This window comes from Numenius arquata, chromosome 6, assembly GCF_964106895.1.
Source record: "Numenius arquata chromosome 6, bNumArq3.hap1.1, whole genome shotgun sequence".
Classification (NCBI taxonomy): domain Eukaryota; kingdom Metazoa; phylum Chordata; class Aves; order Charadriiformes; family Scolopacidae; genus Numenius; species Numenius arquata.
Window position 1 is genome coordinate 102124 of NC_133581.1, and position 129861 is coordinate 231984.

A 129861-nucleotide genomic window follows, 5' to 3' on the forward strand; every position below is an offset into this window, starting at 1 on the left:
CCTTCTGGGACTCACTGAACGTCATCCTCAGTGTCCACAGACATGGAGCATGGCCCAGCCCCATGGAGTCCCACTGCAGAGGGGGGCTGCTGCAGCCAGCCAGGGGCCCAGACCACTGGCCCAGTCCCTCTCCCCCAAGAAAGGGGGAGCAGCTCCTTGCCACATCCCAGATCTCTCCAGCGTGTCAGGGGATGGTCCCACCACCCAGATACCCCACACCACCAGAGCATCCCCAACCCCAGCCAGATGCCCCACTGGCTTGTTGCGATTCTTTTCCAGAGCAGTATTTCACTAAGCCCTTTTCAAGACAGGAACACCCCCCAACAGAGAAGGGACCCTCCATGACAGGGCCCTGCCCAAGTAGCCATGCTGCCATGTAATGGCTACCCAGCCTGCCCTCGGCCATCTCTATGCAGAAGAGGCATGTTTTTGGGGTGCATGAGGATGGAGCCAGCATGCTGGCCTTAAGAAAAGATTTAGCTGAGCCCCTGCTCTTGTGAATGGGCTGACTTGGTCGCAAAGAGCCTTGGTAGAGAGCAGAGAGCCCAGACCAGAGGGTTTGCCTCTGCGGGAAGGCACACAGAGGAGAGACAGCAACCCCATAGATTCCTCCATCCCCACCTGACTGCGAGGCAGGTCCCACAGCCTCACCAGCCCCAGGTCCCCATCTCCACACCTCCCCTGGGAACACAGCCCAGAGAACATGGAAGCTAACAATGAAATTTGCAGGGCCATTCAGGGCCCCAGATAAGGGGCCAGAGCAGCTGCGAGGCTGTTTCCTTCCCGTCCCTTCCATGGGGAGTAAACACAACAGCAGGGGGAAGGAAAAGGACAGATCCCTCACCCGCCAGCTCTCCTTGTCCCCTCGCACTCACAAACGTCCCTGCAGCCTGGGCAGGAGGAGGTGTGGGACTACGCACCTCCCACCAGGTCGGGGCAGGAAGCCTCCGGGAGAGGAAGCAGCCGAGGGGCTCTTGGGGAGCCCAAGGAGGGACCGGGCTGGGTGGACCCCACAGCTCTGCAGACCCATCGACACCAACTGGCTGATGCTCAAGGTGGCCACCTGACGGTCTCTCCACAGGGTCAGGCCATGCTCAGTAGTGGGTAGGGACTCTTTGGGTGCCCGGAGCCTGCCTTGCATGCATGGCTGTCACTCCTGCCCTCAGCAGCAGCACGGCTCCATCCCGGGCAAGGGGTGCCAGCAGAACCGAGGGGGCTCACCCAGCTCTTCTCCCATGGCCTCCACCACCAGGATGCACCACCTCTCTCCGCTCTCCTTCCAGCCATCTAAGTCTTCATCGGTCCAGGCTTAAAGACATAATTACCCAGTGGCAGTGCCAGGCCCGGGGAGGTTAGCAAGCGCCATCCCCAGCTCTCCCCACAGACACACGCCAGCACCATCCCAGGCTGGAGCACAGCCCTTCCCTCACTGCTGGCCATCACACAAACCCCAAACAGCCGCTCAGCCCAACACCCTCCCAGATGTGCAGAATCTGCCCCAAACCCCTCCTGCAGTGGCTCATGCACCAGCATTTCAGGGACAGGGGCTTTCTGGGCATGGCACAGCCCCTCACCACTCCCCGATGCCAGCTCGGGCACTGGTCACCTTCGAAGCAGGACCAGGAGGGGAGGCAGGAGAGCCTCAGCCAGTAAGATGCTTGTGACAGCTCGAAGCCAAGCACGCTGGATCCCACAAGGGTGAAATTCCAGGGATTGCTTTGTGCCCATTCCCCCCTCCTCCTCCCCAGCCTCTGAAGATACAACTACAGAGCATTTTTCCAACGCCAGACCCTGACCATCTTTGAGGACGGCTGCATGAAAGCCTTTTCATCATGAGAGAGGCACTTGCTGACACACCCGTTACTTAAAAACCCCAGCAAGCCAAAAATATTTCAGCTGGCTCATTCAGGGCAAAACAAAAAGCCTAAAGACAAAACACACCCTGGAGCAGCTTCTGCCCTAGGGCAGAAGCAGCACCAGAGGACTTCCCCGATGGCTACCAGCAAGAGGGGACCCCCAGGGACCAACGCAGCTACCCGGAAAGCTTTACATCCAGATCCCTGTGGCCTTATCTCCACTCCCAGCCTCCTGGTACCAGCACAGCCCCCATGCAGCGCCCAGAGGTCCTGAAGCCAGAGTAGGTCCATCAGAGATGTCCAAGGCGCGGTGCCTTTGGAGCACCCTGGGAGGGAGGCAGCCACCAGCCCATTTGCACAAACAGAGCTTCCCCGCACAGGGACCTGCCATAACCTTCCTGCTTGGACTAAAGGCTTGGTAGCAGCCTGAAAGAAACCCCAAACCCTGACCAAGCCCCCCAAAGCTCTTCCACTGTGGCAGCTCTGACATGGCATATTTTTCCAAAACTCCTAGCCCCCCCTCAGGGAGATTGTCTTCCCCCGGAACAAATACTTTGCCTGGAAAAGTAATTTCCAGGGGCAACCCACAGCCTTACCCACCCAGAGTTCACCTGCACCCTCCTCTGCCTGGGCATGGAGTTCAGGCCTCGAAGGCTCCCCACCAGGAGTGTCTCCCCATCAGCCACAGAGAGATTAACCGGGGGCCCAGACCAGGCCAGCAGATGGGGAAATCATACCCCACAGGCTGGGGAGAATGGACAAGATCCGACAGATAAGGCAGAGGTTTGAGAGGCAGCACCCACTGCAGTACAGGGGATCTCCAGTACACAGCCCCCTGCCTGGGTCTCTCCAAGGACCTGCTCCAGCCCCGCTCCATGCCCAGAGTCCCCAGAAAGCTACCACACACAGGTCTGGGGATCCCTGGAGCTACAGCCACTCCCTCAGCACAGAGGATTTTGGGCAAAGTTCAACCCGGGCACCTACAACACCAGAAGCCACCTCTGCCACAGCAGCCCTGCCCCAGCTCCCCGCTGAGACACACCAGGCACTGCCACCGGGGAGCTGGGGCAGCATCACATTGGCTCCCACTGCCAACTCCCAGCCCTCCCCACAGCTTTGCTGCTCCTTTGTGTCTCCCAGGCACCTGTTAAGCAAGTGGCAAGGTTTGTCACCACGGCCGGACAACCCCTGCAGCCCCCCTGCTCCAGCTCATTGCCATTGGCCATGGTCAGGAGGGACCCAGCTCTTCGCCCGGGCAGGCTGAGCCCCTGTGGGGACACGAGGAGCGCCGGGGTCCCGCCAGGCCGAGGAGACGGGGATGCACTGCCCAGGGAACTCGCTCCTGCTCCACCACCGTCCCCAGCACTCACCAGAAAAGAGAAACAGCAGCACTGCTCAAGTAATTCTCCTTGCCCTATCAGTGTGAGGGACTCGGGAGAGTGAGCTGGCTGCCCGCCCCGCCAGAGCCAGCATCAGTGGCTCCCAGCACCAGAGCCCCGGCCTCCAGAGAGAGAGGAAGCAACAAATTCTCCTGGTTCCAGTTGCCCATCATGATGCACTTAGGAAAAACAGAAACCCCATCAATAATTCAAGCCTGCAATTGTCCGAGCGCCTGCAGGACACTGCACTTGCTGGCTCTGCACAGGTTCACAGCCCTGCTAATTCACCACAGGCTTCTGGTCAGTCTCAATTAGCTCAAAAATAAATGCACCAACATCTTTGGCATCTTTCCACCCCTCTGCACACAGGGCCCAGGCTCACACATCAGGCCTCAGCCTGTCCAAGGCGGCAAGTGCTAATGCTTGCCACGGCACAGCAAGTCAGCAGGCTACCGGGCAGAGTGCCCATGGGTCCAAGCTCATCCCCATCTTGTCTGCTGCTGCATTCAGATGAGGAGAGTGCAACAGCCCCCTGGCCACAGGAGAAGCAGGACAGCGGATGGTGGGCAGCAGCTCCCACGTGGGCAATGGAGAGTTTTGGCCATGGCTGTCTTCCTCCCACCGCAGACCAGGAAGGGAGCCCCCTACCTGGGCAGAAGCCTCCTTGCTCCAGGCTGTGGAGTCCCCCGGCTCACCCTGCCCAGCCAGACCCCTGCCAGACCCCACCGCTGGGGAGGGGCTCTCCTATCTCCCCACAAGGGGTTTGGCTGCCCCCTCAGCCCCACCGGGAAGGGCTCTCCCCAGAGGCAGGTCTCAGAGTGCAGGCACACGGACTTTGGCCGGGCTGGTGGGTGGCCATGGCCCTCCCTGGCCAGGAAAGGGCTGCTCCTGTAGGCGGGTCAGACACCGCCTTGGGCACCTACCTGTCCCGGAGGGGGCCCCACCTTCCATGGGGGGAGCCCAGCGCCGGGAGCGGCTGCCACGGGTGTCAGCGGGAAGGAGCCGCTCACCTCCGCCCGTCACACCCAACTGGTCAGACCGGCAGCGGGATCGCCACCTGGGCAATCTCGCCTGCCGCCCCCAGTGCCAGGGACGAAGGCCACACTGCTGTGTCGGGAAAGCCTCCCTCCTGAGGAGTCACCTGCAGAGATGGAGGCAGGGACGCAGCACCGCACCTTATAGGGGAGCGGGCCAGCAGCCAGCCGGGCCAGCAGCCAGGCAGGACGATAAGGAGGGAGAGATAAGGGCAGGGTGGGGCGCTGGAGGGGAGGAAGCAGCCTGTGTCCTTCCCCCCCCCAGCAAGGGCAGGGGGCCCAAGAATGCACCATACCCATCGGCTCTGAAGGATGGGTCTGGACATAGCTGGGGGCTGCAAAACATGGTGGGTGATGCCCTGGGACGGGATCTGTCCCTGTCCCGGCTGAGGCCACCAGACGGGTGCTGTTGGCCGCCCCAGTGGGATGAAGAGGGAGAGGCAGCGGAGCGGGGCCAGCAGGAGAAAGGAGCAGCATGGGGTTGGCCGCAGAGAGCCAGGCTTGTTGTGCTGGAATGCCGGCAATGCGGCCGCGGGGCAGCTGTCCTCACCAGGGGGGCCGATCGCCCCTCTCCCAAGCACAGCTGGGACGCGGCACCAAAGGAGCCCCCTCCCTCCTGGCCAGGCTGGAGCGAGACCCCTCGGGGGCCCGGGGGAGTTGCCGAGCTCCTGCTCTGGCCAGAGGGAGCAGGCGGCACCACAGGGAGCGAAGGGAGACGGAGCTTCTCTCAACGTTCTCGGGGAGGAGAGGACAAGCGTCCCTCCCAGCAGGAGGGCAGCCAAGCCGCTGGGCTCCAGGCGGACACCGTCCCCCCACAATCCCCAAGCGGGATGGCCATGGAGCCAGAGCCTTCCCACCAGCAGCATCCCACTGCACCCCGGACACCCCAACAGCCCCACGAGTCCCCCCACCCTGGGGACAGCCACAGGGCAGGGGTCCCTGCCACCCCTCGGCAGCAGGCAGGCACCAGCTCCATGGCTCGCAGCCCCCGGGCCCAGGAGATCCGCCTGTTGGGAGCCCTTCAGCAGCACAAAGGCGGCTCTCTCTGCTCTGTGGGAATTTGCAGCTGAGCACTCGGCGGGGACAAAGGGATTTCACAGCCGATCCCGGCCGGCCGCTCTCCCCCCGGCCTTCCCGCTTCCTGTCACGGTAGCGCCAGGCCTCAGGGGCGCAGCAGCAAACAAACACCCAGCACCGCGTTCTGGGAACGGGGCCAGAGCATTCCCGGGGCCGGCCGCGCTCCGCAGCCAGCGGGCTCCTGCTTCGCCCAGTGACTCCTGGGCCTGGGGGGGACAGGAGCAGCCCCCGGCTCTGCCACCCTAGCCCCAAGAGTGGGGTAGAGCCAGCGGGACGCAGGGCAGCCCCCAGCTCCTTACTGTGCCCAAGGAATGGCAGCCGCCATGATGGGGGGGACATGAGATGTCCCCATGCCCAGGGGAACCCCGGCATTCTGCTGCCCCCAGGCTCAGCCACGCCAGGCCCCTGCCCTTCACCCCATCCCCCCCACTCACCCTCCCACCGCCCGGCTGAACTTTCCCATTCAGCTGCCTCTCTCCCGCAGCAAAAACAAACAGCGGCCAGGCCCTGCAGAGATAAGGGCTGTGCTGGCAGCGCCCAGGGAGCAAAGTCCCCCTCCATTAAACCTGAGGCAGCAGCTGCCTCAGCCCCCCTGAGCCCGAGGGGAGGGATGAGGGCATGGCAGATGGGGCGAAGCTGCTCTGGCACCCTGTCCCAGGGGCAGATTTAGCTCCTTGCGAGCTCACATCTGCTGCTGGCTGCCCCCAGGCCAGTGGCCAGCGTTCCCTGTGGGATTAAGGGAAGCCTCCCTCCACGGGGCCACGGGCACAAGCACCCACAGCTCACTGTCACCCCTGCCAGCACCGCCCAGTGCCAGACCAGCACCCGGACACAGGGACTCAGGCCCCTTCCTTGGCACAGCGGCCTCACCGCAGCTCCCATCCCTCTTCCCATGGAAGCCACTTGAGATCATTTCCTCTCCTGACACCTGCAGCCGGGACAGTCCCCAGGGCCTGGCCCAGTTCTGGCTACTTGGCTCCGACCAGCGGGGAAGGGCACAGGGGTCGGAAGCACAGTGGGAATCCCACCACCGGCAGGGTGGGAGCCACATGCCAGGCTCCTCCAGGGAGCACCAGCCCAGGGACCAGCCAGCGTTGCCCACTGTCCCTGCAAGGAGCACCCAGGTCACTGAGGAACCAGGAACACAGAGAGGGGCAGGAGCCTGGGACCACCCGCTCACACCAGCAACGCCACATGGGGGTCTCCCTGCTGCAGGGGCACCCCAGAGGCAGACAGGGCACCCCTCCCTCTGCCAGACAAGCCCCACACCTCTCCCCTCCCCGGGCTGAGCAAACAGGCTGGCGGTGAAGCAATGCCTGCTGCGGGAGCGGCAAGGAGGGAATTGCCGAGGTTGAGCCGAGCCGCCCTCGCAGGGGCAGCCCAGGGGAGCGGCCCAGAAGCGGGACCCCCTGGCATCCCCCCCCCGCCCAGCCAGCCTGGGCTCCCTGAGCAGGTCGGGCAGCCGCCGGGCTGAGTCACAGCACAAAGCACCCAGGGGCTGGGCTGAGAACCCCAGCACCATTCGGCATGACCTCATCAGGTGCCCTGCTCGCTAATTGCATGCATGCGTCTGTGCTTGGAGAGCACTTGGAGGGCCCTGCCAAGAGCAGTAATGAATGGGTGAAGAAAAGCCACTGGAGAAGCATCAGGCAAGAGCCAGGGACTGAATCACGGCTGGGGGCAGGGAAGGGAGCTGCTGCCCTGCGACAGGCCATGGCATCCTCACAGCATGGTCCTCACAGTGCTCACCCAGGGACTGGCCGTGCTCAGAGGAACGGTGGGGGCATCATCCCACCCCAGCCCCTGCCCAAACTGCTGCTGGTGCCACATCTGGCTACTGCTCCCCCAACCTCCCCCCTGAGAAGCAGCTTCCCAGGCTCCTGCACAAGCTGAAAGGAAGGAAACCTGCGTTTCCTGGTCAGACGGGAGATGACATCGTGACTTCCCTTTCCCGTAAGCTTCTAAACATGACGTCCTGCCAAGGGCCGCTCCCCGCCACCCCGGCCCGCAGGCAGATGCCCTGAAACTGGGCCGGGAACAGCAGGCATGGGCACCACCACCACCCGCCCAGCCAGGTCAGCACAGTCCACCCAGGAGACAAGAGCCCAGCCAGCTTGTTGGAAGCGTCCTGCCTCTGGGGAACATATGAGGGCTCCTCATCCATGGTGGTATCACATTCCTGTCCAGGGCTGGGAGTATCCTACAAGCAGAGAATGGAAGATGCCATTTTCCAGCCCCAGGAGGACACGTCTGTGCCCACCATGTGCTAGAGATGGGCTTGTCACCTGCAGAGCCACGGTGGCACTAACGCCATTGCTCCAGCATGATGTCTGCTCACCCAGGCTGCAGGCGAGGGGGCACGGCCGCTCCCCAGCCTCCCCTCACACACCTCCTCTCCTTGTTCACACAACTCCACCGGCCAATGGGCACGCACAAACAGTCCCCCCCTCCTCCCCCCAGCTTTGTGGTGTCCCCAAGGCTCTTGGAGGCAGGACAGGGACATTCCTGAGAAGCCGAGCCACAAGTCCCCCTCACAGCATGAGACTGGCAGCAGCTTCGCTCCCCAGGCCCATCCACCCACCCTGCCTGGGGCAGCTCCTCTTGCTGCCGAGGGAGGGAGAAGAGAGAAGGGAAGTGGTTCTCCACCCAAGCTGCTGGAGAGACACCGGGCAGAGATGAGGGGGGAGCAGGTTTCCCCGTGCTCCGGAGCGGAGCTGCGGGGCCCCGGGAGCTCCCTCCTGCAGGTAAAAGCAGAGGGGAAAAAACGAAAAGCAGAGACGAAGGAGGGCTACAAATCCAGCCTGGAGCAGGCAGCCTGCCCACATCAGAGGTTTCTCCCACAGGCCCCCCCCCACCCCGTCCCCCTCTTCCCCATCAGACCCGGGTTGGCAGCAGGCAGATGACACCTCCCTCCCGGAGCCTGCCCGCACCAGGCATGGCAGGCAGCACAGCATGCAGCAACACGCTCGCAGGAATGTGTTACTCCACTGGGCAAGGGGCCTGCCAGCGGCATGCAAACACCACCGGTGATCCACCCTTCCAGGTCGGAAAAACTCGTCTTTGCAGTTCCACACACTCCCTCCCACCCGTGGCGGCCGCCCACCGCCACCGTCTCCCTCCCGTACTGGGCCAGGAGAGGAGCTGGGAGCCCCGCTGCAGAACCAGCCGGGAGATCTGGGAGCTCTGCTCAGAGAAGACCAGCCCGAGCAGCACATGAGACGGGGGCGAGAGGAAAACACATCAGCTGAGGACAGCGAGACACCTTCCTCCTCCTGGCCAGGGTGGGAATCAGTTCTCCATACTCATCTACTCCGGGTCTACCCAACTGCCACACCAGGCCACCTCACCCCTGGGAGGAAGCCCGCTCCCCTCGCCCCAGGTAACCGCTCTCCTGCCCTGGAGGAGCTTCAGCAGCTGCAAAAGCCTTGCCAGGCAAGAGGGGAGAGCAGCTCCCCCTGCCACGACCTGGCTGCCCCCACCCTGCAGTGCCAGCAGCTCCCAGGGCAGGTATGGCTGGGGCAGGTAGGGCTCCCGCCACTTCCCGGCGCCCAGGAGGGGCCGGCAGCAGGAAGCTGGTGAACTTTGAGCAGTGTTCGCTGTAATTGGGGCCAACGCCCAGAGGAACTGGAGCAGCCGGGGCCAGGACAGAGGCTCGATAACAGCCTCTGCCCTCGCACGCAGGAGCCGGACACACTGCTGCTGCCACAGCCAGCCCAGGGCCATCCCGAGGGGATGCCCTCGCACCAGCCCACGTAAGAAGTGCTCCCAGGACAGCACCACCACCCTGGCCAGGCCAAAGAGAGTTGTTCCCAGGGCTCACCCCCCTGCCTGCCTGTCCCAGACCCTTCCCTGCTTGTGCTGGAAAGCCACCCTCCCATGGCCCGGACAATCACCCCACCAGGACAGTTCTGCAAAGCACCACAGCGAGTCAGGATGCCTGTACACCCTCCAACACCCCAGCAGCACCCCCACCATGGCAGGGCCACCCCTATCTTCTGCCACACCAACAGGCCAGGGCTCTGTTTCACAAGGGAAATTCTGCTCTCCCATCAGCACAAACACCCGGGCAATGAACTGTTAAAATAAAACTTAGAGGGGAAGTTCTCAGCCTGGATGAGGACCCCAGGCCTGCACTGGCACAAGCATTTTTGCAGGGGGTGAGAGCTCTGCAGCACGAGGCTGGGGACACGGGGACAAGCTCCAGGCACTCACTGCTCCCTGTCACTGCCCCCTTTGGAGGGGAGGTCACCTCCCCAGAGGCAGAGGAAGCCGGCACGGAGGCTGCCTGCCGGGCAGACGTTACTGTTCATTCCCACCATGGCCCAAGGTGGGTGTCCTACTGCCCACCTCCAGCTGCTCTGGCCTGGAAAGGGCAGAGGGAAGCAGCGGTGACGGGTGCCTGGGTTAAGGGCTGGCCCATGCTGGCACCACGCCTGGCAGCTTGTGCTCCTTAGTCACCGGTTTGCCCCCGCACCCAGGGCCACCTCACCCTCTGTGCCAGGCCGATGTCACACAGCCACGAGGAAGCAGTTCCCCTCCTGGGGAAAACTCTCGCTTCCTCCCCGGGGAAACGGGGAGCGGTACCGTGGGAGAACACAGGTCACCCCCGCCACCCCGAAAGGCTGTGGTCACTTGGGAACGTCACAGAGCAAATTAACCCACTGGTTCACCCCCCGTGTGCTGCAGCCACCGGACAGGGCGAGCACAGGGCCTGTGCTGAACCAGCAGCAGGCGATGCAGCACCCGCCGCCATCCCGAGAGAGGGCGGGGGGAAGGCAGATTAGCAACAAGCACAAGACAAGCAGGAGCCAGGCAGACTCACTGGCCTGCTGCTGGGAGTTTCCAGTACAAGAAACGGCTCCAAGAAACAATTTCCCCCCTCAAACAGCCTCCTCGGATGGTAAGAAGCAAAGAGAAGGTTGTGGCCACCTTAGGGAACTCGAGGACTTTGGTCGAGAGCCCGTAAATCCATCCCCTTTCCAACAGCCTCGCGCCGAGATGCATTCCTGCTCTCCGTGCCAGAGGACAGCCTCCTCCGCCGCCAAGCCCTGTGTCACAGCAGGAGCTGCCTGAATCACCCAACAGGTTTGGGTTTTGTCATCGCATCCAGGCAACACCTGCTGCTTCCATGGACCCACAGCAGCCCCGCGGTGCTGCTCCTCGCTGTCGGCGAGGCAGGAGGGATGGAAGCCACCACGCTGCAGAAACCGGGGCTTGCGGAGCCAGGAGAGCTCTGCACTTCCCCGGAGACAGCACCACTGCAGTCTTGGGAAAGGGCTCTGTCCTTGCCAGCAGCAAATGAGAGACATTTATGAGGGGTTGTTGGGAAGAGAAACCAAGAGGCTTCACCAGCACCCTCCCCTAAGGTCACAGACACCGGTGAGCTATTTTGAGAAGCCAATAGCCTTCCAGGCATGGTCCAAGCCATGCTATTATTTTCTGGGTGTCCTAAAGCCACCCCCAGCGCAGATACAATGGACCAAGGTCTTATCTCCATGCCAGAGGCTGGAGGAGGGAAGAGACGGGAGGCAACCCAGAGACAGAGACGTCGGCTGCACGGTCTGGGCTTCGCCATCCCAAATCCCAGCCCATCTTCAGGGAAGGGATGGCCTCAAGGGCTCCTCAGCCACAGAGATCGGGGCCTGACCTCCGGGTCGGAAGGGAGGAGGCTCACCCCTCTGCTCACTAAGCGAGTGCTTTCATCCTCCCACCCCTTCCAGGAAGGCTCCGCGCAAGATTCCAGCAAATGCTGCACATGGCGAAGGACAGTCGTTTGCAGACAACAGGGTCCCAGCCAAGCGCAGTCAAGTGGAAGGAGAGTAGCTTCTTAAACACTGCCCTTTTTTTTCCTCCTTTTAAGTGCACACGTAAACACCGACAAGAGAACCTGCCTCAAGAAAGCCCTGGGAGCAGGATGAGCAGGCAAGGTGATCCTGGGGAAGACCAACGCTCCCCCTGCTCAGGCCCTTCCCAGCACAGGGCTTTGAGGGACGCTGCCCCTTCTCCATTGGGAGCCATGGTGGGCTCCGCTGACCCATCCCGCACAGGAGCATGTGCTGCGGGCACTGGAGTCTGCAAGCCAGGACATGTGGTGGGACCAGGGGCAGCTGCAGTTAGACCCCACCATGATGCCCTGTGTGCCCAGCCCCCCCCGCAAATACCCTGTTACCCCCCATCATCACTGGTCCATAGACAGGCCTGGGCACTGGGCCCTCACTGGGGAGGAAGGCATCTCCGGGAGGTACCCCCCTCTCTAACAGTCAGAGGAAGCTTTGTTGTCCAAGCTTCCCCCACTCCAAGACCAGGGGCATAACGGGGGTGCCTCACTTCCCTTCTGCAGGGGGAGTGAGCCCGCCTGTGCCTTACAGACGTCAGAAGCCCCCATAACAGAGAAACACCCAAACTTCTGCACGTTTACCCCAAGCAGAGTCTCTTCTCGGCGAGGCTGGGAGGAGAAGGGAAGCGCCCGGGCTGCAGAAGGCCCCGTGGAGGTCACCGACCGCCGGCACAAAGGGCGATGGGCAGCGGGGGCGGGGGGGCGAGCGATGACAGCGGAGTCGGGGGGAGCCGAGCCCAGCGCCGCGGGACCGGTCGCGTCCTGCCGCCCCCCGGCGTCTCGGTGCCGGGCCTGAGCCGCGGCCGGGCTCTTCTGGGCTCAGGGCTGTCCCGCTGCCCCCGCACCGGACCACCCCCCCCCCCCCGGCACGCCGGCCCCGCCAAGAACAAAGGCGGGTCGGACACCGGGGACAAGCCCGTCCTCAGTCGGGCAGGGGCGAGCCCGGGCAGCCGGGACGGGGCTCCCCGGGCCGCCCCACGGCTGCGGCTGGCAACCAGAGCCGGAGCCGAGCCCCGGCAGGGACCCAGCCCGCCCCCCCCGGGCCAAGGAGGGGCGCGGGGGGAGGAGGGCCGCCGGTGCCGGCCGCGGGGAGCTGGCACACGGGCGGCCTTTGTTCGGGGCAGGGCGAGCGGCGGCACCGGGCGGGGAGCGGGGCGGCCGCCCGGCCCGGCCGCCTTTGTGTCGCTCCCCGCGGGCTCCCGGCGGGCCGGGCCCCACCAGCGACGGGCACCGCGATTCCCGGCCGGTCCCACGGGGCGCGGCCCCGTCTGGCACCCAGCTCCCGGGCACCGGCGGGCCTCCGGGGACCCAGCACAGACCGGAGAGCGCGGCCGGGCGCCGGCCCTGGCGGAGGGCGAGGGCCGTTCGTCCCCCTCCCGCCGCGGGGGCGTGCGGCGCCCGGCAGGCGCCAGCCCGCACCGGCTGCGCCCCCCCCCCCCCCTCCCCCGGGCGGCGGCGGCGGCGGCTGGGACGCCGAGCGCGGGACTCACCGTGGCCGGGCTCCTCGGCGGCGGGCGGAGGGGGGGGCGGTCCCGCCCCGCGACGGCGGCGCGGCCGCCTGGCCCGTCCGCGGGGACCCGCCGCGGCGGAGAGGCCAAGCGAGGCGCGGCGGGCGGAGAGGGCGGGCGGCGGCGCGGGGTGAGCGGCGGCGGGGCGGTGGGTCCGTCGGTGGGTCGGGCCGCGCCGTGCGCCCCGCGCGCTCCCGCACCTAAAATGGAAGTTGCTCCGGCGGGGCGGGGGGGGCGGGGCGGGGCCGGGCTCCGCCCACTGGCGTCAGCGCGCCACGCGCCATTGGCGGGCGGAGACCGGCGGCGGCCGGCGCGGCAGTGGCCGGCGCGGGGGGGCACCGGAGAGAGGGTCGGTCTCGCTGGGGACTGTCCCCGTGGGGCCTGCGTGCCCCCCCAGGCGCGGGTCGCCACTCGGTGGGACCCCTTTGCGGGGAGAGGAGCTGCGCGGGGGGGATGAGCGGCACTCCGCGGCGCGGGGTCTGCGCGGGGTCTGCAGGGCCCCCCGGAGCAGAGCCCTCTCCCGGCCTGTCCCCCGGAGTGGGGGGAGACGAGTGACCCCATCTAGGGTGGAAACTGCCCAGAAGCAGGATGCTGTGGGGGGACAGGCTGCAGACCCCCCCACGGGGGTACCCTTGCCCCTCTGGCTCCAGGGAACTGGTTCTGGCTGGGGCCCAGCCACCGCCCGTCCTGGGGGAGCACCGCCAGCCCCCCACCGGCAGCTTGTCCCAGCGGGATCCTGTCCCTCTGTCCCCACCACTTCAACCTTCACCCGAGCCCGTGGGTGGAGGGACACAGCCGGTGGCCGGGGACAAACCCGCGGCCAGTGGGTCTGGGGGGGACCCAATGGCCCCGCTGTGGGGACCGTGGCCCATTTTGGGAGGCCCCTCGCGTGGCCAAGGCCACGTGGCCACCAAACAGGAGGGCTGGCGTGAGCGGCGTGGAGGCACGGATAAGACAAGCTGGGGGGGTGGTGGGGAAGGTGGGGAGGTGTGAGGGGGGCGCTCAGTGCGGCATTCATGGTGCCTTTTGCAGCAGACGGGGGACGAACCCGCCAACGCAGCCCCCCAAAGCATCAGGCTGTGCCCGGCTTCCACGGCAGGAACCAAGTGGTGCTGCCGTCCCTGCTGGCGCCGAGAAACAGCAGCAGGACACCTGGGGGGTGCAGAAAATTATACAGGCAGGAAATTTAAACGTGAGGTTTAATAATTGCAGCTAATCCAGCCGGAGGAATATAACTCCAGAACGAACAGCACGCTGCCGGCGAGCAGCCTCGTGGCCCAGGGCTGCGGCTGCCGCTCCATGGCACAGGGTGGGAGCCGAGCTTGGGGGGCTTCTGCATCCGGCACCTGCACCCCAGGCACCAGAGGATCCCCTGCCCCGGGGGCAGGGCAAGGGAGTGACGCAGAGCCTGCCCCGTCCCCTGCTCATCAAGGTGCGAGTCCCCCAAAGGTGACATCTTTCTGCCTGGTCTCTGGCCCTGGGCTGCGGGATTCGGGTGCCGGGGAGGATCCTGCCCGCTCCCAATTGCCGAACTGTTAGTAAGATAATGACAATAGGGGAAGAGTTGAGGGAGGTTTTGGGTGGGGACAGGTGATTCTTGGGGTAAATATGTGCTGCTCGGAGAGGCGAGGAGGAGGCGGGGGTGAGGCAACAGCAGCCTTCGAGTATTTGAAGAAGGTAATCCCCCGCCCGGGGAGGGGTTTGCTGAGGGTGGCGCAAAAAGGTGTAATGAGGAGAAATGGGATTTGGTGCAGGTGAAGGGCACATTTAAGGGGATTATCGGGGCGTGGGACCCCCAAACCCTCCCTGATGTTTGATTGGTAAAATAGATCATCCAACATGCTGGCTGTAAAGAGCGGGGAGAGCTGCCCTCCACCCCCCCCAGGGCTGAGACCTTCTCCCCGCACCCCTTCATCCTCATTGTCACCCAAAATGAGCGAGCCGGGCCCCTCTCGGCCCTGTGCCTTGCGTGACAACCGCTCCCAGATCACAAATAATCCTCGGCCTCCCTCCCCTCCTCTTCGCCCACACGAGGAGGGAGGTGGGTGCGTCCCCTGAGTCCTGGGGACAAGGAGGAAGAAGAGCTGCTCTTGCAATTCCTGCTGGAAAGGAGAGTCCTCGCCCACCTGTCCCAGGGACTTATGACACCTCTCCCTCGGGGAAAAAGCATCAGGGACACCCTGCTCCTCCACGCCAGCACCGGTTGCCACCAGACGTCCCTGGGGTCCTTGCCCGGGCTGTTTGGACAGCAGGCTGTCGGGGGGGCACACATGGGCCCCGCATCATCGCACAGACCCTGGGCCCCCCAAAGTGGGGCTGAAACCGGCACCTGACCTGGGGTGCTGGTGTGGAGAAATCACCAGATGGAGCTATTCCACACCATCCCACAAATTGTTTCAGCCCACACCTGGATGCCAAGTGCGGCCTCCTCAAAAGCACCCCCCCAAATTACCTAGTCCCCCCACCCCACCTCGGGGAAGGTAGGTGGCCATGAGCGGGGGGCACAAGCTGTGCTGAGGCCTAAGATCCCGTTGGACACAGGAGCAGGGCCCAGTGCCGTGGCCAGGGCTCGGCAGAGGGTGGCCCGTGACACCCACAGCAGGTAAGTGGCCGCCGGCGCAGAAAGCCCAGGGCAGCCTTGAGCTGTGCCCGGTACGCGGCTGCATTGTTGCTATTGTCATCAGCCCAGAAATTTAACAGCCTTTAAAGTCCTTAGTTTCTGCAAAGATTAAACGCACTGTTGCGAACACGCCTCTGCTGGCTCCGAGCTGGAGCTGGAGTCAGCTCCCTTTGAAGCCGGGCAAGCGCCTCTTGTCCCCAGGGCTGCGGGACGGAGCTGGACGGGGTCTGTCAGCGCATCGGCAGCTCAGGCTCCGGATTCAGCTGTGCCCGGCAGCACCCAGAGCACCCGGTAGCGCACGCTTACTTTTGGAGGCAGTCTGAACCCCGATCCTCTGGCTGCGGCTCCCCCAGCAGCGGGTCACACTCCGGTTTGAATACAGCTACTGTGGCAGAGGAGTCTGTCCCACCGCCTCCTGGGAAGAAGAGATGTGTTACCGGCATGGGAAAACTTGCCCTTTTACAGCAATTACGTGTAATAGCATCTTGCACATCCCCTTTCATCCTTCAGCGCTGCTGATGCCTTATCCAGACGAGACGCCCAGAAAATGCAGCTACCACCGGAACAGAGCACGACGGCGTGTTTACAAGACAGGCCGGTGCTCCTCGGCGGCAGGGGCAGGAGGAAGGGGAGGCTGCCGTCTCTGGGCCCAGCGCAGGCGGTTCAGAGAGATGGCCTGCATTGTTCTAAATCAGGATAACAAGGCGCTTCCGCAGCCCTTTCCTATGGGAATCCCAACAGGTTGTTGTCTTCCCCCTGCAGGAGGGGAAGTGTGGCACCAGGGGGGAGAAACGACTCATCCGGATGCCAGCATTACAAGGGAGGAGAGAAGCTGGGGCTGGGGGAGCCTTTCAGCCCTGATTCGAAGACCCCAGGCAATAAAGCAAGTCCACGGTCCACCCGACGCCTTCCCAGAGCGGTGTCCAGCAGCTCGGCACGCTCGGCACGGCACCAGAACAGAGGAAAGTGGGGAACCCGCTTCCCACCTGCCTCCTGCTCTGCCCGGGCTCCCCTGCACCCACAAACCTGCCTGCTTTTAACCTTTGGCATCTGGCCTGCCTCTGTCCCATCGTGCTCTTGGACCATCAAACTCCTGTTACAACTTTTGCTCAAATGTGCAAATGACTGAAGTGTGCACAGAAACCTCCTTCCCTCCCAGCCCTCCAACAATCTATCGCTACTTACAGCCTCCTCTTCTTCCTCCACCTCCAGCCCTTTTCCCAGCCACGGACCCTGCCTTTGCCCTTCCCTTCTGCAGCAGCTGCAGCAAAGCCCGAGGTGCCTCCCGAGAGCGGGGGAACGGGCAGCTCCAGCACCGCAGAGCAGCAAGGAAAGCAAAAGGGGACATTGCTGGAAACAGCTGTGGCTGCGGGCCCGAGACGAGAATTCCCTCCCTCTTAAAGAAACCAGCTCAGAACCTGCATATTTGAGGGCTGGGGAGACATTTGTCCTGTGGGGAGGCATCTCTTCGAGGAGCCTGGATAACCAGTGCACGCTCGGGCTACCTCTGGACTGAGCTCCCTTCCCCTCCCCAGTGAATCCCACTGGGAGATAAACCCCGATGGAAATTCCCCATCCCCTGCGTCACCCAGGGCTGTGCCCAGCCACCCGCCAAGGCCGTCGCCCGAGTCCCGGCCCCAGCAAAGCGAGGGCTGTGCCTCCGGGAACCAGCTCCTGGCCACCTGAGGGCAGACAGAAAGATTCACGGTCTGACACGTTCCGCTGGGGCGGTGGCAAGAGCTGCGGTCGCGTGTTTTTAGTCAGCAAACTGTTTTAGACAGCGACTATGGACGTTGATGTTTAAAGAGAAGGGTCAATGGGACAAAAGGGTGTCAGTGCTTTTTCCAGCATAGATTATTTGGTAATAGTAAAAGTTACACTCATAAAAAGCCTCTTTTGTGTATCTACAGTGGGAGTGTTTGCTGGTATTGCCGGATCACACACTGGTACATTTTAAGGCTGTTGGTGTGGAGGGAGAGGCAGCAGCACAGCTGCTGGGGGTGCAGCATGGTGCGGGCTCTGTGTGACGGGGATCACTCTGTCACCTCCGTGAAGCACCAAAACCACCTCAATGCGAAGAGCCTGTGCCGGCCCCAGCACCATGTGCGGCTGTTGACAGCAGCTCTGTGAGCCGGCCAGGCCGGAGACCCTCGGGAGAGCGGAGCTCAGAGGCAGCCCATCCCGGCGGCAGACCCCCAGCTTCCCCACCACCCTCAGCCCCTCGCAGGAAACATGACTGCCACCCTTTCCTACTGCCGCCGCTGGGCTCCACTCCCACTCACCGTCAGGGACACACCAGGCTGTCACGGCGTGGCTCTGGTCCAGGGTGACCACTCCAGTCTCGTCCGGCCACCCCTGCAGGACATCAGGATCCCATTGTCTGTGGTGGACCGTGAGGCAGAGGAGCATCCGTGCCCTGTTCCACCCGACAAACCCTTTGTGTGAGCTGGGGGGCTCATGCAGCAGGGGGGAACTCAGCCCTGCCCCGGGAGGAGGCGTGGGAGCCGTTCTGAACAGCGTGAGTGTAACTAATGCCTCTGGAGCTGAGGGACTTTGTTCCTCCTGTCACCCGTCAGCTCAGGAGCTCATGGGGCCCCCAAACCCCCTGTGCTCTCTGCCAGGGGTGCAGGGTGGGTGTTTGCCCCTTGTCCTGGCCATGGCTACCAGCTTCTCCTGTGGACACAGGAGCCGCCAGTGTCCCTGGGTGCATCCCAGGACAGGGACAGATATGGGTCACTCACCCTGTTATCACCCCTGCCTCTGGGGTGGCCTCGGGAGTGGGAAGAGGGACACAGAGGGACACAAAGGGAAGGGAAGAGCCTTGGCCATCCCTGGGGTGGACAAGCAAATGCATCTCGTTCCTCCACAGCAGGAGCAAGGTGACCGGCTGAACACCTCAGCCTCCACTCCCGGCCCGGAGGGGATTTCTTAGGCCACATGAAAGGGAGGAGAGGAGACGCCAGGCATTTCTCCCCTCCTGACGACTGGTGCCCTTGGGGAGGCAGGCAAAGCGCGGGCAGCCCTTCCGTCTCCCTTCGCAGTGGGGCCGAACAGGCACCAGGGGAGCTTGGACGAGCCAGTGCCAAAGATTTGGGCTTCTCCAGTACTCGGCACGTTGCCTCACCCGCTGATAGTGAGGGGAAGTTCCTCCAATACCAGGCCTTGGGATTTCGTAATTTTGCTTCACGCGGGCTGGGTGTCTCTCCCTCGAGGTCTCGGCTCACCCAGCTGGCAGGCGGTTTCCACAGCTGATGTCCCCCGACTCACAGAGAGCATCCACTCGCGCCCCAGCTTCGGATGAAGGGGAAGGAGTTTTCCTCTCAGCTTTGCTTCTGACCCCAACTCAGTCGATCCCCCTCTGCCGTCTCAGCGTGGTTGGGGCACGACACAAACATGACACTGCAGCGGGGAAGCTCGGCAGCTCGCCATGTCCTGGGGCCAGCTCTGTCCCTTCTGCAGGGCTGTGGAGACCTTCTCTGAAGCTGACGATTCTTCTCATGGGCAGTGTTCCAGGGATGGGACCAGGGGCCAGCGGGGATGGGCTGGTCACCGGGCTGGGGACGGGTTTCAAAGCAGGAGGCAGCGGCAGTCGGGCTCTGAGTGTGGCAGGCAGGGCCCTCGGTCAGCGTCCGGATCCATCCCCTCCCAGGGAATTCAGGTTTTCCAAGCGACAGCTCCGACCACTGTAATTCCAAAAGATTGCAAGGGGAGGGGGAGGAAACTTCTCTATTTTTCTTCTATTTTTGTGAGCATATGATAGCACTTTGATACAAAATTATGTGTTATGCTGTATCCCTGGGTATTTATGGCCGGGCTGCAAGCCACCCGAGGTCAGTGGAAAGACTGCCACTAACCTCAGCGGCCGCTGGCCCAGGCCCATCATCAGGCTCTTTCTTCCTTGGTTTGTGCCTGTTTTGCATGCAGCAAAAAGTGGAGAAAAAACCAAAACACCCTCACATGTCAACCCAGATGAAAATCCATCTGCAAAACCACGGAAAATAGCAGGGGATGATACTGCATTTGAAAACTTTGTAGGTTTAAAATCTACAGAGTCATTTAGACTCCTACTCTTCTGCAGCTCTTGAAATTTCCACCCACTTTGGCTGTTTGTAAGAACGGCTAATATCTCCGGGCAATCGGGCTGGGATTATTATAATTGTTGTTCATGTGTGTGGAGTGACTGACGCAGATGTTTTTACAATGGATGCTTTATAAAATGACAAAATACTTTCAAACTAAGTAGGCAGCATCATTTGCACGAATGACGGCTTCCAAAATACCCACCATCAATCTTCCCCGTCCTGCCCACTGTCTGTGTCCCCCGCGCCTCCTGAGAGGTGGCAGCGAGCCGCGAAAACCCCATTTCTCACACACAAGGCCACAATAGATTCTGAAAATCCAAAACAAGGCCCAGCACAGGGCTCTGAACTAATGAACTCCAGTGCCACCCTGCCAGGAAGGGCTGCCTGGTGGGCACCACGCTCCCGGTACGTCTCTGCTGTGCGCCGGTGCTGGTCACCAGGAGCGGGACAGAGCTCATTCCTCAGACCGCAGCCCGTCTGCCCTGTCCGTGCCCTGCAGGAGCGGGGCGAGGGCTGGGACAGGGCAGCCCTCACCTCCCCGCACCTCTGCGGGCACAGGGGTTCGCTCCCGCCGCCTCCCGCGCCCCAGCAGGGGCTGCGCCGAGCAGAACCCCCAGCACAACGACACTCCACCACAAGCCACCACCGCTTGCCTCCAGACTCCTGCCAGCGCAGCGGCACCACAGCCAGCGCGGGGCTGAGGGAAATGGCCAGGGTCACACCGGGGAGGCCACGGCGGCGGAGGCCTGCGGCGAGCACTTCCCCAGCGCCCAGCCGGCCACCCCCGCTCCCCGCCATGGCGGCCGGGCCCTCCTCAGCCCGCGCCCCGCCCTCGCGACCTTCCCGCCACAGCCCCTGCCGCGCTCCCATTGGCTGGCAGGTGCGATTGACCGGCAGGGTGGGCCAATGGCGGGGCTGACGCTGGGCGGGGCGACCCGACGGGCCACGCGAGGCGGCGGGCGCGAGGCGCTCACGTGCCGTGAGGAGGGCGTGCGGCCCCGGTCCCCGTCCCCTGCTCGGCCCCGGCGGCAGGTACGCGGCGGGCCCGGGGCGGGGGCTGCGGCCGCGCCTCAGGCCGCAGGCAGGCGAGCTCCAAACCGGCCGGTTTCCCCCCACAAAATCGCCGTGGCCGGCGCCCTCTGGTGGCCGAGCGGAGCCTTGGGGGCGCGGGGGGCACCGCGCGGCCCGGTGGAGCTCAGCCTGGCCGCTGCACGGGCGACCGGGCCTTCGCGGGGAGGACGGATGGACAGTGGGTGGACACGCAGGGCTCACAGGCCATCGCACGGCTGTCACAGCCTTATGGCTATCGCGTGGCTGTCCCACGGCTAGGGGGGACACTGCAGGGGCCCATGGGGCTCTGCATGACGGCTGTGAGCTGTGTGGACGGCTGCACGGGTGATGCAAAACGTGCCTGTGCTGGCCCCGCTGCACCCAAACCACTCAGCCCAGTCCGGAGCAGGGGAGGCGGGCCGCCATCCCCACGTCCCCAGTGCCATGCTGTCTCCGCAGGGTGCCCATGGGCTCTCCACCGGCCGCCCCGAGGCTCCTCTACCGCAGCACCCGACTGCTCCGCACAGCCTTCCAGCAGCTCCACCAGCAGCAGCAGCGAGACGATGCCTTCTGCGACGTGGTCCTGCAGGCCGAAGGTGAGCAGGCAGCGTGGCCAGAGGCAGCGGTGCCCTCAGGGTGCCCACGACCCCCCAAGGGAGGGTCGGGGAGAGCGAGGGGGGCTGCAGGGCGGTGACAGCTGCTGTTGCGTTGCAGGGGAGGCAGTGGTGGCCCACTGCTGCGTTCTCTCCGTCTGCAGCCCCTTCTTCATGGAGCAGCTGGGCCGGGAGCTGCCCCCCCGGGGTGGTAGGGTGGTGCTGGAGCTGGGGGGGCTGAAGATCAGGGCACTGCGCAAGCTGGTGCGTTTCCTCTACACGGCCGAACTGGAGGCCACACGGGAGGAGGTGCAGGAGGTGCTGGTGGCTGCCCGCCGCCTCCGTGTCACCGAGCTGGAGTCACTGCAGCTTCGGGGGGGGCGCCTGGTGAGGCTGGGACCCCAGCGGCAGCTTGACCGCTCCTGCCTGCGCCCCCCCCGGAATGGATCCCCTGTGGCTGTGGGCACCAAGGCTGAGCCCAGCAGTTCCCCTGGGAGTACCGGTGTCCCCCCGCGAGGGCGGCCATGCTCTCCGGGGACCGTGGACCCCAGCCCTGGCCCCGTGGAACGGGTGAAGCTGCGGAAGGTGGAGAGTGGGGGGTGCTGGGAGGTGGTGCGGGAGAGGCAGCCCCCCACTGCCACGGCAGTGGGCAAAGCAGGGGCTGTGGAACTGCAGCCCTCGCTGGACCTGGGTGCAGTGGGGCGGGCAGGCAGGCGCTCCCCGCCCTGGTGGCCCCCACAGAGGAAGCAGGGCCAGGAGTCCCCTGCACCCCAGCAGGGCTGTGGGCAGGCGGTGCTGCCAGGGGACCCCCTGTGTGACCCTGAGGAGGAGGAGGTGGACGTGGGGACAGCGGAGCCATGCCTGCCCCCTGACACCCGCTGCGTCTGGCCCTGTCCCTCCTCTGGGTCGGACGAAGAGGTGGACGTCCTTGCCTAGGGGTGGCTGTGCCCCCCCACTGCCCACCCTCGGCAGTGCAGCCCCCCCTCCCGGCAAAGGGGCTGTGTGGCACTGAAATAAAGCATTGGAGCCAGCAGAGCTGCGCCGTGGGGCTGCCGAGCTTTATTGGAGAACAGCAGGGGGACAAGAGGAGGTGAGGGGGGACAAAGGGGGTCCGGTGGCAGCTGCCCATGGCGGAGCTGCAGCATCAGAGACGGGACTGGGGCTGGCAGGTGCCCCCCACTTCGTCTCGCCTCTTCATGGGTGCTCGAGCCACGGGTGCCGGTCCCGGCCTGGCTGTGGGGAGAGCGCGGTTGGGGTGCGGTCTCTGTCCTGTCCCTGTCCCATCCCTCTTCCTGTCCCCATCCCTCTTCCCATCCTATCCCCATCCCTGGCCTCGACCCATCCCCGTGTCATCCTTGTCCTCATCCTGTCCCATCCCTGTCCCCACCCAGTCCCTATCCCCATTCCCATCCCTGGCCTCGTTCTGGCCCATCCCTGTCCCCATCCCCGTCTGCACTCACCTGGCTGCCATCTCTATGCCAAGCTGCTCTTCAGGGCCTCCACCACGGCCTCCGGCTGGGGGAACTTCAGCTTGCGGGGAGGGCCCTTCCTGATGCCGCTCCAGAGCTCCACGGCTAGGGAGGAGACAGGGGACGGGTGAGGGGTGCCGGGGAGCCCCCCCCGACACCCTCCCGGCCCCGGCACTCACTGCTGCCGTCCTCCTTCACCAGGGACACCTCGAAGCTGTTCCTGCGCGGCGGGCGGGGGTTGATGTCTACGGGGAGGTGCGCGGCGGCCCCGCGCAGGGCCTCACTCACCGCCGCCGCCGTGCGCCCGAACACGCGTCAGCTCTTGCTGGGGGGACAAGACGGGGTCAGCACCCGGGACTCCCCAGGGTCCCCCCCGGGCACCCGGCTGGCGCTGGGCCGCGGGGCCGCTCACCAGTGCTCGATGACGACGCGGGGGCCGGTGACCCCCGGGCTGTCCTCGCCCAGCGCGTGCGCCCGCTTCGGCGGGGGGTCCGCCGGCTCCGGAGCCTCGGCCGCCGCCGGCTGGGGGGCGCCGCGCTTCCTCCGGCGGGGAGCCATCCTGCGGGGAGCCGCGGGCGGTGGGGGCCGCTCCGGGGCGGGGATCCTACGAGAAGGACCCCTGGGATCCGCTGCTGGGGTCAGGGAGGGTCCCCACGAGGGTCCTGCTTTGGGAGGGAGCCAGGAGGGGCCGGTCCCCGGGCACCCACCGCACGGGGCGGAAGGGGGGAGCCCCCGCTGGGATCCTGCCCTGGCGGGCGCGGAGCGGGTGCCGAGAAGCCCTCCTTGGGGGAGCGGGGTCTCGGGGGTCCCGCCGTCGGGGGGGGGGCGGTGAATGCGGATCCCGCTGCAGCCGCGCCGCCTCCTTCCTGCCGCGCCGACCACGTGCCGCCACCGCGGGCGCCGCGCCGGCCGCCGCCACTCGAGCGGGCCGCGGGGGGGGGGGAAGGATCGGGGCTGGGCGGCGCTCCGAGGTCCAGAGGACGGGGCCGCCCCCTCTTTCCCCTTCGCGCCGCTCGCCTCCCCGGCACCCGCTCGTCGCCGCCGGTTGGCGGTGGCAGGCCGGGCCGGGGTAACGCACGGAACTCCCGCACCCTCCCGGGTACACGGAGTGGTTCCGCCCGCGCGCCCGCCGCTGCCTGATCCCACCCCGCAGCGCCAGCCAATCAGCGCGCGGCGCCCTCGCAAGCCCCACCCCCGGCGGCCCAGGCGGGCACCGCCCCCCCGGCAGCCCACGGTCACGGTCACGGTCACGGTCACGGTCACGGTCACGGTCCGTTTATTGTCAGCGATGAAAATGAGCGTTACCCGCAGCGGGGGCGGGGTCTGTCCTACCGCCCTGCCGGGCCCCGCCCACACCGGGGCTCCCCACAGGGCTGGGCCCCAGGCAGGGCTGTGGCAGCCCCCGGGGATGGTGCCCCCGGGGTGAGGAGCGATGGGTGACAGCCCGAGGCGGCTTCTACTTCTCCTTCTTGGTCTCCCCGTGGGGGTGCCCGGCGGCGGCCTGCGCCCCGGGGGGCTCCTCGGGCCCCTCCTCCCGCGGCTTCGACTGCTTCTTGGCCTTCTGGTAGAGCTCGTTCAGGTTGAACTCCCGGATCACGTTCTCCTGCATCCAGAAGGCAGCGTCAGCACCCTCAGACCTCCCTTCCCAGAGAGCCCCTGCTGCGCCGGGCGGGGGGGGTCCCACCCACCTCGGAGAAGGTCCAGGACACAGCCCGGCCCTTCTTGTCAATCTGGGGCCGGCGCATGGTCTCCGTCCCGCCCTGGAAGAGGATGAGGGTGGGCAGCTGCTTGGTGAGGGGTGAAGTGCTCACCTTGTACCTGCGGCAGAAGGGGGAGAGGCCAATGGTGACCCCCGTGGGCTCCCTAGGCCAGTGCCCCTGCATGGGCCCTGCTGCCCAGACCGCCTCCCCCCAGACCTGGTGCTGACGTCCGTGTACCGGCCGACGTCCACCTTCCCGAAGTGCAGCCCGGGGCAGTTGTACCTGGGGAGGAGGAGGACACATGGCTGCAGGTGCCACAGGCGACCACAGGGCTGGGAGCAAGGCCTGGCCCCAGCCCCACTGCTCGCCTAGGCCCCCTGTGGGCACCGCTCACTTGAGAGAGAGGTCGGCAAAGATGGGGGCGAAGGACTGGCACTCGCTGGACCAGTTGGCAAAGAACTCGACGATCCAGGTCACCCGCTTGTCCCGGTCCAGCTCCTCCTGCCACAGGGGTGCAGGGCTCAGCAGGGGATGGTGGGCAGAGTCCCCCGGCACCCCCCGGGGAGGGGATACTCACATCGATGGTCTTGTCACTGAAATACTTGATGTACTCGGGGCCCATGTAGAGGGGGGGCTTGCAGGTCATCAGGAACACTGCAACGACAGCGCCCCTGAGCCCCACCAGCGCCCAGAAGGCCCAGCATGGGTCTGGGACCAGGTACCTCCCGCCCCAGGGAGCCCATCGCAACCGATGCGGAGCAAGCCATGGGCCAGGCAGAATTGCCCCTCAAGGCGCTCCCTGAGCACACCCCCAGCCCAGCGCTGTCCCCTGAGCCCATGGAGACGCCTTGCACCCGCAGCCTCCTCCAGCAGCGAAGAGTAGAGGTCAGCCCCATGGCAGGGGTGAGGAGGGCAGGCCAAGCCAAGCCGTGCCAAGGGGGCACCACTGCCACCTCCAGTGCTACAGGTCACCCCACACAGGTCTCACCTATGCAGAGTGTGAGGTAGAGCAGGCCCATGCGGATGTCAAGGCGGAAGAAGAGGATGGCGTTTGCCACTTTGCTGAACATGAAGATGTTCCCAATGTGCTGTTCCACAGTGACTGGAGAAGGGAGAGAGGGGTAGAAGATGGGGCCAGATCCCCTCACAAGACCGGGGGGGATCCTGAGGGTGGGCCAGACATGGTCGTCTAGATCCCAACCCATCCAGCTCCTTGCAGGAAGAACCACAAGCAGCCCCCTGTGCCCACCCCACAGCACAGGCCCCAACTCACTGGAGCGTCGGTTCTTCATCATCACAATGGCGCTGAGGAACATGAGGATCTCCACCTCCCGCTGGGACAGGAGAGACAGCGTGAGCAGGAGGCACCCAACAGAGCCCTGCAGCTGCCCAGCGCTGCTGGGCTGCAGGGCCGGGGAGCAGCCGCCAGTGCAGCTGCAGCCATTCCACCCTCCTGCAGCCAGGCTGCTCCTGGCCCAGCCTGGCACAGGGATGAGTGGCCATGCCAGGAACCGCTGGCCCCAGGTTCCTGCCAGTTCCCTGCCTACTCCTAGAGCCTTTCCCTCCCAAATCCTGAGGGGGACACAGCAAGGAGAGTGGGCTGTCCCTGCAATGACAGTCAGGGCCTCCCACCATCGCCAGTGCCTGGGGAGCCCCTCAGCAGCGGGGCGGCACCGGCAGAGAAACACCAGCTACTACTGGGCACACCCCTCCCTCAGCAGGGCCGGGGGCGCAGGACCAGAGGCAGGCCGAACCCAGGGACTGAAGGGGGTGGGACACGGGCCCGGCGGGCTGCGGGGGCAGGAAGGGAGCCGGGTGCGGGGGTAGGCCCGGGCCGGGCCAGGGGAGCGCCAGGCCGGGCCGCCTCACCCAGTCGAAGTCGCAGGGGTTGCCGTCCTCCCGCTGCGAGGGCAGCCCCTGGCAGAGCGGCGGGACCTTGCGCACAAGCAGGAAGGCGGTGGCCAGCAGGGCGGAGAGCGGGTAGTAGGGCCGCGCCAGCCAGCGGCATAGCCCCGGCACCGAGTACAGCAGCGCCAGCAGCGGCGCCAGCACCGCCATCTTCCCCTCCGCGCGCACGGCCGCCCCGCCGCGATTGGGCCGCCGGACGGCTTCTCCGCGGGGGGCGGGACTTCTTCCCCGCTGGCCAATGGCGAGCGGCGCTGTCAAAGGCGTCCCGCACGCCTGCAGACCAATGAGGGTGGGAAGAGAGAAGCGGCCAATCAGAGGCCGGGCCTGAGTCTCCCTTAGCAACCGGGGCGGTGGGCGGGGCCTGGGCCGCGCTGGGCCAATCGCGGCGGGGCGGGGCGGCCCCGCGCGGGGCAAGCCGGGAAGATGGAGAACTTCTCGGCGCTGTTCGGCGGGGCCGAGCCGCCGCCCTCCGCCGCCGCCGCCGCCCTTGGCTTCGGGCCCGCCAAGGCGCCGGGCGCCGGGGCTGCGCCGCCCCCCGCCGCCGCCGCCGCGCCGCCGTCGGGCGAGGACGCGGCCCGCAAGGCTGCCGCCGGCCCCTTCTACCTGCTGCGGGAGCTACCAGGTGCGGGGCGGGGGGGCGGGCGCCGCGCTCGGCCAATCGGCGCGGCCGAGCGGCGTCGCGGCGGTAACTGGCGTCGCGGCGGGCCAATGAGGGGAGAAGGTGGTGGGCGGGGAGGGGCGAACTGACAGCGCGGCTGACCAATGAGCGTGTGAGGGGGCGGGGCCGAGCGGCTCGCGGTCGAGTGGGGAAATGGGGCCCTGGGGGGGGGCCGGGGTCCCGGTGCCCGGTGTGAGGAAGGGGATCGGGGCCGGGGGGGCCGGGCCGGGGAGGGGGAGCGGGGCCGGCGGGAATGGGGGGGCCCAGCCCCTCCATCCCACCCTCTCCCTCCCTCCCCGCGGCGGCGGCAGGCACCACGGAGCTGACGGGCAGCACCAACCTGATCACGCACTACAACCTGGAGCACGCCTACAACAAGTTCTGCGGGAAGAAGGTGAAGGAGAAGCTCAGCAACTTCCTCCCCGACCTGCCCGGCATGATCGACCTGCCCGGCTCCCACGACAACAGCAGCCTGCGTTCCCTCATTGAGAAGCCCCCCATCTGCAGCAGCTCCTTCACCCCCCTCACCGGCACCATGCTGACGGGATTCCGCCTCCACGCCGGCCCGGTGAGCCCGGGGCTGAGAGCCGGGGGCGGCTGCGGGGGGCGGGCGGTGCCCGGCCTGGCCTGACCGGCCCCGTCTCCCTTCCCCAGCTGCCCGAGCAGTGCCGGCTGATGCACATCCAGCCGCCTAAGAAGAAGAACAAGCACAAGCACAAGCAGAGCCGCACCCAGGATCCCGTCCCCCCAGGTAAGGGGCTGCACCTCGCTGCCGCAGCCACCCCCTCATCTGTCCAGCCCCGGGGGATGCCCAGCTCCCCCAGCGCTCTCGTTTCTCCAGAAACCCCCTCGGACTCCGACCACAAGAAGAAAAAGAAGAAAAAAGAAGAGGATCCGGAACGGAAGAGGAAGAAGAAAGAGAAGAAGAAAAAGAAGGTGGGTGGGGAGAGCCAGGGCCTGATTCCCAGCACGTACCCACCCTAGGGGTCCACCTGGCAGCACGTTTTGCCCAAGGTGGGGGGCAGCGAGCAGCCGCTCCCTGGGGGTGCTGCTGTGGAGCAGGAGGTCTCAGGGGATACGTGTCTGTCTGTCCTTCCTCTGCAGAACCGGCACAGCCCGGAGCACCCGGGGGTGGGCAGCTCCCAGGCCAGCAGCAGCAGCAGCTTGCGGTGAGGCCGCCCCGGGGATCCCCCCAGCCACCGGGAACGGCCCGACTGACCCTGGAGGGACTCACCCTTCCTGCAGCACTCGGTGGGGGGGCTCGGGCTGGCCTGTCCTCCCCCCTCCTGGCAGAGAGGACACCCCTGCAGCCCCCTGGAACCCGGGGACACAGACTCTGCTGGCACTGGAGTTCCTGACCTTGACCTTTTATACCAAAACAACCCGGTGCATCGGGGCCTCTCTTTTTTAGTCACCTTTTAATTAAAGTCTCTGCTCTGAGGAGGGGCTGGTGGCAGTGGCTGCTCCAATCCTCGGCCATCAGGCGAGGGGAGGAGCTGAGACGGGGGGAGCCCATGGTGGGACGCAGGGCTGGTGCTGCCCCAACACGCTGTGCTCTGGGAGGGAGGACGGTGGCTCCTGCCCTGCTCCCCCCGAGCAGGGTGCAGCAGTGGGGGGGGGGGTGGGCTCCCACCTTGGCTGTGGCTGCTGGGCTGGGTTGAGGGGGCTCTGCCCTGCCTGCCCCTCACCTCCCACGCCTGGCGAGGACAGGAGTCACCCCAGAGAGGCAGCGTGTCCCCAGGCAGTGGTGGCCTCTGTCAGAGCGCCTGGGGTGCCGTTGTGGGCACTGGGACCTCCAGACACCGTCACCCCAAGGTCCTCCTCTGGTCCCCGTGTCTCTCACGGGAGCCTGAGCCTCAGCAGCTCCTGCTCCACCGTCCCTAGAACCGCTTCTCTCCTGCCCTGAAAGAAACTTACCTTCTGGGGGAGCAGAGTTTGCCCAAAACCACCCTGAGGAGGTGCCTCTCAAAACAGGGCTGGGCTTGGGGTCTCCTCAGCCCCGCCTCCCCCCCCCCCCTTCTCCCCCCGGAGCAGAGGGAGGGCAGGAGCCCTGCGGGGGCTGTGCCGTCCCTGGACGCTAAACAAAGCACACGCATGCCTGCTGGGGTGGCTCATTAAATATCCTTTTATTCCTCTTCTTTTTTTTTAAATGGCTAATAATAATAAAAAAAAAAACCGGCGTGGCTCTGCGGAGGCCACAGGAGAGATATTGCCGTAGAGAAAGAGTCAAGTAGTGCCTGAAGTTTCACGGGCCCCGCGGGGGTGCTTTGCCCGGGCGGGGGCGGGGGACGGGGAGCACTGGGCTCCTTGGCTGCGTTGTGGTTTTTTTTTTGGCATGTGATGAGAAAAATATTGCTTTACGGGGCCATGCCCCGCTGGCCTTCCTCTTCCCCAAATGGAAATAAAAACAACCGTGTGACAGCACGAAAACCCTATCAGACCCATTAAAAAAAAAAAAAAAAAAAAAAAGGCAACAAAAACAACAACCTGCCCTCTCCCCCCCCCCCCCCAACACAAACCCCGGGGAAACATAAAGAAAGCAAAAATCAACGGGTGGGGAAAGGCCGAAGCCCACGAGTGTTTCTCGGTGCCATCCAGCACCCACAGTTGCCGGGGGTTTGGGGAGGGGGCTGCTCTCGGCCCATCCTGCTCCCCAGGAGGGGGGGCTGGAGGCTTCACAAGCTGAGAACCGGGCGGGGGGGGCAGCTGTGGCTGAAAGCACCTTGGCCTTTGACGGGGCACCCCACAGCCCCGCCGGGGTGGGACAGTGACACCCCAGCTCGTCCCACCAACGCGGGAGGCGGCCCCGGCCCCACATCCCTCCTGTGGGGACAGGGACGAGGCCAGGGCCAGGCCCTGGGCGGGGAGCGGGTAGTTTCTTCCTCTCTCTGGGTAAGATATATAATTTCTGCTTTTTTTTTTTTTAATATTTATATTTATATATATAGATATTTATATATACACACACCTGATAACTCAGAAAGAGAAAAAAAATAGAATCCGTAACAATAATAATAAAAAAAAGTATTCTGGTTTAAAAACAATCCGTTCCTACCACGCTAGGCGAGCAATTGATTGCACAAGGCCCACGAGTGGCTGGCCCAGCCGAGATGGCGCCGGGGTGCCAGGCTGCGGCCCCCCGAGCCCTCCACGCTGGCCCCGGGGGGGGCTACCGGCAGCAGTCCTGGGCGGGCGGCGGCACAGCAGCCCCGCTCGGGCGTGTGTCAGCCCCCCACGTCCCAGGGTGGAGAAAGAGGAAAGCGGTGGGGGCCGCTGGCCCGCGCCCCCCCGGCCTGGCTCTCCCTGGAGTCTGCAGAGCGTCCGGCCACACAAGGTCCCACAGGCGCCGGCCGGGGGGGTAAGGGGGCGAGCGGCCGTGCCCCTCATACTGAGATCTCGTAGGTGGTGCCCCCCACGCCCGAGACCTTCTTGACTCCTCCACGGGTGGGGCTGCTGAGGGGCACCTGCCCCGGGCCCGGGGGGGCCGAGCCCAGGCTCTTGGGCTGCCCATTGGACTTGCTGTAGGCTGTTCTCATCTGCACCTCGTCCCTGGGGGGGAAGAAAGGACACGGGATGTGAGAGGAGGGGTGCAGCGGGGCGAGGGAAGGACAGGACCCCCAGGAGGCCTGTGAGGGGCTGGGGGGGGGGCACCAGCTCTCTTCTGGGAGGAGGAGAATTTCCCTTGCCCTCCTCCAGGCTACGTGTTTTGCTGCTGCTGGGGGCTGGTGCCATGGACAGAGGGGGCGGCAGGATCCCTGTGGGGCATCCCAGTGAGGTGCCCCCCCCTCTGTGGGGCTGTGGATCGCCCTGTGCCCCCCGCTCCGTGGGGCTGTGGCCCCGTGCCCAGCGTGGCCATCACCGGTACTTACTTTGGTGCCAGTAATGGCTGCAAGGCCACCTCCTCGGTCTCGGGGCCGCCAGGCTGAGGGGCTGGTTTTTGGCTGCTGTAGGAGAGGGATTTGCCCAGGTGGGGGGCGGCGGGCTGGTCGGGAGAGCCCAGGGAGCGCACCCGCAGCGCGGGGGGGGGCTCGGGCTTGCCGAAGCGTGGGGGGGCCGGGCGGGTGAGCGGGTTCTTGCCCAGGGGCGAGCGCTTCGAATCGTCCGAGGAGGAGCTGGTGCGGGGGGCGTTGCTGGAGCCCGGCGTCGACTGGATGCCCGAGTCCGCCATCCCCCCGTCCTCCTCCCTGCCCGGGGCCGGCAGCGGCTGCTGCAGCAGCTTCTCCCGCTCCTGGATGGAGGCCACGATGTGTCGGGAGAGATTGTCGTAGCGCACGGGCGAGGGCTCGCGGGGCGGCGCGTGCTTGGGGGAGATGGCGGCGGCGAAGCGGCCGTGCAGGTCGGTCTCTCTCTGCTGGGCGATGCGGGCCGAGAGGAAGGGCGAGGTGTAGCCCACCGGGGGGTCGGGCTCCGGGCCCGCCTGCACTGACTCAAAGTCGGGGCTGTCGGAGGGGGTCAGCAGGCTGTCGTATGACAGGCTGCCGTTGCGCGTCTGGTTCACCAGGCTCTTGTAGGAGGTGGAGGTGGTGCCCTCCGAGCGGATGGACTGCAGGTGGCCCATCTCGAAGCCCGTGCCCTGGGCCGACTTGAGGCTGGAGGAGCGGGAGCCGCTGGAGAGCGGGTCGAAGTGAAAGCTCTTGCCGAAGGTGGGCGAGCGGAAGCTCTCGGGCTCCAGGCTGGGCTCCGAGCGGTAGCTGGGCTTGCGGCCGCTCTCGCAGATGGAGTTGGGCTCCTTCAGGCTGTTCACTCGGCTCAGCTGGGGGGCAGAGACACCGCCATCACCCACAGGAAGATGGGGACCCTGCAAAGCTCCCGAAGCACCCCCCCTCAGGATGCCAGGAATGTGGCGGCAGCCCCTGGAGGCTGGGTTCCCCCCTCGCCCGGCCTCGGGAAGGGGAGGCACGGCCTTACCTTGGCGCTGGTGGAGTGGGGCAGGGCTGCCGAGCTGCTGCTGCTGCTGTAGCCGGGCCGGTACTTGTACATGGTGGGGGTCGGGGGGCTGTCCTTGCCTAGCAAGCTGCTGTCTGCGGGGGGGGGGGGGACACAGAGAGAAAGACGCTCAGAGCCGTGGGGGCTCCCCAGGATGGCGCAGGGGAAGGGACACCACGCAGAGCCTTGCCCTCCCTCCCTGAGAACCGGCGCCGAGCCTGGGGCGGACAGACCAGGGGGGTGGAGGGGAGGAGAGGGACGGGCTGGAGGAGAGGCCACTGGGGGCAGATGAAACGGAGCAGGGTGGAAACGTGTCCCCATGGACATGTGATATGTCTGGGGCTGGCACTTCCATGCCCCCACAGTGGCCCCGGCTGGGTGACAGCCCGGGGTCAGTGGGGTGTGCGCTGCATGGAGGTGTCAGTGGGTGCCAGGGCACCCCAGGGACCTGCCAGCCAGTCACCCCACATGCCACAGCCCTTCTCCAGGCAGCGGGGCTGGCCCTGGCTGGGGGACAGGGAGAGCTGCAGAGGCCTCCGGCCGGCTGCAGGAAGCAGCTGCTTCTAAGCTCTGCCCTTCACATCCCACCTCTCTCGCCAAGCCCACGCCGGCAGCTCCCAGCGCTGCTTCGCCAGCGCCCAGGGAAGGGGGAAAGCAAGTGACGCAGGCTGCCACCAACGTGCTCTCTGCCGCCAAGCCAGGCCCACCACTCCTTCGCCTCCTTCCTCTGGGCGATGCTCCTGCGCCTGCCTACAGCATGGCCGCCTGCAGCCTTCTGCTCCTCTCCGAGGGAGCAGAGCTGACTGTGAACATCCCGCCGGCTTCTCCAAGCGCAAGGGGCCATGTAAACCAGCCCGGAGATGCAGGCACGTCCTGCCCCACAAGGCACTGGTGCTGATGTGCTTGGGGTCTGCCCTGCAGCCTGTTCCGCTTGCCCTGGCTCCTGCTCTGCCTGGGGCAGCCCTGGGCTGCCCAGGACCCTGCTTCCCTCCTTACCCTCGTTGGTGGCCAGGGTTAAGTGTGTCCTCAGGCCCGTGTAGCGGCTGAGGTCTGGCTTAGGTGGGGGTGGTGGCTCGGCATCAGCAGACTGGCTCTCCGTCACCTCCAGGCTTCCTTTGGACTGCAGAGACAAAGCGCAGAGGGGGGGTCAGAGGGGCACCAAGGCTCAGCCCTCCCCTGGGCAGGCGGGGAGCGGGCAGTGGCGTTTGGGGGGCTCCTGCTGCCTCCCGGGCCGTCCTGGGCACTTGAAGGTGGCACGAGCCGCAGGTGCTGGGAAGTGCTGGGGAAAGGGGACCTTCACGGGACACTGCAAGGGGCAAAGACGGGACAGAGAAGGGCGATGGAGAGTGCAAAGCCTCATGTGGCTGCTGCCGCATGGGAAGGACGTGGTTTCCGTCCCGTAGGGACACAGAGCGAGACAACACGGACGGGAGTGGGGAATGTGACCAGGCTCACTCGGTTCTTTACTCACGAATGCAGGCCTGCACCCCTGGGCTCCATGGAGGGCCCCAATGCAGGGACCGCTAATCCCCACCTTCCTCACCTTCGTCCTCTTCAGCTCTGTCTGGATACCGTTGTCCATGATCTTGACAGTGATCTGACCGTCTGACACCTCGGGCCGCAAGAAGGGGGGTCTCACCAGCACTGTCTGCTCAGCCCTGGGGCGCCCAAGGTACCTGGCGAGAGAGGCAGGGGGAAGTTCAGGGCCCAGAGCTCGGGATGGGGGGGGGTGTCCCAGGCGTTGCAGGGGCAGGGGGGCACCGCCATGCTGTGCGGGCTCACCTGGGGGCTGGGGAGCTGCAGAGGACCCGGCTGACGTTCTTACAGCAACCGTTGGTGAAGGGGTTGACACCACCGCGGAACTTGCCCGTCACCTGCGGGACGAGGAGCATGGCAGGGTACCGGCACGGGCAGGGACCCCGGGGGTCCCCGTCCAGCCAGCGGGATCCGGCTGCCCAGGGTTTGTCCAGCTCATTACAGTCTCCAGGGACAGAGATACTCTCCCTTCTCCAGGACGCTCTTCCAGTTCAGCCACCCTCCAGGGGGAAAAGTCTTTCCCTAATGTCTCACTGGAAGCTGCCCCCTTTCCAGTTGTGCCCGTTCCCTCTTGCCCCCCTGGGAAGAGGCTGCCTGGCTGCATCCCCCTGCAGTCCCCCCCAACAGCCCCAGCGAAGAACTCCCGTCTCCAGGCTGCGCAGACGAGGTGCTCTCAGCCTCCCCTCACAGGCATCTTGTGCTCCAGCCCCCAACCAGCTTCAGTGGCCCTCCCTTGCCTCAATGCAGCCTCTCCATGTTTGTCTTGTCCCAGGGAACCCCAAAATGTACCCAGACATGGCCTGAGAGGGGCTACCAGCCCTGCACCAGCCCCCAGACATACCTGCTCATTGGTAGTGCGGCCCCTCGCCACGAGCACCACGTGGAACCCCGTAAGGCCAGCGACGGGAATGAAGAACAAGCCGGCCACGCACATCACCACCATGCTATCCGCAGACAGCTAAGGAAGAGCCACAGCCCTGCCACACGGCACGCTGTCCCCAGCCCTGCCACCGTGTCCCCCCACCTCGTCCCCGCTCCCACAGCCGCGCAGAGGATACGTGACAGCCATGCGGACGCCGGAGAGCTCCTCCACCTGGTAGAGGACGTAGAGCAGGCCAAAGCCGAACACCCCCATGATGTGCGTGGTGAGGGACAGCAAGAAGAGGAAGAAGTAACGGTAATTGCGCCGCCCGATGCAGTTGTTGACCCAGGGACAGTGATGGTCAAACTCCTGTGGGTGGGGAGAAGGCACGGTGAGGGGCTTGGTGGCCAGGGCTTCCTGTCCACGCTACGCATCAAACCCTGTGTGGAAAGGGAGAAGCATCGAGACGCGGCGGCTCCTCACCTCCACACAGTTGTCGCAGACGCTGCAGTGGGAGCAGCGTGGTGGCCGGTAGAAGCGGCAGGTCGCACACCACTTCATGCGCACCTGAATGCCCTTGATTTCCACCGTCTTGTAGAGTGGGGCTCGGAAGTCATCCTCCTTGTCCTCGTCCTCCTCAGCTGACAGGGAAACCCCAGCAAAGCGTCAGGCCCAGCCACCCTCCGGCCCTCCCAAAGCTGGTGACACCCAGCATCGCCCTCCTCTGCCACCAGGCCCATCCCACCCAGCACAGGGACCAGCTGGGGACACCCAAGGACAGGTAGAGGAGCCGGAGGGGCTCTTCCCAGGCCCTGCCTGGAACCCCGAGACCCGCCTGAGCTCCGGGTACCCGATGTGGGGTGCCAGGATTCACCCCGCTTCTAACAGCCGGCCCTGTAGGCTGCTGCTGAACCCAGAGCTACCGTCACCAGAGCATGTGTCACCACCCAGGCAGGGCACGGAGGGCTCTCCCCAGGCCTTTTGAGATCCATTAATCCTCTTCACCTCGCAGGAAGTGGGGAAGGAGGTAGCTCTACCCGAGACACTTCCCAGGCAGAGCCAGACTCACCTCGCGGGAATATGCCAGGGTCCATGAAGGTGGCCATGCTGAAGTTGGCCAGCACGAAGAGGAAGACGACGGCATTGTAGATGGGAATGACTGGGGAGATGTAGAGGCTGAGCCCTGGGCACCTGCAGGCACAAGAGCAGTGAGACACCCAGGCCCTGTCCCACCGGTCCCTCCCCTGGGGCCCTCAGAGCGAGCAAGGGATGAGCGGCCGCCAACCGCCCCCTCCCAGCCCCACAGCCCCCCCCCCCGTGAGCCATTCCTGCCATGCTCGATGGTGGCCCAGCGGGAAGTCCACGTCCCTGCTGTGTTTCCAGGCAGCTGGGGCGGTTCCCACCACCAGCTCTTCCTTTCCCTCTCCCCAGCGCCCTCCGGAGCTGCACCCAGGGCACAGACCACAGCTGCGTCCAGCCCCCCCCACAGCCCAGCCTAACCCCGTCCCGGGGGGTGCCGTGGGAGCGCTCCTGTAAATCACCACGGAGCAAAACCACCCCTGGCCCCGTGCACCCGCAGCCCCACGGGCAGCAGCAATGGGGTGAGCCAGGCCGATTGCACGGGGGACAGAGGGGATACCCGGGAGGGATCCAGCCACAAGGCACCCAAGCGTCACCCTCCACATGTCACACCCTGAGCACAGGGGACAGTGGGGACCCTGAGAGGGGATGCAAAACCAGCAGCAGGCCCAGTGCCTCCAGGGCTGCTCCTGCTCCTCACACCCCGGAATCGGAGCCCGGAGACAACTCTGGTGGCACGGGGATCCTGTCACTGCACCAGTCGGCCCCCAGCCCCTCCGTGGGGCTGGAGGGAGCACAGCGAGGGAATCACTGCCGTCCCCCTGCCCCGGGCAAGCATGGGCTCAGGACAGTGGGCTTCCCCCTCGGAGGCGCCAGCGTAATACCCTAATCTGCTTTGCTGCTGGGAGTTTAATCCCACAGATCTAGGGCAGCATCTGTCCCTCTCTTCCCCCCACAGCCAGCGCTGCGGGTGGATTGAGGCAGCGCAGGGATCGTGGGCAGGGTGACATATGGTGTCAGCGCCATAATCCGCCGCGGCCCCCAAGCAGGTAGAGGTGAAGGGGCAGGTGCTGGCCCCGTCCCCTCCTCCACCGCCACCCGCTGTGACTCAGCCGGGGGACAGGCCCATCACCTGCGAGGCAGCGCCAGGGAATGAATCCCCGGCCCAGGGCTCTGCCCCCAGTTCAGCCCCGTCCAGGGCTGGCAGGGTCCTGGGCGAGGGCAGGGGGCGAGGGGACAGGGAGGGTGCCGGGCGAGGGGCTGCCTGCAGGCGGGTGTCGGGTAGGAGATAAGACGGGTTGGGGCTGGCGGAGCGGGCAGACCTGCCCTGGCAGCGGAGGAGGGAGAGGCGGACAGGGCGCACCCAGCACCAGGTACAGCTCCATGCCCTGGCCCTGGCTCCGTGCCCCGGCCCTGCCTGCCCCCGGGGCGGGTGGGGGGCAGCAGCGGGACCTGCCCTCTGATGGCCTGGGACAAGGGGGTCCTGGTCCAGGCACAGCGAGGAGGGCAAGAGGAGAGGAGAGCATGAGGGCAACGCCCTCGATTTTAGGGGACTCCAGCCCTGCTCTGCCAACCAGCACATTCCTCCTCCTCGCCCGACACAGGGCTGGGCACCTCCACCCTTGGCAGCATATCCTGGTCCCGCACACCAGACCAGGGCTGCACCTGCAAACTGTCTTCTCCAAAACATCTTCCACACATCCCGCTGGTTCCTCCACCCCGCTCAGGAGCCCCCCGAGCCCTCCTGGGCACCTCGGGCGATGCCTTCCCCTCCATGGGGGACCCAGAGCTCTCCTGCAGGGCGGGAGCGGCGCCTTCACAACCCACATGGCACTAGCCCTGCTGGCTCTGCCTCCCAGCCCGGCCCGGCCCGGCCATCGACTTTGGAAGCCATCTCCTTTGGAAGCCAGCCAGGCAGATTCTCTGCAGAGTGGCTGGGACGGGCTGGCGAGGAGGAGCCCTGAGTCTGTGCCCCGAAACCCTTGGCGAGGCACGGGATGTACGTGACATTGCGAGGGCAAGACCTGAGCAAGGGAAGAACACACCAGCTGCCTTGAGCCCAGCTAGCCCAGTACGACCGGCACCACTGGGAGCTGTTGCAGGACTGGAAGCCGTGCCAGGATCGAGGGGGTCACACCTCACCCAGCCTCCTGTCCCCCCTGCCGGGCTGTCCCCAGGGACAGGGCTCGTCCCTCCCGCCTCCAGAGCCGCGCTGCTGCCGGGGCTGCCCCCAGCCACCCCCGAACAGCACCGGCAAGAAACGTTTGAGTGGTTTGCAGAAAAGGAAGGGGAGAAAGTCTCCCAGTCTCGCAGAGGGGAAACTGGTATTTCAGTGGGGCGGGCTGGCAGGGCAGGGAGCCACAGCCCGCAGGCACTGGTCCAGCAGCCGTGGAGAGCTGGGCAAGGGGCAAACGCCCGCTCCCCACAGCTCCCAGCACCAGGGGCCTTGCCAGCCGTGGGGTTTCAGGGAGATGGTCGGCTTCGTTAGCCCTCATCTCTTCATCACCGCTGTTGTCCCAGTTTTTGAGGGACCCAGCAGGGCTGCTCTCTGCCCCTGTTGGGGGGCAGCCCCTTTGGAGGGGTGTTTCTTCCCCTCCTGCCCTGGGCACCGCACACAGACAGTGCCAAGGGGAAGGTGGCCACTCATAACATCACTTCACCCCAAGGAAGGGCAGAGCTGAGCACCCCAACTGGAGTGGAGCCCCCTCGGCTCCGCTCTCTGCCGAGCTGCAGAGAGGGCAGGGGGCTCAGAGGAGCCCTAAAGATAGGAAAAGCCTCTCCTGAAACCCTGAGCAAGGTGGTCCTCTCTCTAGGAGGGGAAATCCCTGCCCAAATCTGTGCTCAAAAGGGCTGGGGGTAGCCAGGGAGACCCAGTGCCCACCAGCCGTCCCTGCAGAGGGGAGATGCCAGCAGTGATGAGTCAAACGCGCAGCCCGGACCCTGGAGACAGAGCCCGGCCAGGGAACGGCCAAGCTGCCCTGGCAAAGGAGAAAAGCTCTGGGGCAGGCAGAGAGGGCAGGACTGGCCTTCCCAAGGGAAAGGAATGCCTCTCCCATTGCTTCCTTGCTCTCTGGGCACTGAGCCCTCCCCAGGAGGGAGACGCTCAGCTCCCGGGGGACACCAGCAGGTCCCCGGGGTGAGAGAGACCGACCCTCTAGCTGAGGGAGCACCAGCAGCCTCCAGACACCTTGGCACTGGGGAGGACACTGCCACAAGCTTCCAACAGCAACCAGTGATGCCCGTGGGTCAAATGGGACCTGTCTGGGGACACCGATCCCCCCGTCAGCCCTGCTCTGCTGTGGGGCCTCAGAGGGCTCGCTGCAGTGTGTCCTCCAAACCCAGCCTCCACCCTGGGGGGCTGAGAACCCTACAGTGGGGGACCCTGATTACTCCAAGAGCCAGCCAGACTCCGCAGGTGGATGGAAGGCTGAACTTCAGCTTTCAGAACAGAGAACTGACTGGAGACACTGGTGTGGTGCCTCGGGGACAGCCTACAACCCCCCTCCTCACCAGCTGCTCTGCACTGAGACCTGCACACCCGGAACCGCCGGCCGGGTATGCAAAGCCGCCCGGGCTGGGGATCCAGGGGCCAGGGCAAGCAGAACATCCTCCCCAGGGACCACGAGGAGTCGCAGCTCATGAGGGTGGCCCCAGGCTAAGCACTGCCAGGGTGCAAGGACAATGCCGGAGGTCTCCTCCCAGCTCTCTCGGCACCTAGGAACCCCCACACACACCGTGGAGGAGAGCAGGAATCCCCACCATACACAGACCATATGCTACTCGAACCAAACCGCCCACTGGCACCCGTGCTCATGGCCCCAGACACAGGGGAGTCACCTTCCCCAGATCAGCCCCCCCAGACACAGTCCTCTGCAGCAGAGGGAGCAAAGGTGGCTGCTAGTCCCCCAGGGGAAACCTCCTTATCAGAAGCACCGACGTGTTCCTGCCTCTTGCTCTCCCCAACACAGGGCATGGGGCTGCAGACCCTGCCCCGACACCTGGGGAGGAGGAAGAGGAGGAGAAGGAAGAGGTGGAGGGAGGCTGCTTGCCATCGTAGCCACGCAGGTCCCGGGGAACTCGCCGCATTCCCTCTCCAGATGGGGATGCAAAGCACGCCCATCTCCAGCAGAGCTGTTGGGACTTGTCTCTGGCAGCACATAAGAGAAACCGGGGAACCTGGGGCAAACTGAGTCACATCTGGATCCGAGACGGGCTGTTTGCCACCAGTCACACCAGCAGAAGCCCATCACTCCCCAACCTGGCTTCTCCTCCCCTCCGCAGTCACCCTGCATCCCTCGTCCCCTGCCCTCTCTGGGGACGCCTCCCCGCCCTGCCTGCACCCCTGGACTCCGACTGGCCACGCAGCACCAGGGGGGCCGGGCTCGCCCTGCCGAGGGCTGGACTGGCCACCTGTGCCGCTCTCTCCAAGGCCCTGCTCACGCCACTGTCCCACAAGCCTGGGTCCAACCAGGAGAGTGTGTCCCACCCTGTACCAGAGGCACCGCCGGCCCCGGGGGCTGCCGCAGCCCACCCCAGTGTCCTCCTCCTCACACTCCTCCATCCTCTCCTCCACCAGTGCTGGAAGAGGCGAGGATGGGAGGAAAAGCTGGGGTCAGAGGTTTTACAGACAGATTCACCCAACTGCCAGCAGCACTTTATACTTTGCAGGGTTTTACACAGCCCCAAAAGCCCCGCTGAGCCGAGGCAAAGGGAAGCAAGAGGCTGAGAGAGGGCACGCTGCCCAAAGAGCCCCTGCCAGGGGGGGAGCTCCCTCCTCCCAAGGGAAGGGGAGGCTGAGACCCACTGCACCAGGAGCAGGGACCAGCATAAACCAGGGGGGGAGACGCAGGAACTGACAAACTAACCCCAAGGGGGAATTTCGGTCCCTAAAGCAGCGCCTGTTTGAGAACCCAGCAGGTCAGAGACCCCTGCTCCTGCCAGAGGGGGGATGGGAACAGCCCCTCTCCCAGCTGCCTGCTCCCTCCAGCACAATCAGCCTCAGCTCATTTCATCTGCCACATGCTCTGCAGCATCTCCTAATCAAATTAATCAATTAAATAGAGTTCTTGGCCCAGAGATACAAATCCAGGGCCGGTGTGGATGGACCAAAAGGCGTCTGGCAGATACACTAGAAATAACACAACTGGAGCCTTTCAGGAGCGCTGTGCCGAGCCCCGGCTGCTCTCTGCCTGGCGGAGACCCCGCGGGGGCTGTCCCAGGGCCCCCCCACCTCACAGCTTCCACTTCACTTCCCAAAGCACAAGCTTGGGGACCGATGGTGAGAGTGTAACCCTCCCCTGCAGCCAGCACGCAATTCCCTCCCCGTGTGAAAGTGCTCTGTGCTCCCCTGCTCTGCCGGAGAGTTAATTTGATGTTTTAAAGTAGGTTAAACAACATCCACTGACCTACAATTAAAGCGACCCTGCCCAGGTGTTCCTGCGGTGAACAAACCTGCTCCACGGCCCCGGCGCTGCTCCTGGCGCTGCCTGGCACCCGGCGGCTGCTATCGGCTGCTGCGACGGCTCTGGCCGGGAGCCGCTGGCTGGGATACAGCAGCAAGGACAGGGCTCAGGGTGGGGGGCTATTCTCCCCCCCCCCCCCCCCCCCCAAAGTGCAGCCCCTCAGGTCATGGTGTGTCAGGCACAGCTACTCAGGGGACACTGCCCGCTCCCTCCTCTTCTTCTTCATCCCCCTGAAGGGGTAGCACAGTCATAGAACCATGGAATGGTTTGAGTGGGAAGGGCCTTAAAGCCCCCTCAGTCCCACCCCTGCCCTGGGCAGGGACACCTCCCACCAGACCAGGTTGCTCCAAGCCCCCTCCAACCTGGTCTTGAACCCCTCCAGGGATGGGGCAGCCACAGCTTCTCTGGGCAACCTGGGCCAGGCTCTCACCACCCTCACAGCAAAGAATTGCTTCCCCAGATCTCATCTAAAATCAGCGCCTCCCTGCGAGTGCCTGGCAGCCCGAAGCAGCCAAACCTCCATCCTCAGAGCTGCCAGCGATGCCGGCCCCACAAACGCTGTGTCTCGGCACGGGGAGCTGCTGAGCGACACCACCAGCTGGAAGGAATAAATCAAGCCTGCTCTGTCCTTTGGTCCTCAAATTACTCTTTTATTGCCTGGTTGTTGCCAGGCGTCAAAGCCACGGTGACCTTCCACAGTCAGCGATGGCTCCATCCTGGGGAGCGGCAGCAGCCATTGTGTCCGGCCCTTCTGCCTCCCAGGAGGAGCTGCCTCCCCTGGCCCCAGCAGGAAAACCCCTCGGCCCCGGCTAACGCCAGCCCTGGCATTAAAACCCCTTGGGGTGGGGAAATCTCTGACTGGGGTGCAATTAGTCGTAGAATCATAGATGTGTCTAGATTGGAAGGGACCTTTCAGATTATCAAGTCCAACCATCAACGCAACACTGACAAAAACTGTCACTAAACCATGTCTCTCGGTTTAATGATGGTTTTTTTCCCTGCAAAAGTGTAGTGATGGTGCCCCGTCAGAGCGAGCCGCCCCAGGGGGTGGGAGAGAATCCCGGGAGCAGGGGCTCCATGCTCAAACCCTTTGCACAGAGCCACCATCAACCCCTCCTAGGTGTGAGCACACAGAAACACCCGTCTTACCTACAGATCTCTCTGCTGTTCCCCTAAAACGCATCCCCTCTCACACCCCGACCCCAGGAGCACTCTGCGGGACTTGGTAGCCAGTCCCAGCTGCCCTGGGCCAGCATTCCTGCCTGGCTGTGGCCGCCTGAGCGGGGATCGCAGGCAGGTCCCTGCGGGGCTCAGCGACAACCCGGGAGCCTCCTCAGCACCCCCATGTCCTGCCACCACCCAGAACTTTCCTTTGTGGCTCACAAACCAGTTATGAGACTCTAAAAATAATGCGGAGGGAGCCTGCCTCAGCCCCCAAAACCGCTTCGCTTCGCTCCACAGGAGAGAATCGTCTCTGCCATTTCCCACCTACAGGTCACAAACCCATTCCCAGCCCGGCCGATCTGCAACTTGTGCAAACACCCAGAGAGGGCAGAGGGGCGGCTGCCAGGCACCGGAGCCAGCGGTGGCCAGGAGCCTCGCTGGGATCTGTGCCCGGCTTCCTCTGGCTCAGCCCTTGGAAAAACCGAGGGAAATGGGTCCAGCTGAGGCTGGAGCGCTCCCACGGAGAGCAGGGCCACTCCGCTGGCCATCCTTTAGCACCCACAGCACAATATCCCTGCTTCAGTCTGGCCAGGAGTCACAGCTCCTCCACCAGGCAACCCCCACGTGGTCTCTGCCCCCCCAACCTGAGGGCGCCACAGGGAGGGGCCGGGTCCCCCCTCGCCCTCCCCACTCTTCGTCTGGGTCACTGGGACTCACGTGAAGGCAAAGAAGAGGGTGGTGGCTCCCACTAGGAAGATGGCAGCAGCCGAGACCGGGACGTACTTGCTGGGTTTGAACCTCTTTCCAGATGCTGCTGGCATGTTGGAGCTGTGGTGGGGGGTCTGCCCTGCAGCATAGCCCAGGCCCAGCGGGGTCGGAGCCAGGCGAGAAGGGCAGGGGAGGGGGATGGGGGCAAACCACTACCCGGCCTCCGCGCTCTCAGCAGGGCGGACAGTCCAGAGAAGTCCACAGAGGTCTTTGGTGGCCCAGGAGAGGAGTCCACGCTATGCTCTGCCCTGTGAGAGCTCGTGGGTGCAGGAAAGGGGGGTTAAAAACATTAAAAAATCAGAACCCAGAACTGGATTTGGACTTAAAATAACCGAGAACCCTTATGAGCTTCCCTCGGTCAGGCAACAACAGCCTGCAAAAAGCAGGTCCTCGTGGCTGGCACTGGGCTCCACCGTCAGGGAAACCCTCCGGCTGGAGTGAGGGGAGGAGCTGGGTGGGCACCTTCCCAGCCGGTGAGCACCCTGGGAAAGAGCAAGATATCAGTAAACTTCTTGCAAAAAAAGCCACTCCGGGAGCCTCAAGGCAGCCACTTCTCCTTTTTTAATCTGCCCTCTGATGTGCTGCAGCCCTCTCCAGCCGCTGCAGGGGAGGGGGGGGGGTGTCTCGCAAGCAATCTGCCCGGCTTCCTCCCAGCACTGCTGCGCCGCCTCCTCCTCCTCACTGGGGGTCACAGAAACACTCTCCCTGATTTCACCAGGATCTGGGGCTGGCTGGCGGTGGCCGTTTAATTTTATTTATTTCTCTCTTGACTGTTAAAGCTGAGGAACAGCTGGTGCAAGGTTGAGCTGTAAATCCTTTCTTTGCGAGGGGGGCGGGAGGGGAAGGTCCAGCAGATTGTGTGTTTTCGTCCTCTTCCTACTTGTTCCTTTCTCCTGACCCCCCAGGCCTTTCCACGGGCTCAGTGTCCACTTGGTGGTGGGGAACCGGCAGGAATTTCATTAAATCTTTTCTGCAGCAAACATTTCCAAGCAGCGCAGGGTCAGTTAATAGAGAGATCTTTCAGGGAGTGCTTTTACAAGCCCAGAAGACAACTGATGGTGGACACAGCGCTGAACAGATCTGTCTCACCCATGGCCTGAGCGGTGCTGGGAAAGATCTCAGTTTGTTCCAAATGGTTCCATTTTTTCCTCCCCCTCCTTCAGTAAAATTCTTCTTCATTAATCCACTCGTATTTTAAAAGAACTACATAAAATCATTAAAACTTGACATCTGGTACGACACAGCTCACCTAGGGGGGAAAATAAAAAGTAGAAATTAACAAAGCAAGAGAAGAGACAGAGTCATGTAAAACTACTCACTGTGGTAACGCCGGGCTCCCCAGGACTCGGAGCAGGCGTCCAGGGGAAGATGGAACCAGCGCCCCGTGGATTTAAAACCCTGTTGGCAAGTCCCACTCAGGGAGATGCCGCTGCCCCAGCCCAGCTCTGACACAGACCGACACTGTCGCCCCAGGCCTGTCACCCCACATCAGCAAAACGGGAGCAATGGCCACCCCGCGGAGCCTGTCATTAGCCACGGGGGCCCGGCCACAGCTCTGTCCTCTCCCTTCCCACCCCAAGGCCCCGCGGCGTTTGCTGCAGAGAAAGCCAAGGCACCCAACCCACCTGAGAAACACACGCTGAGATCCCAGTAAGACGAGGGACCCCACGACTCACGGCCCAAAGCCTTTCTGCATCTGCAGCCCGAGGGCCGGAGAACGCCCGCTCCCCAAGTGAAGGGGCTGACGAGGGGCATGGGGACTTAACCGAGGAGGGAAAGACAACCGGGAATCTCGTCCCCTTCCCCCGGAGGGCAGGAGACGGGAGAGGCTGTGGAAAACACCAGTCTCTGCACCGGAGGAGGCAGTCATAGCTCTGGACAGAGGAGTGCTGGGTTCTCACTGGGGAGCCCCAACTGTTTTAGGGTGCCCTCGGGAACCCTTCGCTGGTCATGGGGACACAGGACGGAGCGCCACAGAAAATACAGAAAATCAAACCTTTCTGGGAATGGAAGCAGGAGACACCAACCTGCCCCAAGCTCCCAATGCCCGAGAGCCCATCACAGCCCCAGGACAAGCTGGACACCGATGGTGTTGCACCCACTGTCACCGCCACAGCAGCCTCTGTCACCTGTCCTCCGCTCCGCTGCCTCCCTGCGCCGTCACCCCAACCACTCCTCCGCTTTCTCCTTCCACTTTTCTCCCCTTCTGCCCCCCAAAGTATTTTTTTCTTTGGAGTGAACAGAAAAATACCTAGTGCTGACTAAACACTCGCCAAGGTTGAGAGAACTGCGGCACAAAATTAAAGGTACATATAATGACAAGAATATATTACAATTAAATGGGTTCAGTCACAAAACAAGGCGTCAGTCACTTTGGCTGACTAATGAAGACTCCGCTCCCGCCGCAGAGCAGCTCTTCCTTTACAGGAACGCAGCTCAGCTTCTCACACCAAGCTTTTTTTGCCTTTGTGACTGAGAGGAAACGCTGGACTGATGCTGGGGAAGGCTGTGGTCTCACCTGGGAGCAGCTCCCAGCCTCCTCTACCCCCAGACACGGCTCTGAGCTTCGAGGGAGGTGAGAACAAGCCCCAGGACTCGTGATTTGGGGAAAATCCCTACACACCACAGAGCTGTGCCATCGGCGGGGACGGAAGGGCCCGCCTGAGCCAGGCCCTGCCGCCGAACAGAACGGCCGGACAGCAATTCTGGGGATGGGTTACTCGGAAGTTTAAAGATGACATCACTGCTAATTACTTTAGCAGAAGCAATCTGCTAACACGCTCATCTGCTGTAACAGAACACCCCAGCCCTTTGAACGGCTCCGCCATGAAAACAAAGCCACACCTCGAACTCAAACAGATACTGCCACATCGGAGCAGCTTTTCCTTGTGACATTCCCCCTCCAGAGACCTCCTCCACCCCTCTCCTCCCTGCTGCTTCCCCCAGAGGTTGCCCCCCAAGTCCAGGCGACTTCCTGGAGCAGGTCCTGCCCCTGATGTTCCACCTGAAGACAGGGATACGGATCCAAGCGCTCCAGCCCCTCATGGCACACCGTGCCCCTGCCAAGGTCTGTGTGCCAGCCCGGCTCAGCACAGACACGAACACCTGGCAGCGCAGGAACCAGCTCCTCATCAACGAAAGAATGCACGAGCTGACATAATTGCTCGTGGGATACTCCACCTGAGCGAGCGCTGCGTGTGGGGGAGAAATCCCAAGCGCTGTCATTAGCGACACCCAAGCGAGATGCCAGGCAAATATAACCCCCAGCTCCCCGCCGCCTTCGCTCGGGAATAACCCCACAACGCGTCAAACCTCCAAAGGGCCGCTGAGCCCATCCCACCTGGCCCCCAGAGCCACCTTGCAGCTCGGAGGGTCCCTCCCCGACCCCACGACGCGCTGAGCCCTTCCCAGCCCCCAGCCCACGCCGCCCTGTGAGCCGAGGCCGGGGCGCCTGCGTGCCCCGACCAGGAGGGGAGTGGTCCCCCCTCCCGTGGCTGGGAACACCCAGGATGCTGAAGCCACAGAGGGCGCAGCACAGGGGGCCAGCATCTCTGCTGTGCAGTTGTCAGGGTATCTTTTTCCTCTCTTCTTTGGGCTAAACTGCTGGCTTACCTCACCCTGACTGTCCTGGTCACTTACCCTGGTGTTCAGCAGAGACACAAGTTCTGACTTCCCACAGATTATGAAAATTCAGGCCGCATTCACACCGATTCTCCCAAGCACATGCTTTCTTCCCTTGCCTTCCCCTTCTGCAGCCCTGCAACCCATCTACCTCTGCTTTACCAACCCCTCCTTTCCCTCCACCTTCTTCCCAAACCCTTTGTCTCTCTGGCCACTTTGTCCCCATCCACAAAGGCCACTCAAGACCTCCTTGCTCGGAAAAGTCCCACACTCGCCTTGCTTACCTGAGGCGCACACAGGCTCCGCTCCTGCCTCCGATTCCTCTCCCTCTGCCACTTCCAGCCCAGCAGCTCCTCCCTTCCAGCTCCTCTGGACCTGCCCTCAGCTCAGCCCTGCTCCTTCCTCCCCCAATCAAACCGTGCTGAGCCTTGTGTCACCACTGACTCCCCTTTCCCTCTCCCTTGGGAATTCCACCTGGTTTTCCAATCCTAGCACCCCCTTTTCAGAGCACTTCCCTGGCCCCACGCTGCTCAGCCCCCTCCAGAGCACTCTTCCCCAGCCCTCCCTCCACCCGTAAGAGGGGCTGCTTCTATTTCCCCTCATCTCCATTTCTGGGGACTTCCTTTGATTTTTAATTCCTTCCCTCAGGGCATTTCCAAGCGCAACCGCCACCACCTTCCATTTCTTTCAGTCTGAGTCTCCTTTTCTCCAGTGAAGTCCCTGTAACCTCTCACTGTAACTTCCTCTTCTTCCAGCACCTGCTTCGCACTGCTCCTTCCCTTCCCACCGCGCCTCCCACCCTGCTCTATGGCTCTGCTACGAGCCCTCTCCTCCGGCCACCGACCCAGACGTAGCCCCGAGAGCTGGGTGCTTTGTGGCTCAATCTTTCTGAAGCATCAGCCAGGACAGGAGAACACGCCTCACCAGGCTCTCCCCACCTTCACTGGGCTGGGGAAAACATGTCTAACCAGCTCCCAATGTTCCCTTCCTTATTTCAACGGCTGTTGATAACCACCACAGCTCTTCTGCGCGCTCCTGCCCCTGGAAGGAGGAAACACACACATGGACGTTACGAGCTTCCCTTAAACTCACTGCCTTTCACCGCCGCCCGGGGAGGGGAGCACAGCAGCTCGGGGAGGAGAGAGTTCACTCTTGGTTCCCGAGTGCGCGTCACCTCCCTGCCATCCCCAGTGACCCACCTGCCCGCCTGAGCCAGCCTGGTTCCCATGGCATGGGTCAAACAGACACACAATTCCTTCCACGGGAGGCAACGCCCGGGCAGGGCAGATCCAGGATCGCCGGGAGACAGGATGTGCTTTACCTGTTCCCGCTCTGTTTGGATCAGCTACACCTGGCAGTCGGGGAGAAGCCCGTTCCCGAGCGCGCTGTGTCCTCAGCCTCGGCACTGACCTCTCACCGCTGAGCCCCCGCAAGGCCAGACCGAGACCAAGGACCCCCCTTTTCTCCCTCCACTAATTCTGATGCTGCACAATCAGCCATGACCTTCTGCTGAGATTTAGGGCTCTAAAAATCAGCAGAGAGAGCAAAAACGTTCTGAAAGCTGCCGGGCAGCAACACAGCAGGACGGGGCCAAACACCTCGCGCCGCAGACCACCAACACGAGAACGTCACTCGTCTCTGCCACCTCCTTGCTATCCTCCCGTGGGGAGAGGTACCCTCGGGATGGGGAGCAGACTCCAGCCAGCACCCCCTGCCGCAGGGGGGTCCCCGCCACCACAGGGCCCAGCCAGCCAGAAGCCAAAGGAGGATTTTTCCAGCCCAGGCAGCGGGACAGGACATCGACTGCCGAGGGGGGCAGAGCACACACCAAAAGGCAAAGCCGTCCGCGTTGGCTGGATGACACGGGGAGCGGCAAACACGAGACCCCCCCAGCAACATGAAGCTGTGGGGTGTCCCCACAGGACACCATTTCTTATCGCCCCCACCACGGTAACACAGAGCTCAGGCCCGACTGCGCTCAGCGTCCAACGTAAACAGGAGCCCCTGCCTCAAAGGGATGACCCGGTGACACTTCCCCGCTGCCCATGCAGGAGGAGGACACACAGCAGCGAGCACCGGGCACTTCTGCTCCACAGGGAAACACGGAAACCTGGCCGGAGTCAGGCTTCCCCGGCCATCCTCCTGGCTTCAGGCGACACGGCCTACACCTCATTTCTCCACAGTAGGGTGCATGGGGGTTTTAAGAGAATAAGATGGGGTAAATTGACAATTATTTTACTGCAGACAACAGCTCGGAGGCCGGCTCCACTCAGCGCTTATCTCCCGGCCCGGCTTACACCGCTCCCACCCTCCTTCCCCTGCCCTCGCTGCTTTACATGGGATTAGCCCCATTTTACGGACAAAGCAGGGAAGAACAACGTCTCGTCCAGCGCAGCCGTGTCTCACCCTGTGCCCCGCAGCCAGCGAGGAGCGACTCCCGCCGCGCTATGGGACGGAAACAACGGGCCCAGCGATAGCCGCGAACGGCCCCAAACGGGCCTCTGGAACAGGAGTTCAAGGTCTCCCGCTGGAGCCCGTCAGCTCCACCCAGTTACCACCTTTTCCCTCCCCAGTCGGGGCTGCACCTCAGAAACCAAGAGGAACGAAGCGCTCTGCTGAAGAACAGCCACCACCCCGGCTGCAGGGAGCCAAGGTGATAATTCCATTAAGCACACTAAGACGCTCCAAGACCAACTCTCCTCCTTTGGATCTAGACAAAGCTGTAATTGTACTTCATACCCCCCCAAAAAATCAGTAGTGCCCGGTGCAGAGAAGCCCGTTTCCCCCAGCGCCCGCGTTCAGAGCCGTGCTGGGGCAAAAGCCGGCAGATCCAGGGGAAATCACTTCCCAGGAGTGGGCAGTGAGGTGGCAGGAGGAACGCAAAAGGGGCCGATCCCCTCCCGAATTGCAGGGTTTTATCTCGGGGACACGCGACACGGGGTCAGTAACTTGGGGTTTGGAATTTGGGGCTCTAGAGGAGAAGCCGGACCAAGCACCTGCGACGGCAACCCGTTACACCAGCAGCACCGGGGACATGGCGTGGGAACACACTCCCAGGAGGAATTACACTCCGGAGGCGCAGGACGGGGCCCGTGGAGAGCAGGGTGTCACCCCCCGGGACCCACAGCGTGTGCTCAGGCACCAGCTCTCGGAAAACAGAGTTACAGCGATTTTCGGTGGTGCCGGGGACGGTCCCGGGCGCCGGGGAGGCTCCTGCCGCAGCCTCGGCCGCCCCGGGGCGCCCCTGCCCACTGCCAGCCCGGCGCCGTGCCCCCCCAAAACTCGCCCCAGATCGCCCTCGGCTTCCCTCGGCCCCGGGCAACGTGCACCCTCCCGGGACCGGCCCCGCCGGACAGGCAGGGCGCGGGGAGGGCGCTTAGCTGGGAGAAGGGCCCGGTGCCGGCGGGGCCGCGGGGGCGGGAGGGAGCGAGGCTGCCGCCCGGGAGGTGCCTCGGGCCGTGAGGCAGGGCCGGGCCGCGGGAGGCGGCGGTGCGGAACGACGCCGCGGGGCGCGGGCGCCGGCACCGGGCAGGGCCGGGGGGCGGCCCGTCACCGCCGGGCGGGGGCCGGTCCCCGCCGGGTTGCCGTGGGGCCGGGCGGGGGTCTCGCGCAGCACGGGGCAGGGCCCGAGCGGCACACAGGGGCGGCGGCGGGAGCGGCGGGGGCCGGCCAGGCTCGCGAGGCCTGCGGCGGGCGGGGGTGGCGGGGCCCGGGGCGATGAGGGGAGAGTGGCGGGGGGTGGGGTGGGGGGGTGTGCGGGCGGCCCACGTGACTCACCGGCGACGCGCGGGGGCCGCAAGCAGCGCTCCCGGGGCACGGAGGGTCGCCGCGCGCGGCGGCTGGGCACGACGTCACGGCCGCGCCTGCGCGCCGCGCGCGCCCCCGCCACCGCCCCTCATTGGCCGCCGCGCCGGGGACCCGCCCGGAAGGGGCGATGCGCATGCGCGCGAGGGGGGGCGGTGGCTGGGGGCGCGCATGCGTCACGGCGCGGGGCGGGCGCGCCGGCAGCGCCTGAGCGCCGAAGGGCGCACGCGCGGAACGTACCACCGCGGGGCGGGGGACGGACGGACGGACTCGGCGCCGCGCACTGCGGGGCACCGGGGGGGGGGGCCGGTCACACACTCACCCACGGGAGAAAAACCTCCGAGATTTAATAACAAACGTTACAAAAGGCGTAAAAACGGTGGCGGGGGGAGGGGGCTCCCCGCGGGGACAGGGAGCGGGGACGGGGAGGGGGTGCTACTTGAGGTCCATGAAGCGTATGTCCATGATGAGGAGGAAGCTCTTGGGCAGGGGCCGCGGGGCGGGGGACAGCACGGTGAAGACCTGGCGCTCCAGGTCCACGCCGGTGACGACGATGAACCCGGCCACGCTGGTCTCCGAGATGTTGTCGTCGGGGCTGTCGGCCGTGCTGACGCTCAGCAGGTGGTGCACCATGTCCCGCCCCGGCGTCACCGGCACCAGCTTCAGCTGGTTGTCCTCCTGTGACATGCCCAGCGGCAGGCAGGAGTCCGGGATGGTGGGAGCCCCCACCTTGTAGATCTTGACGTCGGAGAACTTGACGTCGAAGGCGTGCGGGTAGAAGCAGCCCCGGAAGCCGTAGAAGTACTCGCGGATGCGGTCGTCCCGGCACTCCCGGCGGAAGTCCTTGGAGCGCTCCACCACCCCGCCAGACTTGGGCAGCAGGACGGTGCGCACGAAGTGGGGCAGGTCCCTCTTCAGCTCGTTGTAGAGCCGCTCCTGGTCCAGCACCACCACCACGTCCACCTCGAAGGCAGAGGCGGCATGCACCAGCGCCTGGTAGCCCGAGCCCTTCACCCATCCGCAGGTGTTGATGACGCAGCCGCTGACGGAGGCGCGGCGGTTCACCTCACAGCGCTGGTTGAAGACGTCGGCCAGGCGGGACGTGATCTGCAGGGGAGACACGGCAGAGGTGACACAACACCCGTGTCCCCAGGCCCCAGCCGGCTCCCAGGGACCCCCACAGCCTTGGTTCCCGCAGTGGCACCACACCGGCTCCCACCAGGGCAGGGGCTCCGGGGAGCAAGCAGCAGTCCCTGGACGGCACCGGAAGTGTAGGGGTCTGCCATGCCAGGCCCATCCCGCTCCTCAGGGACACGGTGACCCTCCGCGCTGTTCCTGCCCTCCTCAGCGCGTTTATTTACCGCTGCAGTGCGGGAGCAATGCCTGGCTCCTGAGCAGACACCTGGGACAGAATCCTTTCTTCCCCACCCTCAACTCACCCCTGCGAAAGGGTGATTTGCCGTGCAGGAGGCTGACGCTGTCCCTAAAACACACTGTGAGCACTTCAGGGTGCTCCGCTACAGCCGGAGCTGCGGGCAGCATTCAGCCTCTGTCACCCCAGGGATTCGGGTCAGCTTTTGGGCATCCTCAGGTTTTTCTTGGACTTCTTTCTACGTGGGTTCCCATAAATAGAGCACCAGGCTGTGGGCAGCAGGGATGGGGGGCTCCCTGCAGGGGAGGGGCGCTCTGCAGTGACAGCCACCATGCTTGGGCTAACGCCAGCCCTGAATGAGGGCAGGTCCCTCACTCCTCCTCTCTGGGCTGAAGAGCTTCTTCCCTCCTCAGGGAGCTCCTCCAGCCCCTTCATCATCCCTGTTACGCCTCTCCCCTCACCGCCTCAGCCCTCCCCACGTCTCTGTTGAGCTGCAGTGCCCAGAAGCAGGCACAGTGCTCGTGGTGGAGTCACGCCACAGCCTTGCACAGTGGCAACAAGGTACGATCCCGGGTGGGCAGGGAGCTCGGGAGCCTGTCTCTGAACCGGGCCTGTCCCTGGGGCCAGACCCTCCCAGGCTCCCCGCGCTCACCTTGTTGTAGAGCTTGATGTTGGTGCCAGGCGTGGTGGAGCCGAAGTGGTAGACAAGCGGGGCCTGGAGGGAGAAGCCCTCCTCCACGTCGGCCGGCCGCTCAATGTAGAGTGCGCCCATGGTGCCGGGGATGGAGACGGAACCCTGGCCCACATCCAGCTCCACGAAGGTGGGCCGACGCCCCAGCCGCACTGCGTAGTTCAGCAGCAGGCGGCAGACGGTCGACTTCCCCACATCGGTGGGTCCCACCACCATGACACGGGGCCCCCGCTCGTCCTCCCGCTCTGCCTGCCGCCGCATCTGCTCCAGGGCCGTGTGGGTGTTGAGGTAGAGCAGCATGGGGGTGTCCTTGGAGATGTAGGCTACCTCGGTGCGGCCGCTGAGCTGGACGGTGCAGCCGTGCCAGGTGAAGACGGCCACCTTGGCGCCAGCATCGAAGGTGAACTTCTTGTTGCGGGTGAGCTCGGTGCCGAAGACCTCGGCCATGCCGGTGAGCAGCTCCAGCTGCACCGTCTGCGAGGCCTCCACCTCGAACCGCAGCTCTGTCTCCCGCTCCAGCTCGAACTTGGCCACCTGCTTCTTCTCCTCGCTGCCGTCGTCCGCCATGACGGGTCTGCGGCCTGGCCTGCGGGGAGGGGGGAGGGTGGGCGGCGGGGACGGGTCTCGGCCTGCCGCCGCCCGGGATGGGGGTCCTGCCCCCCCCCCGCCCTCATGCCGTTGCCATGGCAATCCCTGGCACCGCCCGCCCGCCCCCTCCTCACCCACCTACCGGGGCCGCCGCGCTTCCGGGCCGGCCGCGCTGCGCCGGAAGTGAGGTCACAGAAGCGCGCCCCGCGCGGTGGGCGGGGGGAGCTGCAGCGGGGGTTGCCATGGCAGCTGCCCGAGTGACGTCAGGAGGCGGAGCCCGGGGCTGTCGCTGGCTCATTTACATCTCATCTGCATACCGCCCGGGACCCCCGCCCCTCCGGCTCATTTGCATCTCATTAGAATGCGCCCCTCGGGTCCGCCGGCGTGGGCCGGGGCTCGTGGGTGGGGGGACACACGGGGGGACACCGGGGGGGACAGAGAGGATACGGGGGGACAGGGGGACGGACGGGGGACGGAAGGGACCGGGGGACACGGGGGGAAGGAGGAGGAACACGGGGGGCGCCGGCGCCCGCAGCGCATCCCCGGCGGCGGTGCTGACGTCGGAGGTGTGGGGCGGTGACGTCACGGCGGCGGGGTGCGGGCGGTGACGTCGCGGCGGCGGGGGATGAGTCACGGTGCCGTGATGCGGCCCCCGGGCACGCAGGGCCCCCCCCCGCGGCCGCCCGGTGCCCGCCCCGGGGACAGCGGCGGCGGCGACAGCGGGGACAGCGGCAGAGGGTGAGCGGCCCCCGGCCCCCCCGGCCTGTCCCCGGGACCCCCAATATCCCCCAGGGACCCCCCATACCACCCCCGGGACTCTCAGGAGCCCTAATGTCCCCCCCGGGACCCTCACTCCCCCCCGGGGACGGCCATTGTCACCCGCGGGACCCTCGTCCTCCTGTCCCGGGACCCTCATTCCCCCCTCTGGGACCCCCACTCCCCCCCTCGGGACGCCCAACATCGCCCCCGGGACCCCCACTGTTCCCCTCGGGACCCCCTTTGATCCCCCGGGACCCCCAGACCCCCCTCAGGAGGACCCCTCCATCCCCTCTCCCCAGGACCTCGACCCCCCCTCTGCCCCCACTTTCCTGTGCCCGCCTCCCCCCTGGGACAGCGGGGACGGGGCAGTGCCACCCCCCACCCCCCGCTGCCCCTCATTCCTGCCATGAGCTGGCCGGGTCTCAGCCGGCAGCGGGGCGGGGGGGGCGGTGTCGGGGAGGGGACTCAGGCAAGTGCCCCCCCCTCACCGTTCCCCTTTTGCCCCTTTTTTTGCAGGCCGCCCCCCTTTTCCGCCTCCTTCTCAGCCGGGGGGGCGTGGGGCGGCGGTGCCCCCCCGACCTCGGCGCGGGAGGAACGACGGCTCTCGGCGCTCTGCTGCGCTGCTTCCCCTGCGAGCGGCTCTGCGGGGGCTGCACCCTGCCCCCCGGGCCCCCCCCGCGCCCCCCTGGGGCCCTGCCGCCCGCCATGGGCCCCCCGCGGCGCCGCCTGCCCCCCGCCGCCCGCCTGCCCCCCCGCACCTTCCGCAGCTACCTGCCCCGCTCCCTCCGCACCTACAGCTGCGTCCACTGCCGGGCCCACCTCGCCCGCCACGAGGAGCTCATCTCCAAGGTGCCACCGCGGCCACCACCCCGCCCGGACCCCCACCTCCCCTCCGGGGGGCGGGACAGACAGGGACCCCCCCGCGGTGTCCCCAGGGCTGTCAGCTTCCTCCCGTGGTTGCCCGGGGACAGTCAGCAAGCCCCCTCCCCCCCGCCCCGTGGTGCTGTCCCCAGGGCTGTGAGCTTCTTCCCAAGGTGGCATTGGAACAGCCAGTGTCGTCCCCCCCCGGGTGCCTCTGGCCTGGCAAATGTCCCTCCCCCGTGCTGTCCCCGGGGTGGTGAGCGCTCCCTCCCTGTTGTCATTGAGGTGGGGACATCCCCCACGGCCTCCCCGTGGTGGGAACCATTGACCCAATGTCCCCAGAGTAGCAAGTGTCCCCCCGAGTGGTGTCCTGGGGGTGGCAGGCGTCCCCTGTGGTGCTCCTGTGGAGGTGACCCTCTCCCCTCAGTGTCCCCGGGCTGGCGTGGTGCGTGGCAGGGGGGACACGGGTGGACCAGGGGACACGGGTCCCAGCCGGTGACTCGTGCCATGTCCCCACAGTCCTTCCAGGGCAGCCATGGCCGTGCCTACCTGTTCAACTCGGTGTGAGTACCCGGGGAGAGGGGGGGCAGCAGGGGGGGCGGGTGGTGGGCACCGGGGGTCACCCAGGGCTGCTCTCCTGGATGTGCCGGTGTCACACTGGTGCCATGCCGGTGCCGTGCCGGTGCCGTGCTGGTGGCCCAGCGCCGTCTCTCGGGCGCAGGGTGAACGTGGGCTGTGGCCCAGCAGAGCAGCGGCTGCTGCTGACGGGGCTGCACTCGGTGGCTGACATCTTCTGCCAGAGCTGCAAAACCACCCTGGGCTGGAAATATGTGAGTGCCCCCACCCCGGCACCCCCTGAGACCCCCAGGCTGGCCACCCCAAACCGTGACCTGGGCACCCTGCAGGGACCCGGGCTAGGCACCCCAAACTGTGACCTGGGCAACCCCCAGAGACGCTGGGGCTGGGCACCCCAAACCATCACCTGGGAACCCCTGGGTGGGCACTCCAAACCGTGACCCAGGTACCCCAAACCCCCAGGCTGGGCACCCCAAACCAAGACCTAGGCACCTGAGCAATCCAAAGCCACATGAAGGCAGCCCCCAGCACCCCAACGCTGGGGCACGGGCAGTGGGGGGGTGGCAGCCCCGGGGGGCGGGGGTCTGAGGGTGTCTCCCCCAGGAGCAGGCCTTCGAGAGCAGCCAGAAGTACAAGGAGGGGAAGTTCATCATCGAGATGTCGCACATGGTGAAGGAGAACGGCTGGGACTGAGGGGCACGGCAGGGGCACACCCCCCCCGTGGCACCCCCAGCCAGGGGGTGTCCCCTGCTGCCCCCCTGGAGGCTGCGGTGCCCATCACCAGCCTGGGGGGACTGCAGGGGCTTTTCTAGGGCAATAAAGGCTTTTTTTTTTAGGAAGGTGCTGGGTGTCACGCGCCCCCAGCACTGCCACCACCCCCGGCTCAGCCCTGGCACCTGACCAGGGGGGTCCCTGATAGCCCCCAGCTTGTCCCCCCCCCACCCGGGCTGCCCCTTCCCCTCCCCAGAGGCAGGAGCCGCAGTCAGTGCGTTTATTGGGGTCTCAGGCCCCGATCTGGTGGGGAAACTGAGGCACGGGGAGGAGCAGGGGGGGCATGACCCCATACTGCCCTGTGGGGATGGGGGGGGAGAGAGGGGGAGGGAAAGGGAGGCAGGCGGGGGAGGGAGGGGTGGGAGATGGGGGGGGGAGGTGGGGAGGGAGGGAGGGACAGGAGGAGGGAAGGAGAGCTGGAGAGAGGGAAAAGAGGGAAGGAAGGAAGCTGAAGGGTGGTTGGAAGGAAAGAGGGAGGGAGGGGTAAAAAGGGAGGGGAGGAGGGAGGGAGGGACAAGGGATGGAGGGAGGGAAAAGGAGGGATGGGAGGAGGGAAGGAAGAAGGGAAGAAAGTAGGGACAAGGGAGGGAGGGCAGGAGGCAGGGAGGGATGGAGGGGTGATAGGGGTGAGGAGGGAGGGCAGGAGGCAGGGAGGGAAGGCAGGAGGGATGGAGGGAGGGCAGGGGCAGGGCTCAGGGCTGGGGGTCGCTGAGGCGGCCCATGAAAAGGGGGACGCCGTGGGCATCGTGCCAGAGGACGAAGAGGAAGGGGCGCAGGGCCTCCAGCAGCAGGACCGTGCGGGCCACTGAGGTGGCCATGGCTCCCGCCGCCTCCACGCCAGCCTCGTCCAGTGCCAGCACTGCCCGGTGCCGCGCCGTGTCCACTGCCACCGCTGGGCCCCGCGCCAGCCCACACAACTCCGCGTCCAGGAACAGCCCGAAGTCTGCGGCACATGTCCTCAGCGCCAGCCCCACGGGGACATGGGGGACGCCGGGGAAGGACAATGGGGATGCGGGTGCAGAGAGGCCATTAGGGACATGGGTGGGGGGTGCTGAGGGGCCTTGGGGACACTGGGGATGTGGGGGACAGTAGGGGTGCACCAGGGACACTGGGGACATTAGGGGCAATGGGGGGCATTGGGGGACACTAAGGGATGGGGGGGATATTGGGGTGACTGGGGACACCAGAGACAGCAGGAGTAATATGGGGACATTGGGGACAAGGGGGACATCATGGGCAGTGGGGGCATGAGGGTGGTGGGGCACATCAGGGGCACCGGGGGACCCTGGGGACATCAAAGGCACAGGGACATTGGGGCCCCTGGGGACAGGGACCTGCATGGGGACTGGGGGGGGCAGTCACGTCCCGCAGGGAGTGATGTCATCACACGTCATCTCCTGCGTGGGAGGTGACATCACCCCGAGCCCACCCATCCCCAGGGAGTGCTGCCACGGGCAGGTGCCCGGCAGGGGGTTGGTGGCCTTACCCATGTCGTGGACCAGGGACACCACGTCCAGGGCGAGGTCGAGGCGCAGGCGGGGCAGGGCCAGCGCGGTGGCCTGGGGGGGGGTGTGGGCCACCCGCCGCAGCAGCCCCAGGAAGGTGGGGGGGTCCAGCGCCCGCTCCAGCGCCCCCAGCGCCCCCAAGGGCCCCTGTGGCACCAGCACCACCAGGCTCAGCCCCTCGCTCAGCTGCAGCCGCCCCACCTGCGGGACAGACACCCCCGGTGCCACCACTGTGACGTCACAACCTGGCACCCCCCCCCAGGGCCACCACTGTGACGTCACAACCTGGCACCCCCCCCGGTGCCACCACAGTGACCTCACAGCCTGGCACCCCCCCAGTGCCACCACTGTGATGTCACAACCTGGCACCCCCCCCAGGGCCACTGTGGTGATGTCATAGCCTGCCACTCCCCCAGTGCCACTGTGATGACCGCACAGCCTGGCATCCTTCCTGAGTCCTGTGGCAGTGATGTCACAGCTTGCCACCCACCTTATGCCATGGCAGTGACATCACAGCCCCCCCCCATGCTGTGGCAGCGGGGCCTCAGCCACTGGGGGGGGCCGTACCTGGACCTGCAGGCGGGAGTCGATGAAGGAGGCCACCGGGTACTTCTTGCTGGTCATGGTGGGCACCAGGCGGGGAGGGTGCCCGGGGCGCAGGAAGGGCAGCGACACTGTCTTCTTGGCCTGCAGTGGCACGCGCCAGGTGGCTGCGGGGACACAGCACCGGGGATGGGGGACACGGGGTGGCTGCCAACCAGGGCAGCCCCCGGGCTCGGCCCCACAACAGATCCCGAGAGGATCCTGGGGCAGATCTCGAGGGCAGATCACGGAGCCCTTCCCCTGAGCGGGACCTGGGGCAGATCCTGGGGGAGATCCTGGGGCAGATCCCGGGGCAGATCCCTGAGCCAACCCCCAGGGCAGATCCCGGGGCAGATCCCGTCTGGGGCCGTACCCCGGAGGTGGACGGCGCTGAGCAGCAGCAGGCGGGGCTCGGGGGGCATGGAGGTCAGGAGGCTGGGCAGGGCCCCCCGGCTGGCCTCGCGCACCCACTCGTTGACGTGCAGCAGGTCCAGGCTCTCGTTGCCGCTCAGTGCCTGTGGCCGAGCGCCGTAGAAGCGCTGCGACTCGTTGAGGAAGCGTGTCCGGAGCTGCAGCTCTGCCCGGCGGCATGGCTGGCGTCAGCCCCATGCCCACCTGGCATCAGCAGCGCCGCCGGCACCCAGACCCCCTGCCTCACCTGGGTGGTGGAAGATCTGCGTGGCGGAGAACAGCCCGGGCGCGCTGGCGAGCTGCTGCAGGGCGCTGTGGACACAGGCCATCCCCTGCGGGTATGCCAGGATGGCACTCAGGCGGTCATGGGTCTCGCCGCGGGCACCTGTGGGCACAGGGGGAGCTCAGTGGGGCACCCATGGGTGTGTGGTGCTCTGGGCTGGGACATGGGTGGTGCCCACAGCAGAGCCCGTAGCAGTGGTGAGGGCAGTGCCCGCAGCAGAACCCACAGCAGAGCCCATGGGGGTGCCCACAGTGGTGCCCATGGTGATGCCCATGGCAGAACCCACAGCAGAGCTCACAGCGGTGCCCACAGTGGTGCCCATGGCAGTGCCAGCAGCAGAACCCACAGCCATGCCCACGGCAGAGCCCACGGCAGTGCCCATGGCAGTGCCGGTGGCGGTGTCTGCCGGAGGCTGTCCCTCACCGAGCAGGAGGTGCGAGAGCCCCATGGCAACGTTGATGGGGGAGAAGAGCAGGTTGGCGTCGGGCTGGGCAGCCTCCGCCATGTGCTGGTAGAAACGGAGGGCGAAGGTGCCCAGCGCCTCGGCCACGGCCGCTTGCTGCTCCCCCGTGGGCGCCCCACAGTCCTCGGCCGGCTCCTCGTCCCCAGGGCATGGCGGGCACGGTGGGGTGATTGTGCCCACGGTGCTGGGGGGGCTCTGGGTCGTGCCAGGCACTGGTGCTGCCATGGTGCCATTGGCCGTGGTGCCTGGCTCCTCGGGTGTCCTCCCGGCCTCCTCAGGGCTGGGGGGGTCTGTGGCCTTGAGGGGGGCATCCAAGCTGGGCAGGTCCTCAGGCTGGGCAGAGGGGGTGGGCACGGGCAGGAGGGGTGCCCCCACATCCCCTGGCGGGCCTGTGGCAGGATAGGGGGGCACTGAGGGCGGCGGGTCCTGTCTGAGCAGCTTCAGCTGGCTGGGAGAGACCTCCAGTGAGGGCACCTGCACATGGGGACCCAGGTGAGGGTGGGCAGGGGGGACCCGGGGGAGACACCCAGGTGAGGGTGAGCAGGGGGGACCTGGGCGCAGGGAGCCTGTGACCCTGGGCCACACTTACCAGGGTGACAACAGCCATGGCTGTGGCCACCAGCCACAGCAGGGGCAGCCAGAGCATCCTGGTGGGCATCCTGGTGGGCAAGCACAGGTCGAGGGCTTGACGGGCACCCAGCACCCCCCCCATTCAGCTCCCAGCACCCCCCCTTCAGCTCGGCACCCTCCCACCTCACCCCGGCACCCTGCACCCCCGTTCCCTGCCCCGCCTGTACCCCCACCCCATGCCCCCCTGCACAGGTGTACTCCCCGGTCCAACCCCCCCCGGGGGTTGGTGTGGGGGCAGGAGGTGGCAGCACCCTGGACCCACCTGGGTGCTCGGCGGGTTGGTCACTGTGTGTCCGGTGGCGCTGGGGGATCTGGCCGGCTCCGGCCCTGCCTGGTTAAAGATTAAGGAGGGCGGGGGGGCAGCTTCCCGTAAATCAGCTGGGCTGGCAGTGGGGGGTGCCCGGGACAGCGGGGGGGGGGGGGGGGGGCGGGCTGGGGGCAGGCACCTGCTGCAGTATGTGGCCCCCCCGCCCTGTCCAGCCCCACATCCCACATCCCGCTCTGCACCCGGCGCTGGAGGACCAGCCCGCTCAGGCGGGCACCCCCTGGGAGGTGGGGTGGGGCACTCTAGCCTCTCAACTGCCCCCCTCTATGACCCTGTGGTGACAAGGGGCACTCTAGCCTCTCAACTGCCAACTTCTTTATGGCCCCAGGCTGCCCCAAGGCCTGTCTGGCCCCTCACCCCCGCCCATCTCTATGGCCCCGGGGTACCCAAGGCCCCTCTGGCCCCACCCCCGTGCTTGGGGCGGGGCTGGAGCGGCTTTTCCCGCCCCCCCGGGGGCGCGTCCCGGTGAAGCCTCGTCCGTTGGCACCGGGCATAGGTGGCCATGGCTGCGAGGATCGCCAAGGTGGGCAGGGGCAGCGGGGGGGCGGCACGGGCACCGGGGCTGGACCGGGGTTCGAGGCTGTGGTGGTACCGGGAGTCCCGGTGTCAGCACCCAGCGGTGCCAGCGCCGGGGTGGGGGATGGCCGGGGGGGGCCGGTCTTGGGATGTGGGGGTCCTGGTACCAGAGTGCAGAGCAGATGGTGCAGGTGCGGGAGTGCGGGGGCTGCGGGTGCGAGGGGTGCCGGTACCGGTGCGGGTGCTGCCGGTGCTGGTGGGGTGTTGCCAGTGCCGGTAGGGTGCGGGGGGTGCCACTGCGGGGGGTGCTGGTGGGGTGCCGGTGCCGGTGGGGTGCGGGGGTGCCGGTGCCGGTGGGGTGTTGCCAGTGCCGGTGGGGTGGGGGGGTGCCGGTGCGGGCGGTGCCGGTTTCGTTTCCCGAACCGGGACGGCTCAGCGAGGGGGCGTGGCTTTGAGGTGTACCGCCCCCGGAGGGCGTGTCTGGACGGAGATACCGCCCTCTGGGGGCGTGTCACGATGTGACCCCGCCCCCCGCCCCGCCCCCGCAGGAGCTGGAGGAGGCGCGGCGCTGGGACGGCGCCCGCGGGCTGCGGCCGCTGGAGGGAAACGTGCTGCGGTGGGGGGGGCTGCTGCTGCCGGTGGGTGGGGGGCTCGGGGGGCATGGGGGGACACCGGGGGTCTGGGGGATCCCTGGGCACAAGGGGCTGGGGGGTGCCTGGAGGCTGGAGGGGGTGGCCTGAGGGCACGGGGGGGGTCCCCTGGGGAGCAGGGGACTGGAGGGACCTTGAGGAGCAGGGGGGTCCCTGGGCACGGGGGGCAGGGGGCATGGGAAACATGGGGGCGAGGCGCATCCCCTGGGGGGCAGAGGGTGAGTGTCCCTGTCAGGGCAACATGGGGGAGGGTCCCCCTGGGGACACAGTGTGGGGACGCTGGGGCCTGGGCTGGGGGCACTGGAGGGGTGTCCCCTCCTTGGGGGAGGTCTCCCCTGGGTACCAGGGCTGGGACAATGTCCCCCCCCGACGGAGGCTGCGGCAGAGGGGATCTGAGGTTTGTGTGTCCCCCCCCGGCAGAACAACCCCCCGTACAACACGGGCGCCTTCCGCTTCGAGCTGACCTTCTCCCCCCACCACCCGCTGGCCCCTCCCCGTGCCACCCTCTGCACCAGCATCTACCACCCCGGCGTGGACCCCCATGGCCGCGTCTGCCAGCCCCTCACCTCCCCCGAGCACTGGGAGCCCACCACCCGCGCCGTCCAAGGTGGGCAATGTGGGGTCGGGGATGGGGGGCACGGTGGCGGGGGGGGTTACCTCCTCTGATGCCCCCGCTTCCCCCGCAGTGCTGCAGGACCTGCTGCAGCTGCTGGAGAGCCCGGACCCCCAGCGGGTGCTGCGGCAGGATCTGGCCCGGGAGCTCCAGGACCACCCCGAGGATTTCATGCGCCGGGCGGAGGAGCACACCCGCCGCCACGCCGAGCCCCGCCATGGCCCCCCCGCCCCCTGAGAAACCCCTGCCCTGGGGCTGGCCCTGGCATTGCTCCCCCTGCCCCTCAGCGTTGGGCCACCTCTTTGTCAGTTAATACATATTGATAAATTTGATAAATTTTCTCTCACTCCAGGTTTGGCCCCGTGATGCCTCTTGGGGATGGGGATGGGGGCAGCGGGAGGTGCTGCCCCTCCCGGGCCACCCTGAGGGGATGCCGCCCTGCCTGCCTGTCCCCTCTGCGGTGGCAGCGGGGCCGTGCCAGGGCTGTGTTCTCCCCCCAGTGCTGGCTCCCGCCACCCCCCAGACACTCGCCTGGTGCTGGTGTCCCCCCTCGAGGGATGAGGCCACCGCAGCTGCCCCCCCCCCTTTGCTGCCGCGGGATGAAGCCGGGGGGTGGCACGGGTGAGGTCCGTGTGGGACCCCCCTGTATTGGGTCTGGCTGAGGTGTGGTTAGTGGTGACACCCCGGTGTCCTGAGCAGCGCTGGCAGCACCGGGGCTACTCCCAACCCCCGCACCCAGCGATGGGCCAGGGGGGGACAGTCTTGGGAGGGGACACAGCCGGGACGGGTGACCCCAAGTGACCGAAGGGATATTCCAGACCATATGACGTGGTGCTCAGCAATGAAAGCCAAGAGAAAGGGAGGAGGGGTGGGGGGGCATTTGTTATTGGGACGTTTTGGACGTTTGGGAGCGCCCCGAAGCCCCCGCTGCCCGGGAAGGGCTGGGCGTCACCGGGCACGGGGAGCAGAGAATAAATCTTTTGTTTTCCTTTCCTTCTGGGCACGACTTCGCTCCTGCTTTTATTAAACTACCTTTATCTTCACCCATGAGCGGTTTTTTCCGTCCCATTTTCTCCCCCTCCCGCCCTGCTGAGGGGGGGTGTGACCGAGCGGCTGGGTGGGCACACGGCGCCCAACCGAGGTCAACCCACTGCCCCCCGGCTTCAGCGCTTCTTGGTCTTCACCAGCCCCATGGCCACCAGGCAGCGGTAGAGCTCCTGCAGGTAGGTGTAGACGCACTTGGCGTCGGGCACCGGCAGCCGCACCATGTCCTCCACCTCCAGCAGCGGGGCGCAGCCCGCCCGCGCCCTGCGGGGACACCGCTGTCACCGGGGGACACTGCCGGGGGGACACCGCCGGGGGGGGGGGGGGGGGGGAGGGGGCGGTCTCTCACTCGGCGGTGTCGAAGGCCAGGGTGAAGTTGTGCCGCCGGGCGCCGGGGTCCAGGCTGCCGTAGTCGAAGGCGTCGGGGAAGAAGCTGTGGAGGAGGGCGCAGAAGGCCAGGCCGCTGCCCCAGCTCCCCGAGAAGTTCTGCACGTCCACGTGCTGCCGCGGGTGGGTGGGGGTCAGGTCACCCCACGGCCACCCCATGGCTGCCCCACGGCGTGCCCCACAGTGTGTCCCCCCTCCTCACCTGGTAGCCGCGGGTCCTGGCGCGGCACCACTCCAGCAGCATCGCCTTCACTGTGGCCGTGCCCCCAGCCCGCCGCAGGTGTGGGGCTGGGCCCTTGGCTGCCCTGCGGGTGATGCCGGGTGCCGTGGGGCATCCCACAACCCCATGTGGGCCCTCCCTGCCCCTCCTTGGTCCGATGCTCCCCAAAGTGACCCCCCACACACAGTGGCCAGTCCCTGCCCCTGGGGACATCCCCAACCCGATGTTCCCCATTGGCCCATTTCCCCCATGGTGTCCGTCCCGGGGGCTCCCCACTGGCCAGCAGCCCTGACCCCCCCAGTCCCTGCATTGCCCTGTGCCCCCCCCCAATAACCCCACTGCCCCATGGACCCCCAGTCCTCCCTTGTGCCCGCCATTGGCTCATGGACCCCCAATACCCTTGTACCCCTCATTGCCCCATGGCCCCCCAGCCCCTCTGTACCCTTCATTGCCCCATAGCCCCCAGTCTCCCCACTACCTCATGTCTCCCCAAGTCCCCTGTGCCCCTCCACTGCCCTGTGGCCCCCCAGGACCCCATGTCCCGCACTGCTCCACAGTCCCCAGCCTTCTGTGGCCCTCATTGTCCCATGGTCCCCCAGTCCCCCCATACCTTCCATTGCCCCATGGACCCCCAGACCTCCCATGCCGCTCATTGCCCCATGGTCACCCAGTTCCCCGTTGCCCCGTGGCCTCCAGCCTCCCCGTGCCCCCCATGGGGCCAGGCCCCTCTCACCCTCCAAACTTCTCCAGGATGGCGCTGCGCCCCTGTGCCCGGGCACTCACCCGTGGCCGCCCCCCGGCCCCCTCCAGCCTCAGCCTCGGCCCTGCTGTCCCAGGGGGTGCCCGGCCCCGCGCCCCCGCCGGCGCACCCCTGCAGGCACACAAGTGGCCCCGTGGGTGGGGGTGAGGGCACCCAGGGACACACAGGGGTGGGCCAGGTGCCCGCAGTGGGGCAGGGCTATGGGGCAGCCCTGATGCTGGCTGGCCATGGGGCACCCATGGGGCTGTGCCCCCCCTGCCCACACTCACCTCTCACTGCCCCCTGAGTCCTCGGTGGTGCCAGCTACAAGGGAGAGAGGAGGGGTCAGTGGGGTGGGAGGAGGTGCCCAGGGGCACCCACATCCCCCTGGGCACCAGTGGGGTCCCACATGGGGGGGCATCCCTGGGGCACCACCTGGGGCATGGGGCTGGAGGTCCTCCCCCACGGGGAGGGGACATGGGGGACCTATAGGGGACCCCATGGTGGGGACACTGTGTGGGGCTGTGGTGACCCCAGGGGCCTCTGGTGCCATCGCAGGGCCCTGCCCACACTGCCCAGGGGGGCCCTTACCTGTGGGGGACGTGGGGGATGCCGGGGATGTGGGGGACACGGGGGATGTCGGGGAGAGGGGGGACGTGGGGCTGGTGGCCCCCTCTGGGGATGAGCAGGGAGGGAACTCGGGCCACAGCTCATCCTCCTCGTCCTGCAGCCAGGTGGGCTCCTGCGGGCACAGCCAGGGTGGCACTGCCAGCGTGGGCACTGCCACCCTGCCCTTGTCACCCTGCCCCTGCCAGCATCGGCACTGCCACCCTGCCCCTGCCACCGCCACCCTGTCCCTGGCACCATCACCTGCCCCCGGCACTGCTCTCATGGGCAATGCCACCCCTGTCCCTTTTACTGTCACCCTGCCCCTGGCACTGCCACCCCTGTCCCCCCCGTGCCCCCTCTCACCTGACGGCCCTGGGTTCTGGCCACTGCTGCCGGCCCCGGCCCAGCCCCCTCCTGCTGCCCCTCAGCAGTGGCACCCCCCTCGGAACCTCCCCCAGCAGCCTCAGTGCTGGCATCATCCCCTGCACCCCCAGCATCGCCCCCCGCACCCCCGGTATCATCCCCCCCACTCACGGCATCGCCCCCCACGTCCTGAGCCGCCTTAGAGTCACCCCCCTCATCCCCTGTGCCCTTGTCCCCATCTCCCGTGTCCCCTGTGCCCCCGACATCACCCCCTGCATCCCTGTCATCGTCCCCCACATCCTGAGCCACCTTAGCCTCACCCCCCGTGTCCCCTGCGCCCTTGTCCTCACCCCCCGTGTCCCCCGCTCCCCTGGCATTGCCCCCTGCATCCTCAGCCACCTCTGCCCTGGTGTCCCCCTCTGTGTCCCCTGCCACCCTGGTGTCCGCCCCCACGTCCCCTGCCGCCCCTGCCCCCTGGCCGTCCCCCCCATCACCCCCCGCTGCCTGGGGGTCCCTCCCCCCATGCTGGGCTGCTGCTTCCCCTCTGCCCCCTTCCGCTCCTCCATCCCCCGGCCCCGCGGGGGGGTGAGGGGCAGTGTCTGGTGTGGGGGTGTCCGAGGTGAGGGTGTCCGCAGTGAGGGTGGCAGGGGTGGGGTTGTCCGGGATGGGGGTGCCAGGGGTGGGAGCGTCTGCAGTGGGGGTATCGGTGTCTCCCAGGTGCTCCATGCTGCTGCCGTCACTGCTGCAAGGGCACAGGGCTGTCACTGGGGTGCCCCCCACTGCCCCCCCGCCAGCTTGCCCGTGCACCCCCTAGACCCCCAGCCCAGCTAATCCCCCACCCTGCCCCTATTCTCATGCCCCCCCTGCCCCTGAGCCTTGGCACCCCCGTTCTCCCGCCCTGGGCTACCCCATGCCCCTGACCAGCCGCTATTCCCCATCCCGGCCCCCCATGTCCCACCCTGACTCCTCCATTCCCCCGCCCACTCCCCCATTCTCCCTCTCATCCCCCCATGTCCCATCCCGACCCCCCGATATCCTCTCCCAGCTCCCATTATTTCCCTTCTCGACCCCCCACATCCCATCGCGATCCCCCAGTCCCACACACCGATCCCCCCATATCCCCCTCCCGACCCTACGTGTCCCATCCCAACCCCTCCGTTCTCCCTCCCGCCTCCCCAGTTCCCCCTCCCAACCACCCTATAACCCCCCCGCCCCCCAGACCCCCTCCCGATCCCCCTAGCCCCTCATCCCGCCCGTCTATAAACCGCATTCCCACCCCCCAGACCCCTGTAACCCCACCCTGCCCCCCCATGCCCTCTCCCACCCCCCAATCACCCTGCACCCAGTACCCTCCCGCCCGCTCCGGCTCCGCCGCCGCCGCTCTCGCCTCCCCCCCGGCCCGGGGCTATTTTTACCGGCGGGGGCAGGTGCCGCCTTCACTCAACGCCCACCCGAGGGGCACGCGTGGGGCCCGGCAGGGGGGCGCGGGGACACGCGTGGGGCCCGCACGGATGTCGCCGGAGAGGGGACGCACCCACACCCCCGCCCGGACAGCGGGGACACCCCGAATGAGCCCATGGGGGGACAGAGGGGACAGGGACAGCCGGCCAGCGCCGGGGGGAGGCTGGGGGGGACAAGGGAGATGGAGACCCCAGAGAGGGACAGGGAGACTTGGGGACACAGGCACACGGGGGACATGGTAGGTCACGGGCACTCAGGGGGGACACGGGGGACACGGGGGTCAGAGGCACACGGGGGACATGGGGGACACGGGGGACACGGGGGTCACAGGCACACGGGGCACACGGGGGACACGGGGGAACACGGGGGGGGTCAGAGGCACACGGGGGACGCGGGGACAGGCCGGGCAGGGCGATGGGGACACACGGGGGACACTGCGGGGTCACGGAGCCGCCGGTGACCCCCGGACAGGCCGGGGGCGGGGCTAGGAGCCGGTCACGCCCCCCTTGGCGCTGGCCCCGCCCCCCGCAGGGCAAAAGGGCGGGCATGGCGCGCCCCTTCCCCCCCTCCCTTCCTGACCTTGGCCGCCGGCGCGCCACGCCCCCTGCCGCGGCGCCCTATCAGCGCTGGGGGCGGACTCCTCTTCTGCCGCCTTCCTGGCTTCTATTGGCCGAACCCGGCGGCGGGGCGGGGCGGTTCCGCGTGCGGGCGGAAGCGCGGTGCCCACGTGGTTCCTGGCGGTCTCCGCCGCGGGGTCCCGGGCGAGGCGAGGCGGGCCCGGCCGCCATGGACCCGCTGCGGGCCCAGCAGCTGGCGGCCGAGCTGGAGGTCGACATGATGGCCGACATGTACAACCGGTGCGCCCTGCGGGGGGGCGCGGGGCTGGGGTCACGGGCGGGTCTGGGGTCTTTGAGGGGTGCGTGGGGCTGGGGGTACGGGGGACGTTGGGGTGAGGGGGCAATGACGGTGCTGCGGTTGGGGGAGCACTGGAGCTGGTGGAGGCACCGGAGGGTGCCCGTGGCTGGGGGGGGCGCTGGGGGGGTATGAGAGGCGCTGGGGTACCCCGGGGTGCTGGGGTTAGAGGGGTGTTGAGGAGTGCGGGAGTGGTGCCTGGGGATTGAGGGGGCGCTGGGGGGTGCTGGTTATGCCTGGGCATGGAGGACATGGGGGGTTCTGGGGGTTCCTGGAGAATGGGAGGGCACTGGTGGGTGCTTGGGGATGGGGGACATGGGGAGGATGCTGGGAGTGCCTGGGGAATGGGGGGGCACTGAGGGGACAGGAGGTGTTGGGGTGCTTGGTGGGGTCTGGTGAGGGGCTTACAGTGGGGTTCCCGTGTAGGATGACGCAGGCGTGCCACCGAAAGTGCGTCCCCCCCCACTACAAGGACGCGGAGCTGTCGAAGGGGGAGAGCGTGTGCCTGGACCGCTGCGTGGCCAAGTACCTGGAGGTCCACGAGAGGATGGGCAAGAAGCTGACAGAGCTGTCGCTGCAGGACGAGGAGCTCCTCAAGCGCATGCAGCAGGGCAGCGGCACCGCCTGACCCCCCGCTCCCCGTCACCCCAATAAACTGGAGGCTCTGGGCCAGCTGGTTTGCTTCCCTCGCCCCCCCAGCCCCCCCCATGGTGATGTGTTGGGGTACACGTGGGACCTGGTGCTGCCGCTGGGTGCTGCTGGGGAGCCCCCCCCCCTTGCTGTCCCCAGCCACCACGTGCCGTGTCCTTGAGGGGGGCGCCCCTGGGTGCCCCCCCATCCCCTGGCCAGGCCCAGCCCATGTAATCCCCGGGATTAGGCAGAGCTGGGCTGAGCCCCTCATAATCCCCTGCAGGGTGGGGACGGGGCTCTGCCCCTCCCTGTCTGTCTGGCGGCCGGGGGGGACCCACACAGGGACACCCGGGGAGGGGGACAGCACTGGAGCAGCCAGAGAGGGACAGGCACAGAGGGACACTTGGGCAGGACAGGGCCACCTGGGGGGGGACACCTGCACAGAGACACCCCCAAGACACCCAGCCCTGGCTGGGGACACAGGCGGGGACCACGCGGACACCCCAGGGACATCAGAGCAGGGACAACCCAGGGACAGCCACGCCTGGACAAGGACCACGTGGGGACATCTAGGGACACTTGGGGAGGGACCACGGGGGCCAAGCAGGGGCAGCCTGGACACGCAGGGACGTACCCGTGTCCCCACAGGGCCAGGGACACCCTGAGAGCACAGCTCTCTGCACAGGGGGAGCTCTCTCCATGGGGACACCCCGGCCCTGGGTGAAGGACACATGCAGAGGGACACCCTGGGGGTGACACCCACCCAAAGGGACTCAGGCCATGGGTGGGCAGCGTCCGTCTGTCTGTCCTGCAGCCCGGCACCATCCGTGCGTCAGTGGCTGCCGGGAAGTGGGTCAGGCTGTGCAGGGTGTGGGTGACAGCACGGGTGGTGGCTCTGTGGCCCCGTGGCTCCCGTTACACCCACCAGCCACCTGTAGTTCTGGCCCCCGGCAAAGGGTGTGGGGTGCCAGTGCCGTGGGTGTCACCAGGTGGGGCGATGGTCATGTCACCGGGCCCTGCGGCGGTGGGGGGTGCTTGTGCGTGGTGGCCCCACAGCTTGGGGCACAGCACCAGGGGGGTGTCTGTCCATCCCCTGTCCCCCCCTCCGTCTCCGCAGCGAGCTGTGCACGCCTCGCTGCCCTCCAGCCGCCGCGGCGGTGCCGGGGACATCAATATTTCAGGAGGAGCAGGCGGTGACCTGGAAAGGCAGTGCCCGCCCCATTCCCCCCCCAGCCCTGCAGCAGCCAGACCTCGCTCTCCCAAAATAAGACCATTTTTAATAAATAATTTTCCACCTTTTGGTTCCTGTTGCGGGTTTTTCCCGTTCAGGATGGGGGTGGACACCCCTGCATCCTGCACCCCCCCAACCCCAGCTGCCCCCCACAGTTCTAGACACCCCCCTGGGGAGAAGGGGACACAGGCCCCCCAAGGAGCCAGAACCCCCCTGGGGGGGATCAGAGCCAGGGCAGGAGCAGCCCCAGAAGGGGCAGGAGGATGGGGGTCTGGCAGGGGGTGGCGGCAGCCGTGGGGGCGCAGGGTTCCCGGGGGCAGTGGGTATCGCCAGAGGGACCCCGGGAGTCGCGGGATGGGGGGGGTGGCCGGGGCTGGGGTCCCCGCAGGTCGTGGGGGGGCAGGCCGTCACGGTAGAAGGCAGAGGGCGGCGCGGCCGGCAGGGTGCCAGGGCGACCCAGCGCCCGCCCAGGGGTGCCCATCACCGCCACCCCACCACCGCCGCCACCATCTTCCTTCTCCTCCTTCTCCTCCCTCTCCTTCTCATCCTCCTCCTCCTCCTCCTCCTCCTCGGGGCAGGCGTCAAAGTCGCGAGGGCGGAGGTGGCGCAGGTCAGTGCCGCGGCGGTGGGGGGGGCTGGCGCAGGGCACGGGGGAGCTGGAGACACGGGTGCGGCGGAACCAGGCCCAGAGCGGGCGTGCGCGGCAGTCGCAGGCCCAGGGGTTGGCGTTGAGGCGCAGGAACTGGAGGGCAGGCAGGGCGGCCAGCGGGTCCCCAGGCAGGGCCACCAGGCTGTTGTTGAACAGGTAGAGGATGGTGAGGCGGGCCAGCCCCCGGAAGGCGCGGCGGTGGATGGCCACCAGGCGGTTGGCGTGCAGCAGCAGGCGGTCCAGGCTGGGCAAGCCTCGGAAGACGCCCTCCGAGAGCGCCCGCACCCGGTTCCCGTGTAGGAAGAGGTGGCTCAGGTTGGCCAGGTCGGCAAAAAGGTCGTCCTGCGGTGGGGAGGGGAGAGAAGGGGGTAGGTATAGGGTGGGGAGCCCTACTGGTGAGCCCCCAGCCCTGCTCCACATCCCTGCGTGGTGGGCATCCCTTGGAGATCTGCCCATGGGTGTCCCCAGAGCCCTGCTCCATGTCCCTGCTCCGTGGGCTGTACCCGGGGCCCTGCCCCGTGTCCTTGTGCTGCAGCCATCAGCCACCACCCTTCCCTGTGTCCTTGCCCAATGGGCATCACCCACCACCCTGCCCCATGCATATCCCCAGGAGCCCCCTCCCACGTCCCTGTGCTGCTGGCATCACCCGTGACAGTGCCCCACAGCCCTGATTCTGTCCTATATCCCTGATCCATGGGTGTCACCTGTGTCCCGTGTCCCCGATCCATGGGTGTCACCCAGCACCTTGCCCTGTGGGTCTCCCACAGAGCCCATGCCCGTGCTCTCAAGTCATCCCCCACCACCCTGTTTCGAGTGCCTCCCCCATCCCCTGCCCCACAGCGCGCCACAGCCGGGCTGGGGCAGCCCCGGGGGCGGACCTGGAGGTAGAGCAGCCCGTTCTCCTGCAGGTAGAGGTACTGGAGGCTGTGGAGGCCGCGGAAGATGCCGCTGGGCAGGCTGGCCAGCTGGCACCGGTAGAGGTGCAGGGCCTGGAGGCGCCGGAGGCCGTGGAAGGTGTCGGGGGCCAGGACGCGGAGGTGGGGGTTGTCACCCAGGTCAAGCTCCTCCAGGGCGGGCAGGTGTCGGAAGGTGCCCGGCTGGATGGAGGAGATGTTGTTGGAGTAGAGCCAGAGGGTGACGGTGCTGGGCCCGAAGGTGCCCGCCCGCAGCGCCCCGATGACGTTGTTCTGCAGGAAGAGGCGGCGGGCGCCGGGCGGGAGCCCCGCGGGCACCGAGGAGAAGTTGTTGGCCTGGCAGCTGACGGTGGGCGGCGAGACGTAGCAGGTGCAGAGCGCGGGGCAGGCGGGCGCCCCGCCGGGCACCCACGCCAGCGCCGCCAGCAGCAGGGCCGCCAGGCGCCCGCCTGCGGGCACAGCGGGGCGTCAGCGCGGGGCACCGTCAGGGACACTGCCCCGGCCCGGCCCCGCGCCCCCACCGCCCCGGCAGGGTCCTCCCAGGCAGCCCCTGGGGCACAGGGCGCCCTGGGAACTGCACCCCCAGGAGCACCCCAGGGCCATGCCCACCCACATGGCCATGGTCTCCTTAGAGAACCCCAAGGCCATGACCACCCCATAGGCCTGAACACACCCAGGAGTCCCTCCAAGTCCATGGTCCCCTAGGAGAACCCCAAGGCCATGATCACCCACATGGCCATGGTCCTCCAGGAAACTTCCAGGGCCATGACCACACATATGGCCATGGTGCCCTTGGAGAATCCCAAGGCCACGATCACCTTCATGGGATGGACAACCCTAGGAGCCCCCCAGGGCCATGACTACCCACAGGGCCATGATCCCCTTGGAGAATCCCAAGGCTGTGATCACCCCATAGGGCTGGACACCCCTAGGAGCCCCCCAGAACCACAACCACCCCACAGGCCATGGTGGCCCAGGAGTCTCCTCAGGTCCATGACTACCCATAGGGCCATGGTCCCCTAGGAGAGCCCCAAGGCCATGGTCCTCTAGAAAACTCGTAGTGCCATGACCACACATGTGGCCATGGTCCCCTAGGAGAACCCCAAGGCTATGAGCATCCCATAGGGCTGGACACACCCCTAGGAGCCCTCCAGGCCCATGTCAGCCCCATAGGGCTGTGCTCCCCAAAGAACTCCCCCTAGGGCCATGCTGCCCCATAGGATCATGCCCACCCCACAGGGCTGGGCACCCCCAAAAAAAGGCTGCCCTACTGGATCGTGTTCCCCTGAGGCCCTGAGCACCATGCCTGCTCCCTGGGGCCATGGTCCCCCAGGACCCACACGGGTCCCTGGCCACTCCACATGGCCACACTCCCACAGGACTGTGCCCACCCCAAGGGGCCATGCACCCCTGAGACCCCTCCCAGGGCTATGACTGCCCCTATGGGGCCACGCTCCCCTGGGACTCCCCAGGACGATGCCCACTCCATGTGCCTCTTCCCCCCCAGATCCCCCCCCCTACCCCCAACTCGGGGTGGGGGGGTGGGGTCCCCCGACAACGGGGTGGTGCCACGTGCACGCGTGCTGCCGCCACGTGCGGGGCGGGGCACGCGTGGGTGCAGGCTGACGCTCTTGCTGGTGACACGCGCCCGCTGCTTCTTTCCCACCCCCCCCACCCGTGTCCATCCCCCACACCCCCCCCCCGAATTCCCCCCCTCCGCTCCGGGCTGCAACCCGAGAGCTTCATCCATAATTCAGCCCATCGGCCTGGCCCCACGCCCAGGGATGCGGGATGCTCCCACCCACCCCCCCCCCCGCCCCGTGGCACACCGGGGGAGGGGAGGGGGAGCGGTGGGCACCTCCGGTGCACTGGGGGGGGCCCACCGCTCTCCTTCCCCTCCCCCGGTGCGCAAAGAGGGGGGGACGACACCCCCCCGCCCACCCACGGAGGCGTCCAGCGCATCTGCTCAGCGCCGCCCCCCCTCCCCCGGCGCCCCGTGCCGGCGTGCGCCCCCCACCCGCGTCCCATCTGTCACTCCCCCACGCCGCGGGCTGACTCAGTTGGGAGCTGAAGTCACCGGTTCCCGGGCATCGGGTTTTTTTTTTTTCCCCCACCCCGTTCCAATTTCCCCTCTGCTCCCCAAGTCCGGGTACAGAACCGGCCCACTGTTCGTAGGGACCCCACGGACCCCACAGGACCCACCCGTGGGGTGACTGGGGCACTCTCAGCACCCCCAGCCGTGCCCACACAGTGGGGTGTGGGGCACCCCACAGCGGGCCAGGGGTCCTGAAGTGGCACCAGGTACCCCATGGGTCCCGGGACATCCCCACGCTGGGCTGGGGGTCCTGGGATGGCATTGAGCACCCCGTGGGTCACCCCCACGCCGGCATGGGAGTCCCGGGGTGTTACTGAGTACCCGTGGGTCGTGGGTCACCCCCGCGCCGGGATGGGGGTTCTGGGGTAGCACTGAGCACCCCATGGGTCTCGGGGCACCCCCACACCAGGCTGAGGGTCCTCGGGTGGCATCGGGTACACCACGGGTTGTGGTGCACCCCCACGCCTGGCTGGGCTGGCAGCGGGCAGCCCGTGGGTCGCGGGGGGCCACACTGGGGTGCCCCGTGGCTGCCCCCCCCCCACGCCGGGCTGTGCGCCCCGGGGGGGCACCGGGCTCCCCACGCTCCGGGGCATCCACACCCCGCGCTGCCGCGGGCACCCCAGTCCGGGACGGCGCTCGCCGGGTTGTCACCCCGAGTCTCACCCCACCCCGGGGTTCCGCGCCCCCCGTGGGCCCCCCGCCCGCCCCCACGCCTACCTTGGGGCAGGTCGCGAGCCGTGGGGGGCCGCATAGCGGGGCCGCCGCTCAGGCGCTGCCCGCTGCCCGGGGGCTCATTGCCAGCGCCGGGGGGGCTGCTCGCCCCCTTCACCCCCGCCGCGCCGCCGGGGCATGGCACGGGTGGGCACGGGTGGGCTGCGGGCACGGGTGGGCTCGGGCTCGGCGCGGCGCTGCCCGCGGCTCCGGTGGGCTCAGCCCTGCCCCGCACCGCGCCTTATCCCGGGGCGGCCGCGCTCCGCCCCCCGCCGCCGGCCCCGCCGCTTAACCCCTCCCGGGCCGGCCGCCCCGCCCCACTCGGGGGGGCCACGGGGGACCCCGGCGGGGAGGGGGGGGACGCGCTGCGGGTGCCCACGGGGGACGCGCTGCGGGACACCCAGGGGGGACACCCACTGGGGGCGCGGGGGTCGGTGGGGATGCCCCCACTGGGGACGCGGGGCTTGGTAGTGGGTGCCCCCAGTAGGGACGCGGGGGGGGCTGTGAGCGGCGGGTGGTCCCCTCCCTCCCTCGCTATCCCCCACCATCTGGGGACCCGCGCGGGGCAGCAGGGACCCCGGGGGGGGGGCGCGGCGCTGCCCCACACCCACGCGGGACGGGGCGCTGTCCGCGGTGCTGCCTCGGCGCTGTCCATGGTCCCGAGCGCCGCTCCCACCCGGGACACCGAACCCCCCACCCCACGCCGCCCCGCGGGGCCGCCCCGGAGGGGTGCGGGGTGTCCGTGCCCCGCAGCGGACCCCACGTGGGGCAGGGAAGGGACACGCGTGTCCGCGGCGGGCTGCGGCGGCAGGAGCTGGCACCGGCGGCGTGTTTGCGGCGCCGTCTCCGGCGCGGCTCCCGGAGAGCGAAATACCACAAGCTGGCGCGGCAGGCGCGGCGGGCACCCGTGGGAGGGGGCGTGGGCGGCGCGGGGCTGACTCAGGGGCCGCCATCCGCTCCCCCCCACCCCTGCCCCACAGCATCCCCGACACGGGCCCACGGACAGCCCGGCCCAGGCACCCACTGAGGAGCTGAGTGCAGCCACCCTGTAGGGTCTGCAGGGGGTCGGGGGGGATGAGCCCACCCGTGGGTGCCTGGGCTCGCCTGCCCGTCGAGACATGGGGATGTGGGGGGGCAGAGGGACTGGTCCTGATGCCACCGGCCAGACCCAGGATAGGCAGAGATGGGTGGTGGGGGTCCACGAAGGGATGGGTGGGTGAAAGGATGGCAGGGTGGAGGACAGCTGGAAGGGTGGACAGACGGACGGACGGATGGCTGGGGGAGGGCAGGGCAGGGATGGCGGCTGGACGGGTGCTGGGACAGATGAATGGCTGGGCGGGTGTGAGGATGGATGGAGGGGGACAGACGGGTGGGTGATGGGACAGATGGAAGGGTGATGGACAGATGGATGGGTGATGGACAGACGGATGGGTGATGGACAGATGGATGGGTGGCTGGCTGAGCAGACGAAGGGCTGGCTGGAGGGGTGGGGACAGGTGGGGACAGGAGGAGGGGTGGCTGCAAGCGCCGATGGATGGGTGGATGGATGGGGCATCAGGAGGACAGACGGACAGAGGGTGATGGGAGGGACAGGGGTGCCCCAGGTGGGGTGGAGGCAGGGGGGCACAGGGCCAGGCAGGCTGCGGGGCGGGTGCCAGGGACAGGCAGGGGGCAACACCCCCAGGGCAGGGATGTCAGTGGGCATGAGCGGGCAGAGACACGGGCAAAGCACAGGCAGGATGGCATGTCCAGGGTGGCACGGGGGGGCTGGCCAGGGGATGGCTCTGGGGTGACACAGCTGGAAGTGGCCCAAGGGCGGCCCAAGGTTCACCCAAGGGTGACTCAAGGTTGACCCAAGGGTGGTCCCAGATGGAGAACATCTCAGGGACACCAGGTAAGAAGGTGGCACAACTAGAGATGGCATGGGGGGGCAGAGTGACGACACGGGGGGCAGATGCATGGGGGTGGGGTGGCAGAGGGGTGACACACGGATGGCACCGTGGGGGGGAGGGGGGCACACGGGGGGTGGGCAGTGCCGTGGCATGCTGGAGGGAGGTCCCTCAGCCGGGACAGCCCCTCCTGGGGCGGACCCACGGGGCGACCCCCCCAGGGCCGCCTCCCGCGTTCCCTTACCCCGCGCCCGGGGGGCGGGTCTGGGCCGGGCCCCTCCGCCCCCCCCGCCGCCGCCGAGGGGCGGGAGCACCGGCAGCACCGGGACCCGCCGGCATCGCCGGCAGTACCGGGACCCTCCGGGACCCACCGGCGGCTGCGCGGTCCCTCCCCTCCCCGCCGCGCCGAGCCACGGAAGGCGGGTGAGCAGCGCCCGGGGATGGCGGGGAGGGGGGGCGGGAGGAGCCGAGCGGGAGCGGAGGGGCCCGGATGGTCCCGGCCCCCCCGGGGGAGGCAGTGGGGGGAGCTGCGGGGCCGTAGGGTGGGGGGCTGCGGGACCATGAGGCCGTGGGGTGAGGGAGCTGGGGGATGGGGGCTGTGTGGACACAATGGGGGGTAATCGGGGGGATGCGGGGGGTGTGCGTGGCAGGGTGGGCCGTGGAGCTGTGTCAGCCCCGGGGCTGTGGGGCAGGGCTATGCCTGGGGAGGGTCCCCCTCCTGCACGTCCCCCTGCCACCATGTGCCCTACACCCACTCCCCCCATCGCCCCTCGAGGACCCTCGGGCCTTGTGAGGGGTCCTGGTGCCCCCATGGCGTGGGGCAGGCTCTGGACGCTGGCACAGCCGTGCCCCACGGCTGCCCACCCCCAGGGGCACGTGCATGCCCCCCTGCCACACGTGTCCCCCCACCACACGTGCATGGGCAAAGTCCCCATGGCCAGGGCTGCCACCGCTACCACTGCCCCTGCCCCTGCTCTGTGGGGCGCTGGCACTGCCCACCCTGGGGGCACCCCACACCCCACTAGGGAGGGCAGTGGGGCGAGGAGGGGGCCTGCAGGGCACCCACAGCCCAGCCCTATAGCAGCCTCTGGAGAAGTCACACACTCTCTGTGCCTGGGGACCAGCCAGTCCCTGCAGGAAAGAACTGGCCCTCGTTGCAATTAATTATTAAAATGAACGAGGAGCTGGAGCGAGGCCCGAGCAGCGTGCGCCCCACAGGATGCCCTGGGTCCCTTGGGGCCGGTGCAGGGGGGGCTGTTTGTCCCCTGTCCCTACCTGCCCCCCTGGCCATGGCTCGGGGTGAGCTGGGGGGGACACAGTGCAGCTGGAGGGGCTGGAGTCACAGGTGCCAGGGCCCCCCAACCCTCCTGCTCCCACATGGGGGGGGCTCACCAGTGTCGGGGAATCACCAGTATGGCTGGGACACACCAGTATGGCTTGGAGTGACCAGTACTGGGCTTGGTGGCAAATGGCACCCACGGGGGGTGTCTGGGGGTGCCCCAGGCAGTGACACCCGGCAGTGCTGGGAAGGCGATGTCCCCTGGCTCCCTGGTGCCCCCCCTCCAGTGCCCCAGGGACGGCTAAAGATAGCCTGCCCCCCCCCCACCCCGGCCGGCGGAGCGGCCCCCCTGCCCTGCGGGTTAATCTTTAGCCGCTTGGCCACTGTAATGAGGCCTCATTACCGGCCATTACACGGGGACAGGCACGGTGACACGGTGACACGCTGACGGGGGGCTCAGGCGGGCACAGGGAGCCCGTGGGTGAGTGGGACGAGGGCGACACGGGTGACGGTGACAGGGGACATGGCCTTGGTGCCTGTGGCACCTGGCTGGGGGTCATGTCAGTGACACCGAGGGACAGGAAGGGGGGGTTCCTGGGTGTCCCCTGTGGGTGGCAGCTCCCCAGGGGGTGACGGGCTCCTGGCAGGGTGACAATGTCCCCAGTGTAGTGGTGGGGCCCCCAGGGGGCGACAGTGTCCCCGGGGGACATGTCACAGTGCCCAGCAGCGTTCTGGGGTCCCTGGGGACATGATGGGGTTCCAGGGGGGGTGTATCAGGGTCCCAAGGAGGTGCCAGTGTCCCCAAGAGCCGTGCCAGGGTCCCTGGGGGGGGTGTGCTGGGGCCCCAGGGGGTGTGTGGCTGTCCCCGGGGGGTGTGTCAGCCCGCCCGGCAGTGTGCCAGTGTCCCCAGGGAGTGTGCCAGGTTCCCAAGGGGTGTGCCAGGGCCACCGCCGGGGCCTGCCCGCTTCCCAGCCACCCTGCCAGGTCCCCGGGGGGGTGCACCACTGTCTCCAGAGCACACAGCGGGGTGCCTGGCAGCATGTCCCCGGGTGCTGTGCCAGGACCCCAGGGGACACGCCAGGCGCCCAGGAGAGGTGGCAGGTCCCTGGGATGGTCTGGTGTGGGGAGATAAGGCAGCGGCGGGGGGGGTCCTGGTGCGGTGGGGGGGGCAGGCTGCTATCGGGTGCTGTCAGCCCCGGGGGGGCTGTGGGTGCTGGTGGGAGATTGGGGGGGGGGGGGGCCGTGCTGGGGGATGCAGGGTGCGCCCCGGGCTCCGTGTGCCAGGGTCCAAACTCCGCGGCGGCAGCGACGGCAACAGGGCCCAGCCCGGTGCAGGTGGGTGGGGAGGGCAGCACGCGTGTGAGTGTGTGTGCACGCGTGTGAGTGTGTGTGCATGTGTGTGTGTGCACGCCTGTGAGCACTTGTGCACATGTGTGGGTGCGTGTGTGTGCATGTGAGCAGGCGTGCATGCGTGTGCGGAGCCCCGGCCGCCAACAGGGTCCTGGCCCGTGCCCGGCGTGCGCGGGGGCCCAGTGCCAGCCGCTGGCGGACGGGGACAAGGGGCAGAGCTGGGATCACAGTGGCCTTTGCCCGGGTGGCCACGTGCCCCCGAGCCCCCCACTGCTGGTGCCGGGTGGGCGCAGGGGGGTGTCAGGTGGTGCCAGGCGGGCTGTGACGCCCTGGTGTTTGTCACCCCACAGGCGCGGCGGGGACGCCCCAGGCCGGTGACATGGCAGGGGGGGGCGCCGGGGTGGGCAAGCGCCTGGGGACCCTCCTGTCGGGGCTGCTGGAGTGCGGCGCCTTCTGCGGCATCATCTTCGGCTGGGCCTCCCTCATCTTCGTCCTCAAGGACCTGGGCTACTTCGAGGACCTGTGCGAGCCCCTGGCCACCGACGGCCCCAACCGCACTCTGCTGCCCGGTAGGGTCCCCGGCCACCGCTGGCCACCGTCCCATCCCTGCAGTGGCCCTGGCCCTGCTGTCACCCCACTGTCACCCTGCCTCGTGTCCCCCGTGTGCTTGTGTCCCAGCGTGCCAATGGCCCGTGTCCACCTGGTGGTGGTGGCCTGAGGTGCCCCACGTCCCCACAGTCCTGGTGCCCCAGGTCCCTATTTTTCCTGTCCCCTGTGGCACCCTCCCGTCCCTGCTGTCCTGATGCCCTGCAGTGCCCCATGTCCCTACTGTCCCAGTCCCGTGTCCCTGCTGTCCCCCCCCTGTCCTGATGCTCCGTGGTACCTCATGTCCTCGCTGTCCCCATCTCCCTGTCCCTGCTGTCCTGATGCCCTGTGGTGCCCGTGTCCCCGCTGTCCCCCCTGCCCCCACTGACGGCGTCCCCGCAGACTGCAGCCGCCAGGATGAGCAGTTCTCTCTGGTCTTCACCATCGGCTCCTTCATGAACAACTTCATGACCTTCCCCATGGGCTTCATCTTTGACCGCTTCGGCACCGCCGTCGCCCGCCTCATCGCCATGTGAGTGGGCTGGGGAGGGGAGGGGCACCCATGGGTGCTGGAGGGGCTCATCCAGGTGCTGGTGGTGGGGTGGGGGCTGCTGTGGGGATTGGGAGGGTTATCAGAGAGGCCAGGCTGGGCGGGGCCCTGATGGCACGGGGGGGCACTGGTGATGGTGGGGGGGACCCATGCCAGTGCTGGCTTTGGGTCACTGGGGGGGCACAGCACCTCCTGGCACCTGTCCCCCGGTGCCAGTGTGTCCCCCACAGCCCCAGGGGGCCCCCCATTGCCCCCAGCCCCCCATGTCCCCAGAGCTCCCCAGTAACTGTAGGGGTCACCCATATCCCCACGTGGCCCTGGGGGGGCCAGGTGGCGGTGGGGCACCCATGGGGTATTGGGGTGCTGATGTGACGGCAGCACCGGGGTGGGGGGTGCCAGCTGCCCCCCAGGACCCTGTCCCCACATGTCACTGCTGTCCCCACATCTCAGCACCCTCTACACCGGTGGGACCCTGCTCGTCGCCTTCTCCACTCCAGGTGAGACCCCGCGGGCATCTTGGGACCCGGCCCAGGGGGAGCACCTGGCAGGGGCCCCCCCTTGTTCCCGCTGACGCCCGTGTCCCCAGAGCTGGCAGTGCTGCTCTTCCCGGCCATGTCCATGCTGTCGGTGGGCGGCATCCTCCTCATCCTCACCAACATGCAGGTGGGTTTTCCCTGCGCCTTGACCCCCACTCAGGGGCTGGGGGGGCCCTGATGGCGCTGGGGGGGCCCTGATGGTGCGGGGGCATCTCTCCCTGCCAGGTGGGCAACCTCTTTGGGAAGTACCGCTCCATCATCATCACCCTCTACAATGGCGCCTTCGACTCCTCCTCCGCCATCTTCCTCATCATCAAGGTGGGTGCTGGGGGACACACACGGGCGGGCGGTGCTGGATGACCCTGGGTGCCCGTCCCCAGCACAGGCACCACAGGGAGGGCTGGGGACAGAGCTGGGGACACACTTGGGGTCACAGCAGGGGACACACTTGGAGTCAGAGCTGGGGACATACTTGGGGACACAGATGGGTCACAGCAGGGGACACACTTGTGGTCACACTTGGGGTCAGAGCTGGGGACTTATTTGGGGACACACTTAGGGTCACAGCTGGGGACATACTTGGGGACACAGCTGGGCCACCACTGGTTGAGCCACTGCTGGGGACACATGGGGGACACAGCTGGGGCCTGAGCAGGGCTGTGTCCCCGGGCTGGGGTGGTGGGTGGCCGTGTGGCCTGGTGGCAGCCTGTCCCTGTCCCCTCCCGTCCCCAGGTGCTGTACGAGCGTGGGCTGTCCCTGCGGGCCATGTTCCTCTTCATGGCAGCCTGCAGCGCCTGGCACCTGCTGCGCACCCTCTTCCTCATGCCCCGCTCCCGCATCCCCTACCCGCTGCCCCCCGCCTACGACTACGGGTAGGGGGGCCCTGTCCGCGACCCCCCCGGGGGCTGGTGGTGACTGCCCCATGGGGGGTGGTTGCGATCCTGTGGGTGGTTGGTGGTAGTGCCCATCCTGAGGGTGGTGGCTGTGGTGGTGCCCATCCCATGGGGGGGTTGGTGGTGCCTGTCCCGTGGGTGGCAGTGATGATGGTGGGTCCCGTCCCGTGTGTGGTTGGTCCCATCCCATGAGTGGTGGCCGTGGGTCCCGTCCCATGGTGGGTGGTGGGTCCCAACCTGTGGTGGTTGGTGGGTCCCGTCGTGTGGGTGGTTGGTGGGGTTTTTCCCATCCCGTGGGGGACACGGGGGTGACGGTCGTGCCGCAGGCTGCAGTGCCCGGGGCGGTCCCGGTCGTACCGCACCTACGAGGAGAAGCGCCCGCCAGGGGAGGCCGGCCCCGAGGAGACCCCCTTGGAGCCCACCATGCCCAGAGGTGCCGGGGGCGGGGCTTGTTTACAGGTGGCGAGGTCGGCTCGGGTGGGCGGGGCCATGTTGTGTCTGGCATAAACGTGAGGTGGGCGTGGCCACAGGGTGTTGGTGGGAGGCGGGCTGTACAAAGAAAGGGGTGTGGCCATGGTGGGCGTGGCTGTGCATGGGTATGGGAGTGGGTGTGGCCATGCAGATGAAGGAGTGGCTGTGGTCAGAGAGGTGGGCGTGGCTATGCAAACGAGGGGGGTGTGTGTCCTGGGAGTGGAGGTGGCTGTGCATGGGTGTGGTTGGAGGGTAGGCGTGGCTATGCAGATGAAGGGGCGTGGTCGTGTGGATGGGTGGGGCAGTAGTTGGGCATGAGCAGCGGCAACAGTGGGTGGGTCTGAGGGCGGGGCCTGAGGCAGTGGTGGGCGTGGCCTGTGGCGGGGGGGCGCTGTGGGCGGGGCCAGGGTTGGCAGTGGGTGTGGCCTGTGCAGGCTTGCCCCCAGCCCTGTCCCCCGGGCGCAGGTGGCGGGGACCCCCCCGGGGTGCCCTTCAGGGCCTGCGTGCGCTCGGGGCTGTTCGCCTGGCACGTGGCCTGGCTCTCCGTCATGCAGCTGCGGCATTACCTCTTCATCGGCACCCTCAACCCCCTCCTCGACCACCTGGCCCGCGGAGACCACCACCTGGGTAGGGCACAGCAGCGGGGGACGGGGACGGGGACACCTCGGGGGGGACAATGCGCTGACGTTGTGTCCCCGCAGTGAGCACCTACACCAATGCCTTCGCCTTCACCCAGCTCTGCGGGGTGCTCTGTGCCCCCTGGAACGGCCTCATCCTCGACCGCCACAAGCGGGGGAAGGCCCCTCGCCCCGAGGGTAACCGGCCCCGCGGGTCCCTGGGCAGCCCCCGTGCTGCCAACGTCCCCCCCACGCCCGCAGCGGGGACCTTGGGCAGTGCCACCGCTGCCGTGCCCAGACCCCGCTGCGCCTGGGGATGTGTCCCCCCCCATGCCCTGACCCCCCCCTGCCTGCAGGAGCCCTGGGGGCACTGGCTGACCTGCGGGCGTCCGTGCTGTCGCTGGCGGTGACGGTGACGCAGTGCCTGCTCTTTTCCATCTGCGCGGCTGTGCCCGTGCTGCCCGTCCAGTTCGCCACCTTCGTGCTGCAGGTGCTCAGCCGCTCCTTCCTCTACGGGGGCAACGCCGCCTTCCTGGCCATCGCGTGAGTCTGGTGGCCACTGCTGTGACAGGGCGGTGGTGGCAGGGGATGGTTGCAGGGGACAAGGTGGTGGGGACAGGGCGGTAGTGGCAGGGTTTGGTGACAGCGGTGGCAGGGGAGGGTTGCAGCAACAGGCCAGTGGGGAATGGGGTGGTGGTGGCAGGGTCATCGTAGGGGTGGCGGGGGATGGTGGCGGGGTCGGGGTGGCAAGGGACAGGGTGGCAGGGTCCGGCGGGGGTGTCAGGGGATGATGGCAGGATTGGGGGGGTGTCAGGGGTTGGTGGTGGGGCTGGGGCGATGGCAGGGGACGGGTGTCGGGGTGGGGGTGTCAGTGTGCGGTGGTGACATGGCGGTGGCCGGGCAGGTTCCCCCCGCAGCACTTCGGGAAGCTGTACGGGCTGGCCATGGCACTGTCGGCGCTGGTGGCCCTGCTGCAGTACCCCTGCGTCGCCCTGGTGCGCGGGCCGCTCCACGGGGACCCCTTCTACGTGAGTCTCTGCCCCACGGCTGCCCCACATGGGGGCGGGGGAGGGTCCTGCCCCATGGTGGGATGGGGGTCCTGCACTGGGAAGGATGGGGTCCTGCTCCAGGGAGGGGTGGGGGTCCTGCCCCACAGACTGATGGGCATCCTGACCTATGGGGAATGGGCGTCCCATGCCTATCACAGGGAGCCTGGGGGGGGGGGGGGGGGCTGTGGGGCTGGCCCAGGTGCACCCTGTTGGGGGGAGGGGGGGGCAGCCCCCCAGCCCCATGCCCTGACCCTTCCCCCCAGGTGAACGTGGGGCTCATCGCCGTGGTGCTGGTGGCCTTTGTCAGCCCCGTGGTGGTGGCCCGCGAGTGCCAGCGGCGAGCCAAGGAGCTGGGGGCTGCTGGCACCCCCCTCGCAGCCCCCCCCAACACCGAGACCCCCGCCGAGGTGCCCCACTGAGTGCCCGTACCCAGTGCCTGCCGCACCCTATTTTTCTACTGGACTTGGGTGGGGGTGCTGCGCCGCGGGATGGGGTGTGTTTGGGGGGCAATAAATATCGATGCCCTCTCTGCTCACTGCACTGCCCCCTCCCACTGCCCCAGCCACTGGGGTTTCTCCAGTGTCTGCTATGGGGGTGGGCACCCCTCCGCCTCCCAGGGCTGGGGGGCACAGACCCCTCCTCGCCACCACCCACCCTGCCTGGCCTGGGGGCACCAGCCCCAGTGCCCACCCTGAGTGTCCCAGCCCGTCCCCCACCCCACCATCCCCTGGGGCCCCCCAAGCCCGGTGCTGGGGGTGTCCCCATGCCCTTGACCCCTGCGCAGGGGTGACTGGAGCATCTCCTGCACGATCAGTCAGTGGGGTGGGGGGGACATGGGGAGGCTGCCAGGGCCTTGGGGGGGGCTGTGCTGGCAGCCTCTGCCCATGGATGGGGGGGTGGGTGAGATTCTGGTGGCCTCAGGACGGGGAGGTGGTACCCGGAGGGGTGGTATATTGCTGCTTGGGGGATGGGGGCTGGACCATGGGCCCCATGGCACCCCCGGACCGGTGGCATCACCCTGACCTCCACTTCCTCCTCCCCTGCCCCCAGCCCTTCCCATCAGCCCCCACCCCGATAGCCCCCCCGCACAGGCTGGAGACAGAGGGGTGCTGCAAGCCAAAGGTTTATTGGGGCAGAGGGGTGCAGCCCCCCCGAGGGGGTGCCAGCTGGGAGCAAGGAGGCGCCGGGGGGGGACCTGGGTCGGGGGGGTAATGGCACTGGGGACACTGGGACAGGGCTGGGACACCCGGGGTGGGTGCTGGAGATACTGGCACAGGGCTGGGACACACGGCGGGGGGGGGGGCACTGGGGACACTGGGACACTGACCCCCATCCTGCCCCCCCTGTGCCCCCACTATCGTTCCACCATCCCCAGTGCCACCCCGTGCCCTGTCCCCTGTGCTCCTGCTGCCACCCCCATGGCCACAACATAGTCCCTGTGGCCACCCCTGCCCCACGGCACTCCCCACAGCCCCGTATGTCCCCCCTGCCCCGTCCCACTGACAGCGCAGGGAAGGGGGTACCAGCCATGGGAGGGACTTGGGGGGGTGGGTGTGGGGGGCTGCCCCGTGGCACTCAGGGCTAGAGGCCAAGGGAGCAGGTTCCCGAGTCGGTGGACTGCTTGTCTCGGCTGCAGCCCCCCAGCACCCCAGGGGGGCACTCGGTGGGGCTGGCAGGGGGCGCGGGCACACCAGCCTCTGGCACCTGTGGGGCAGGGGATGGGTGCTGGGTTAGTCCAGGGCACCTAGGGGAGCTCAGGGGTACTGCCTGCATGTGTTCCCCCGGCCAGCCCCACACATCCCCTGGTGTGGCCGCATCCAGCGCCCCCCCGGAGGTGCCCCCGGTGTGGTCCCAGCCCCACGACTGACCTCCTCGAACTTGCGGGCCTTGTAGTGCTCGGCTCCCTTCAGGAAGTTGAGGAGGATGATGTCGCACAGCACCGTACCCTGGGGGTGGCAGCATTGGGATGGGGGGGGTCCTCACCCGTGGGCCAGCCCCCCAACATCCCACAGCCCCCCACAGAGCCAGGCTGCCTGGGGGCTTCACTGTGTCTCTCTGCCCCATGGCTATGGGGTTTTCCTCCACCCCTCTCCAAATCACTATGGGGCACCCCGCACAGGTCCCCTCCCAAGGCCCCCCAACCCCCCGGGAGATTCCACCACGCAGGGGCTGAGAACAGCCACAACTCACCACACCAATGGAAGTAAAAGCTGCCACTGTGTTGATGAGGGTGGGGACGATGCCAAACTTCCCAGCCTGGGGGTGCAGAAACCCTGGTTGGTGGGGGGCCCCGACCCCCTTGGCCCCCTCAGGTCCCCCCCAGGGGCTCCCCTGAGCCCCCCACGTACGTTGCCGTACACCAGGATGTCGAAGCGGATGCCGAAGGCCTTGGTGAGTGTGCGGCGCTCAGTGCCATCGGGCCAGCGGTAGTACCTGGCGTGCCTGCGTGGGGATGGGGGGACACATGGGGGACAGGGGCCGTGCGGGGCTGCGCACACGCGTGTGACACACATGTCCCCGTGCAGTGGCGCGTACCCCACCTGAAGTTGTATCCGGGGGCGGGCGCGGGGGGCCGGGCGTCCAGGCGGGTGAAGGAGTACCGGGGCAGGCAGCGCTCCCAGGAGCGGTCCAGGTCACACACCCACCCGATCTTGATGCCCAGCACCCCCCCCTGCCCCGGGGGGCACGTCAGCACCCCCGTGTCCCCACACCCTGTGCCCTGCATCCCACATCACCGCCTCCCCAAGTCCCACATCATCGTGTCCCCAAGTTCCACGTCCCACATCCCTGTGTCCCCACATCCCGCATCCTCAGGTTCCCATGTCCCACATCCCTGTGTCCCCACATTCCCATGTCCCTGTGTCCCCCATCATCCCATCCCCAAGTCCAACATCCCTGTGTCCCTAAAGTCCGTGTCCCATGTCCCCACATGCTCATGTCCCCCCACTCCACATCCCATGTCCCTGCACCCCCACCTCCCCACATCCCGTTTCCCCATGTCCCTCTGTCCCATGTGTCACATCTCTGTGTCCCCATGTCCCACATCCCCATGTTCTCACAACCCACATCCCTGTGTCCCTGGTGTCCCCGTGTCCCACACCCTGTGCCCCCACATCTCTATGTCCCACACCCCCTCCGCTGTGTCCCCACATCCTCTGTCTCCACATCCCCGTGTCCCGCACCTCTCCCCTGTGTCCGAGTGTTCTGCCGCCCCCCCCACGTGCCCCCCTGCCGTGCACCCCCCCCGCCATGTCGCTGTGTCCCCGCTCACGGTGGCAGCCAGCGTGGGGAAGTCCTGCCCCGCCAGACGCACCACGTCCCCCAGGCGCAGGATGGGGCAGAGGGGCTGCAGCTCGGGGTGGAACCGGCACCGGCCCAGACCCCCCTGGCTGCCAGGGGGCGGCAGGTTGGCCCTGGGGGACACGGCCATCAGCCACCCGACCCGGGGGACACCCCCCCCCCGCCTTGTGCCCCCCCACCTCCACCCACTTCTCAAAGCCGAAGAGCGGGAAGCGGATGCTGTTCTTGATGAAGAGGGTGAAGTTCTCCGCCTCCAGCATGACGGGGCTGGGGGGATACGGGGGGGGGGAGTGACCCTGGGGACCCGAGGGGGGGGGGCTGACGGACCCCCATGTCCCCCCCGTATCCCTTCCTCAGTCGCACTCACACGTCGACGGTGTCCACCTCGGGTGGGCACCAGCCCTGGATCTCGCAGGTGCGGAGGGTCCGGTTGAAGGGGACACAGCGCCCGGTCAGCACCCCTGCGGGACCCCCGTCAGTGGGGGGGGGCCGGGAGGGGCCGCCCCCAAACCCGTGGACCCCACAACCCCCGCCCCCAACGCGCCCCCCCGTGGGACCCTCACCGCTGCCTGTGGTCGGGGTCCTCCCCTGGCAGTCGCCATCAGCCGCGCAGCGGAACTCGGCGTCGCTCTGGGGGGGGAGGGTGAGTGGGGGGGGCACACGGGGGACCCCTGGTGTATGTGTCCCCCCCGGTGTCCCCTCCGCCTCGCACCTCCGGGCAGACGCCCTGCGCCTGGTTCTCCGTCAGGATCTGCTTGGTGACCACCACGAACACGGAGGTGCCCTGGGGGGGGACAGCACCGTCACCCCGACCCCCGCCCTGCCCCAGAGGGGACACTGTGGGGGGGGGAACACCCCATGCTCCGCACCTGGGGGGGGGTGACGTAGTCGGCGGTGTCCAGCACCCGCCCGGCATAGCGCCCGATGCCCTTGACCTTGGTGACCACCGAGGACTCGATGACGGTGTCCCGCACCTGGTAGGCTTTCTCATGGAGGAACACCCAGCTGGGACAACACCAGGGGTGACGGTGGGGACAGCCACCCCCGCCACCCCCTGGGGACCTGCCACCGCCCCCCGCCCACCCAGAGCCCCGCAGCACCTGCTTGTCACCCCCCCCCGCGCCCCTCTGGTGGCTGCTGTCACCCCCGGGGAGCACCTGGGGTCCAAGATCCCCTGTCACCCGCTGTGGCCAGGCTGCTGCCACCGCCCCTCTGTCACCCGCAGACACTGTCACCTTCCTGTCACCCATACTGGGAGGCTCTCCTTGCTGTCCCCCTGGTGCCACCTGCACCGCCAAACCCTGTCACCCACACCGAGACACTCTTGTTGTCCCCTCCCTGTCACCTGCAAGACATGCTCTCCTGGCTGTCCCCCTTGTGTCACCTGCACTGCCACCCTGCTGTCACACACACCGGCATGCTCTCCTCATTGTCCCCATCGTGTCACTGACACCACCAAGCTCCTGTCACCCACATTGGCACACTTTCCTGGCTGTCCTCGTCCCCTGCACCGGGATGCTCTTCTCATTGTCCCCCTTGTGTCACCCGCACTGTCACCCCCCTGTCACCCACACCAGCATGCTCTCCTCCTCACCATCCCCATTGCGTCACCTGCACCAACACACTCTCCTGGCTGTACCCCTTGTGTCACCTGCACCATCACCCTTCTGTTACCTGCACCGGGATGCTCTCCTCCTTGTCCCCATCGTGTCACCCGCACTGGGATATTCTCCTGAATGTCCCTCTTGTGTCACCTGCACTGCCACCCTGCTGTCACCCGCACTGACGTGCCCTCCTCCTTGTCCCCATCGTGTCACTCGCACTGGGATGTTCTCCTGAATGTCCCCCTTGTTGTCACCTGCACTCCCACTGCCGTCACCTGCACCAACACGCTCTCCTGGCTGTCCCCATCGTGTCACCCACGCTGTCACCCTCTTGTCACCCACACCGGCATGCTCTCCTCCTTGTCCCCCTCGTGTCACCCGCACTGTCACCCCCCTGTCACCCACACCGCCATGGTCTCCTGGCTGTTCCCCTCGTGTCACCCGCACCCGCACGCTCTCCTCCTTGTCCCCCTTGTGTCACCCACGACAGCAAACACTTGTCACCTCTCCTCCGCCCTGTCACCCCCCCTTTCATCCCCCCCCCATCCCTCTCCCCCGCCCAGGCTGTCCCCACCCGGGGGTCATTCGCAGCAGCCCCCCCATGACGGGGGGGCTGCTGCGAATGACCCCCGGGTGCCACCTCCAGTAGAGGTGCTGTGTTCCCCCCGGGCGGTCGAAGGGGGGTGTCGGGGGGGGGGGCCCCGGGTGTCTCACCCGATGAAGTAGGCGAGGATGAGGAGCTGCACAGCGCGGTTGACGGCCCCCACCACCCAGCTCTTCACCACCACCGACTTGGGGGTCTCGTAGGAGAAGAAGGCGGTCAGCCAGCGGCGGGGGGGGCGCGGGGGGGGCATGGAGTGTGTGTGTGTGTGTGGGGGGGTTGCGGGCAGGGTGCGGGCAAGCGGAGACGGTGCGGGCAGGGAGCGGACAGGGAGGGAGGGGAGGGGCCGGGGGAGGGCGGGGTCGGGGGGGCGGGGACATGGGGGGGCGGGGAGGGGTCGCACCCCCCTTCCTGGGGGGGGGGGGGGGGGCAGGTGGGAATGTAGAGGTTGGGGGGGGCGGAGGGGGCCGCAACCCATTCCTGGGGGGTGCGGGCGGGGTCAGGAGGGGGATGGGGGGTAGGGGGCTGCAGAGGGGGAGGGGGATGGAGGTGGGGGTCGCATCCCCCTTCCTGGGGGAATGAGGGGGGTGGAGAGGTTGGGGGGGGCGGGGGTGGAAGGAGCGCAAACCCTCCCTGGGGGGTGGGGGGGGTTCAGGAGAGGGATGGCGGGGGAGGTCGCATCCTCCTTCCCGGGGGGGTGCTCATGGGGGGCTGGGGGGGGGTCGGAGCCCCCTTCCTCGGTGGATGGAGGGGTGCAAGGGGGGATTTGGGGCTGCAGGGGGGGTCTGGGGGGATGTCGCACCCCCCTTCCTGGCGGGGTGGAGGGGGGCTGGGGTGCTGGGTTTGAGGGGTCCCCCGTGGGGGGTGCTCATGGGGGGGTGCCCCATGCCCCATTCCTGGGGTGTCCCCCCCTTTTTGGGGTGCTCTCATTTTAGGGGTGCCCCCTATTTGGGGTGCCCCCCGGTTTTGGGTGTCCCCATCTTGGAGATGCCCCGTTTTTGGGGTATTCCCATCTTTTGGATGCCCTCATCTTGGGAGTGTCCCCTTTTTTGGGTATCCCCATTTTGGGGTGTCCCCCCCCAGCGGCGTCCCCTGCTCCCGGAGGCCTCCCGCCGCTCTATGGTGCCGGGCGGGGCAGCGCGGCGGGTGAGCGCCGGGGCAGCGGCCGCTCTAGCCCCCCACACCCCCACCTCGATGGCGGGGCGGGCGCGGGCGGCGCGTCCTCTCTAGCCGGAGTCCTCCGGGCGCTCTATGGTCGCGCCGTCGCCGCGGCCGCGCGGTCCTCCCGCCGGCGCCCAGAGCGGCTCCTCTCTATGGCGGAAGTGGGGGCGGCTTCCGGTTTTGGCGGCGGCGGTGGCAGGGGGGGAGGCTCCGCGCGAGGTTCGTGTTGCGCAGGCGGGAAAAGTGGCGACGGTGCGGGGGGGGCCGGGCCGGGAGGGCCGCACCGGGGCGGGGGGTAATGGGGCCGGGGGAGACCGGGCCCCGGGGGGTGGGCGGACCGGGCCGGGGGTGCCAGGCCCGGCATTGGGGCGGGAGGCCCGGGATGGCGGTGCGGGGACCGGGATGGGGGTGCGGGTCCGAGAGGTTGGGGGGGTGCAGGCCCGGGATCGGTGGGGCCGGGGAAGCGCTTGGGCCCCGGTGGGGATCTCAGGGCCGGGGCGGGGGGAGTTTGGGGGCTGGGAGCCGCGGGCGTGAGGGGAATTTTGGGCGCGGGGTGGTGGTTTGGGGTGCGGGGGGGGCCACCGGGGAGGGAAGGAGCAAGGCTGGAGGGACCGAGGGCAGTGGGGGGGACACGGTGATGCGGGGGGTGCAGGGGAAGGCCCTGGGGCCATGGCAGATGTGGGGAGAGAGGGGGGTGGGGAGAGTCTGGGTCGCCCCCCACAAGGGGGTCGGTGCCACCCCGAGAGGCAGTGTCTGGGAGGGCGAGGAAAGGGGGGGCGGGAGCAGGTCTGGGGGGACGGAGGGAACAGAGGTTTGGTTTGGGGGTGCTGGCATGGCCATGATCACAGAGCACCTCCCTGGAGAAAGATGGCTCCCCACGGGAGGGCCAGAAGCCATCTTCCCCCGGTAGCCACCTGGCCGAGCTGTGCTCACCCTCTTCTCCCCCCGCAGCTGCTCTGTCCCTGGGGCATGTCGGGCTCGGGGGGGATTTGAACCCCTCGCTGCGCTGGGCCTCCTTCCCCTCCTGAACCCCAGGTGCCTCCCCCAGCTGCCATGGCCGACACGCTGGAGTTCAACGAGATATACCAGGAGGTGAAGGGATCCATGGTGAGTGGGCTTGAGGGGCTGGGCCCCGGGGGGACTTGCTTGGGCCCCACCAGGTGGCACATCGCAGTGGGACCTGCAGCTCTGGGCGCTTCCCCCTGCCCCTGGCGCCTCCCCCATCCTGGCAGAGGGTGTTTTGCTGATCTCGCCGGCGAGCGGAGGCGCCTCGTTTCCGGGGCTGAAGTGTTTTGGAGCATCGATGGGGGCTTTTAGTGCCAGCCCGGTGCGGAGCGAGCGAGGCTGCGGTTGGGAACGGTTCCAGGAGGAGGGAGCGGGGATGCCAGCTCTCTGTGTCCACCCTTTCTGGATGTAGCTGCTGCGAGAGGGTTCTGTGCTGGCCCTCAGCCTGTTCCAGCGCGGGGGGGAGCGGGCAGGGCAGGGGGGGCTCGCCGGGGTGTTGAGTGTTTCAGGTCACTCTTAATCCTCTGGATTTTGGGAGATTGTCCCCAAAATCCCACCAGAGCTACAGCGCTGTAGCGTCACTGAGGGGAGGGCACTGGCCACTCTCTTGTGGGCACTTGAATCCTGAATTCGGGTGGTAAAAAACATGTGAGGACCAAAGCTGGTGGGTGGTTGGGGGGAAGTTGTACTGTTCTGCCTGATCGGGTTGTGCAGCCGTCTGTTGCGCCCGATGGCTGGTGGTTCCCTGCACCGGAGCTGCCGGCACCGGGTCCTGCGTGTGGGGCGAGCCCCCCCTCATGCCTCCTTCCCCCGGCAGAACGACGGGCGGCTGCGGCTGAGCCGACAGGGTGTCATCTTCAAGAACAGCAAGACAGGGAAGGTGGACAACATTCAGGCCTCAGAGCTGGCCGAGGGCGTCTGGCGGCGCGTGGCACTCGGTCACGGCCTCAAGCTGCTCACCAAGAACGGCCATGTCTACAAATACGATGGTTTCCGGGAATCGGTGAGTGCCCCTGGCCCGTCCTCGTCCCCAGCTGGTGTTTGCCTTGCTGGATTGTGGTTGTCTGGTATCGGGCTGTGGTCCTTGTGAGTCTCACAGCACTGACACCCCCAAGAACACCTCTAACCCCCATTTTTCTTGCCACTTCCCTTATGCTGGGAGGCTGCATCCCGGTTACCGGCTCTGGGCGGCAGCTGCCTGTATGTGGTGGTTTCTGACAGTCGTTCCCTCCTTCTCGCCCCGGCCAGGAGTTCGATAAGCTCTCGGATTTCTTCAAGGCCCACTATCGCCTGGAGCTGGCGGAGAAGGACCTGTGCGTGAAGGGCTGGAACTGGGGGACGGTGAGGTTTGGAGGTGAGTGGTGGTGATGATGCTGATGCTGGGGACAGGGAACCTCTGTGCCAGGTCCAGCCCGAGGCGGTGGGACTGGTCTGGGAGCCAGGACAGTTTCCCCCCAGCGCGGCTGTTCCTGCAGCACCCAGCCCGATTCCTAGTGGTGTCCTGGGGCACAGTGAGGACGTTGGCTGTCCCAGGAGAGCAAGAGATACCTGTGAACCCCAAATGCAGGGGGAAGGTTTTGGAGACAGGGAAAGCTCAGTGTAAAAGAAGGGTCAGTGTGGGAGCTGCGAGCATCTGGCAGAGCCTGCTGTTCCTGAAGGAGCCCGAGAAGCTGGTGGATGCTTCTCCCTGGTCTGAGACCAGAGGAACATGGGAACAGATGGTTCCCTCCTGTTTGTTTCTGACTGGTGTTGATCTCTGGGGCTGTAGCCAGAAGGAGAAAGCCTGGAGATTTGGAAGGGAGCATGGGAATGCAGGGGGGGAGAGGAGAGGCATTTCTGGGTTTTGGGAGGCTGCTGCTGGAGATGGGATCTAGGAGGACACCTTGGGCCTTATCCCCATGTCGTGGTGGGGTGGTTTTGCTCCTGCTGAGACAGCCGCGTTCCCCTCCCGCCTCTACAGGACAGTTGCTCTCCTTTGACATCGGCGAGCAGCCCGTGTTTGAGATCCCCCTCAGCAATGTCTCCCAGTGCACAACGGGCAAGAACGAGGTGACGCTGGAGTTCCACCAGAACGATGACGCTGAGGTCTCGCTCATGGAGGTCCGCTTCTATGTGCCCCCCACCCAGGAGGACGGTGTGGACCCCGTGGAGGTGAGTGGGGGGCTGGGGATGCAGCAGGTTGGGCAGAGGGGGGAGCTGGGTACCCTCACCCGGCCCTAACTCCCTTCCCTTGCAGGCCTTTGCTCAGAACGTCCTCTCCAAGGCAGACGTGATCCAGGCCACCGGAGATGCCATCTGCATCTTCCGGGAGCTGCAATGCCTGACGCCTCGTGGGCGGTACGACATCCGCATCTACCCCACCTTCCTGCACCTCCACGGCAAGACCTTCGACTACAAGATCCCCTACACCACGGTGCTGCGCCTCTTCCTGCTGCCGCACAAGGACCAGCGGCAGATGTTCTTTGTGGTGAGGAGAGGACAGGGGCTCAGCCTTCCCCTGGGAAAGGGTGACAAGGGGTGGGTTCAGGGGATCTCAGGTCCTCGTTTCCTCTTCTCTCTTCAGATCAGCCTGGACCCCCCAATAAAGCAAGGGCAGACGCGCTACCACTTCCTTATCCTGCTCTTCTCCAAGGATGAGGACATCTCGCTGACCCTCAACATGAACGAGTGGGTTCTGCTCCTGCCAGGCCATTCCTTGACCCGCTCCCTGGATCTGGGGGCTGTGGGGAGGGAGGTAATGAACCTCCTGGGTTCCCCTTCTCACCGCTCTCCTCTCTTTCAGGGAGGAGGTGGAAAAGCGCTTCGAGGGACGGCTCACCAAGAACATGTCGGGCTCCCTCTATGAGATGGTCAGCCGGGTGATGAAGGCCCTGGTGAATCGCAAGATCACCGTGCCTGGCAACTTCCAGGGGTGAGGCGAGCTGCGGCTGGCTGAGGCGGGGTGATGGGGGACATGGGATCTTCCTGCTGCAGGAGAGGGCCCGGAGATGGGGAGGGATGCAAAGCATCCCGGAGACCCCACATAGAGTGCTGTGTCCAGCTTGGAGTCCTCAGCACAGGAGAGACATGGACCTGTTGGAGCCGGTCCAGAGGAGGCCACGGAGATGCTGGGAGGGCTGGAGCCCCTCTGCTGTGAGGACAGGTTGAGAGAGTTCAGCCTGGAGAAGAGAAGGCTCCAGGGAGACCTTAGAGCCCCTTCCAGTCCCTCAAGGGGCTCCAGGAAAGCAGGGGAAGGACTTCTTATGAGGGAGGGTAGTGACAGGATGAGGGGTAATGTTTTAAAACTTGAAAGAGGGGAGATTGAGATGAGATCTCGGGAAGAAATTCTTTGCTGTGAGGGTGGTGAGAGCCTGGCCCAGGTTGCCGAGAGAAGCTGTGGCTGCCCCATCCCTGGAGGGGTTCAAGGGCAGGTGGGAGGGGGCTTGGAGCCACCTGGTCTGGTGGGAGGTGTCCCTGCCCAGGGCAGGGAGTGGGACTTGGGGCATTGATTCCATGATTGTCATCCCTGGGGCTGGAGAAGTTTCTGGGTTGGAAGTCTGAGGCCAGCTTTTTGAGATCTTCCCTGACTCTGGCAGCAGAGCTGGCTCCTCTCCTTCTCTCTGGTTCCTGTGGTCAGAGAGAAGGGGCGCTGTGAGATTTGTGCCAGGGGAGCTGCTGACGGGCTCGTCCGGGCTGCCGGGGTCCCATGTCTCATCGCGGAGAGGGTGCTTGCTCCCCGCGGGTGTCGGAGACGGTGCGTTTGCCCCGGCAGACACTCCGGGGCACAGTGCATCACCTGCTCCTACAAGGCCAGCTCGGGGCTGCTCTACCCGCTGGAGCGCGGCTTCATCTACGTGCACAAGCCGCCCGTGCACATCCGCTTCGACGAGATCTCCTTTGTAAACTTCGCCCGCGGCACCACCACCACCCGCTCCTTCGACTTTGAGATTGAGACCAAGCAGGGCACACAGTACACCTTCAGCAGCATAGAGAGGTGGGCACGGGGTGTGGGGTACGGGGCAAGCTCTAGCCATGCCCCCTGGGCTGCTCCCTGCTCCCCTATTGCCACCCCTCCCTGACTGTGTGTGTACACGGTCCTGCAGGGAGGAGTATGGGAAGCTCTTTGACTTCGTCAACGCCAAGAAGCTGAACATCAAGAACCGAGGCCTGAAGGAGGTACCTGCTGGGCAGGGCTGGTTCCCCGTGCCCCGCTGGAACCGCTACCCTGCCGGCTGGGGTGGGGAGGGGGCTGGGGGCTGTCTTCTCTCCTGAATCTTGCTGCTTTTCCCCTTTTTTTTTTCACCTCTCTTTTCTCTCCTTGCCCTTGTAGAGGAAAAAGGTCCGTGCGATATCCCTTCCTCTTTCTCCTCTTCCTCCTCCTGGTGCAGGTTTCCTCTGCATGGCTGTGGTGGTCCCCAACTAAACCCAGTAACCTGGCATGATTTCCGAGAGGGCCCCCCCCTAACTCAGATAACTCTTCTGTCCCTCTCTCTGGAGCCCAATGGGGAGCAGGAGCAGATGTGGCGGGTGTCCCCGTCCTCCCCACCCCAAGCATGTGTCTGGGACTGTGCCCACCAGGAGCATGCCAGGAGTTGCAGTTTCCAGGGGGGAGTGTGTGGAGGTGGGGGCAGTGCAGGGAGTGGCTCTCACACTGTCTCTCCCGCAGGGCATGAAGCAGAGCTACGACGAGTATGCGGACTCCGATGAGGACCAGCACGATGCCTACTTGGAGAGGATGAAGGAGGAGGGCAAGATCCGGGAGGAGAACGCCAATGACAGCAGCGACGGCTCTGGGGAGGAGACAGGTGAGGGCTGGGGGGGGCATGAGGGACTGCTGGGGCGGGCTCTGTTGGTGCTCAGGCTTCTTCCTGCTGCCTCTGGTGAAGTCCTGTCCATCCTCGCCCTTGCTGTGAGCTGACCCCTGTGCTCTCTCCTTCCAGATGAGTCCTTTAACCCCGGGGAGGAGGATGACGACGTGGCTGAAGAGTGAGTCCAGGCTGGGCAGGGGTCTGTCTAGGGGTGGCTTTCGGAAGGTGCTGTGTGGGGGTGGTGTGGGGCTGTGTGTGTACACGTAGGGGAATGCTGCAGGCCCGGCCAGTATCGTCTTACAAATCCCTGGGCTTAAAAACCTCAAGAAGCGGGTGCCGTTCTGGGCACTCTCTGCTCTAATGACATTATGCGGCTTGAAAGGCTTCGGGAAGGTCCATCAGGGGGGATCAGATGGCTCCTGGAGGAGGCCTCAGCTCTTCAGGCTGGAAAAGAGAACAGCGGGGGGAGGATGGGACATGGCGCCGTAAAATCCTGAGCTGGGGGTGAGGGTGGGTGAGAATCGTGGCCTCCACCACCCTGAAGGGCCATCGTCCGCTGGTGAGGGCCAGGTTCGGCCCGACGGGAGGAGCTGGATCTTGGTGGGGTTGAGCCGTGTGGCATTGAGTGCCTAAAATTTACAGGAAGTCAGAAAACGATGAGCTGTCTTTGTGGAAGGAAAGTCCCTCGAGAGCTGTTAAGCAGGAACACAACAGCTTCAGCTCAGGAAGTCTCCCAGTCATGGGTTGCTGGAGGCTGGAGAGTTCGGGGGCAGGTCTTGCCGCTGCTGCGTCCTCCCCACCTCGTGCTTTCTCTTTTTGGGGTGGGGGTCTCCCACTGGTGCTGACGCCAGGTACCTCCTCGCAGGTTTGACAGCAACGCCTCGGCCAGCTCCTCCAGCGGCGATGGCGACAGTGACCGGGATGAGAAGAAGCCGGCCAAGAAGGCCAAGATTGTCAAAGACCGCAAGCCCCGCAAGAAGCAGCTGGAGGTGAGCAGCTGCTCCTGGTGGGTCGTGGAGAGCAGGAGCTGCTCCTGGCATGTGGGCTGCTGTTCCCTGCTGGGAACAACGCTGGGGAGATGCTGGTTGCAGCCCATCACCTCAGCCTCCTGCCACAGTCCCATCTGGTGCCACCACCTCACTGAGCTTTGCCCTGGCTGGGTCACTTGTCCAAGCCCAACTCCGCTGCCTCCTGCAGATGAGTCTTGGTGGAATCTCTCCCAAAGGGCGTGTTGTGCCCGCACCTGGCTAGGCCTTTGGGTTGTTGGACGCCTTGTCTCCAACAACTTGCCCTTTCAGGTGTTGCACACACTTTCCCAGGGGTGCCCTGACAGCCCCTCTCCCCTGATGGTGCAGCCCAATGGCTGGTGGGGTGTTGGGGGTGAGCTGAGACCCAGCCCCTCGTCTTGGGGTAGCCCCAGGTCCTGTGGCCTTTAGCGAGTGGTGCCATTGGAGGCTTCCATGCTTGTCCTCTCCACTCCCTACCTCCTAGAGCAAGAAGGGGAAGGACCCCAATGCTCCCAAGCGGCCGATGTCCGCTTACATGCTCTGGCTGAACGCCAACCGCGAGAAGATCAAGTCAGACCATCCTGGCATCAGCATCACGGACTTGTCCAAGAAGGCTGGGGAGCTCTGGAAAGCCATGTCCAAGGAGAAGAAAGAGGTGAGGGGCAGGGGGAGGTTTGGGTTGGTGTGGGACGCAGTGGGGGTGCAGGGTGGGGACGGCATTGGGCCCCTGCGGTGTGGAGGGTGGTGGAGGAGGAGAGAAGTCCCTGCTCAGCCGTCGCTCTCGCCACAGGAGTGGGATCGGAAGGCGGAGGATGCCCGGAGGGACTACGAGAAGGCCATGAAGGAGTACAGCGTGGGCAGCAAGTCAGAGAGCTCCAAGGCGTGAGTGGGCTGGGGGGGTGGCAGGGCTTCACCCCACCGAAATGGGGCCGTTCCCCCACCCTCGTGGTGCCTGGGCCTCAGCGGAGGGTGAGGAGCCTCTTGGGCTCTGTGGTGGGCTCTCAGCGGGGTCACGCATCTCCTCTCCCTCCCGTCGCCCAGGGAGAGGTCGAAGAAGAAGAAGAAGAAGCAGGAGAAGCAGACAAAGGGGAAGGTAGAGAAGAAAGGTGCCTCCAAATCCCTGTCCTCCAGCAAGTCCTCTGCCAAGAACACGAATGAGAGCTTCAAGAGCAAGGAGTTTGTCTCCAGCGATGAGAGCTCCTCCGGGGAGAGCAAGAAGGAGGTAGGGCTCAGGGGGCTCCCTGGGACCCTCCTACCCCTGTGTCCCCAAGTCACCGCTCTCACCCCGTCTGTCCCTGCTGGGGGGTGCCGGGGAACGGGAGCTGCTGCTCTGACATCATCCCCCGCCACCCTGATGACCTCATCTCCCACCCCTCTGACCTCATCTCCCATTGCCCCAACCTCATACCCTGCTGCCCTGATGACCTCATCCATCTTCGCCCTGATGACCTCATCCTGTGCCCTTCTTACATCATCCCGTACCACTCTGACCTCATCTTGTGCCCCTCTGAGATCATTCCTGCTGCCCTAATGACCTCATTTCCCATCACCTTGACCTCATCCCTCTTTGCCCTCATGACCTCATCCCCCCACTACCCTGATGACCTCATCCCCTGCCCTGATGACCTCACCGCCACCGCCCTGCCCTCACCCCCTCCCCTGGTGACCTCACCCTGCGGTGCTGACCTTATCCCTGCATCCGCAGGACTCGGAGGAGGAGGGGGGGCCCAGCCCACCCCCCAGCTCGGAGGACTCGGGGTCCGGCTCGGATTAGCCGGGACCCAGACGGCTCCTGGACTGTGCTGGGGCTCCGGCCCTCCCAGACTCCCCCGGCGCCGAGGGGACACCGCAGCGGGGACGCCCCGAGCCCCCCCACGGCTGCCAGGGAGCCTGACCAGTGGAGGGTGGGGCCCTGGGGGGCCGTGGCCCCCTCTCTGCCCTGTTCCCCATCAGTTTATTTTTTTTAAATACTCGGGTTTGTTTCCTTGTTTCTTTCCTTGTTGGTTTTGTTTATTTTTTGTATTTTGGGTCTGTTCACATGGCAACTCGATTGAATAAAAAAACACCCCCGAGGGCGTGTGTGGGTGCAGAGCCGGGGGGGGGGCACGGCCCTATCCCTGCAGCTGGTGCCCTTGGCCTTGGATGGGGGCTGGGGCCGAGCCCCCCCCCCTCACCCCACGGGCTGTGGGGCCGGGGCTGAGCCCCGCCGGCTCCCTCCAGTGCCGCGGAGGGTTCCGCAGCCGCGGGGGGGAGGGAAGGGGAGGCCAAGCCCATTAGTGCCCAGTCCCTGCGGAGGCTGCTTCCCAGATGGACTGGGGGGGGAACACAGGGAGGGGGGGCTGGGGAGGCTGCAGGGGGTGTTGGGGGGGGCTGCAAGGAGGTATTGGGGGGCACTGGGGGGGACTTGGGGTGCTGGGGGGGTTGCAGGTGTTGTTGGGGGGCTGCAGGGGGGCACGAGGGGATGCTGGGGGGGCTTAAGGGGGGTGCTAGGGGGTGGGGGGGGACTTGGGCTGCTGGGGGGGCTGCAGGGGGGGCTGCATAGGGGTGTTGGGGGCACTGGGGGGGCTGTGTGGGGTGTTGGGAGGGCAGGGAGTGTTGGGGGGGGCTTCAGGGGGGTGTTGGGGGGTCTTGAGGTGCTGGGGGGGTATGTTTGGGGGCCGAGGGGTGCTGGAAAAGGCATGGGATGGCTGCTCGGGGGGGTGTTGGGGGGGGTGCAGAGGGGTGTTGAGGGGTCTGGGAGGTCTAAGGGGGTGTGCCCCGGGGAGCCCCTCTAGGCCCACCTCTCTATGGTAAGTCCCGCCGCCTCTCTATGCCCCTCCTCTCCCTGCTCCGCACGGCCACGCGGCGCCGGGGGCCGCTCTGGCCCGACGCTCTCGTTGGTTGGCGGGGGGGCGTGGCCGCCTCATGAATATGCATCGGCGGCGGCGGCGGCGGCGGGTGAGCGGGGGTCGGGAACCGGGATCCCACCGGGCCCATCGTGCCCGCCGGGGCCGAAGCTTCGGCCGGGCTTCGGCCCCGGCGGGCACGATGGGCCCGGTATTCCCCCCCTTCTCTCCCCCAAAATCGAGCGGGGGTCTCCGTTGCCACGGCGACGGGCCTGGCCCCGCTGGACTGCGGCCTACCCCGCTACTCGAGCGGGGGGCTTCGTTGCCGGGGCAACGGGAGTAGGCCCCACCGGAGGCGGATTGGGGCGGGGGGAGGAGGGGCACAGACCCGCATTTCGTCCCGGGGCCTCGTACACCGTCTCGGGGTTGCCAAAAGGGTTGGGAAAGGCCCCCCCCCCGATGGCTTCCAGATGTGGATTGGGGCGGCCGGTGGGAGGGAGGGAGGGAGGGAGGGGGAGCGAGGCGGGGAGAGGAGGGGAGGGCTGGGCCGGGAGGAGGCACCGAGCGGGTTTTTCCTGTCCCCGCAGCCCCGGTGAGTCACGGGAGCTGCGGCAGCGTGAGACCCGTGGGGACGGCAACACCCCCCCCCCCCCCCCCGCTTCCCCCTGAGCCGCCGCCCCGGCCCACCCCGGACATGAGGCTGCTGTGGGGAAGGTGAGCGCCCGCGGCCCCCGCAGGGGTCGGGGGGGCTGGCAGAGCCCGCGGGGCTCGGCCTGGGGCCGGGGCTGGGGCAGGCGAACCGGGAGAGAGGGCGGGGGGGGGGTAACTGGAGGAAACTGAGGGGGGGGGGGGGGGGGCGGTGGTTGAGGGGGCTGGCAGGGGCTGGCACGGGCCGGCAGGGGCGACGTGTGCGTGTTGGGGTGCTGGGACAGGCTGATGTGTGTGCGCTGGGGTGCTGGGATGGGCCGATGCCGGGCTGGGCCGGGTAAATGAGGAACAGCAGGGTTTTTGGGGGGTCGCAGCATGTGGGAGCCGGTCTGGGGTACATGCCATTACCGCCGTGTGTGAGGGGTGCAGGCGGAGGGGGGGGGAGGTGGTGTTTGGGGTCCCTGCGCCGAGCCCCGGTGGTGCAGGCGGCCAGGGCTGGTGTACACAGGGCGGCACCAGCGAGGGGAGGGCTGGCGGAGCGATAGCGGTTTGGCACGGTGTCCAGCTGCCGGCACAGGTGGACACGAGGCTTTGGCACAGCGTTGGCACTGCAGCACTGCATGGCTGGAGGAGGTGGCTGCTGGCCCTGGGTCTGCCGGACTCGGCGCCCGGGGCAAAGGGACACTCCCAAAACGCTTCTCACTCCTTTCTCTCTCCCCAGGGGCTGACCCTGCGCCGTGTCCGCCAAGCCCCGGCCCCGGTTCCACCATGGCCTCGCAGCCACAGCCCCTGCACCCTGCCGTGCCCTGCGCCTCCTCCACGGGCACCGGTGGGGCTGGGCTGGGGGCTGCCAGCCCTGAGAAAGGTCTGTCCCCGAGAGGGTGGGAGGAATTGGGGCGGGGGGCTGGGGAGGTTCCGGCCTGGTCTGCACTGGGCATGCCCCCCTGGTGCCTGAGCCCTGTGCTTGGCCCGGTGTACCCCCCTGGCCTTCCCCAGGGAGCCCGGTGGGGCCATGGGGCTCCTCCAACACGACGATTCTCCTCTCTCACAGGTCCCGCTCGCCCCAAGCCGCCAGTGCGGCCCAAGCCCCGGGTGCTGCCCAAGCCCGCCGTGCCCGCCAAGCCCTCCCTGCTACAGCCCCCACCAGGGCCACGGCACCCTCGCCCGGAGCTGCCCTCCGCCGAGAAGATGAACCGCCTGGCTGGACCCCAGCCCTACAGCGGGGGCGGCTCGGGGGGGCCCCTCAGGCGCCCCTCCTTCACCCTCAAGTCTCCTGAGACCCCCAATGGGAAGGGGCTCCCTTCCCCCCCTGTTGCAGCCACTGAGGACCCAGGTCCAGCCCCCACTGAGGAGGTGCCCCCCGCCCCGCCGACCCCCTCTCGCAAAGGCCTGGCTCCCTTCAAGGTGACACCGGTGCCGGTGGCGACCAAACTGGAGCGATTTCCAGGCACCACTGTGGAGGAGATCCTGGCCAAAATGGACAGCAGGGAGGGCCCGGGCAGCCCGGACCGAGCCCGGCTCTCGCCCTTTTGCCCCGATTCCTCCTCTCGCTTTGGCTCCAAGACTTTCACTGCCTTCCGGAGACGTCCCAGTAGGGAGGCGGATGGAGCCCCCCCCAGTGAAGCCCCCCCCCAGACACCCCAACCCACAGCGGGCGAGCTGGGGACGGGGGATGGCGAGCAGCTGATTGCCGAGACGAGGTAAGGGCCTGGGGACTGAGCCAGGGTGGGCGAGGGGCTGTACGGATGGGGGGACGTGTCTCCGAGCCATCCCAGGGATGGGAATAACGGAGCTGAGGTCTGGTGGCCGGTGTTGCTCCCGAGCCGGCAGCGCCTTGAGCTGCTTCCGTGGGAAGGCCGGGGCGGCTGCCGCTGCGCTGGGCGGTTTGCTCAGACCACAGGAACGGGCTGTCCCAGCTGAGGAGCTGCTGCCGCGCCTGCTGCCCCCGGGGGCTGGGAATGGAGCCAGCCGGCCGTCCCGCTGCCTGGGCTGGGAATAACGGGGAGGGGGGCGCTCCCCTGGGAAAACGCTCCTTTTTTTCCCACCCTTGCTATTTTTTCACCCTGCCGGGCTGTGCCAAGGCAGAGGGAGCCGACCCATCTGCGGGACTCCTGGCTGCAGGATGTCCTGGGCGAGAGCCAGTGCTTGGCCACGCTCCTGAAGGTTGGGCACCTCCGGGAGAGTGAGACAGGGGCTATTTTAAACCAGAGTGTGAGAAACTCATTCTCCGAAGGACTGAAAACTTTCCGGGAGGGGGATTGGGGCTGATTTGCCTCCCTCCTCTCCACAGTCAAAGCCTCGCTGATAATTTGTTCTGGTTTTGGGTACGGCTTGCAGCCACTGAAGGGCCTCTTGTGGTCCACCCGACCCCATCCTGTGGCCAGAGCGGGCGGTTTGGGGCCGGGAGGTGCTTCTGCGGGCGGTGGGAGAGGGAAGCGGAGGCACAGGGGGAAAACTTACCCTCCTTCCCCATTTCTCTCCGGCAGTGGCTCCCCCCCAGCCGGCCCAAGCTGTGCCGGGGACCCCCGCGGACGCCAGAGGCCGCCTTCCCCCTCTGACGTGAGTTCTCGCCTCGCCCTCCCGTGCCGCGGCGGCTCCGCTCCTGGGCTCTCTCCTTCGGGGCTCTCCTGTCTCCTCCGGGGCTCCCTCTCTGTGGGGTGCGTGTCTCTCCTTTCTCCTCAGGGTGCCCCCCCATCCCTTCCTCTGGGTTCCTGGGCATGGGGCCAGGTGGTTTTGGAGGGGGGGGTGGCGTGTGCCAGCGCCACTGCTGAGGCGTGGGCAGGGAGCAGCCGTGAGTCACCAGCCGGGGTTTGGTGACCCGGCAGGTATGTGGCAGGGCAGGCCCTTTCGGGCTCCCCGCCAACCCCGTGCATGACACCAGACCGTGGTGACACCGGGGTGGCAGCTGGCAGGGTGACACTGGCAAGGGGGTGCCCAGCCCCATGGCGGGGTGGGGGATCCGGGCTGAGGGTGTTTTTACTTCCTCCTGCTTCATTTCTTCCTCTCCATCTGTCTCTGTGCTGCCAGAGGGTGGGTGTTCAAGGGGGGCACTCAGCCCGGGTGGCTCCCAGTAGGCCCCTGACCCCAGAAAGGGGCCGGGGGCCACTGGGAGACACCCAGGCTGCCTTAGATTTGGGGAGGGGTGCTGTGATTTTTGGGTGGGTGACACCTGGGGGGTTTCTCTTGAGTGACATGACATTCCCCCCACCTCCGGCTCTTTCCACAGCTCTCCTCTCTCCAGCCGGGTGCCCTTGGACCCCCTGGCTCTCCAAGGCCACCCACCTGCCCAGCCCCAGGAGCTCCTTTCCAGCCTTCAGCCTCGGCCCCCGGCTCTCCTGATGCCCCCCCAGAGCTCCCAGCCCCTGGGTCCCCCACCCGGGCCCCCGGCTCCCCCGAATCCCCCCCTCAGCCTCCAGCCGAGGTCTCGGCTGCCTCCATCCAGGCCCCGGGCGCTCCCTCCTCCTCTGCAGCTGAACCCCGGCTCAGCGTCTCCCGCTCCCCTGGCTCCCCCCACACTCCTGGAGAGGGATCCCCTGATACTGCCAGCCCCCCCAGCACTCCCGAACTGCCTCCCAGAGTCACCTGCCCCCCCGGCTCTCCTGAGGCTGCCACTGAGTACCCAGGTTCCCCAAGCCCACCCCCTCAGCCCCCTGCCAAAGCCTCTCGACCCCCAGGCTCCCCAGAGGGACCTGATGACTCCCCAGTGTCCCCACAGTCCCCCGAGGGTCCTGATTTCAGCCCCCCTCCCTCTTGCAGGGACTCAGGGCTCCGGCGCTCTTCAGAGGGGGTGCTGCAGCCCCCGGCAGTGGGGCAGGGCATGGGGGAGCTGGGGGGCTCGCTGAGTGCCCTGCCCCGTCCCGGGGACCTGCCGCCAGAGTCGTCCCTGGGCAGCGAGTCTGGCTGGAGCCTCTCCCAGTCCTTCGAGTGGACGTTCCCCTCGCGGGGGGCACGGTGGCTGGCGTCTCCCCCCCAGTCCCCCATCCGGGAGACAGCCGACTCGGGGCTCTCCGCAGAAGGGGAGTCAGATGGGGAGGACCTGGCCCCAGGCCCCTCATGTTCCTGGGGGGACAGTGGGTCCCAAGGACCCGGGAGCCGGGGAGCGGAGGGGGCTCCATGTCCCGGGGGCCCTGTGCCCCAGCGAGAGGCCGAGGGCTCGACGGAGGAGGAGGAGGAGGAGGAGGAGGAGGAAGGGGAGACAGAGCGAGATGCCACTGTTCCCTGCTTCCCTCTCTGTGTGACGGAGCCCGGCCAGGATCCAGCTGAGCCTGAGTTCCCTGCCCAGTCCGGGCCCCTCACCGAGGCCGCCCCACCAGGTCCGGGAGCGGTGGACGACTGCCCCACCAGCCCACAGGGCCCCGGTGGGCCGGGCCGGGCCGAGGGACCCCTGAGGGACTCCCAGCCCCATGGCGACCCAGGCTGGCTGGAGGAGCTGCTGTCCTCGCCTGGGGCCCACAGCTCTCCGCAGGTGAGGGGGGTGCAGGGGCAAAGGGTTGGTGCTGGGCTGTGGTGTTGGTGGGTGCCAAAGGGTTCGGGTTAGGACCCCCTGGTGCAGGAATGGGGGGCCCCATGGGGTGAGGGAGGCAGGGAGCAGGGTCTGGCCTCCCCTCGCGACGGGACCTTGTGCTCTGCTGTGTCCCCAAGGTGTCCCAGGGTATTTCCCCCTCTCTGTTCCTCTCCAAGTCTCTCTGCTGCGTGAGCCGGGACTGCCACCCCCTTCAGCCCCCTCTCCCCCCTTTTCCCCCTCTCTCCAGGACCTGCTCGGCTGGTCGCGGAAGGACCTGTGCAGTGAGTTCGGCATTGGCAGACCTCAGCAGGCCCACACCTTCGACTGGACCCCAGAGGCTGTGGCCAGGGAGAGAGACTGGCCTGGTGACATGGAGCAGGACCGGGAATTTGGGACCAAATCGAGCTGGGACAGCAGCCGCAGTGTCAGGGATGGGGACCAGCAGGACGGCCCCTTCGGCAGTGCCAGGAAGGACTGGGGCAGCGATTACAAAGGGACGGAGCTGATGGGGGAAGCGAGACTGGGCTGCAGCAACTGGTCCAAGTCCCGTGGCGCTGAGGAAAGCAGCCTGCGGGATCAAGACTTTGGTGCCAGCCAACCCCAGTGGGGCACGGGCTATGGCTTGGAGAGTGCGGGCAACAGGGAGGAGATGGGCTCTGGGAAGGCCAACTGGAGCCGCAGCTACGGCGTGGGACACGGCCAGCAGCAGGAGGAGCCGAGCTCCAGGCAGCCCAGCTGGGCTGGCAGGTACGGCTCTGGGGACACAGAGAGCCAGGATGGGGACATCACTCCTGCCTGGGCTGGTCGGTACGGCACCAGCGAGGCAGAGGCAAAGGACAGGGAGCTCACCCCAGACTGGACCGGCAAATACAGCAGCAGGGATGCTGAGAGCAAGGAGGAGGATTTTACGTTGGGCTGGGCTGGCAGATCCAGCACTGGGGACACTGGGACCCCAGAGAAAGAGTTCAGCCCCAGCAGGCCAGCCTGGGACAGCAAATACAGCAGCAGGGACATGGAGAGCCAGGACAGGGAGTTCAGCCCCAGCAGACCAGCTTGGACTGGTGAGTACAGCACCCGAGACATGGAGAGCCAGGACAGGGAGTTCAGCCCCAGCCGGCCGGCTGAGGCCAGTGGATACACCACCAGGGATGTGGAGAGCCAGGACAGGGAGTTCCAACCCAGGAGATCAGCCTGGGATGATGGATACAGCAGCAGAGAGATGGAGACCCAGGACAAGGAGTTCAAGCCCAGCAGACCAACCTGGGATGACAAGCACAGCACCAGGGACGTGGAGAGGCAGGACAGGGAGTTCAGCCCCAGCAGACCAGCCTGGGACAGCAAATACAGCAGCAGGGACACGGAGACTCAGGACCAGGAGTTCAGCCCCAGCCGAGCAGCCTGGGATAGCGAGTACCACAGCAGGGATGTGGAGAGCCAGGACAGGGGATTCAGCCCCAGCAGACTAGCCACAGCCAGCGAGTGCAGCACCAGGGACGTGGAGAGCCAGGACAAGGAATTCAAACCCAGGAGATCGGCATGGGATGACGAGCACAGCACCAGGGACGTGGAGACCCGGGATGGGGAGTTCCAACCCAGGAGGTCGGCATGGGATGATGAGCGCAGCACCAGGGACTTGGAGACCCGGGATGGGGAGTTCCAACCCAGGAGGTCGGCATGGGATGATGAGCGCAGCACCAGGGACTTGGAGACCCGGGATGGGGAGTTCCAACCCAGGAGGTCGGCATGGGATGATGAGCACAGCACGAGGGACATGGAGACACAGGACCAGGAGTTCAGCCCCAGCAGAATGGCCTGGGATAGCGGGTACCGCAGTGGGAACACAGAGAGCCAGGACAGGGAATTCAGCCCCAGCAGACATGCTGTAGCCAGTGAGTGCAGCACCCGGGATGTGGAGACCCGGGATGGGGAATTCCAACCCAGGAGATCGGCATGGGATGATGAGCACAGCACCAGGGACATGGAGACCCAGGACAAGGAGTTCAGCCCCAGCAGATTGCCCTGGGCCAGTGAGTACAGCAGCAGGGAGATGGAGAGCCAGGAGCGGGAGTTCAGCCCCAGCAGAGCGGCCGTAGCCAGCGAGTGCAGCAGCAGGGAGATGGAGAGCCAGGACAGCAGCTTCAAGCCCAGCAGACCGATGTGGGAGGACAGATACGGCACCAGGGACATGGAGAACCAGGATCGGGAGTTCAGCCCCAGCAGACCGGCCTGGGCCAGCGAGTTCAGCTCTACGAACACCGAAAAGGAAGACGGAGAGTTCAGTCCTGGCCGGCTGAGCTGGGCTGGTGAGTGCAGCGTTGGCCAAAGGGAGCTGGTCGATGCCTTTGGTGTCAGGAAGGGTGACTTGCCCGGCTCTGGTGCCCCGGATCCCCCGGCGCAGGAGCCCGGCTGGGGCAGCACCGGCCAGCAGGAGCACAGTGCCACCCACAGCAGGGACTGGGCTGAAGAGCTTGGGGGAGCCAAGCGCCACAACCAATTTGGCATCATTGGGACGGAGCGGGTGCCGGACCCCTGCAGTGCCAGAGGGTCATCGGGCAGCTCGATGTCCTGGGCTGGTGGAATGAGCTCTGGGGGGCTGCAGGAGCCCCGCGGGGACTGGCAGAGGGATGATGCCAGCTGTGTGGGCACCAGTGATGCTGGTGGGGTCGGACTGGGCCAGACGGCCTGGGGTGAGGGCCTGGGCCACCTGCCTGCCCCGGGCAGCTCTGCCCAGCCCCGGGAGGCTGGGCTGGAGGAGCCGGGATGGAGCCGGGACCCAGAGGTGGCTGGCTGGAGCATGGAGCCGTGTGACGCCGAGGCCACACGCCGGGAGTGGGCCAGTGCCTTTGGCGCCCGCTGCGCTGCCCGCAGCCGGGACTTCAGCGCTGAGGAGCAGAGCCTGGGGGACAACGCTGGCTCAGTGGACAGGTAAGGAGGGTGGTGGCAGTGGCAGTGGGACCCCCAGGGGGAATCCATCCCCCTCGAGTGCCTGCGCCATCCTGCAGCAGGGACCTCCGACGCCATGGGCCTCGTGCTGGTGTCCTACCGTGGCTCACGCATAGCTGGGGGAGCTGCTGCTCTGGACCCTGGCTGTCAGGGCCCCCCTTCCCCAGCCGCCATACTTCCCCTGCAGCCTCCAGCTCTCAGCTGGAGCGGGAGATTTTTGAGGGACTGGGTTTCAACTCGTCCTGGCAGGATCTGCCGTCTTGAGCTGATCTCGGAGGGGATGATGCCTTTGGGGCTTCTTGTGCCCCTCTCCCTCTGATGTGGGGAGCTGTGTACCAAATTTGGGGGTGCTGGTGCTCCCTCACCCCCCAAAAAAGCAGCAGAATCAGCCCCATGCCCTTGTTGCTTTACCAGGGTGTGGGAACCCTGATTTCAGACTTACAGAGCTGGGGATTCCCAAAATGATAAATTCCCTCAAGCTGCCTGAAAAGGATCCCAGGAGGGGGGAAGTGAAAGCCCAGTGGGGCTTGGGGAGGCCTCAGCCTGGTTGCTCTGCGTGGGGCCACAGGGAGCCCCCAGGCCTGCTGCCCGTGTTGTCCTGTGCCCTGCTGGCCCTGATCCTCCTCCTCCTCGGGGCCTCTTGGTTGCCCAATGTCCCCTTGGCCATTGCCTGGGGCTGAGGACCCTACTGGAAGGTCTGGCCCCTTTTTCTGCCCCAAGGGAGAGAGTTGGCCTGAGTCCCCTGTGAATCTGGCAGCCTTCTTGCCCTCCCAGACCCCAAATTCTGCCCCAGCCTTTGGGAATGGGCTTTGGGGAGACCTCCCAGAGGTGCCACCCCCTTGTGTGACATCCCAGGAGAGGGAGGGGAGTCCTGGACACGTGGGTCCTGCCCTGACTTCCCGGGAGCAGCATTTGGTCCTCGTGCCTCAGTTTACCCTGGAGGCTGTTGGAGGCGAGGATCGGGGTAGGGGAAGGGCTTGCTTTGGCTGGAGCTGGAGGAACTCTGGGGTCTCCTCTTGTCTCCCTGAACAGAAGCGTTCCTCTCTCGGACCCCAGCCGGCCCATGGGCGACACTCCAGCTGACCTCCCCGCTGCAGCATCCCCCTGGAGCGAGCCCACCAACCCCACTGAGGAGGAGAGGGACCTCCCCGAGCTGGCTGCTGCCCCGCCGAGCCCCAGGGCCTCCCCTCCGCTGCCGGACATGGAGAGCGAAGACGCCCCCTCGGACCACCCGGATGGGCAGAGACCACCGAGCTGGGAGGAGAAGCGGCTCTCCCTGGCCCCCTCTCAGCCTGAGGGACCCACGGAACAGGCAGGGCAGGAATTCACCTTCCTGGAGGTGAGTGGGGAGGGGGCAGCCTCTAGACCCCTCGTACAGCCCTGGGGTGCCCTGTCCCCCTCTGGGGCCGGGGACTTTACCCTCCACCCCTGGCCTCCCCCGAAGGACAGGCTGTGGATTTGGGTTCCCCTGTGCTGTTGTGGGGGTCTGTGGGCACGCTGGCTGGGGGGAGACTTGGTCACTGACCGGTCCCTACGGCCCCCACAGGACACGGAGGTCCTGGACAGCAGTGTGTACCGCACCAAGGCCAACCTGGGCCGCAAGCGCCGGCACCGGGCACCAGCCCTCCGCCCTGGGGCCACCGCTGAGGGGGACAGCTGGATCTTCCGTGACTCCACAGGTGAGAGCCCCTGGGGCGGTGACCAGGGGAGAGGGACCGCGGGGACCCTGGCAGAGGTGTCTCACAGTGACGCTGTCCCCCCTGTCCTCCCCGCAGAGCCCCGTCCAGCCCCGGCAGCATCCTCCGATGAGGAGACAGTGGAGGAACCCAAGAGCCGGCGGGTGCGAGCGTCCCTCTCGAACAAGGGGGTGAAGGTGCCGCTCTTCCCTGGCCTCAGCACCTCTGCCCTCAAGGTAGGGACCCCCGGGACCCCCAGAGGGGGGGTGATGGCTCCCGGCTGGGTGAGAGGGAGGGGGATGTTGAACAAGGGGAGGGGAAACTGAGGCGGGTTGGGACTGGGGGGTTGGCCAAGGGCAGTGAGCACTGGGGAGGAGGCGGTGGGAGGATTTGGAGGGGGCAGAGCACAGCGTGCCCCCCTGACTTCACTCTGCTGTGCCCAGGCCAAGCTGAGGGGCCGAAACCGCTCGGCCGAGGAGGGGGCAGCAGCAGGGGACAGCAAGGTCACCCCCCTCAAGGACCCCCATGTGCAGCGCTCCAAGTCCTGCAAGATCCCTGGCTTGAGTGGGAAACCCCTGTCGCTGCCCCCCAAGCCGGAGAAGTCCTCGGGGTAAGTGCTGGGAGTGTGAGACCCTCATGGGGAGGGATGGGCTTGGGGAGCAATGGGAGCAGGAAGGGGGGGGTTGGGGGGCTGCCTGCAGGTCTGGGGACACGCTGTGGGTGGGGGAAGGATGCTGAAGGGTGGGGAGGTGCTGGGGGGCTGTCACCCGGTTCCATGCCCCACTGTAGCAGTACTGAGGGGGGGAGTTGCAGAGGCACAGGGGTTTTGGGGGTGCTTTAGGGGTGTACAGGGATATTGAGGGGTGCGGGGGGTCTCTGGGCTGGCACCTCCGGCAATCGCGGGCAGCCAGAGCTGGGCTGGGGGGAGGCTTTGCTGGGCACCGCAGCTTCCCCAGGGCCCCTTACCCAGGGAGCAGGGCTGCTCCCCCTAAAACACTGCCTGGGATACAGCCCCCTGGACTCCCCCAGCCCCCCTGGGAGCAGAGATCAGCTGGGGACCCCTCTTGGCTGTGCCCCTGGGGGTTGGTCTGGGTTCCGGGGGTGTTTCTGGGGGGCTTGTGCTGACATGGTGCCAACACCTCCAGGTCTGAGGCCTCCCCCCCGCACTGGCTGCAGGCACTGAAGCTGAAAAAGAAGAAACCTTGAGCAGGGTGAGTGGGGGAGCTGGGGGGTCCCTAGGGACTGACCCCAGACCCCTGGGGCAGGGCGAAGCTGGGGACCCCTTCCCCATGGTCCCTGTGTTGGGCTGTGTGTCCTGGGGGACTGTAGGGGGGAGTGTCTCCCCACATCCCTGGGCTCTGCTGCCAGGAGGGGCAGCCCCCCTTCCTGCCTGCTCTGGCTGGGACCCCCCCGGGGCCAGGTCACCCTTGGAGCTGGGGGTCCCCGTGCATCCCTCACCCCCTCCCTCTCTTCCAGGCTCGCCCTCCTGCCCGCGCGTCCCCGAGGCTGACGGCCGCCGTCCCCAGGGCCAGGCCTCCCCCTCCCCGTGAGGACACACACACACATCTATGCACTTTGTACGATGCTCGCAGGGTCCCTCTCCCCCTCCCCACACCTCCTCCCCCCACCTCGGCCCACGGGCCTCCCCCGCTGCCCTCCTCCCTTCCGTCCCCGCGTCCCTGGGGGCTGGGGGGGTGGGCAGCGCGTCCCCCCCTTCCCCTCGCCCCTGCTCTTGTATCACCCTCAGACAAAGAGCAACAGGTCAGGATTTTGGTGCCACTTTGACAGGACAATAAAACTTCGTTGGTTGGTTGGGGGGGCCCTGTCTCTTCTCTCAGCCCCCCCCGGATGGCCCCTGGGCGGGGTGGGGACGCTGTCCTGGTGCCTGCCACCAGGAGGAGCTCTCAGCCCGCAGCCGGGGCCCCCACAGACACGGGCACCCGTGGGTGCTGCCTGCCGGGGGGGGCACAGAGCCGCCCCCAGGGGTGCACCCCCACACCCCCCCGGGTGCCGGTACAGGGGGGGCGCGCGCAGCCTTGGGCGATCTCCCACCCCCAGTGATGGGGGGCCCACGCTGGCCCCCATCCCCCCCCACTGGTGAGGTGCCCATGCTCCTCCCCGTGGCGCTGTGCCCCCCCCAGCATCCCCCTGCAGAAGCAGCCCCTTGCACACTTGCCTTGCACGTGTGCCGACCCCTGTGCACGGGTGGGGCACACGCGCGTGTGCACGCCTCCGCCCACGCGTGCAAACTGGCCACGTGTGCACCGAGGGGCGCGTCCTGCCCCTTCCCTGCCCCCCCGCCTGCTGGGGTGCCGGGGTCCCCCCGAGGAGCGGGGACGGAACTCACCCCAGTCCCAACCCTTCCCGCAGCCCGGCCGCCCCCCCGCCGCGGTGCAGGCTGCGAGGGGACGGCGGCGGCTGCGGTGCGACTCCCGGGCTGGGCCCCGGAGGGAGGGGGGGGTCCCCGGCCCCGTGGCCCGAACCGCCCGAGGAGAAGCGGTGCCGGGGGGTCCTTCCCCCCGGGGCTTTCGGTGAACCGAGCCGCCGCCGTGCTGTGGGGACGAGCCCCTCCGGGACCCGGCTGTGCCCCCCGGGATGGGGACCCCGGGGGGGGGGTGTCCATAACGGGAGGAGGGCGCTCCAGAGGGAGAGACGAAGCCGAGGAGCTGTTGCTGCTCCCCTGGTCGGATGTGAGTAACTCCAGCCGGCTCCCCAGGAAATCGCCGAATCCCGCCCGGTGGCGCGGCCCTTCCCGGCACCGGCTGCCCGGGCAGTGCCGGGAGCTCGGCCGGGGTCCCGTCCCCCGCGGGGACGCCCACCCGCCGGCGCCCGGGGGGCTGCACGGGGAGCGGGACACGGCGGGGGCGCTCACGGCTGCAGCCCCCCGCGGGGCGGACCCCGCCGCGGCTCCGGGCGGGTTCGTGCGGGGCCTGGCGCGGGTCGCTCGGCTCCGAGCGAAGGAGCACGGCGGACGCTCCGCGGGCTCAGCTTGGAGCCGAGCTGGTCCCCGGGCTCCCGCTCGCCCCGAGCCCTCGGCTTCATCCCGGGGCTGCGGCGAACCCTCAGCCGGGGGCGTCCCACGGGCGCTGCTCCCCCCGGGACTGGGCTCCGCGGGCGCAGGGACCGGGATTTTCTCCCTGGGGATTAGGATGAGGGTCCCCGGAGCCTCTGGCTCCTGCCCGGTTCGGGGCAGCCCCTCGCCCCCCGGGGAGAGCGGCTCCTCCAGAGCCCCTCGCTGCCGGGATCGGCTCCCAGCCCCCTCCCCACGTTCCCGCTGCCCACCGGCGTTAGAGATAACGGTGTTCGTTATCAGCCCCGCCGCTGATAACGCCCCGCTGCTGCTCCCCGCGGCTCGGGGCCCCTCGCCCAGCCCTGGCCACCGACCCACCGCCCGTGGCTACGGCAACCTACCCCCCGGGGGGTCTCTGGCCCACCGGAGGAGACTGTTCGTGGGATGGCCCGGGGCCGGGGACCCCGCTGGGACCCCAGGGCGGTACGAGCGGAGCCGTCCCCGCTGCCGGGGTCTCGGGGGGGGACACCCTTCAGCCCCCCCCCCCCCCCCGCACCGCCGGCGGCTTTTCGGCGGGGCTGGAAAGGGTTACCTGTTCTCCCGCGCTTCCCACAGACGACAGAAATAGCCGAGATCGTTATTAATAGTGATCTTCATTACCCGGGCTGGAACATCTCCCTTTGTAGCAGTTTCTGGCGATACCAAGGGGCTAATTAGCATTTCTTTTATTTCCCTATTTTATTCCATTTAATAGCTAATAGGCTTAAGTAACGTCTTCATCGGGTTCGGTGTGGGGGGGGGTCCGTCCCTCCTTTACACAAACTTCAGGTTTTAACTTAAATCAGCACCCGTCGCATTTATGCGTCAGTTTTTTAGCAGCTTTTTATTTTAATTCTGCAAAGAGCTGTTGGCCGCAGCACCTCCCCCCGCGGGGTTCGCTGCGCCCCCCCGGGTCATTGGAATATTTTATTATTAATTATCTCCAGCCGAGTCAGCCCCGGGTTGTTCCCCCCGGCCGGTGGCTTTGGCTCCCCTTTGGGCTGGTTTGGTGGCCGCCGTGCCCCCCCCCTCCCGCGGGGCTCCCGCTGCTCCCCGACCCGCACCCCATTTCCCAGCCCCGCCCCGTCCCCAACCGCTCCCTGTTTTTTCAATTAGGAGACCCCTTCGAGCTGCTCCCCCCCCCAGTTTCAGCCACTAATTGCCCTCCACCCCGCTTCTTTACACCCCTTTGCCGGCACAAGGGACCCGCTGCGCTGGCAGGGGGTCTCTGGGGGTTTTGCCCTCGGGGCGGCTGAGCCCCCTCCCCCGCCCCGGTCTCCGTCCCCGCCGCCCCCCCCCCCCGCCCCGGCGCCGGGGTTATAACCGTGCCGTTCTGGCAGCCCGTTCCTCTCGTGTTTTACCGACTCCCGCCGCGAAACGCTCCTCCGGCTCCGACCCCCGGCCCGGTACTCCCCCTGCCCCCCCCGCACTTTTCCTGGGGGAATCGAGCCTTTTCAGACTTGACTTTTTGCAAAGTCCCGCTCGGCTTCTCCGCCGCTTTTCCCCCAACGCCGTAATTCCCAGAGCTCAGCCCCGGCGGGACAACCCCCTCCCACGGCTCGGCCGTGCCCCACCGCTGCGGGGGGCTTCCCCCCTGCTCCTGCTCCCTCCCAGTATTTTGGTTTTGGGGGGTGGGAGGTGTTTTTTCTCCTTTCTCGGCTTCGCCGCGTTCGGCTCCTTCACGGAGCCCGCACAGAACCGGGACGCGGCAGAGGCTCCCATCGCCCTCCGGTACTCGGGCAGACGGTGCCTTAAAAAGGTCTTTTTGCAGAGCGGGGGGAGTCTCGGAACTCCCCCTCCGCAGATTTTTGGTAAACGCACAAAGGTCTCCCCAGCGCGAGGGTCTTCTCACCCTCGAACGGGGGTACGGGCAGCTGGGGACCCTCCCAGCGCCGCGACTGTTCGCAAGAGGCAAAACCCGGGAAGCAAAATGTAAAATCCCAAATGGCAAACGCCAAACGCAACATCTCAAACGCCAAATGCCACCCCCCCCGGGCAACACCCCGCTGCAAAACGCCCCGTGCGACGCTCCCGGTGCGAAATGCAGCACCCAGAGCGCGACACCCCGGTGCGGAACGCCGGGGGCAGCGCCCCAAAGGAGAACCCCCAAAGGCAAACTCGGAGTTGCCGGGCGGTGGACCCCTGCCCGCCCCTCGAGGAGCCCCCCTGCCCCGCCGGGGGGACGGGGGTTATCTCAGGGGTTGACGCGTTGACACTTGGGTGAGAGCTCGGTAAAACCCCCCCGGAAGGAGCCAGATGCAGGGGGTGTGTGTGTGTGTGGGGGTGAGCTGTGAAATTTCCCACGGGGGCTTCCCCCCCCGCCCAGGTCCCTCCATCCCGCCCGTCCAGTCCCATCAGGGAGGAGGCGGAGGAGGAGGAGGAGGAGGAGGAGAAGGAGGAAGGGGAGGTAACGCAGTGGGATCGTTGGGCCGGGCTCAGAGGGACGGAGGATCTCGGTGAGCCCGGGATGAGCTGAGCTGAGCCCAGCGGCGATGGAGGAGGCGACAGACGCCTATGCCTACGGGGACAACGAGACAGATTGCGAATATGCCGAGTGGGGCCCCTCGCTGGCCCTGCTGCCCACCATCTACCTGCTGGTCTTCCTCCTGGGCACAGCGGGCAACGGGCTGGTCCTCTGGACCGTCTTCAAGGGCGGCCGGGAACGCCGGCGCTCGGCTGACACCTTCATCGCCAACCTGGCCGCTGCCGATCTCACCTTCGTGGCCACCCTGCCGCTGTGGGCTGCCTATGCCTGGCTGGGCTACCACTGGCCCTTCGGCACGGCCGCCTGCAAGGTCAGCAGCTACCTGGTCTTCGTCAACATGTACGCCAGTGTCTTCTGCCTGACGGGGCTGAGCTTTGACCGCTACCTGGCCATCGTCCGGCCCCTGGCCACCGCCAAGCTGCGCTCACGGGTCAGCGGGCTGGTGGCCACGGTGGCCCTGTGGGCGCTGGCAGCTCTGCTGGCCCTGCCAGCCCTGGTGCTGCGTCGGGCGGCTGCCCTCGGGGGGGACACCAAGATCACCTGCTACATGGACTACGGGGGCCTGGCTGCCCCGGGGACGGAGGGCGCCTGGGAGGTAGGGCTGGGGCTCTCCTCCACCGCCCTGGGCTTCGTGGTCCCCTTTGCCGTCATGCTGACCTGCTACTTCTTCATCGCCCGCACCGTGGCCAGCCACTTCCGCCGGGAGCGGGCCGAGGGGCCCCGCAAGCGCAAGCGCCTCCTCACCATCATCACGGTGCTGGTGGCCGCCTTCGGGGGCTGCTGGCTGCCCTTCCACCTGGTCAAGACCCTCTACGTCCTGATGGACCTGGAGGTGCTGCCCTGGTCCTGCGGCCTCCACACCTTCCTCAACAACCTCCACCCCTACTGCACCGGCATCGCCTACGTCAACAGCTGCCTCAACCCCTTCCTCTACGCCTTCTTTGACCCCCGCTTCCGCCATGCCTGCGCTGCTCTCCTCTGCTGCCGCACCCCCGGCCCTGGCACCGACCGCTCTGCCAGCTACTCCTCGGGCCACAGCCACCCCCCCGGCGGCAAGGGGGGGCCGGTTCCAGGGGGCAAGCTGGACCCCACCACCCAGGAGACGCTCTTCCATGCCTGACACCCCCCCAATCCACCCCCGGTGCCCCCCGAGCTGGACTTCTTGGGGGGACCCCACCACCTCCTCCTTGCCCCAGAGCCTGGCTCGCTTTGGGAACACCCTCCTCCCCCCCCCGCCCCCCGGAAATCCCTGCTCGTGGAAGGGGAAACTGAGGCAGGGGCTGGGCAGACCCTGGGAGGAGCCCCTGGGGGGCTCAAGCGGGGGGCGGCTCCCCCCAGCACCCACAGGGCTTTGGATTTTGTGACAAATAAATGAATTTTGGTTAAAAAAAGGAGCAGTTCCCTCTGGGGAAATGGGGAGGGAGTGGGGTTTTGGGGGGGCAGGGTGTGGGGCAGCATGGAGGGGTATGGCTGGGTTTTAGGGAGGGGTGGGGGGGTGTGTGTGTGGGGGGGGGGTGGTGTAGCGTGTGTGTGTGTGTGCAAATTGGGGTGTCCCTGCACCCACCCCGCGGCTGCCTGCAGCCCCTCCTGGGCACCCCCTGGACCCCCCGACTGCCTCTGGGGGCTCAAGCCCGGAGCAAATTCTCCCTGGTCTCTTCCCCAGCACACGCTTTGGGAAATGCAAAAATTCCCATCCCAATGCACCCGAGCAGCAGCCCATCCCCCCCCCGAGGTGTCCCTCCATGGGGTGGGCGCCTGCCCGCCCCAGCCCCCCCCCCCCAGCTCTGATTGCATCAGGCAGCCACTCTGTCCCACCAAATCCCATTTTCGGGCTTTTCTCCTCCTTATCTGGGGCCAGAAGGAGCCCCGTGTGACCCACCCCTGCGGTGTGAAAATGGGCCGCTGATGCTATTAAATACCCAGACCTGAGGAACGAGGACATGGGGCCGTTTGGGTTTGGATGAGGGGTTTTTGGGTGCTGGGCAGGACAGCGGCCCATGCTGACCCAGGGTTTTGATGAGCCACCAAATGGCTCCTCTCCCATTTCCCTCCCGGCCCCCGCCGCTTCCTGAGGCTCCGCTCTAAATAAATCTTCCCCCTATTTGTTATTTACATCCTTCATTTACTCATGATGAACTATCCTGTCTCCTTGGCCTTTGTTCCTATTTGGAAAGGATGCGGGATCATTACTGGGTTCCTTGGGAAGCTCCCACTGGGGGGGCTGCATTAACCTTCCCGTTTGCCGCTACCTAATTTTGGGAGCCAGCCCAGCCAAAGTCATCCCTCCTCGGGGACAGCCCTTTGTCTTAACGAAGTAAATAGAGGAGGTGGCCGGCGGGGGCTGTGCTTTGGATAACCCCCCTGGTGCTGAGGGCTGTGAGGCTGCAGTCGCTCTTTTCAGCCCAGCTGGGGATTTTGGGGGCATTTCCCCATGATTCTGGGTTGGTCTAAGAGCTGGGCGGGCGCTCAGGGGAGTGGGGTGGAAATGTTGCACCTGGGGCCATGGTCCGAAGGGAAATTTGGGGGAGAAATGTGTTTCCATTCAAGGTGCCTTCCAGGCTTGCTTGCCCTGGAGAGACCCCCCGCCCCCAATACTGCTCATCCATCCATCCATCTGTTCATCCATCACTCCCTCCCTCTGTAACTCCCTCCCTCCATAACTCCCTCCCTCCTTCTCGCCCTCCCTTTCTCTATCCTTCCATCCCACTGTCCTCCCTTCCCTCCCTCCCTCTATCCATCTATCCTTCCATCCCTTCATCCTTCCATCTCTCCATCCTTTCATCTCTCCATTCCTTCCATCTCTCTATTCCTTCATCCATCCATCCTTTCATCCCTCCAATCCATCCATCCCTCACTCCCTTCATCCCTCCCATCGCACCACCAATCCCAAATGACCCAGCACCAAAGGGGGTGTCGGGGGCCCTGTTTTTCGGTGGGGACCCGGTGGGGGGGTTTCCTCCCCGGCACGGCGGCTGGGCGCGGAAATGGCTGCAGGGCGCCCTGCCAGCAGAGACAGGAGCCGCCGACTTTCTATCCGCCTCTTGGAGATTTCCCTTTCCCTTCCAGGAGGGAAATGTTTAGCTGAGGAGTCTCTGGGGGGAAATGCAGGGACACTTCAGAAAAAACACCAGGCTGGAGCCGGGGCGGGGGGAAGGGGCCGCGGGGGCCCGGACCACCCGTCGGAAGGAGATAAGGAAGGTGTTGCCTTCCTGCAGCAGCGCGGCAGAGGAAAGATGAGGAGGGGAGATAGATGGGGGGGCAGCCAAGGACCGGGGGGTGGGGAATGGGACCATGCTGAAACTGGGAGCATCCTTGGAAGCTGCTGGAAAGGCTGGGGGGGGGGGGGGGGGCGTGTGGGGGTGTGCTCCCCCGGGGTGAATCTGGGGACCCTCCATCCCCAAAGGTGATGCTTTGGGTTGCTGCAGCCCCCCTGTGGGCTCACGCTCGGCTGGGTCTGCGGGGCACAGCCAAATGTGCCCAAATCATGGGGGCCAGGGACACAGGGCCCCCATGTGACACAGGGACGTGACACTGGGAAAAAAATGAGATTATTTCCCACAGGGGCCTTTGGTTGGGGCTAAAAGTGCGGGGGGGCTGCGGGGAAGGGGGGGTGACACAGGGTGATGGATGAACAGGGATGGGGACAGGAGCCAGCCTCTCCACGCCCCAGGGAGCCCCCAAGCCCCGAGCTGCTTTTTCAAGCCACCAAACGGCCAAGCAGGAGGTTCAAACACCCCCCCCCATTTCACCTGGGGGGTGACAAAATAATTTGGCGTTGTGCTAAACCAGGCTGATGTCCCCGGGTGTCCCCTTTGAAGTGACCCTCCCTGTTTACAGCCTGGCTCGGGGCTGCCTTCACACCTCCCACCCCAAAGCAAATGGAGGAGGGACCCCATGCCCCCACACTGTGGTGGGGAGGGGGGGGTCCAGCTCTGATTTCTGCTGGGAAAAGGTGGATTTGCCAAAGCAGCGCTTCCTGGCGGCACAGAGGAGGCTTCGACAGAGCTGGAGGCTCAGGAATAGCCAAGACAACGACCACGGGGCGTTTGGAGAAGGCGCTGTGGGGACACATTTCAGGTGGTCCCTGCCCCAGTGTGTCCCCACCACACCAAGCCCTGGGTTGGACCCACCCGAAACGGCCCCTGACACCCCTTTGGGGGGTGGAGGGCGTTTCTCCCTGTGTTAGAAGACAAAGCTTCAGGCGGCTGTGGCAAGAGCGGGGGCTCTGGGGAGGCAGAGCTCGGGGTGCGAGTAACCGGGGGGGGGGGGGGGGGCAGGGGTATGTGTGTGTGTGGGTGTAAAGAGAGAAAACTGGGTGAAATGGAAGGAGAGAGTTTGGGGTTTTTTTATCTCCTGTGTTTCCAGAGGTTCACGTGCCTTCAGCCAGCCAAGGGGTGACAGGCTTGGGAAGAGCTGCAGTGTGGGACCCCCAGGGCCCAGTGGCCCCCACTCCCCTGTGTGACCCCCTGGGTTGGGGAGAGGAGGAAGGATGGAGGAACTTGGGCAGAAAAGATGGGTGGAGGGAAAATTTGGGTGGGTGGGTGAGGTGTGGGAAGGGAGGTGGGGATGGATGGATGGATGGATGGAGGTGATGGGAGGGAGGGAAGGAAGGAGGGAGGGAAATGGGTGCATGTATAGAGGGATGAGCGGTTGAGGGATGGACAGATGGATGAATAAATGGGTATTGGGAGGGAGGCAAAGGTGGGTGCGTGTGTAGAGGGATGAAGGGGTGTCTGGAAGGATGGATGGACAGATGGAAGGCTGGAGGGATGGGTGGGTGGAAGGACATATGGACGGATGGACAGCTGGAGGGATGGGCAAGTGGACATCGGGACGGCAGGGTGACATTTGCAGCTGCAGCAGTATGGGAGGAGGGGCTGGAGGTGTGGGGTTCACCGGGCACCCCAAAGCCATGGGGAGCAGGATGAGGGGGAGCAGGACGGGGGGAGCAGGCTCACCCTGTGTCACGTGGCCAGGGATGGGCAATGGGGGCTGCCCCCCGCCCGCTCCCCGGGGGTCCAGCCGGATGCGGCACAGCTGCTGCCCGACCTCTCGGCCCCGGCCAGGAGAAATGTCCCCCCCGGCCACACGGCCCTGGGGCGGGAGGGGGGTCCCAGGGAGCGAGGTGACACGGGGGTGACCCGGCTGCCGGCAGCTGGGGACGGGAGATGCTGCCGGAGGAATAACAGGAAGAGCCGGGAGGGGAAAAACACGGCTGATGCCTTCTGCAGGCTGCGGCTACCGCCTGCCCGGCCCCGCACACGCCTGCCCACGCATGACCCCACCGCACACGCGTGTCCCCGGCCCCAAGCCAGGCTGCACTGATGCTCTTTATTGTTGAGGTTCAGCTCTGAAAAAGTGCTTGCCGTTTTACAAAAGTCCGCGGTTATAAAATGTGCTCCATACAAAGACCTGGGGGGGGGGAAATCAAGTTTTCCCCCTTCACCTTCCCCACACACCCACGATGGGCATAGTGTGGAGGGGAGAAAGGGGGAAGGAAGGAGGAAAAAAAGGAAAGACAAGGAAAAGGAAAGAAAAGAAAAGAAAAGAAAAGAAAAGAAAAGAAAAGAAAAGAAAAGAAAAGAAAAGAAAAGAAAAGAAAAGAAAAGAAAAGAAAAGAAAAGAAAAGAAAAGGAAAGGAAAGGAAAGGAAAGAAAAGAAAAGAAAAAAGAAAAGAAAAGAAAAGAAAAAAGAAAAGAAAAGAAAAGAAAAGAAAAGAAAAGAAAAGAAAAGAAAAGAAAAGAAAAGAAAAGAAAAGAAAAGAAAAGAAAAGAAAAGAAAGGAAAAGAAAAGAAAAGAAAAAGCAGTCAATGAGATGGAAAGAGAAAGGAAAGGAAAGGAAAGGAAAGGAAAGGAAAGGAAAGGAAAGGAAAGGAAAGGAAAGGAAAGGAAAGGAAAGGAAAGGAAAGGAAAGGAAAGGATAGAGACAGAGAAACAATAAAATAAAAAAAAGAGAAGAAAAAGAAAAAAGAAAAAAAGAAAAAGAAAAAGAAAAAGAAAAAGAAAAAGAAAAAGAAAAAGAAAAAGAAAAAGAAAAAGAAAAAGAAAAAGAAAAAGAAAAAGAAAAAGAAAAAAAGAAAAAAGAAGGAAAAAGAAGGAAAAAGAAGAAGAGGAAAGGGAATAGAGGATGAGGGTGAGGGCGGGGGCAGAGAAGCCAGGAGCAGGGCAGGCGGCTGCCTCCGTGCCCGGGCGCTCCCCATCTCGCCGTGGGGCAGGCGGGGGCTGTGCCATGGGGACCCCCACCGCGGGGCCCGGCACCGGCGCCCTCCGGGACGAGGCTGGCAGAATCCGGCACCCAAAGGCGGGTCCCTGCCCTCCCCCCGTAGCGGGACAGAGCGAAGCGCGAGGGCCAGGCCATTTTTGCTTCGGAAAGAGAGAAAACGGGTTTGGCTGGGGAGCCGGGCGCTGGTTGTGGGGGGGTGTGTGTGTGTTGTTCCTCCGCTGCCCCCGGAACGAAGGCAGGAGCTGCCGGGGAAGGGACGCGTCTCGTCCTCGGTGTCCAGAGGGTGTTGGGGGGGGGGATGTCTCAGACTTACCAAAAGGGAAAAAAAAAAAAAAAAAAAAAAAAAAAAGAAAGAAAAAAGAGCCCAAGTGCCCCTCCCCGGGACGCAGCGCTGGGGGCTGCTGCCACGGTGGGGGGGGGGGGTGTCCCACGTCCCCACGGGTGCAGCCCTGCCTCGGGGTGGTCCATCACAGGACACCCGCGTCCCCCCGGGGGGGGGCACAGGACCTGGTGAGGGGCCCGGCAGCCCGAGGCGGGGGGGGGAGGCACCGTGGGGTCTTACCGCCGTCATGGCACCGGGGTGGCGCCGAGTCGTGCACTCAGCCTTCGCTGCGGGCAGGGGTCCCGGCGCGGGGGGGGCGGCATCGCACATTGCCTCATTTTCCCCCGTTTTCTCTCTTTTTTTTTTTTTTTTTTTTTTTCCGGGTGGTTTCAGACTCCACCCGCCCCACGCGGCTGCGGGGGGGGCGCAGTGAGGAAATAAAACAACTGACGGGCAGCCCCTCCTCGGGAGGTGCCTAGCCCCCCCCAGCCCCGATCCCGCTGGCTGCGGGAACGGCCACGCAGAGGGCGCAAAGCACGCGCAGGGGGGGCGCACAGAGGGGGCGGGGGCTTTCTTTTTTCTTTTTTTTTTCTTTTTTTTTTTTGGCGTTCCTTTTGCCTCCCAACCTTCCCGCACCGGCAAGCGGGGGCGAGGCGCAGGGGTCCCGTTCCCCCCCCCCGTCCCCGTCCCCCCCCGCGCTGCCGGTGTCCGGTTTGGCCCCGAACCGGGGCGAGAGGTTGGGAGAGGAAGGCAAGGGCGGGAGGGCGGCCGGGAACGCCGCCCCCGGGGGGGCGTTCGCGGCTCGTCCCGCCGCCCGGCGCGGCGGCCCCGGTGCTCTCCCGGCACGTCCCGGTGTCACCGGCAAGGCGCAGGCGACCCCCGGTCCCTCCCGCAGGAGCGGTGCTGCCGAGCCGGGTCCCGGCACCGCGTCCTGGGCTCGGCGCCCCCCGGCTCCTCGGGGAGGCTGGAGAGCGTGGGCAGGATCCGGGGGGGCTCCAGCGGTGCTGCTTTTGGGCTGAAAGCAGCAATTTCCTTGGTTTTCACCCAGGGAGGGTGGCTGGTGTCCCCCGAGGCACTCACCGCTTTTGGGGTCTCTGTCCCAAGCGGGGGGTGTGGTGTGTGTGTTGCTCCCCGGCTGCAGCCCCTGGCCCCCACTGACTGGCACCGTGCGGAAGCTCCCCCGGGCTCCCCCTGGGACCCCCGTGCTGCTGCCACCACCCGCCCTGGTGGGGGCAATCCTGGAGGGTGCCTGCTGGGGCAAAAACTCCCCACTTTGGGGCAAAACGAAGAGGATCCATCCCCCGGTCTTCCCTGCCACAGCCGGGTCGGTGTCTGGAGGGCCACCCCAGCTCGGGGGGCAGCGGGAGGGGACGAGGACAAGGCACAGTCAGGCGTCCCCACCGGGGCGGCCGGGGCGGGGGGGACATCGGCGATGGCGGCGCTGCCTAAACGTCCTCGTCCTCGCTGGCCTTGCTCCAGCGGTGGCAGCAGTTGGCGGTGATGCCCAGCAGGAAGTTGGTGGCCACCGAGGCGATGGAGACGACGAAGCCGACAAAGGCGATGAAGAGATAGTCGTCCAGCGTCAGGGTGAGGTGGCAGGCCTGGAAGCTCTCCTCCGTCAGGGAGAGCAGGGGGGCTCCCGCCACCTCGGGGGGGGCCCGGCACTCTGCCGTTTGCGAATCTGTGGGGAGAGCGGCGTCAGGGCCGGCCGCCTGTCCCCCGCCAGGGTGGTCCAGGGTGGGGGGGGGACACGTGGTGGCCAGGTGGCACCTACCTGAGGCGCAGCGCTGGATGCGTCCCCGCAGCCACTTGAGGAAGGGCTCCATGGCGCAGCCGCAGACCCAGGGGTTGCCGCCCAGGCGCAGCCCCACCAGCCCCGGCAGCCCCTCCAGGGCGTCCAGGCTGATGGCCGACAGCCCCCCGTAGCTGAGGTCCAGCTCCCGCAGCTGGGCTAGCCCGCGGAAGGCCTGGGGGTGGACGCGGCGCAGGCCGGGGTTGTGGCTGAGGTCCAACCGCAGCAGCCCGCTGGCCTCCAGGAACATGTCGGCGGCCACCAGGCTGAAGTTGTTGTAGCTGAGGTCGAGGTGGGCCAGTCGCCGGGCCCCCAGGAAGAGCCCGGCCGGCAGGGCCGCCAGCGAGTTGTTGCGCAGGTCCAGGGCCCGCAGCTGGCCGTAGCAGGCCAGGTAGCCCGGCGGGATGCTGGCGATGCGGTTGTGGGCCAGGCTGAGGTTGCCGGTGTCCAGCGGCAGCTCAGGGGGCACGGAGAAGAGCCGCTGGCCGCTGCAGTCCACCGCCTGCCCGCGGCACGTGCACAGCACCGGGCAGCCCGCCCCGGCGCCCGCCGCCACCGCCGCCGCCGCCGCCGCCACCAGCCAGGGGCCCAGCAGCATGGCGGGGCGGCGGCGAGATCCCGCACCGGCGGGGGGGCCGGGACCCTCACGGGGCGGCGGGGGCCATCCCCCCGCGGTGCTGCCGGCGGCCTTGGGGAGCGGGGCCGGGCTGCAGGCTAGCAAAGTGGGGCTCTGGGCACCCCGGCGGCATTCGTGGGGCACGTCAAATCCCCCCGCCGGGGGCACAGGGGTCTGCCAGCCCCGGGGCAACGGTGGGGCCGGCGTCCGGCCGTCTTTGGCTGCCTGCGAGGGAGAGGGGCAGGGGGAAGCCACGCTAGCCACAAGCCTGGCTGGGGGGGGGCCGTGGCAGGTGCAGCTCAGGGCACCTGCACCTCCCCACCCAAGGGACCACCCTGCTCCTCCAACACCCCCCCGGGGATTTCAGCCAAAAAGGAGCCCCCTGGCCCTGCTCACCCGGCCAAGGGGTGCCTGCTCCAGCCCCCCCATCAGCTCCAGCTGCCACCGGCTCAGCCCGGGCCCAGGGACACCCTCCCTGCCCGTCTCCCCCGGGGATAACCACCCCTGGCACCCACCCGGGGCCCCCCGCAGCTCCCTGGATCCTTTCCCCGGCACTCACACGGGTCCCTCCCCTTATCCATCCCTGTCACGCATCCAGGTATCCTCCTTGCCCCCCCCGGGATCCCCCCCCTCGGCCCCTCCCAGTCTCCCCCCGCTCGCCATCCCCCGCGCTGGCGTCCCCCCCGCCCGGCCTGCTCGCCCCCCGCCGCTTGGCCATCTTTGCTCCTTCCTCCCTCGCCCATTCCTCCCCCCCCCCCCCCCCCCCCCCCCGCGGCTCCATCCTCTCCCCACCGCCCCATCCAACCGGGGGGGTTACATACACACACACCGCCGCCCCAGCCACCCCCTTCCCTACCGCCCCCGAGCTCTCTGGGGGTCCCTGGGGTACTCACGCCGGCCGGGGGATGGCTGGGGGGGGGGTCCCCGGGCCGCCCCCGCCCCCGGGGCCGCCAAGTTGGGCGAGCGGCTCCCGCAGCCGCGGGCGAGGCTGCTGCCGAGGCTGGCGATGGGAGCGGGTCTTTCCCCACCTCCTTCCTCCCCTCCTCCTCCTCGTCCTCCCTTGTCTCTCTCTTTCTCTGTCTCTCTTTTTTTTTTTTTTTTTCCTCTTTTTTTCCTTGAGGGCCAGATACTGACGTTTCGGTGTCTCTTAGCAACTGCCTCCACATCTCTGAGCAACAGGAGAGCGGGATGCGGGGCCCGGCCATGGAGACGGCGGAGGGGAGCGCTGCCCCCCCTCGCCCCCTCCGGGACACCCCCATTGGCCGGGGGACATGCACCCCAATGGCCGAGGGACGAGGGGGTGTCCCCCTGCCCCTCGCTCGGGGGTCCCTCGCCCTCCCCGCACCCCCCGGCCCCGGGGAGCATCCCCCTGGGATGGGGTGAATCAGGGTTTCCTGGGCGCTGAAAACAGAAACAAATGACGTCTCAGCAGAGGGGAAAAGCAGGAAAAGCAGGAAGCCCGGGCCAAAGCGGGGGGTTTTCCCCCCAGTGCACCCAGGCCGGGGCGGGGGGGACACCCGCCGGCCGGGGGGTGCCGCGGTGGCTGCCGCAGGGAGGGCTGTCTTGCCGTGTAAAAGCCGACCTCACCCAGCACACAAACAACCAGCCCCCCAGCCCCCCCCCTGCTCGGAGCTGAAATGTGGGTTGGTTTTTTTTGTTTTTTTTTCCCTGCTCGCAGACCTGGAAAATGCCTCAGGTTGACACTCATTGTTTCGCTCCGCGCGAGCCGAAAAAATTCTTTTTTCCTTCTCCTTTTGGATGGGGGGGGGGGGGGAGCGGGCTCCAGCGAGCCGCTTTCTACCGCCGCAGGCTCCCCGCGGGTCGCGGACGGGGGTGCCCGTGTTTTGCCCTGGAAGCGTGGCAGCACCGCGTTCCTGGAGAGGAGGCACTCTCAAACCCAGCCTGCCCGCGTTTCAGCCCGGGGGGTGTGTGTGTGTGTCGGGTGTTCCTTGTTTTAATTCTCTCCTGCTGTTTTCACGGAGTTGCCCCCCGTCCCCCGCTGAAGCCGCTGGCCCGATGCCGGTCTGCGGTGGCCCGCCGGGCGCAGGGCTGGCAGCCAGACGGCGGGTATTAATTGGCGCTGCTCGGAGCCTTCCAGAGAAACTCCGGGAGCCGAGTAAGGCACCCAGACATCCCAGGAGCCAGCTGCAGCTCGGCAGACACGTAATTAGAGATAAGACCCCAGCCTGGCTGCAGAGCAATTCCCGGCATCGATTAGCGCCCAGGTTTTTTCCACACGCGCCCCTCACCCCCCCCGGCATTTCGGGCTACGTTGGCAGCAAATAAACGAGCCAATTACCCCGACCGGGGCTTGTTCGCCACGGCCCTGGGTAGCTCGGCTGGCAGCCCCCTCGCCAAAGCCCCTGTGGTCACAGCCACGGGGACACGGCGGCGGTGGTGGCCGCCCTCTCCCCGCTAGTCCCCGGGGCTAGGACGCTCGCCTTCGGGCTGGGACAGAGTCCGGGCTGCTCCCGACCAGCTCTCCCACGGAGCCCCACCGACAGAGCCTGGCCCCATCGAAACTGCCTTTGTGGGACAAAACCACAGGCGTTTCGGACGATTGCTCCCAGTTTGCTTCCAGCCCCCCTTTTCAATTTTTCTCCCCCCTCCCTTTTCTGGGGGAGGTGTTGGGAGCGAGGCACCTCCCTCTCCCACAGCTGGCTCGCCGAGGCTCGGCCCCACTTGCCCGCAGCCCCCAGCTGAGCTCACCCCCATCCCCAGGAGCCCAGGGTGGCTCCGAGGAGCCTGGCTCCATTAATCTGCCTTGTATTCAGGGCTTTGCCTCTTCCAGGGCAGGCAGCATCTGATAGCCCCCTTCGTTTAACCCGTATGCATCCAAACTTTGGAGAGGAGGAGGAAAGGAGAGGGATGGTTACAGTGGCCAAAGCTGCCGGTCACAAACAGGAGCTCCCCTGGCTTCCTGGGCACGTTGGCAAGCAGCTCAGCTCTCGGTTTGCCACCTGGAATGGCGGCAGGACACATCCCACATTCCCCGCAGCAGCCCCCTGGCCCCTGGCTCCAGCTCCTGCTGACGGGGCCGATCAGCTGCGGTGACGCCCGCATCCTCTGAAAAAAATAAGGTGCATCCACCTCTACCGCCAGCACCCAGGGATGCAACGGGGCTGCGGGTGACACCGGTGGCCGCACGTCTTCCTGTGCCGGGGAGACCGGAGCAGAGCTTGGGCACATCATGAGCTCTCTCCTGGCCCCTGCACCAAGCGAGCCCGGGCGTTTGGCCAGCTGGGGGACCGAGGGTGGCTGGGGAGGGCTGGGGTTGCAGCCAGGGAGAAGCGATTTTGTTCCCGGCTTCTGTCGAGGCCCCGTTCGGTGCGAGTGGCACCCGTGAAACCACAGCCCCGAGTCTGCTGCGGTGGGGCAGGAAGTTCAGGGGAAGGGCAACGAGTGAGAGCTGGGGACACAGCTGTGCCAAAGAGCCAGCCGAGTGCCACCAAACGGCGCTGCACCCCACACTGGGCCTTGGTGTCCGTCTCCTGCACCACTGGCAGTGAAGCAATAAAATTGGTGTCGGGCAGGAGTGGCTTTCGGTTTCCCCAGTATCACTCTTGATACGTGAGACAAGTCCTGAGCTTTTTTTCCTTAAAAAAATGCTCCACAACCATTAATGAGTTTGCACCAATTTAACCCAGCCTGAAGCCATCGCTGCAAGACGGTTAAACCTCAGGGAAACGGGAGCACGTCGGGATGCGGGCAGCCATGGGGCTGGGTTTGACTTCAGTTTGGGTCTCTCTGCACCCAAAACACATTTTCCTTTGGCTGATGCTCCATCATCACCAGCTGCTGGCAGAAACCCCAAACCTGTAGCACTTTTGGGGTTGAGCGTGGCGTGTCCCTGCCAAGCTGGGGTGTTACGGCTCCAAAACGCTTTGTGATCGGCCAAGTGGGCTTTGCTCTGCTGGGATGTGCCTTGGCATGGGGCAAGGGACACGGGGCACGGGACACGGGGCACGGGACACGGGGCACGGCTGCGGGAAGGGTGGCTGGGTCTCTCCCTGTGGGATTTCTCCCTGGGTTTTCTCTGCAGACACCACGAGCACCAGCGGGGCTGAGCAGGAAGAGCCGTCGCTGGGGCAGTGCTTGCTCTGGGTTTCTTTTCACACCCCCACCCTCCCCTGCAAAGTGGCTTCGGAGGCTCTTTTTTTGCAGTTTCAGTCTCAGCAAGAGTTGGGGTTTTTTTGCCTCGTGCCTGCGTTCTGCCTGTGCCTTGCTCGGGGCCGCAGAAGCGATTCTCAGGGGGCTCGGCCACCTCGCCCCCCCCCCGCCTCGTGCCCTCCCCGCAGTGCTGGCTGCGTTGCTGAGAGGCTTTGGCACCCCAACCCACCAGCTGGCTCTCCGCAAAGGGCCTGTGCTGGCCCAGCCCCCCATGGCTCTTCGCTCACCACTGGTTTTCGGTGCCAGGAGTGTGCGGTGGCTGGGGGGGGGTTGTGGCCTGGGGGCTACTCCTCAGCCGGCCCTTCCCCAGGCAGCAGCTCTGGCCGATCCCACTGGATTTTAGGTCTGTCACCCATCCCTCAGCCTGAGTTTCTGGAGCTTTTTGCTTGACCAAAAAGCCCGTGCTGTGACCTGTTCCCCCTGCAGGACCCTGTTGAAGTCCCCAGGGGAGAGCAGAGCGACCTCCAGCGCCTGGTGAAGGCAGCCATGGGCCAGCAAACCAGACCCTGCCCTGCCTGAGGGACACCGGAACCGACGTTTGGCTCCGTGGCAGGATGAATTTCAAGCAGAAGCAGCAAAAGCCACCCCCCACCCTCCGCCTGGCCCAGCCCTGGCTCTTTGGGGTCACCAGCCTGTCCCCAGCTGAGCAGGGCTGGACCGCAGCTGAGCCGCTGACGGTGAGCACCGGGGGTCTCCACGCCTTCGGCACAGCCTGTGCCGAGAGGGGGCAGGAGGAGGCGCTAAGAAGAAAAGAGGAGAAAAGGGGAAAATAAATGAGGTGCAGAAAGGACATGAAGTGGGAGAAACCTTGACCTGAGAGGGAAGGAAGCAGCAGCACACTTTGAGAACGGAACTCTGCCCCTTCGGGAAACCAGAGCGCATGTGCAGCTCACTGGCTCGGGGTTGCCCCTACCATCAAAATCTCCAGCCACCCCCACAAAGCTGGTGGCTTGGAGGCACTCCATGGCATGTCCCACACTGCCTGAAGCAGCCTTGCTCCGGAGCAGGGCCAGCTGCCCAGCTGTGACCCTGGTGGGACATTGGTTCTTCTGGCGGGGAAACGGATGTCCCTGTGGGGATTTGGCTCTCCTGGTGAGGGCACTGATCTCCTGGTCAGGACATTGCTCTGTTGGCGAGGATCGTATTCTCCCGGTGAGGAAGTTGCTCTTCTGGTGGGGACTGTATTCTGCTGGTGAGGAAATTGCTCTGCTGGTGGGGGCACCGCTCTGCTGGTAGGTCCACTGCTTTCTTGTTGGGGACATTGCTCTGCTGGTGGGGATATGGCCTTCCTGGTGAGGACACTGCTGTCCCAGTGGGGCATGGCTCTCCTGGTGGGGGCATTTTTCCCCTGGTGGGCTAGAGCTCTCCTGGTGGGGACACTGCTTGGGTGGTGGGACATGGCTCTTGGTGGCAAGCTCCTGGACCACTGCCGCACTGCTCCTCGTGCTCATGCAGGTGGGGATGGTTTGGGCTGGGGGAGCAGGTGGGGGTGCAGGGGGATGCCTGGGGGGGGCAGCCTTCGCCAGCTCCCGGGGAGTGGAGCAGGGGACAGGAGAGGGCACAGCACCCCGGGGCAGGGACAGCCCGACCAGGATGGGGCTGAGGACGCTCCTGGAAGGAGGGTTCCCCCAAACCTCATCCCCCCTCACAGGGCCAGGGGCTGGGATTGTCCCCATGGGGCGGTGCAGCAGCAAGAAGAGCCAAGCCCTGAGGAGGGGCAGCCCCCCAGGCACCGCCGGGGAGCTGCTGCTCCACACCCTGGAAGACCTCTCCCAGCTGGAGTTTAAAAAATTTTGGGATGCTCTGGCGCACGGAGACCTGGGGGGCAGGAGCTGCATTCCCTGGGGGTGGCTGGAGAAGGCTGACTGGACGGACATGAAGAACATCATGCTGGATTTCTGTGGCGGGGAGGGCACCCTGGACGTGGCGATAACTGTGCTAGAGCGCATCCAGCTCCGCAACGCCGCCGCCCTGCTCCGGGAAAGCAGACAGAGAGGTGGGAAGGCTGAGGGGCTCCCTGGCGAGCGCAGCATCCCCCGGTGTCCTGGCCACTGCATCCTGGGGGTCGTGTCTGCAAGAGCCTGTGTTTGGGGCCAGGAGGATGCTACGGAGAGGGCGGTGGGTTGGGGGTCCCCGTGGCCAGGTGAGGGGGGCTCCTCCAGGGAGGAGGGGTGGGAGAGGATTTGGGGGTATTGGGGGCTCAGTGATGCTGCCCCCGATGCCCCTTTCTCCTGCAGCCCTGCGGTCCGCTCCTCTGCTGGGTTCATCGACACCAGGTAGGTGCCGGCAGGGAGAAGTATTGGGGGGCTCTGCTGCTGCTCACCCCATGGTCCACAGGAGCATGAGGTGGCCTCTCCCCACTTCCAGATT

At 66.4% G+C, this 129861-nt stretch overlaps 17 protein-coding genes across 19 annotated transcripts in view; 9 read left to right on the forward strand and 8 right to left on the reverse strand.

The window, feature by feature from the left end:
• Nucleotides 1-22073: 22073 nt before the first annotated feature.
• On the reverse strand, nt 22074-23371 carry SELENOH (selenoprotein H). Its single transcript, XM_074149819.1, has 4 exons — nt 22917-23371; nt 22684-22829; nt 22496-22609; nt 22074-22268 (listed from the first exon to the last, which is right to left on the reverse strand). The coding sequence occupies exons 1-3, from the start codon at nt 23060-23062 to the stop codon at nt 22509-22511; spliced, it is 393 nt and encodes a 130-aa protein (XP_074005920.1). The 5' UTR covers nt 23063-23371; the 3' UTR covers nt 22074-22268; nt 22496-22508.
• A 387-nt stretch (nt 23372-23758) lies between these two features.
• On the reverse strand, nt 23759-26281 carry TMX2 (thioredoxin related transmembrane protein 2). 2 transcript variants are annotated; one of them, XM_074149262.1, is made up of 8 exons: nt 26074-26281; nt 25478-25538; nt 25193-25306; nt 24782-24858; nt 24599-24705; nt 24421-24486; nt 24193-24322; nt 23759-24107 (listed from the first exon to the last, which is right to left on the reverse strand). In XM_074149262.1, the coding sequence occupies exons 1-8, from the start codon at nt 26260-26262 to the stop codon at nt 23961-23963; spliced, it is 891 nt and encodes a 296-aa protein (XP_074005363.1). In that variant the 5' UTR covers nt 26263-26281; the 3' UTR covers nt 23759-23960. The 2 variants fall into 2 exon arrangements, with proteins under 2 accessions (XP_074005363.1, XP_074005362.1); XM_074149261.1 differs by having other exon boundaries at nt 23771-24107; nt 24406-24486; nt 26074-26266.
• Nucleotides 26282-26535: 254 nt separating this feature from the next.
• Nucleotides 26536-28211, forward strand: MED19 (mediator complex subunit 19). Its single transcript, XM_074149728.1, has 5 exons — nt 26536-26734; nt 27082-27338; nt 27425-27521; nt 27612-27706; nt 27875-28211. Exons 1-5 carry the CDS (start codon nt 26536-26538, stop codon nt 27941-27943), a joined length of 717 nt encoding a protein of 238 aa, XP_074005829.1. The 3' UTR covers nt 27944-28211.
• Nucleotides 28212-30153: 1942 nt separating this feature from the next.
• Nucleotides 30154-42621, reverse strand: ZDHHC5 (zDHHC palmitoyltransferase 5). Of its 2 annotated transcripts, none has more exons than XM_074149293.1 (11): nt 42518-42621; nt 35164-35285; nt 34578-34735; nt 34291-34463; nt 34074-34176; nt 33479-33570; nt 33240-33372; nt 32693-32816; nt 31679-31791; nt 30640-31523; nt 30154-30319 (listed from the first exon to the last, which is right to left on the reverse strand). In XM_074149293.1, the coding sequence occupies exons 1-11, from the start codon at nt 42619-42621 to the stop codon at nt 30154-30156; spliced, it is 2172 nt and encodes a 723-aa protein (XP_074005394.1). The 2 variants fall into 2 exon arrangements, with proteins under 2 accessions (XP_074005394.1, XP_074005393.1); XM_074149292.1 differs by having other exon boundaries at nt 33168-33372.
• A 7699-nt stretch (nt 42622-50320) lies between these two features.
• On the reverse strand, nt 50321-52623 carry CLP1 (cleavage factor polyribonucleotide kinase subunit 1). Its single transcript, XM_074149729.1, has 2 exons — nt 52018-52623; nt 50321-51100 (listed from the first exon to the last, which is right to left on the reverse strand). The coding sequence occupies exons 1-2, from the start codon at nt 52621-52623 to the stop codon at nt 50429-50431; spliced, it is 1278 nt and encodes a 425-aa protein (XP_074005830.1). The 3' UTR covers nt 50321-50428.
• Nucleotides 52624-54108: 1485 nt separating this feature from the next.
• Nucleotides 54109-55533, forward strand: YPEL4 (yippee like 4). The gene is made up of 4 exons (XM_074149793.1): nt 54109-54252; nt 54784-54827; nt 54986-55094; nt 55444-55533. Exons 1-4 carry the CDS (start codon nt 54109-54111, stop codon nt 55531-55533), a joined length of 387 nt encoding a protein of 128 aa, XP_074005894.1.
• Nucleotides 55534-56303: 770 nt separating this feature from the next.
• On the reverse strand, nt 56304-59832 carry SERPING1 (serpin family G member 1). Its single transcript, XM_074149908.1, has 8 exons — nt 59737-59832; nt 59445-59514; nt 58816-59329; nt 58357-58494; nt 58072-58275; nt 57684-57826; nt 57098-57317; nt 56304-56554 (listed from the first exon to the last, which is right to left on the reverse strand). The coding sequence occupies exons 2-8, from the start codon at nt 59511-59513 to the stop codon at nt 56304-56306; spliced, it is 1539 nt and encodes a 512-aa protein (XP_074006009.1). The 5' UTR covers nt 59514; nt 59737-59832.
• Nucleotides 59833-60312: 480 nt separating this feature from the next.
• LOC141465938 (ubiquitin-conjugating enzyme E2 L5-like) lies at nt 60313-62635 on the forward strand. Its single transcript, XM_074149632.1, has 4 exons — nt 60313-60333; nt 60875-60964; nt 61397-61583; nt 61663-62635. Exons 1-4 carry the CDS (start codon nt 60313-60315, stop codon nt 61824-61826), a joined length of 462 nt encoding a protein of 153 aa, XP_074005733.1. The 3' UTR covers nt 61827-62635.
• Nucleotides 62636-67128: 4493 nt separating this feature from the next.
• Nucleotides 67129-69250, forward strand: TIMM10 (translocase of inner mitochondrial membrane 10). The gene is made up of 2 exons (XM_074149720.1): nt 67129-67269; nt 67751-69250. The coding sequence occupies exons 1-2, from the start codon at nt 67199-67201 to the stop codon at nt 67950-67952; spliced, it is 273 nt and encodes a 90-aa protein (XP_074005821.1). The 5' UTR covers nt 67129-67198; the 3' UTR covers nt 67953-69250.
• A 158-nt stretch (nt 69251-69408) lies between these two features.
• Nucleotides 69409-73594, reverse strand: RTN4RL2 (reticulon 4 receptor like 2). The gene is made up of 3 exons (XM_074149711.1): nt 73561-73594; nt 70713-71197; nt 69409-70176 (listed from the first exon to the last, which is right to left on the reverse strand). The coding sequence occupies exons 1-3, from the start codon at nt 73592-73594 to the stop codon at nt 69409-69411; spliced, it is 1287 nt and encodes a 428-aa protein (XP_074005812.1).
• Nucleotides 73595-78189: 4595 nt separating this feature from the next.
• Nucleotides 78190-83309, forward strand: SLC43A3 (solute carrier family 43 member 3). Its single transcript, XM_074148628.1, has 13 exons — nt 78190-78355; nt 78423-78641; nt 79060-79189; nt 79658-79704; nt 79794-79870; nt 79969-80061; nt 80476-80615; nt 80963-81069; nt 81573-81734; nt 81809-81922; nt 82081-82267; nt 82629-82752; nt 83037-83309. The coding sequence occupies exons 1-13, from the start codon at nt 78190-78192 to the stop codon at nt 83190-83192; spliced, it is 1722 nt and encodes a 573-aa protein (XP_074004729.1). The 3' UTR covers nt 83193-83309.
• A 1045-nt stretch (nt 83310-84354) lies between these two features.
• Nucleotides 84355-88531, reverse strand: P2RX3 (purinergic receptor P2X 3). The gene is made up of 12 exons (XM_074149171.1): nt 88392-88531; nt 86943-87078; nt 86786-86857; nt 86637-86703; nt 86441-86534; nt 86263-86340; nt 86045-86186; nt 85314-85444; nt 85122-85215; nt 84964-85029; nt 84642-84719; nt 84355-84477 (listed from the first exon to the last, which is right to left on the reverse strand). Exons 1-12 carry the CDS (start codon nt 88529-88531, stop codon nt 84355-84357), a joined length of 1221 nt encoding a protein of 406 aa, XP_074005272.1.
• A 1071-nt stretch (nt 88532-89602) lies between these two features.
• On the forward strand, nt 89603-98359 carry SSRP1 (structure specific recognition protein 1). The gene is made up of 17 exons (XM_074148530.1): nt 89603-89658; nt 90391-90546; nt 91262-91447; nt 91693-91798; nt 92405-92595; nt 92681-92911; nt 93008-93111; nt 93227-93355; nt 94196-94417; nt 94527-94599; nt 95090-95228; nt 95364-95409; nt 96097-96220; nt 96723-96893; nt 97029-97120; nt 97280-97460; nt 97944-98359. Exons 2-17 carry the CDS (start codon nt 90493-90495, stop codon nt 98010-98012), a joined length of 2118 nt encoding a protein of 705 aa, XP_074004631.1. The 5' UTR covers nt 89603-89658; nt 90391-90492; the 3' UTR covers nt 98013-98359.
• Nucleotides 98360-100479: 2120 nt separating this feature from the next.
• On the forward strand, nt 100480-110646 carry TNKS1BP1 (tankyrase 1 binding protein 1). The gene is made up of 13 exons (XM_074149185.1): nt 100480-100576; nt 100763-101411; nt 102198-102270; nt 102938-104176; nt 104463-105814; nt 105953-106242; nt 106309-107140; nt 108191-108497; nt 108705-108837; nt 108934-109070; nt 109278-109444; nt 109980-110045; nt 110311-110646. Exons 1-12 carry the CDS (start codon nt 100480-100482, stop codon nt 110038-110040), a joined length of 5337 nt encoding a protein of 1778 aa, XP_074005286.1. The 3' UTR covers nt 110041-110045; nt 110311-110646.
• A 3729-nt stretch (nt 110647-114375) lies between these two features.
• Nucleotides 114376-115746, forward strand: APLNR (apelin receptor). Its single transcript, XM_074149186.1, has one exon. It carries the CDS (start codon nt 114376-114378, stop codon nt 115486-115488), a length of 1113 nt encoding a protein of 370 aa, XP_074005287.1. The 3' UTR covers nt 115489-115746.
• Nucleotides 115747-122358: 6612 nt separating this feature from the next.
• On the reverse strand, nt 122359-123303 carry LRRC55 (leucine rich repeat containing 55). Its single transcript, XM_074149805.1, has 2 exons — nt 122688-123303; nt 122359-122594 (listed from the first exon to the last, which is right to left on the reverse strand). The coding sequence occupies exons 1-2, from the start codon at nt 123301-123303 to the stop codon at nt 122359-122361; spliced, it is 852 nt and encodes a 283-aa protein (XP_074005906.1).
• Nucleotides 123304-128555: 5252 nt separating this feature from the next.
• Nucleotides 128556-129861, forward strand: part of NLRP6 (NLR family pyrin domain containing 6) — a 7120-nt gene continuing 5814 nt past the window's right edge. Inside the window, 5 exon segments of the mRNA XM_074148629.1 lie at nt 128556-128619; nt 128852-128881; nt 129143-129487; nt 129729-129767; nt 129859-129861. The exon segment at nt 129859-129861 is cut by the window's right edge and continues 172 nt beyond it. Of these exon segments, the coding sequence (XP_074004730.1) occupies nt 128556-128619; nt 128852-128881; nt 129143-129487; nt 129729-129767; nt 129859-129861 (481 nt within the window).

Bases quoted from the DNA above. Each gene is read 5' to 3' on its own strand.
- TMX2 (XM_074149261.1), bottom strand. From the start codon at position 26,262: ATGGCGGTGCTGGCGCCGCTGCTGGCGCTGCTGTACTCGGTGCCGGGG. The intron at 25,307-25,477 runs GTGAGTTGGGGC...TCCCTTCTCCAG, and splicing joins GATGAAGAACCGACGCTCCA to TCACTGTGGAACAGCACATT. The intron at 24,859-25,192 runs GTGAGACCTGTG...CTGTCGTTGCAG, and splicing joins CTACCTCACACTCTGCATAG to TGTTCCTGATGACCTGCAAG.
- MED19 (XM_074149728.1), top strand. From the start codon at position 26,536: ATGGAGAACTTCTCGGCGCTGTTCGGCGGGGCCGAGCCGCCGCCCTCC. The intron at 27,522-27,611 runs GTAAGGGGCTGC...TCGTTTCTCCAG, and splicing joins CCAGGATCCCGTCCCCCCAG to AAACCCCCTCGGACTCCGAC. The intron at 27,707-27,874 runs GTGGGTGGGGAG...CTTCCTCTGCAG, and splicing joins AAGAGAAGAAGAAAAAGAAG to AACCGGCACAGCCCGGAGCA.
- ZDHHC5 (XM_074149292.1), bottom strand. From the start codon at position 42,621: ATGCCAGCAGCATCTGGAAAGAGGTTCAAACCCAGCAAGTACGTCCCG. The intron at 34,736-35,163 runs GTGAGTCTGGCT...TTTCCCTGTCAG, and splicing joins CCCTGGCATATTCCCGCGAG to CTGAGGAGGACGAGGACAAG. The intron at 34,464-34,577 runs GTGAGGAGCCGC...CCCCACCCACAG, and splicing joins TCTGCGACAACTGTGTGGAG to GAGTTTGACCATCACTGTCC.
- CLP1 (XM_074149729.1), bottom strand. From the start codon at position 52,623: ATGGCGGACGACGGCAGCGAGGAGAAGAAGCAGGTGGCCAAGTTCGAG. The intron at 51,101-52,017 runs GTGAGCGCGGGG...TCTCCCCTGCAG, and splicing joins ACATCAAGCTCTACAACAAG to ATCACGTCCCGCCTGGCCGA.
- YPEL4 (XM_074149793.1), top strand. From the start codon at position 54,109: ATGGGCCCCCCGCGGCGCCGCCTGCCCCCCGCCGCCCGCCTGCCCCCC. The intron at 54,253-54,783 runs GTGCCACCGCGG...ATGTCCCCACAG, and splicing joins ACGAGGAGCTCATCTCCAAG to TCCTTCCAGGGCAGCCATGG. The intron at 55,095-55,443 runs GTGAGTGCCCCC...TGTCTCCCCCAG, and splicing joins CCACCCTGGGCTGGAAATAT to GAGCAGGCCTTCGAGAGCAG.
- SERPING1 (XM_074149908.1), bottom strand. From the start codon at position 59,513: ATGCCCACCAGGATGCTCTGGCTGCCCCTGCTGTGGCTGGTGGCCACA. The intron at 58,495-58,815 runs GTGAGGGACAGC...CTGTGCCCACAG, and splicing joins GCTCTCGCACCTCCTGCTCG to GTGCCCGCGGCGAGACCCAT. The intron at 58,276-58,356 runs GTGAGGCAGGGG...GCCGCCGGGCAG, and splicing joins GCAGATCTTCCACCACCCAG to AGCTGCAGCTCCGGACACGC.
- LOC141465938 (XM_074149632.1), top strand. From the start codon at position 60,313: ATGGCTGCGAGGATCGCCAAG. The intron at 60,334-60,874 runs GTGGGCAGGGGC...CCGCCCCCGCAG, and splicing joins TGGCTGCGAGGATCGCCAAG to GAGCTGGAGGAGGCGCGGCG. The intron at 61,584-61,662 runs GTGGGCAATGTG...CTTCCCCCGCAG, and splicing joins CACCACCCGCGCCGTCCAAG to TGCTGCAGGACCTGCTGCAG.
- TIMM10 (XM_074149720.1), top strand. From the start codon at position 67,199: ATGGACCCGCTGCGGGCCCAGCAGCTGGCGGCCGAGCTGGAGGTCGAC. The intron at 67,270-67,750 runs GTGCGCCCTGCG...GTTCCCGTGTAG, and splicing joins ATGGCCGACATGTACAACCG to GATGACGCAGGCGTGCCACC.
- RTN4RL2 (XM_074149711.1), bottom strand. From the start codon at position 73,594: ATGCGGCCCCCCACGGCTCGCGACCTGCCCCAAG. The intron at 71,198-73,560 runs GTAGGCGTGGGG...CTGTGCCCGCAG, and splicing joins GGCTCGCGACCTGCCCCAAG to GCGGGCGCCTGGCGGCCCTG. The intron at 70,177-70,712 runs GTCCGCCCCCGG...TCCCCACCGCAG, and splicing joins ACGGGCTGCTCTACCTCCAG to GACGACCTTTTTGCCGACCT.
- SLC43A3 (XM_074148628.1), top strand. From the start codon at position 78,190: ATGCGTGTGCGGAGCCCCGGCCGCCAACAGGGTCCTGGCCCGTGCCCG. The intron at 81,070-81,572 runs GTGCCGGGGGCG...CCCCGGGCGCAG, and splicing joins GGAGCCCACCATGCCCAGAG to GTGGCGGGGACCCCCCCGGG. The intron at 82,268-82,628 runs GTGAGTCTGGTG...GTGGCCGGGCAG, and splicing joins GCCGCCTTCCTGGCCATCGC to GTTCCCCCCGCAGCACTTCG.
- P2RX3 (XM_074149171.1), bottom strand. From the start codon at position 88,531: ATGCCCCCCCCGCGCCCCCCCCGCCGCTGGCTGACCGCCTTCTTCTCC. The intron at 86,341-86,440 runs GTGAGTGCGACT...GTATCCCCCCAG, and splicing joins GAGGTGGACACCGTCGACGT to CCCCGTCATGCTGGAGGCGG. The intron at 85,030-85,121 runs GTACGTGGGGGG...CTGCACCCCCAG, and splicing joins ACATCCTGGTGTACGGCAAC to GCTGGGAAGTTTGGCATCGT.
- SSRP1 (XM_074148530.1), top strand. From the start codon at position 90,493: ATGGCCGACACGCTGGAGTTCAACGAGATATACCAGGAGGTGAAGGGA. The intron at 92,596-92,680 runs GTGAGTGGGGGG...CTTCCCTTGCAG, and splicing joins ACGGTGTGGACCCCGTGGAG to GCCTTTGCTCAGAACGTCCT. The intron at 97,121-97,279 runs GTGAGTGGGCTG...CCCGTCGCCCAG, and splicing joins AAGTCAGAGAGCTCCAAGGC to GGAGAGGTCGAAGAAGAAGA.
- TNKS1BP1 (XM_074149185.1), top strand. From the start codon at position 100,480: ATGGCCTCGCAGCCACAGCCCCTGCACCCTGCCGTGCCCTGCGCCTCC. The intron at 100,577-100,762 runs GTCTGTCCCCGA...CCTCTCTCACAG, and splicing joins GGCTGCCAGCCCTGAGAAAG to GTCCCGCTCGCCCCAAGCCG. The intron at 102,271-102,937 runs GTGAGTTCTCGC...CTCTTTCCACAG, and splicing joins GGCCGCCTTCCCCCTCTGAC to CTCTCCTCTCTCCAGCCGGG.
- APLNR (XM_074149186.1), top strand. From the start codon at position 114,376: ATGGAGGAGGCGACAGACGCCTATGCCTACGGGGACAACGAGACAGAT.
- LRRC55 (XM_074149805.1), bottom strand. From the start codon at position 123,303: ATGCTGCTGGGCCCCTGGCTGGTGGCGGCGGCGGCGGCGGCGGTGGCG. The intron at 122,595-122,687 runs GTAGGTGCCACC...CTCTCCCCACAG, and splicing joins CATCCAGCGCTGCGCCTCAG to ATTCGCAAACGGCAGAGTGC.